Below are 144,179 nucleotides of genomic sequence, written 5' to 3'. Positions count from 1 at the left end.
ATTTATGTAGCTACTTCTACTTTTTTTTTTTTTTTTTTTTTTTTTTTTTTTTTTTTTTTTTTGCGGTATGCGGGCCTCTCACTGTTGTGGCCTCCCCCGTTGCGGAGCACAGGCTCCGGACGCGCAGGCTCAGCGGCCATGGCTCACGGGCCCAGCCGCTCCGCGGCATATGGGATCCTCCCAGACCGGGGCACGAACCCGTATCCCCTGCATCGGCAGGCGGACTCTCAACCACTTGCGCCACCAGGGAGGCCCCCTCTACTTTTAAAAAATTAATATTTGCTTGATATATCTTTTCCAATCTTTTACTTTTACCTGTACGATTGAGTTTGAAGTGAAGTTCTTATAAACAGCACAAAGTTGTGTGGTGCTTTTATATCCATTCTGCTGAGCTCTGATTCAGCCACATGCCTACCCTTGAGCTTATCCTGGCCCAGGAGAATGCCATGGGCTGACTGGCCAGGACTGGGTCCCAGGTTTGGCTCCACCTATACCACCTGAACCAGGAAAGAGAGAGCGCTGTGGACTTCCAAAGAAAAAGAGCAGATGGCAGGACAGAGGGTGGGTGGCAGAAACAGCCACCCACTGCCCTGGCCCTCTCACTGACCAGGCACATCCATGTCTAGCCACAGAGGCAGGCAGTCCTGTCATCCTTCCCCACCTCTTTCCACTGCTTGCAGGTTGGGGTGGGTTCTAGAGGCTCCTTTAAAGGACTGTCCCACAGCCTCTTCTTCCCTGGAACTCGTGGCTCCAACTGAGTCTGACAGCACTTCAGCTCTATACTCAGAGCCAAGAGCCAGGGAGAGGCAGAGGAGACCAATCCACCTGAAGTCACCTGAGATCACACTCCTGTGTCAAATTATCAGATAATCACAGAAAGAGCAACCAGAATTCTGAGAAGGGTAAGTTGGGGATTTCTGTGCCCTCTAGAAAGGCTCATGGGCCATAGGCAGGGGGAGGAGGGCTGCATCCTATTAATGGTGTGAGATGGAGCACTCAACCCCAGTTGGGGGGGTGGGGAACATCCTCTTAATGTAGTACCAGGCACTGTCCAGGAGCCTTCAAGTCTCCAACCTGCAGAATTTTATCCAAGGTGTGACCCCGCAGCCAGGGAAGTCAAAGAGTGTGCCCAGGAATGCACCTCTGCTAAGGGTGGGGTCAGGACTCAGGTGAAGTCCATCTGGTCCCAAAGCCCAGGCTCAGCATAGGAACTGGACTGATGTTCTCCCCAGAGAAATAAAAACAGAGAAGTGTATTCAGAAATTCTTACAGGGGAGCAGGTCACTTGCCAGGTTGAGCACAAGGGCCAGGTCTTGGTCCTCCCTGCACTTATCTCCTTACCTGCCAGGTGCAGGAGCATTCCCTCCCTTCTTCCCTCTGAGGGCTCTGTGAGGTCACAGGAGATCTTGCCCAGGCACCCTTGGGTGGACTCTCAGCCCCACAGTGGGTTTACTGCAGGCAGGACAGAATCTATAATTCCTGTCATGGGCTGGGCTGGACTACTCTTACCTCCCACCCTCATCTCCCCCTACTATGTCCAGCTCCATCCCACAAGGAAGTGTGGGGGCAACATCTTATGAGGACTTGAGTCTTCCCCAGAGTTTCCTGAGGGGCCGTCAGCAAGAAAGTCATGATCTTGGGGTCTCAGGTGGGTGACAGGGCTGCTGGGGCCTCTGTCCTTAGCCCTGCCTTCCAAAGACCCTGTGCCAAGAGTGGGAAGGAGGAGGAGAGAGGGTGAGGGCAAGTCATAAGAAAGAATCAAGACATGCCTCATACTCATGAAGACTCCCTTCAAGATGTATCAAAAGGGAAAAACAAAAGCACAAAAGTTTGCACAACTACACAAAAATGAGATAATATACAGACAAAACACTTGTTTGTGCATAAAGACATTCTAAATGGGTACACAGGAAATGGGCAGGATAGGGTGGTTGACCTGGAGTGGGAGGGGCAGGATTTTCCTGTGTATCCTTCTGTTCCTACTGAATTTTGAACCATGGAAAAGAGATATTGGTTTTTAAAATAGAAAACCAAATTTATTTGGTACTTTAAAAGTTTCTGTGTTTTGTTTCATTCAATTTTTAAACTATTTTAAATAGAAAGATAGTTGATATACAATATTATACGCTACAGGTGCACAATACAGTGATTTACAATTTTTAAAAGTTATCTTCCATTATAGTTATTATAAAATATTTGCTATATTCCCCATGTTGTACAATATACTCTTTCTAAAATTGATTTTTTATTGAAGTATAGTTGAATTGCAATGTTGTGTTAATTACTGATGTACAGCAAAGTGACTCAGTTATACATATATATACATTCTTTTTCATATTCTTTTCCATTATGATTTATCACAGGATATTGAACATAGTTCCCTGTGCTATACAGTAAGACCTTGTTGTTTATCCATTCTATATATACCAGTTTGCTTCTACTAATCCCAAACTAGCAATCCAATCCTCTCCTACCCCCCTCCCCACTGGCAGCCACCAATCTATTCTCTATGTCTCTGATTCTGTTTCTGTTGCATAGATACGTTCATTTGTGTCATATTTTAGATTCCACATATAGTGATATCATATGGTATTATCTTTCTCTTTCTGACTTACTTCACATAGTATGATAATCTCTAGGTCCATCCATGTTGCTACAAATGGCATTATTTCATTTTTATGGCTGAGTAGTATTCCATTGTATATATGTACCACATCTTCTTTATCCATTCATCTGTCGATGGACGTTTAGGTTGTTTCCATGTTTTGGCTACTGTGAATAGTGCTGCTATGAACATAGGGGCGCATGTATCTTTTTGAATTATAGTTTTGTCTTGATATATGCCCAGGAGTGGGATTGCTGGATCATATGGTAATTCTATTTTCAGTTTTCTGAGGAAATTCCATACTGTTTTCCATGGTGGCTGCACCAACTTAATTCCCACCAACAGTGTAGGAGGGTTCCGTTTTCTCCATACCTTCTCCAACATTTGTTATTTGTAGGCTTTTTAATGAAGGCCAGTCTGACAGATGTGAGGTCATTTTGTAGTTTTGATTTGCATTTCTCTAATAATTAGTGATGTTAAGCATCTTTTCATGTGCCTATTGGCTATCTGTATTTCTTCTTTGGACAAATGTCTCTTTAGGTCTTCTGCCCATTTTTCGATTGTGTTGTTTGTTTTTTAGTTGTCAAGTTGTGTGAGCTGTTTGTATATTTTGTAAATTAAGCCCTTGTTTGTTTCATCTTTTGCAAATATTTTCTCCCATTCTGTAGGTTGTCTTTTCATTCTGTTTATGGTTTCCTTTGCAGTGCAAAAGCTTGTAACAATATACTCTTGTAGCTTACTTTATACCTAATAGTTTGTATCTCTTACTTCCCTACCCCTATATTGCCCCTCCCCCTTTCCCTCTCCCCACTGGTAACCACTAATTTGTTCTCCATATCTCTGAGTCTGCTTCTTTTTTGTTATATTCACTAGTTTGTTGTATTTTTTATATTCCACATATAAGAGATACCATACAGTATTTGTCTTTCTTTGTCTGACTTATTTCACTTAGCATAATGCCTTCCAAATCCATCCATGTTGCTGCAAATGACAAATTTTCATTCTTTTAATGACTGAGTAGTATTCCACTGTGTGAGTGTGTGTGTGATATACCACATCTTCTTTATCCATTCATCTGTTGATGGACATTTAAGTTGCTTCCATAACTTGGTAATTGTAAATAATGCTGTTATGAACATTGGGGGTGCATGTGTCTTTTCAAATGAGTGTTTTTATTTTTTTTTCAGATACATATCCATGAGTGGAATTGCTGGGTCATATGGCATTCAATTTTTAGTTTTCTGAGAAACTGCCATACTGTTTTCCACAGTAGCTGCACCAATTTATATTCCCACCAACACTGTAGGAAAGTTCCCTTTTCTCCACATCCTCACCAACATTTGTTATTTGTGTTCTTCTTTTTTTTTTTTTTTTTTTTTGGTATACAGGCCTCTCACTACTGTGGCCTCTTCCATTGAGGAGCACGGGCTCTGGATGCGCAGGCTCAGTGGCCATGGCTCACGGGCCCAGCCACTCCGTGGCACATGGGATCCTCCCAGACTGGGGCACAGACCCGTGTCCCCTGCAATTGGCAGGCAGACTCTCAACCACTGTGTCACCAGGGAAGCCCTGTGTTCTTTTTGATAGTAATTCTGACAGCTGTGGTTTTAATTTGCATTTCCCTGATAATCATGCAGCACTGAGCATCTTTTAATGTGCCTGTAGGCCATCTGTATTTCTACTTTGGAAAAATGTCTATTCAGGTCTCTGCCCATTTTTTAATCGTTTTTTTTTTGATGTTGAGTTGTATGAGCTCTTTGTATATTTGGATATTAATCCCTTTTCAGTCATATCATTAGCAAATATTTTCTCCCATTCAGTAGGTTGTCTTTTTATTTTATTGATGGTTACCCTTGTTATGCCAAAGATTTTAAGCTTAATTAGGTCCCATTTGTTTATTTTTGCTTTTATTTCCTTTGTTTCTAGGAGATGGATCCAAAAAACTATTGATACGATTTATGGCAGAGTGTTCTGCCTATGTTTTCCTCTAGGAGTTTTATGGTATCTGGTCTTACATTTAGGTCTTTAATCCATTTTGAGTTTATTTTTGTATATGGTGTTAGATAATGTCTTAATTTCATTCTTTTACATGTAGCTGTCCAGTTTTCTCACCCCATTTTTAAATTTATTTATTTATTTTGGCTGTTGGTTGCAGCATTCAGGATCTTTTTCTTTTTTTAATTAATTTATTAATTTATTTATTTTTGGCCACATTGGATCTTTGTTGCTGTGCACGGTCTTTCTCTAGTTGCGGCCAGCGAGGGTTACTCATTGTTGCAGTGCACGGGCTTCTCATTGTGGTGGCTTCTCTTGTTGCAGATCATGGGCTCTAGGTGCGTGGGTTTCAGTAGTTGTGGCATGTGGGCTGTAGAGCACAGGCTCAGTAGTGGTGGTGCACAGGTCTAGTTGCTCTGCAACATGTGGGATCTTCCTGAACCAGGGTTCGAACCTGTGTCCCCTGCATTGGCAGGCGGATTCTTAACCACTGCACCAACAGAGAAGCCCCTGCTCACACCATTTATTGAAGAGAGTGTCTTTTCCCCATTGTATATTCTTGCCTCCTTTGTCATAGATTGATTAAACATAGGGGCATGGGTTTATTTCTGGGCTCTCTATTCTGTTCCATTGATCTATGTCTCCATTTTTGTGCCAGTACCGTACTGTTTTGAGTATAGTATGAAGTCAGGGAGAATCATACTTCCAGCTTTGTTTTTCTTTCTCAAGACTGTTTTGGCTATTCGAGGTCTTTTGTGTTTCCATACAAATTTTAAAATTAATTGTTCTAGTTCTGTGAAAATGCCATTGGTGTTTTGATAGGGATTGCACTGAATCTGTAGATTGCCCTGGATAGTATGGTCATCTTACTAACAATTTTTCCAATCTAAGAACATAGTGTATCCTTCCATCTGTTTGTGTCATCTTTCAGTTCTTTCATTGGTGCCTGACAGTTTTCCAAGTACAGGTATTTTACCTCCTTAAGTAAGTTTATTCCTAGGTATTTTATTCTTTTTGATGCAATGGTAAATGGGATTGTTTCCTTAATTTCTCTTTCTGATAATTCTTTGTTAGTGTATAGAAATGCAACAGATTTATGTATATTAATTTTGTATCCTGAAACTTTACTCAATTCATTGATGAGCTCCAATAGTTTTCTGGTGGTGTCTTTAGATTTTACTATGTATAGAATAATGTCATCTACAAACAATGCCAATTTTACTTCTTCCTTTTCAATTTGGATGCATTTTATTTCTTTTTCTTCTCTGATTGCTGTGGCTAAGACTTCCAAAACTATATTGAATAAAAGTGGTAAGAGTGGGCATCCTTGTCTTGTTCCTGGTTTGAGGGGAAATGCTTTCAGCTTTTCACCATTGGGTATGATGATGTTAGCTGTGGGTTTGTCATATATTGGCTTTATTATGTTGAGGTAGATTCCCTCTATGCTTATTTTCTGAAGAGTTTTTATCATAAATGGATGTTCAATTTTATCAAACGTTTGTTCTACATCTATTAAGATGATCATATGGTTTTTATTCTTCAATTTGTTTTATTCTTCAATCAATGTTAATATCACATTGATTGATTTGCAAATATTGAAAAATCCCTGCATAACTGAGGTAAAGCCCGTTTGATCATGGTGTATGATTCTTCAAACGTACTGTTGGATTCAGTTTGCTAATTGTTGAGGATTTTTTCATCTATGTTCATCAGTGATATTGGCCTCTAATTTTCTTTTTTGTGTGATATCTTTGTCTGGTTTTGGTATCGGGATGATGGTGGCCTCATAGGATGAGTTCAGAAATGTTCCTTCCTCTGTAATTTTTTGGAATAATTTCAGGAGGATAGGTGTTAACTCTTCTCTAAATGTTTATTAGAATTCACCTATGAAGCCATCTGGTCCTGGAATTTTGTTTGTAGGGAGTTTTTAATTAGTGGTTCAATATCATTACTGGTAATTGCCTGATTCATATTTTCTATTTCTTCCTGGTTCAGTCTTGGGAGATTGTACATATCTAAGAATTTGTCCATTCCTTCTAGATTGTCCATTTTATTGGCATATAGCTGCTCATAGTAGTCTCTTATGATTCTTTGTATTTCTGTGGTATCAGTTGTAACTTCTCATTTTCATTTTCGATTTTATTAATTTGAGCACTCTCCCCTTTTTTCTTGATAAGTCTGACTAGAGGTTTATCAATTTTGTTTATCTTTTCAAAGAATAGGCTTTTAGTTTCTTTGATCTTTTCTACTGTTTTTTAAGTCTCTATTTCATTTATTTCTGCTCTCATCTTTTGACTTCTTTCCTTCTATCAACTTTGGGCTTTGTTTGTTCTTCTTTCTCTAGTTCCTTTAGGTGTAAGGTTAGGTTGTTAATTTGAGATTTTTCTTGCTTTCTGAGGTAAGCTTGTATCACTATAAGCTTCCCACTTAGAGCTGCTTTTGCTGCAGTTCTAAGGTTTTAGATCACAGTATTTTCATTTTCATTTGTATCTAGGTATTTTTTATTTCCTCTTTGATTTCTTCAGCAATCCATTGGTTGTTTAGTAGCATATTGTTTAAGCCTCCATGTGTTTGTGTTTTTTGCAGTTTTTTTTTCTTGTAGTTGATTTCTAGTCTCATAGTATTGTGGTTGGAAAAGATGCTTGATATGATTTCAATTTTCTTAAATTTACTAAGGCTTGTTTTGTGGCCTGACATTTCATCTATCATGGAGAAAGTTCCACATGCACTTGAAAAGAATGTGTATTGTTCTCCTTTCAGATGGAATGCTCTCTCTCTCTCTCTCTCTCTCTCTCTCTCTCTCTCTCTCTCTCTATATATATATATATATATATATATATATATATATATCTCTCAGTTAAGTCCATCTGGTCTAATGTGTCATTCAAGGCCTTTGTTTTCTTATTGATTTTCTGTCTGGATGATCTGTCCATTGATGTAAGTGAGGTGTTAAAATCCCCTACTAGTATTGTGTTACTGTCAATTTTTCCTTGTATGTCTGTTAATATTTGCCTTATATATTTAGGTGCTCCTATGTTAGGTGCATGTATATTTACAACTGTTATACTGTCTTCTTGGCTTGATCCCTTGATCGTTATGTAGTGTCCTTCTTTGTCTCTTGTAACAGTCTTTATTTTGTCTGATATAAGTATTGCTATTTTTTAATTTCTATTTGTGTGGAATACCTTTTTTCCATCCTCTCACTTTCAGTCTCTGTGTGTCTCTGATCTGAAGTGAGTTTCCTGCAGGTAACATATATATGGGTCTTGTTTTTGTATCCATTCAACCACTCTGACTTTTGGTTGGAGTATTTAGTCCAGTTACATTTAAGGTAATTATCAACATGCATGTTCTTATTGCCATTTTGTTAATTGTTTTGGGTTTGTTTTTGTAGGTCTTTTTTCACCCTTTCTTTTTTTGTTTTCTTGTGATTTGATGACAATTTTTAGTGTTATGTTTGGATTTCTTTTTTGTGTGTATATTAATTATAGATTTTTGGTTTGTGGTTACCCTGGAGTTTTTATATAGCCATCTGTATATATATATATATATATGTATATATATATATACATATATATATATAATTTTTTTAAGTTGCCGATCTCTTAATTTCAAAACAGGTTTTAAAACCCTGAATTTTTACTCTCATCCCCTCATGACTATTGTTTTTGATATCGTATTTTACATCTAATTTCTTTATATATCCCTTGACTGTTTATTGTGATTTTAGACGATTTTATTACTTTTGTCTTTTAACCACCCTAATAGCTTAATGTGTGGATAATTTCCTACCTTTACTGCATGTTTACCTTTACAGGTGAGCTTATTTATTTCATAATTTTCTTGTTTCTAGTTGTGGCCTTTTCTTTTTTACCTAGAGAATTTTCTTTAACATTTGTTGTAAAGCTGATTTGGTGGTGCTGAACTCTATTAGCTTTTACCTGTCTGTAAAGTTTTTGATCTCTCTATCAAATCTGAACAAGATCCTTGCTGTGTATATTCTTGGTTATAGGTTTTTCCTTTTCACCACTTTAAATATATTGTGACACTTCCTTCTGGCCTACAAAGTTTCTGCTGAAAAGTCAGCTTTTAACCTTATGGGAGCTCTCTTGTATGTAACATTGCTTTTCCCTTGCTGCTTTTAAATATTTTCTTTTTATATTCAATTTTTGTCATTTTAATTACAATTTGTCTTGGTGTATTCCTCTTTGGGTTCATCCTGTATGGGACTCTCTGTGCTTCCTGGACTTGGGTGACTGTTTCCTTTCACTGCTTAGGGAAGTTTTCAGCTACTATGCTTTCAAATATGTTCTCAGCCCCTTTCTCTCTCTCTCTTCTCCTTCTGACACCCTTATAATGCAACTATTAGTGGGCTTGATGTTGTCCCAGAATTCTCTTAAACTGTCTTCATTTCATTTCATTCTTTTTTCTTTTGTCTGTCAGCAGCAGTGATTTCTACTACTCTGTCTTCCAGTTCACTGATCTGTTTCTGTGTATCATTTAGTCCACTGATAATTACTTGTAGTGTATTTTTCATTTCAGTTATTCTATTCTTCATCCCTGTTTGGTTGTTCTTTATATTTTTAAAAATGTCTAACTTCACACTCTATGCATCCATTCTTCTCCTGAGCTCTTTCTTCATCTTTAGGATCATTACTCTGAATGTTTTCTTGGGTAGATTGCCTATCTTCACTTCACTCAGTTCTTCTTCTGGGGCTTTACCTTATTCCTTTGTCTGAAACATGATCCTCTGCTACCTCATTTTGTCAGTTGCAATTTGTATTTTTATGTATGTAGTAGGTTAGTTATGTTTCTTGACCTGGAGAAGTGGCTTTCTCTGTAGAAGAAGTCCAATGCATCCCCTCTCATCACCCAAGCCATATGCTCTAGGGATTCCCCTACCCAAAGAATGCTGTTGTGTAGAAGCCTATCATTTTCGTGGCACTGGGGACCAGAAGTTAAGCTTTCAGTAATTGTGTCCAAAAGATAGAAGAGCTCCACAGCCAGGTTGTCAGGTTCAAACACTGACTCCACCATCTACCAGAAGAATGGCTTTAGCTTCACTGGATTTCAGTTGTCTTCCATGTAAATCAGGATATTCATATTAACAGGTTACCAATGAGTACACACAAAAACACACACACGCAAATCCTATTCCACATAAGCAACAAAAAAGTAAAAAGATAAATTGGACTGCATCAAAGTTAAAAACTTGTGCATCAAAGGACACTATCAAGAAAGTGAAATGATAAACCAAAGAATAAGAGGAAATATTTGTAAATCATATATCTAATAAGGGTCTAATATCTATTATAAATAAAGAACTCTTACAACTCAATAATGAAAAGATAACCCAATTTAAAAAACAGGCCAAAGATCTGAGTAGACATTTTTTCAAAGAAGATAAACAAATGGCCAACAAACTCATGAAAATATGCTCAACATCTGTAGTCATTAGGGAAATACAAGTCAAACAATAAAGAGATAGCACTTCACATCTGCTAGGATGCCTATTTTTTTTATAACCCAGAAACTAACAAGTGTTAACAAGGATAGAGAGATATTGAAATTTTGTACATTATTAGTGGAATGTAAAATTGTGTAGCCACTATGGAAGACAGCTTGGTGTTTCCTCAATAAGTTAAACATAGTATTACCATATGACCCAGCAAGTCCACTCTTGGGTTTATACCCAAAAGAATAGAAAATGGCTGTTTGAACAAAAAATTGTACACAAATGTTCATAGCAACACTATTTACAAAAGCCCCGAAGTGGAAACATCTCAAATGTCCATCAACCAATGAATGGATAAGCAAATGTGGCATATCCATACAAAGGAATATTATTTGATCATAAAAAGGTATATAATATTGACACATGTTATAACATGGATGAACCCTGAAAACACTATACTAAATGAAAGAAACCAGTCACAAAAGGCCACACATGGTATTAGTCCATTTATATGAAATGTCTAGAATAGGTAAATCCAGAGAGACAGAAAGCAAATTAGTAGTTTCCAGGGCAGGAGGAGGACTGAGTGGGGATCGATTACTTCATGGATATGGGAATCTCCTTTTAGGGTGATGGGAATGTTTTAGAATTTGGTAGTTGTGATGGTTGTACAACATTGTGAATGTACTAAATGTCACTAATGGTAAATTTTATGTTATGTGATTTTAACACAATTAAAAACATAAAATATTAAAAATTTAAAAGCCTGTTCTCCCTAGCTAAAAAACCAGAAGAGTGTGGCCTAACAATAGGAATCTTTTTAGGCAACACCCACCCTACTCCAGCCAAAGACAAAGAGGAGGTCTGCACCAATCCCACCTCTGTGGTTTCAGTTGGGCTGATAGAAAGCTGATCCTCCATCCCCTTCCTATAGAATCAGGCAGCAGGAGAGTTTTGGTGGGATCAAGTAAACTGCTCATCTTCCATCACTTGCCCAGCAGAGCAAGCAATACATTGATACTCCCACAAGTATAGTCTAGAAAGCTGTGGCTTCACCCCTCACAACATCAGTAAGACTGAACAAGGCAGTACAAGTCAGGGTAAATAAACACTTTACTTTCCCCTGACTCTTGGTGTTGGTGAGGCCCAGTAGGGAACTAAACTTGTGTTCCCACCCTGCAGCAAAAAGGAGTGTGAGCCGGCCTTCTAATTCTCCTTCCCTCAGATCAACTCCAGCAGGAGTTTTCCCTGCTCACAAAGAGTGCTTTGATTGGTATCACCCTTCAGCTAAAAAATTATCAGCAAGGTTCAGTGGGGAACTACACATACACACCTACCTGACTCTTGTACTACACATGAACAGGAGGACTATCTGATTTAAAAAAAAAAGAAGATGATGATGATGAAATAGAATCCAGAGTCTCATAATATAATATGTAAAATGTCCAAAATCCAATACAAAAAATCACTTGTCATTCCAAGATCCAGGAAAATCACAACATAAATGAAAAAGACAAGCAACATATATCAACACTGACATAACTCAGATATTGAAATTATCTGACAAGGATTTAAAGGCAGCCATTATAAAAATGCTTCTGCAAGCAATTATAAATCTCTTGAAACAAATTTTAAAAATAGAAAATATCATTCAAGAAGTAAAAATTATGAAAAAAACCAAAATGGTAATGATAGAATAGAAAAATACAACAACTAGAATGAAAAACACATGGTAGGGCTCAGTAGTAGAGTGGAGATCATAGGTGATAGAATCAGTAAACTTGAGGCCAGATTAAGAGGATTTACACAATCTGAGCAATGGAGAGAAAATGGACAGAAAAAAAATTTAGAACAGTTTCAAGGACCTGTGAGAAAATAAGAAAAGAGCTAACATTCATTTTCATTGTAGTCTTAAAAAGAAAGAAGCAAAAGGCAGATAAAAAAATATTTGAAGAACTAATGGCTGAAAACCTACTAAACAAAGATACCAGCCTGTATATTCAAGGTGAGCAAATATTAAATAAGGTAAGCCTAAGGAAATCCATGCTACGACACAACATATTTAAAATTCTGAAAACTGTAAATATAGGAAAATATCTTGAAAATGACCAGAGAGAAAAGACACCTTACTTATAAGGAAACATAAATTTGAATTAAAGCAGATTTCTCATCAGGAACTATGTAGGCACATTTTTCAAGTACTGAAAGAACTGTCAACCATGAATGCCAAATCCAATGAAACTGTCCTTCAAACAATGAAGGATAAAAGAAATATAAGAAAATTTACTGTTATAAGACATTCTCTTAAATGATGGCTAAAGAAAGCTCTGTAAACAGAAAGGAAATGGTGAAAGAAAAATGTCTGGAATGTCAGAAAGGAAAGAACAACATTAACATGGGTAAAAATAGGAGTAAATGTAAAAGACTATCTTAATTCTCATGAGTTTTTAAATCATATTTGATGATTGAATCAAAATTATAGTATAATCTTATGTGGTGCTCAATGTATGAAGAAGAAATACTAAAGATATATATATATGTATGTATATATATATATATATATATATATATATTGTGTGTGTGTGTGTGTGTGGTATGCAGGCCTCTCACGGTTGTGGCCTCTCCCGTTGTGGAGCACAGGCTCCGGACGCGCAGGCTCAGAGGCCATGGCTCACGGGCCCAGCCGCCCCGCGGCATGTGGGATCTTCCCAGACTGGGGCATGAACCCATGTCCCCTGCATCGGCCGGAGGGCTCTCACCCACTGTGCCACCAGGGAAGCCCTAAAGATATATTTTTTAAATGGGGAAGGTAAAAAACATAAAGGAAATTAAGTTTTCTACACTTCACAATATATTCAAAAACACTATACATAAATCAAAAGAGAATACTAAAAAATGTTGAAATAATCCACAGAAGGATATTAAAAGAGAAACAGAGGACTGAAAAATAAAAGAAACAAACAAACAGAAAACAAAATAAACTGTCAGACTTTAGTCGTAATATTACCAGTAATTATCTTAAACGTAAATGGTCTAAATACACTAGTTAAATGACAGAAATTGATGGAGTGGATAAAATTGTGATTCTAACAGTATGCTGACCCCAAGAAACTCAATTCAAATACAACAACTTAGGCAGATTGTAAAGTAAATGATAGAACTAGATGGTCCATGAAAATGCTATTTTTTTTAAAGTAGGAGTGGCTATTTGAATATTAGCAGAGAAAAGAAAAATACTAAAGAGAAAGAGGGACATTACATAACAATTAAAGGATTGATCTACCATGAAGCCACAATGACCCTAAATGTGCATGCACAAAACAACAGAACCTCAAAATATACATGAAGCAAGAACCAATAGACCTTAAAAGAGAAATGGAAAAAATCTGAAATTATACTTGGGAACTTCAACAACCTTTACTCAGCAATTGATATATTGCTAGACAGAATATCAGCAAGAATACAGAAAAATTTAATAATAAAGCCAACCACCATAATCTAATTGAGATTTATAGACCACTCCACTCAACAACAGCAGAACACACATTCTTTTCAAGCACCTATAAAACATTAACAAATATAGACAGGGCTTCCCTGGTGGCACAGTGGTTGAGAGTCTTCCTGCCGATGCAGGGGAAACGGGTTCATGCCCCGGTCCGGGAGGATCCCACATGCTGCGGAGCGGCTAAGCCCATGAGCCTTGGCTGCTGAGCCTGAGCGTCGAGACCCTGTGCTCCACAACAGGAGAGGCTACAGTGGTGGGAGGCCCGTGTACCACACACACACAAAAAAAAGATAGACAATATCCTGGGACATAAAACAATCATCAGCAAAATTTTTAAAATTAATATAATACATGGGCTTCCCTGGTGGCACAGTGGTTGAGAATCTTCCTGCCAATGCAGGGGACATGGGGTAGAGCCCTGGTCTGGGAAGATCCCACATGCCACAGAGCAACTAGGCCTGTGAGCCACAACTACTGAGCCTGCGCATCTGGAGCCTGTGCTCCACAACAAGAGAGACCGCGATAGTGAGAGGCCCATGCACCTTGATGAAGAGTGACCCCCGCTTGCTGCAACTAGAGAAAGACCTCGCACAGAAACAAAGACCCAACACAGCCAAAATTAATTAATTAATTGATTTTTAAAAAATTAATATCATACAGAGTGTGTTCTCTAACCAGAATGGAATCAAACTAAAAATCAATAAGAGAAAGACAATAGAAATATCTCTAAACTCTTAAAAATGAAACAATACACTTCTAAATAATCCATGGGACAAAAAGAAATTCCCAAAGGAAATTCAAAAATACATATAACTAAATAAAATAAAAATATATCATATTCAAATTTGTGGGATGCAGCTAAAATAGAGCTTACAGCAAAATTTTTAGTACTGCAAGTATAGTGTCCATCAATGGATAAATGGGTAAAGAGGTGGAATATGTATATATACAATGGAATATTATTGAGAGAGAAGGAAATCCTACCATTTGTGACAACATAGGTGGAACTTGAGGGTGTGATACTAAGTGAGGTAAATCAGACAAAGAAAAATAAATACTGTATGATATCACATACATGTACAACCTAAAAAAGACAAACTCATAAAAACAGAGAGTAAAATAATAGTTGCCAGGGGAGAGGGGTGGGGGAAAAACAGCTGTTGTTTAAGGGTACAAATATGAAATGAGTTAGTAAATAAGCCCTGGAGATCTAATGCACAATGAGGTGAATATAGACAACATTGTTGTATTATATCATAAAACTTGCTAAGAGATTAGACTTTAATTATTCAAATCATTAATAAGAAATAATTATGTGATGTGACAGAGGTGCTAACTATCCCTACATTGGCAACCTTGCTACAATTATAAATGTATCAAATTAATATGTTGTACACCTTAAATATATACAATGTTATATGTCAAATATATTTCAGTTTAAAAAATCCCATTTACCATTGCATCAACAAGAATAAAATACCTAGGAATAAACCTACCTAAGTTCATTTGTATCATTTTTTTTAGATTCCACATATAAGCGATATCATATGATATTTCTCTTTCTCTGACTTACGTCACTCAGTATGATAAACTTATTTACAAATCAGAAATGGACTCACAGACTTAGAGAATGAACTTATGGTTACCAAGGGGGAAGGGTGGTAGGGAGGGATAGTTAGGGAGTTTGGGATTGACACGTACACACTGCTATGTTTAAAATGGATAACCAAAAAGACCTGTATAGCACAGGGAATTCTGCTGAATATTATGTAACAACATAAATAGGAAAAGAATTTGAAAAAGGATACATGTATATGTATAATTGAATCACTTTGCTGTATACATGAAACTAGCACAACATTGTTAATCAACTATACTTCAGTATAAAATTAAAAGTTTTTTAAAAAATAAAATGTATTTTAGTATATTTTTTAAAAAACCTATGGAGACAAAAGACCTGTACTCTGAGAATTACAAGATGCTGAATCAATAAATCGAAGATGACACAAACAGATGGAAAGATATACCATGTTCTTAGATTGGAAGACTTAATATTGTCAAAATTACTATACTACCCAAGGAATTATACAGATTCATTGAAATCCTTATCAAATTACCAATGGCATTTTTCACAGAACTAGAACAAAATTTTTTTTAATTTATAAGGAGACACAAAAGATCCCAAAAACCCAAAGCAATCTTGAGAAAGAAAAATCGAGCTGGAGGAATCAGCCTCCCTGACTTCAGACTATACTACAAAGCTACAGTCATCAAAACAGTATAGTACAGGAACAAAAACAGAAATATAGATCAATGAAACAAGATAGAAAGCCCAGAAATAAACCCGTGCACCTAAGGTCAATTAATCTATGACAAAGGAAGCAAGACTCTACATTGGAGAAAAGACAGTCTTTTCAATAAACGGTTCTGGGAAAACTGGACAGCAACATTTAAAAGAATGAAATTAGAACATTCTTTAACACTGTACACAAAAATAAACTCAAAACGGATTAAAAACCTAAACGTAAGACCTGGTACTATAAAACTCTTAGAGGGAAACATAGGCAGAACACTCTTTGACACAAATCACAGCAATATCTTTTTTGATCTGTCTCCTAGAGTAATGGAAATAAAAACAAAAATAAACAAATGGGACCTAATTAAACTTAAAAGCTTTGCACAGCAAAGGAAACCATAAACAAAACAAAAAGACAACCCACAGAATGGGAGAAAATATTTGCAAACGATGCGACCAACAAGGGATTAATCTCCAAAATAAACAAACAGCTCATTCAGCTCAATATCAAAAAAACAAACAACCCAATCAAAATATGGGCAGAAGACCTAAAGAGACATTTCTCCAAAGAAGACTTACAGATGGCCAATAGGCACATGAAAAGATGCTCAGCATCACTAATTATTAGAGAAATGTAAATCAAAACTACAATGAGGTACCACCTCACACTGGTTAGAATGGCCATCATTAAAAAGTTTACAAATAACAAATGCTAGATGGGGTGTGGAGAGAAGGGGACTCTCTTACAGTGTTGGCGGGAAAGTAAATTGGTACAGCCACTGTGGAGAACAGTATGGAAGTTCCTTAAGAACCTAAAAATAGAGTTACCATATGATCCAGCAATCCCACTCCTGGGCATATATCTGGAGAAAACCATGGTTTGAAAGGATACATGCACCCCAATTTTCACTGCAGTGTTGTTTACAATAGCCAAGACATGGAAGCAACATAAATGTCCATTGACAGATGAATGTATAAAGAAGATGTGGTACATATATACAATAGAATATTACTCAGCCATTAAAAAGAATGAATAATGCCCTTTGCAGCAACATGGATGGACCTGGAGATTATCACACTAAGTGAAGTAAGTCAGACCAAGAAAGACAAATATCATATGATATTGCTTATATGTGGAATCTAAAAAAATTATACAAATGAACTTATTTACAAAACAGAAACAGACTTACAGACTTAGAAAACAAACATGGTTACCAAGGGGAAAGGTGGGGGGGAATTTGGGATTAACATATACACACTACTATATTTAAAATAGATAACCAACAAGGACCTACTGTATAGCTGTGGGAATTCTGTTCAATATTCTGTAACAACCTAAACAGGAGAAGACTATGAAAAAGAATATATATACATACATACATATATATATTATATGTAATAAAGACTTTTATAAGAAAAAATTTTTTAATTAAAACCCAGTTAAAAAACAACAACCAAAAATACCTGTTAGGAAGCTGGTCCCAGGAAAACATTAGAATCTGCTTAAACAATCAGGCTGAGGTTCCATCACTTGGGTCCACTAAGGAGATAATCGTGGGAACTTGCCCCCAAATCTCTAACACCCCAGAAAATAGACCCCACAAACACACAGTGTGATGGCTGCAGTGTCAAAGCTGCATGTGGTGTGAGCCCTAGGGAGGGAGGGGGTCTAGGCTGCTCTGAGCCTGAACCCTGATAGGAATGGGAGCTAAACACCTGAGGCTCACAGACCTCTATGAGAATATTACAGAGCTCTGGTACCACATGCCAGAATGATGCACATTTGTGAGCATGCATGTGCACACACATATGCTGTCATGATAGCATCAGGTCCAGCCATGAACCGCCCTCACACTGAGGACCAGGAGCAGCTTCACAGGTGAGGCAATGATGAGCAGAGGAGAGGCACTGGGAGAAGTACCCCTCCAGGTGGGAAGATGCTGAACAACAAGACTGCAGGAAGGCTCAGCAATGTGAGGTACCAGGGCCCAGGACACACAGGCAGTGTTGACAGTCCACTATAGAGTAGAATGGGCAGTGGGAGTGATGTTTCTTAGGGATATGGGCCCCAGATCAGGAAGCCCAGTTCTGAGCTGTCCTGCACTGTGACACTGCTATTGGCCCCAAATGAAAATGGTAACACAATGTTACAAAATCTATGGGACACAGCAAAAGCAGTTCTAATAGGGAAGTTTATGGCAATCCAGGAAATAAGAAAAATCTCAAATAAACAATCTAAACTTACTCCTAAAGGAACTACAAAAAGAAGAACAAACAAAACCCAAAGTTAATAGAAGGAAAGAAGTCATAAATATCCGAGCAGAAGTAAATGAAATAGAGGCTAAAAAAAATAGAAAAGATCAATGAAACTAAAAGCGTATTCTTTGAAAAGATAAACAAAATTGATAAACCTCTAGCCAGACTCACCAAGAAAAAAAGGGAGAGGGTCCAAATCAATACAATCAAAAATGAAAAAGAAGTTACAAATGACACCACAGAAATACAAAGGATCATAAGAGACTACTATGAAAAACTATATGCCAATAAAATGACAATCTAGAAGAAATGGACAAATTCTTAGAAATGTACAATCTCTCAAGACTGAACTTGAGAGGAAGAAATAGAAAATATGAATAGACCAATTACCAGTAATGATATTGAATCAGTAATTTAAAAACTCCCAACAAATAAATTTCCAGGACCAGATGGCTTCACAGGTGAACTCTAACAAATATTTAGAGAAGAGTTAACACCTATCCTTCTAAAATTATCCCAAAAAACTGCAGAGGAAGGAACAATCCCAAATTCATTCCATGAGGCCATCATGACCCTGATACCAAAACCAGACAAAGATACCACAAAAAAAAAAAAAAAGAAAATTTCAGGCCAATGTCACTGATGAATATATATGCAAAAATCCTCAACAAAATACTAGCAAACTGACTCCAACAGTACATTAAAAGGATCATACACTATGATCAATTGGGATTTATGCCAGGGATGCAAGGATTTTTTCAATATGTGCAAATCAATCAATATGATACACCATATTAACAAATTGAAGACCATATGATCATTTCAATAGATGCAGAAGAAGCTTTTGATAAAATTCAAAATCATTTTATGATAAAAACTCTCAACACAGTGGGTATGGAGGGAACATACCTAAACATAATAAAGGCCATATATGACAAATCCACAACTAACATCATACTCAATGGTAAAAAGCTGAAAGCTTTTTCTCTAAGATCAAGAATAAGACAAGGATACTAACTATAGCCATTTTTACTCAACATAGTAGTATAAGTCCTAGCCATAGCACTGAGACAAGAAAATGTTAAAAAGCCATCCAAATTGGAAAGGAACAAGTAAAACTGTCACTACTTGCAGATGACATGATTTTATATATAGAAACCTTAAGGACTCCATCAATAAACTGTTAGAACTAATTAATTCAGTAGTGTTGGGGGATAAAAAACCAGTACACATGAATTGGTTGCACTTCTATACACTAATAATGACCTGTCAGAAAGAGAAATTAAGAAAAAAGAAAAGAAAACTATCCCATTTACAATTGCATCAAAAAGAATTCAATACCTCAGAATAAATTTAACCAAGGAAATGAAAGACTTATACTCTGAAAACTATAAGACATTGATGAAAGAAACTGAAGACAAAACAAATGAAGGGAAAGATATACCATGCTCATGGATTGGAAGAATTATAGGAAATGTCCATACTACCCAAAGCCACCTACAGATTCAGTGCAATCCCTGTCAAAATAACAATGACATTTTTCTCAGAACTGGAACTAATAATCCTAAAATTTGTATGGAATCACATAAGACCCCAAATAGACAAAGCAATCTTAAGGAAAAAGAACAAAACTGAAGGGATCATGTGCCCTGATTTCAAACTATACTACAAAGCTATAGTAATCAAAACTGTATGATACTGGCACAAAAACAGACAATGGAATAGAATAGAGAGCGCAGAAACAAATTCATGCTTATATGGTCAATTAATTTATGGCAAAGGAGCCAAAAATATAAAGCAGGGAAAAGAGAATCACTTCAATAAATGGTGTTGGGGAAACTGGACAGCTACATGCAAAAGAATGGAAGTGGGCCACTTTCTTACACCATATACAAAAATAAACTCAAAATGGATTAAAGACCTAAATGTAAGATCTGAAACCATAAAAATCCTAGAAGAAAACATAGGCAGTACACTCTTTGACATTGGTCTTAGCAATATTTTTTGGATCTGTCTTCTCAGGCAAGGGTAGCAAAAGCAAAAATAAACAAATGGGACTACATCAATCTAAAAGTCTCTGTACAGCAAAGGAAACAATCAACAAAATGAAAAGGCAACTTAATGGGAAAAAAATTTGCAAATCATACCTATGATAAAGGGCTAATACCCAAAATATACCAAAAACTCACAGAACTCAGTATCAAAAAAAGACCATCCAGGGCTTCCCTGGTGGCGCAGTGGTTGAGAGTCCTCCTGCTGATGCAGGGGATACGGGTTAGTGCCCTGGTCTGGGAAGATCCCACATGCCGTGGAGTGGCTAGGTCCGTGAGCCATGGACGCTGAGCCTGCACGTCCGGAGCCTGTTGCTCCGCAAATGGGAGAGGCCACAACAGTGAGAGGCCCGCGTACCACAAAAAAAAAAAAAAAGACAATCCAATTAAAAAATATTCAGAGGACCTGAATAGTTAGGTTTCAAAGGAAGACATACAGATGGCCAACAGACACATGAAATAATGCTGAGAATCACTAATCATCAGGGAAATACACAAATGAAAACCACAATGAGATATCACCTCCCACCTGTCAGAATGGTATTATCAAAAATACAATGAATAACAACAGCTGGTGAGGATGTAGAGAAAAAGGAACTCTAATGAACTGTTTGCAGGAATGTAAATTGGTGCAGCCATTTTGGAAAACAGTATGGAGGTCCCCCAAAAAAATCAAAAGTAGAACTATCATGTGATGCAGCAATTCCACTTCTGGGTATTTATCCAAAAAAAGCAAAAACAATAATTAGAAAAGATATATGCACCCCTATGTTCATCACAGCATTATTTACAGTAGCCAAGACGTGGAAAAAACCTAAGCATTCTTTGATAGATGAATGGATCAAAAAAATTATATATATATATATACACATATATATATATATATATATATATATATATATACATATATATATATATTACTCAGCCATAAGAAAGAATCAAATCTCACCATTTGCAAACACAGATGGACATAGAGGGTATTATGAAATACGTCAGAGAAAGACATATACTATATGATTTCACTTATATGTAAAATTTTTTAAAAAATAAACAAGACAGAAATACTCCCATAGACAGAGAACAAATTGGTGATCACTAGAGTGGAGGTGGGTGGGGTTTTAGTAGAATAGGTGAAGGGGATTAAGAGGTACAAACTTTGAGTTATAAAATAAATAAGTCACAGGGTTATAATGCAAAGCATATGGAATATAGTCAATAATATTGTAATAAATTTGTATGGTGACAGATGGTTACTAATCTTATTGTGGTGATCAGTTAATAATATATATAAATGTCTAATCACTATGTTGTACTCTTGAAACTAATATAATAGTGTATGCCATCTATTCTTCAATAAAAACAACAACAACGAACATAATATTGGCAATTCTAGTCAGAGCAATTAGGCAAGAAAAAGAAATGAATGGTATCCAAATAAGAAAGGAAGAAGTAAAAAAATTATTTCTGTTCAAATATGAAGTGATATTATATGTAGAAAACACTAAAGATTCTACACACAAATAAAGCTGTCAGAGCTATAAGTGAAGTCAACAAAGTTGCAAGATATCAAAACAATAGGCCAAAATCAGTTGTATTTCTATACACTAACAATGAAAAGGAAATTAAGAAAATAATCCTATTTACAATAGCATCGAAAAATAATAAAATACTTAGGAATAAATTTAACAAAGTATACAAAAGACTTGTACACTGAAAACTGCAAATCTTTGCTGAAAGAAATTAAAGAAGACATATATATAAATACATCCCATATTCATGAATTGAAAATTTTAATATTGTCAAGATCACAATGTTGCCGGGAGGGATCTACAGATTCAATGCAATCTCTATAAAAAAATCTACCATATTTTTGGTAGAAATAGAAAAACGCTCTCTAAAATTCATATGGAATCTCAAATAACACAAATAGCCAAAGGAATATTGAAAATGAAGAGCAAAGTTGGAGGATTCACACTTCCTAATTTCAAAACTTACTAAAAAAAACCCTACAGTGATGAAAATAGTGTGATCTGGCATAATGACAGACATATAGACCAATGGAATAGAATGGATACCCTAGACATAAACCCTCATATATTTGATTAAATGATTTTCAGCAAGGTTGCCAAGACCATTCAGTGGTAAAAAGTTTTTTCAACAAGTGGTACTGGGAAAACTGCATATCCACATGAAAAATAATGAATTTGTACCCTTATTTTACACCCTATAAAAAAATTTATCTCAAAATGTGTCAAGACCTAAACATGAGTCGAAACTATAAAACTCATAGTGGGAAAAATAGAGAATAATCTTCATGACATTGGATTTGTCAATGATTCCTTAGTTATGACACCAAAAACATAGGCAACAAAAGAAAAACAGATAAATTGGATTCATAAAAATTAAAAACTTTTGTGCATCACAGAACACAGTCAGGAGAGTGAAAAGACAACCCACAGAATGGAAGAAAATATTTGCAAATCAGATACCTGATTAGGTATTCATATCCAAAATATATAAAGAACTCCTACCACTCAACAATAAAAAGTAAACAATCTAATTCATAAATGGGCAAAGGGTTGAATAGGCATATTTTTAAAAGATATAAAAATGGCCAATAAGCACATGAAGAGATACTCAACATCATTAGTCATTAGGTAAATGCAAGTCAAAACCACAATTAGATGCCAACTCATGCCTACTAGGATGGCAATTGTTTTTTTGTTTTAAAAGAAAAATAGGGCTTCCCTGGTGGTGCAGTGGTTGAGAGTCTGCCTGCCGATGCAGGGGACTCGGGTTCATGCCCCGGTCCTGGAAGATCCCACATGCTGCGGAGCGGCTGGGCCCATGAGCCATGGCCGCTGAGCCTGTGTGTCCAGAGCCTGTGCTCCGCAACGGGAGAGGCCACAACAGTGAGAGGCCCACATACCGCAAAAAAAAAAAAAAAGGAAAATAACAAGTGTTGGTGAGGACTTGAAGAAATTGCAAATATCACACATTACTGATAGGAATGTAAAATGATCCAGCCAGTATGGAAAACAGTAAGGCAGTTCCTCAAAAAGTTAAACATAGAATTACCATTAGAATTACCATATGATGCAGCATTTCCAGTTCTAAGCATATACACAAAAGAACTGAAAGCAAAGACCCAGACACTTGTACATCCATACATAGAAACACTGTTCGCAATAGCCAAAAGGTGGAAACAACCCAAGTGTTCACCAACAGATGAATGGATAAACAAATGTGATATATGCACACAATGAAATATTATTCAGCCGTTAAAAGGAATGAAAAGCTGATAATGCTACAACATGAATGAACCTTGAAGACATTATGCTAAGCGAAATAAGCCAGACACAAAAGGGCACATATTGTATGATTCTACTTATATGAGATACCTAGAGCAGGCAAATTCAGACAGAGAGTAGAAAGGTGGTTACCAGGGACTGGCAGAGTGAGGAATGGGAAGTTGTTGCTTAGAGGTTACAGAATTTTTGTTTGGGATGATAAAAAAGTTCTCGAGATAGATATTTGTGATAGTTATACAACATTGTGAATGTAATTAGTTTCATCACTTTAAAATGATGTATACTTAAAAAAGGTTAAAATGGTAAATTTTATGTTATGTATATTCTGCCACAATAAATTATAATCAGGAAAGGAAAGGAAGGGAGGGAGGGAGGGAGGAAGGAAGGAAGGAAGGAAGGAAGGGAGGGAAGGAGGGAGGAAGGGAGGGAAGGAGGGAGGAAGGGAGGGAAGGAGGGAGGAAGGGAGGGAGGGAGGGAGGGAGGAAGGGAGGGAAGGAGGGAAGAAGGGAGGGAGGGAGGGAGGAAGGAAGGGAGGGAGGGAGGGAAGGAGGGAGGGAGGGAGGGAAGGAGGGAGGAAGGGAGGGAGGGAGGAAGGAAGGGAGGGAGGGAGGAAGGAAGGGAGAAGGCAGGCCAGCCTGGTTGTTATTCCGGGCCTGACAGCGACAGTTGATTGCCTTTCCTGATCCAGCCTCCATACAAACTGTCCTCTTAGGCTGGATATGTATACTTCCAAAGTAAACAGAAGGATAATTTAATCCCCAAAGAAGAGAGTTGAAGGAGGGCAGCAATTTCTCCTATTTTCACAATCTTAATTTTTCAGGTGAAGGAGAAATGCTCATTCTATTTCCAGATGGAAATCCTAGCGTTTCACAAAGTGGACTGTGCTTTCCAAGTGGAGTAGCTCTAGAAATATCTCAGGGTTATGAGTGACTGGATATAACTAACCACACATGAGCCTCACACAGTCAGAACTAATCCTCCCACATTGTGAATGGAGTGTGCTTGCCCCATGTTACCAACAAAGAATCCCAGGCTCAGAGGGGCACTGGGATTTGCCCAGGTCTCACAGTTAGAGTACATGGAAGAGTCTATAATAAAATCTAGGTCTGCCTGAATCTTTTCTCCTGATTTCTAGGAATAGGAGACTATCAGGCCGGAGGCCAGAGAAATGCTAGATTTGGAAGCAGAAGGTTTAGCTCCAGTATTTACCCCCAACTTACTGTATGTCTTTGGTCCAGTTGCTCTATCTTTCTGTGCTTCATTTTCTTCATCAGCAAAAGGAGGATCAGAATCTTTGCCTCAAGGGGCTTGTAGCTGAGCTCTGTCAAGTTGCTGTGATGTACAGCCTATACTACTTCTTAGGGGGAGATTTACTGGTGGCTGGCCTGATTCCTTCCGTGTGCTTGAGGTGGACATCTTGAGAGAGGTTCATTCTCTTGGTCTGATATATTTTTCTTCCAGAAATGTTAAGATGGAAGTATAATGAAGTAGGCTCCCAAAGTAGAGTGAACACCCATGAGGGAAAGCAAGGGACTTTCTTGGACCTGGACACTTGGTGGCATGTACAGAGATGATTTGACTTCTGGAAAGGAGTATGACTAAGTATCTTTTGAAGACCTTATGAAGCCTGATGACTTTTGAGGAAAGTAGGTGGGGAAGCAGGAGAGCTTTCAGTTCCCCTAGGGAGCTATATAAGGAAATGCTGTGAGCAAATGTAAGCATTGGCTTCGGGCCAGCCGCATCCTCCCCGCACTAGCTGTGTGACTTTGATCAGTTCACCTGGGAGCTTCTCATGCCAGGTGCCTACAGTCTTCTTCTGAGCCTTTAGAGTAGAATCCTCCTGCTCGGACAAACAGAAGTGGAATAGATGGCCATGAGGGTGGTCAGATTTCCTTGTGAGGGCAACTCCCTCCCACTGATGGTGTCATTCCTTGAGTGTAGGGGTTTGTTAGCAGCAAATGCATTATGAACACCTACCATCCCAAGCTGCCAAGCACTGGATGCAAAGGTCCCTACAGCGCAGCATTTCCTCACACATCAAGGTGGCCAAGTCTCAGAGCCTCTCCTTGGAGCAGGAGTTCACACTGATAGGGAGACTCTGCAAAGTCCCATGCCACAGTGGGAACATGAGTGGGTGAAGGGGAACCTGAGGCCAAGTGGCACAGTCTTGCCCCCATACAAAGCTGCCACTCAACCCATATACTCATGGCCATGTGGGAACTTGGGCCTCATGTGGCCAGAGCTCCCAACTTTTTCTAGAAAATCCAGAGATCCAGATCATTATGTAAAATATCTGTAGCAGTCAAGATTGTCTTGGTTCTGCTACAGTAACAAACCTCAAATCCCAGTGGCTGGAAACAACAGAGATTTTTATCTTGCTCATTCATGTCTGTGTCCCATAAAATCAGCAGGAGCCCCTGATCACCATCATTTACCACGATTTTTGTCCTGTGTGACTCATTGAGAGGATTTAGGGGACTGGCCCAATTCAGTGCTGGCTAGAGGAACACCCCGCATCCCAGATGTCTCTACGCCAAGGAGAGAGAGCTGGAGGACCTCCCCCTTGCAGTCAAATGCTCAGACCCAGAAGAGACACATCACCTCTGCTTACCTCATTGGTCAGAGCCACACATGGAGCCCCACGTGGCCCCACGTGGCACGAGGTACAAGCTGGCCACAACCTTTAGAGGAAGTCCCAGGCAACCACACAGCTAGCCACCCCATCTCTTGATTAGTCACTGTTGGCGTCAACCTGCAGGCCACACAGAATCCATCTCAGGTAGGATGTGGCCAATGTGCCCAGGGCTGTGTCCTGGGACCATGAGATAGTAAGGAGAAGTGCTGGAGACCAGATGTGACAGACAGCCAGACACAGAGCCAGCCCACTCAGGCATGGGGGGACTGGCAAATGCTATTACCACACTGCTTTCTCCATTCCTCCACCTCCCCTGAGGTGGTACCTCTCCAGAAGCCTCTGCCCCTCAGGCCTGCAAGTACATGTTCTCAGCGGCCTCACTCCTGCCCTTTGACCTCTTTGTCTGGGATCATCCCATTGCACCTGCCCCCCCTACCTGGCCTGCAGCCCGCAGGAAAGGCCAGCCCTGTCCCAGTTCCAGGCCCACAGGACAGGTGTTCAGTAGAGTAGTTTGGAAGAAACAACAAATGAGCACATGGGATGCCCATTTTTCAGATAAAAACTATTTCAGCCAATATTGTTGCCCATTTGCACATGTTGGGTACTGAAGCAAATACTAACCTAACAACCCAGCACAGGGTACTGGGCGCTTCCTGTGTAGCAGAACCTGCTCTCATTCACTCCTCACAGATGCCCCTGAGGTTGACATCATCATCCCAGTCTACAGATGGGGAGACTGAGGTATGGAGAGGCTAGGAGCTTACCTCTAGCCACCGCTTCCACCATCTCCGCACAGCCACCTGAGGGCCCTGGAGTGAGGAGGGGGCTTGGCTGGCCTGCCTGCTGTGGGCTGTGTCCACCACTGGGGGCCATGACCCTCCCACCTGTAGGCTCAGAATCCAACCCAGAGTTCCATCTCCTTTGCCCCCTCTAGAAAGCTCTTGGTGCTCTGGGTGTCAGCAGGGGGCTACCCAGCTCCTGACAGCCAGGCCAGTCCAGAGATAGTGTCCACCCAGCTCGGCCCCTAGTGCCCCCATGTTGACCCTGGACACCTACTGTGGTATCCTTCTAAAAGCCTTGTGCTGGGGAGTGGCAGCATCCCATTGTACAGATGAGAAAAACCAAGTCCACAGGGCCGGCAAGTGTGGACACACGTTCCAGCCAGACCACCCCCCGCCCCTCAGGGGATGCCTTTGGATAGAGCCACTGCATCAGGCAGAACTGATTTGGCAAGGAGGATGACACATATCTGTTAAATTATTTTTAATTGTGGTAAAATATACATAACATAAAGTTTAGCATTTTAACCCTTTTTAAGTGACAATTGAGCAGCATTAGGTACATTCATTGTGTTGTGCAAACATCACCACCATCCATCTCCAAAACATTTTCATCTTGCAAAACTGAAACTCTATGCTCATTAAACGCTAATTCCCCATTCCCTCCTCCCCCAGCCCCTGGTACCCACCTTTTCACTTTCTGTCTCTGTGAGTCCGACTACTGTAGGGACCTCATATAAGTGGAATCATACAGTATTTGTTCTTTTGTAACTGCCTTATTTCACTTAGCGTAATGTTCCCAAGTCTCATCCATGTTTTAACTCGTGTCAGAATTTCCTTTTTAAGTCTGAATAGTATTCCATTGTATGGAAATACCACACTTTGTTGATCCATTCATACATCAGGTTGCTTCCCTTTTGGCTTGTGAATAATTCTTCTATGAACATGGGTGTGCTAATATCTCTTCAAAACCCTGCTTTCAATTCTTTGGGGAAAATACCCAGAAGTGGCATTATTAGATCATATGACAATTCTATATACATTGCTTGAGAAAGAGAGATATATTTTTTAAATGACACTTCTAGTAATTTATATTGATTGTAGAAAAGTGGAAAAACTATAGTTAGAAAAAAAGAAAATCAAAAGTGACTATTCTTTTCAATTTTGCAGAAGAAACCCACTATTAAGATATATGTATGATTCCCTCCAGAGGTGTCAACATGCTTTCAATCAATCCCTCAATTCACCTCTTGTCGGTGTCCTTCGCAGCTACTTGCCCTGGGCTCAGCTGGACTGGGTTGTGGGCCTTCCTCATGGGTGGACATTGGGAAGAGCGCCCCGGCCTGGGGATGCCACACCAGGCCTTTCTTCAACAGAGACAAGCCTTCCTCGAGGTCGCACACCCACAGAGCCTCAGGTCCCCAGCACCTCCCCAGCTGCCCATCCCAGGCCAGGCGTCAGACCCCGCGTGCCTCGCAGGTGCTGGGGGCCCAGCCTGCCCAGCCTCCCAGCGGCTCCAGAGTCATCTAGAGAGTATATTCGAGCTGTCGTGTGGAGTTGAGTTTCTTTTGGCAAACGCTGGAGACTGACAAAAATATTCACGTCAAAACATTTCTGGTGCAAAATTTATGAAAGCATTTGAATTTGGCCTGGGCACTTTTTTCGTTTTTCCCTCTCCCCCTCCCCGCCTTGTCCTGAGTTGGGGGTGGGGAGAAGAGATAGAGTCCAGATGTTGGTGGGAATTAACTTCTCTTCTTTCCCTCCCCCCAGCCCCTCTGGCTAGAGGAACGGCCGAATCAATGGCCGCTGTGTGTCCACACAGCACAAAAGGCCGTGCAGCCAAGCCCTGGGTTTTCCCTGCCTTGCGAGCACCGAGGAAGTACCCCGGCCTGGAGTTTGCCCCCTAACCCCAGGGTCTGGGGTAATTGTCTGCAGAGGCAGCCTGGGGCCAGGCTAGCCATAATGATTTAGGCAGGATCTATTTCACTTCAAGCCTATTCTACTCCGAAGAGGTCTAATCGAAAGTAATCTGAAAATTAGGGAAAATAAAAACCATGCCCACCGTTACATAAATACCCATTTCCTCGCATCGGCTGCTCGAAATCACCTCATTCCAGAGCAATGTGATGTTTCCCTGATGGGCAAAGCCAAGCCCCCGGGGGCCTTTTGATCCACACCGCCTGCGCCCTGCTCCCTGACAGGGATCCCAGAACATAGGGTGGGAGCTGGAGGGGGAGGAGAGCGGCTGGCCATGGGGTTGGCCCAGGTCCCCAGGGGGACCAGTCCTGCAGACCTCAAATGTGGCCTGGGGGTAAAGAGGGTTTGGGTTTGAGGTGGCCCCATGGACCGTTCATTTATTCCTCCATCCCATTTCCTCCCCAAGACTCAAGACTTGCAAGGCCCTCAAGACAGTTCCATACCTCAGCACTCATACCCTCTCCCCCTCCTCCTGAGTCATTCCTTTCAGCCCTCAGATACTCCCAGCTCAGCTGTACCCGAGGACCTTTGCGCAAGCTGTTCCCAGAGTCTGGAGGGCCCTTCCTTGCCCAGGTTTGCACTCGCCTCAGGCCTTTTTTGCTGTCATCTCAGATGGAAAGTCGCTTTCTCAGAGTGGCCTTCCCTCGCTCTCCTTGTCACAGGATCCCTCCTCCCTGCACCCTCACGTCACCCCACCCAAGCCAGGCATGTCGTTGCTGGTTTCTTGTTTTTTGAGTCCTGTGCTCAAGCTCCAGGAAACTGGGGCCACATCCAGCTTGGTCGCCATGACTAGGACTCAATAAACATTTGCTGACAGAATGGAGAAGTTTTTCACACAGGAATGAAGTTCGGTGGTTTACAGAAGTGGGGTGGGGTGGGGTCTGGAGCCCAGGAGGAAACCCGGGCTAGATTCTGCCTTCACCACCCGCCTCCTCACGGGTCTGGCCAGAGGCAGCAATGTCCTGAGCTCACAAAGCTCCCAGGCCAGCACACTAAAGCTCCAGCACACTAAATGGTGGTGTTCACCGTGGCTACAAATCCGCTGACATTCCATCAAGGATGAGGTCTCCCCTCAGATGTTCTGGGCCTGTGACAAAGAAGCTTCTAGATGGTTCCAGAGGTCCCCAGCCATTCAAGTTAGGCCCCACTTGGAATGTATGGACTCCCTCTCTGGCCCAAGCCAAGTGCTAGGCATGGTGGTGTCACAGGGAACCGGATTCTATGTTCTTGAGAGATGGACCCACCCTGTGTCCTTGCACGGACACTGCCCTGTCCACCCACATTCATCAGCCTTCACTGTGTCAGCCACTCTGGTTTGAGCTGGGACCCTTTGCAGAGCCTCTGCCTCTGCCAGGTAGGTGGAATGTGCCAGGATAAAGTGCCCCTTTGCCGACAGGAGTGGCAGGCAGATGTGCCCCAACTCACTCAGGTGGGGAAACTGAGGTTGGAGTTGTACGTGGACACCCACAAGCGTGGCTGGCCAGGTGACACATGCTTTGCTAGGCTCCTTCCCTGTCTCCCTTCCTCCCTCCTCTCCTGGCATTTGCTGGGGCTCCGCCCACTCACCGCTGCACTCAGACCCTTGTCTAGAGTCTGCTTGAGGAGGAGACAGCCCCTCCGGGCCTCTATCTCCTCACTGGGATAAGGGACAATTGTTGATGGTGACAGATGATGAGATCTCTGTCAGCCAAGGTGAAGGACACACACTGCCACAGCCACAAGGTCAGGGGTCAGCGATTCTTCCCCAGCACAGCCATCTACCTAGTTTAAACTCAAACCAGAATGGGATGACTGAGGTTCCCCATAATGGAGTCAAGCCTGCTCCCTAAAGCCTTATCTGTCATTGGCTGCAGAGATCCCAGAACACTAGAATTTGGGGGCTCTTGGGGTGGAGCTCGCTCAGGGACACCAGGTAGGTCAGTCTCTGAGTCCCTGACAGTGGGAGTGAGCCCCCGCCTCTCAGGCTAGGAGTCACCTGGACCAATGCCTACGGCCAGGTGTGCCCATGGTTTTTCAAGAAGGCCTCCAGCCCCAGTTACCTGAGAGGTGGGGCACTGGCTCAAGAATGAGGAGGGCATTTCCGGAACCAATAATTGTACCAATAACTCACATCCATCACATGCCCAGAGGAGGTAAGAGTTTCATACATATGACTATATTTAATGCTCACCACAGCCCTACAAGTTAGAGATGAACAGCCCCATCTTTTTACAGATGAGGAAACTGAGACACAATGAGGTTGAGTGACTGAGTCCATTATGACCCATCAAGCCACAGAGCGGCCTGACCCGCAAGTACTGGCAACTCCTTTTCTGCCCCACAAAGACCCATCTCTGCACTGCCCCCCACCTCAACATCTGCCCAGTTCAGACCCCAGTGGCGCTGTGGGAAGCACATTCTCCCAAGTGAGAGCTCAGCCAGGATGGAGGGAAATGCCCAGGAGGAGGGAGGGCCCCTTCGCTGGCACGTGAGCAGGGGCAGGGAGCGCTGGGTCAGGACAGAAGCTGCCAGTCTAGGGTGGAGGCTGGACCCGGGGGCCCCCAAGTTCCATGGGCCTGCCTATGTGCCACAGGGGGATGAACAAGTTCAGAGGCTCCTCCCCTGACCACGTGCAGCCTCCACCCACACTGTTGTCATACCCAGGCCTTTGTGTTGTCCCCCACCTGGAGCACATTATCACCCATCACACCATCCCCCACGTGGCCAGTCCCTCTCCAGGGCCTCCTCTGGGCTCTGAAGCCCCACTCCTGCCTCCTCTCCTGGAAGCCTGCGGGGTCACATGCATTTCTGCGTCAGCCTCCCCACTAGCCTGGGCCCCTCAAAGACTCACACTGGGTTAGAGCAATGCCCAGCAGAGGGCCCAGTGGCCAGCAGCTGCTGGGGGGTGACGAGTGAATGAGTGAGTGAAGTGAAGGAACGCGTGATGTGAGCTTCACACACCCCTTCTCTGGGTCCCGGTGTCCAACTCTTCACAGCGTATATGGAGGTATAAACACGTGGCTCCCCAGAGGCTATCTCATACAGGCATGCTTGCCCCCTCCATCCCTTTACATATGCCCAGTGGACCCCCATACCTGCCCAGGATGGACACTAGCTCGTCCACACTTCTCCAGGTCCCAAGAGGGAGGAGTCACCCTACTGTCACTGTCGTTTCTACTCTGGAACCTGATGCTGCATCCAGCTCTGACCATAGGGTTTATGGCAGGGGCAGCCATCAGGGCTACCCAGAGAGTAGCCTGGGCTTCAGGAGACAAAGTGGGGCCCCTGTACCAGTTACTATCACAGGCCTTGAGATAAGGCTTTGTCCAGCAGCCCCTGGTGACCCCTTCTGCTCATCCAGGCCAGGGGTCTCTCAACAGCAGAGACAAGCCCCTGCAGGTCCCACAGGACACTGACCCCTCTCCCTAGACCTTGCTGGTCAGAGTTGCAGGAATTTCAAATCTGCCTTTGGTATGTCCCATGTACTGTATCAGGGGACTTTGGCTGAAACTTCCATTTAAGAGTCCTGCACCCCGGCCAAGGCTTCCCAGTCAGGCACAGGGCCCAACCCAGAGCCCGGATACGATCCAGTTCAGTGCGGACGAAGGCCACACACATCACCCTGAGAAGATTCAGGAAAGCTGTGAAGCAAGAGAAAGTCATGCAGCTGGGAGTTCTGGAAAGGCTGCTCTGAGTTATAGCAGGAGGTGAGTATTGAATAGAATTGCAAATGGCTGGTCCCAGGTAAAAGCCTCCCCAGGAGCCAGGCAAGGTGAGCCAAGGTGGCACACATCATGGAAGCACAGGGCTGGAGTGTCTCCCAAGCTGAGGCTGGAAGGGGCAGGCCCAGGTGGGTGGGCCTTCAGGATGGGCCTGGAGGAATGAGCCTGGAGGCTGGACACCATCGGGAAGCCGGGCAGGAGTTGCTCAGACCTGAGCCAAGTCAGGGAAGGCTCCCCAGGACTAGACTTTGTGGATCGGAGCTGAGGGGTGAAGAGAGCTAACCACGAGAGATGGGGGACCCAGAGGCCTCTGGAAGCTGGAAGCCCCCTTTCCCCACAGAGAGAACCCTTCCAGGAGTCCTGCCTCTCAGTCTGGGGTGGAGGCCCAAATGGCTCATTTTCAACCCTTGAAGCTTTGGGGAGTGGGTGCTTTGGGGGCGGGCAGGGGCTCCCAAGGGTAACGTGTGTTTACCCGCAGTAGTCGGGGAAGGCAGGCCATGTGAAGGCTCCCGGAGTGGAGCCGGTGCTCTGTTGCAATTACCCGTAAGCCTGGTGTTTACATGGGGGTTTTACAGAGAATTCAAAGCATATCTTCCTGTTGCTTTGGCAGCGAAGGCGTATCAAGTGAGTGTTCAAAAGGGCCGAACCGCCTTTACAAAAATAAAAACCAAATGGCTGAGTAATTTCCACCAGAGAAGGACTTACTCTCGCAATTGCATGGTCTATTTAGCATGCTTTCATAAAACCTTTTAACGAATCAGCCCTGAACTCGAGCACCAGGCCCAACCCACCTGTCAAGCTTGCATTTCCAAACACAGGTATGGCCGCTTGGGAGACTGGACGCAGGTTTCAGTCCCCCGCACAGGGTAGAAGTCCCCAGTGTCCTTCAGGACAAGCCTGGGGCAGGAGGCAGGCCCCGCGTGCCCAGCAGCAAGGATGTGAGGACTCTGTGCCAGCCAGGGGCGGAGGGCACAACCCAGAGGAAATCCCCGGGAAGGGGGGGACAAAGCAGCAAGTCAGTGCTGTGACACCATGGGGACACTGGGGGATCCACAGGAAGCCTGACTCAGCCTGGGGAATCAGGGAAATCTTCCAGACGGAGGAGCTGCCTGAACCAGACACTGGAAGGATAAAGTAGGAGAGGACAGACCAGGAGTGAAGGAAGTCTCAGTGAGAGGAGAGCCCCCTGAGAGGAGGCCAACCTGGTCCAAGGAGAGTCAGTGATTTGTATGCCGTTACCTAAAGGAGACAAGAAGAAAAATGCTTTCACATGGAAGATTCCATTCCAGAAGTAAATGGTGAGCCATTCAGCCAAGCTGGGCTGTTGGGGGTTGTTAAAGGAGCAGGATCTCAGCCTCAAATGAGGGGAAACATAGAAGGCATTATTATGTCAACCGTACTGGGATATTAGGTCTTAGGGTAACTATGTGTCTAACTTAAGATGTTTCACACAGTGGGGCCCATTTGATACTGCTACCCGCAGTATATACGAGTTCCAACATGCTCCACCTTTTCTTCAACACTTCATATTGTCAGTCGTAGTAATGTCAGCATTTTAGTGGATACTTAGGGAGTGATATCTCATTACAGTTGTAATTTGCATTTCCCTGATGAGTAATATTGAGACCATTCCATGTGCTTACTGGCCATCTGAATATCTTCTTCTGAAAAAGGTCTTTCAACTCTTCTGCCCATTTTGCTGTGTTTGTCTTATTACTGAGTTGTAAGCATTATGTGTTTTGGACACACAAAATCTATTTAGATTTTTTTTTCCCTTCTGAATTTTGGCTTGCCTTTCTTTTTTACCTTTTTATTTTGAAATAATTACAGATTTAAAGCAAGTGGCAAAAGATTTTCGAGGAGTCCTATACACCTTTCACCCTGCCTCCCTCAAGCCTAACATATTGCATAACAGTAGTGCATAATTAAAACTAGGAGATTCACATTGATACGGTCCATGGAGCTTATTTAGATTCCTCCAGTTATAGGTACACTCATGCACATGTGTGTGTGTGCGTGTGTGTGTGCAGCTCTATGCAATTTTATCACAGGTAGCTTAATATAACTGTCCCCAGGATCAAGACACTCCACAAGTCTCCCTCACGCTGCCCCCTTATAGCCACTCTCATCCCACCCCTACCCCATGGCAACCAGTAATCTGTTCTCTATCTCTATAATTATGTTATTTAATAAATGTTATATAAAAGGAATCCACAATATGTGTCCTTTTAAATTGGCTTTTCTTCACTCAGCCTAGTTCCCTGGAGATTCTTCCATATTTCTGTGTGTGTCAATATTCATTCCTTTTTCTTGCCAAGCAGTGTGTTCCATGGTATGGATATACCACAGTGTTTCCACATTCACTCGTTGAAGGTCACTAGATCCTTTCTAGGTTTTAGCTATCACAAATAAACATTCCTGTCCAAATTTCTGTGTGAAAATACATTTTCATTTTCTGGGATAAATGCCCAAGAGTACAATTGCTGGGTATTCTAAGTAATTTCATTAATAAGTTTAAAAGGAACTACCCAAGTATTCTACAAAGTGGCTACACCATCGTACATTCAAACCAGGAATGTATGAGGGATCCAGTTTCTCTGCATCCCCACAGCATTTGGCATTGTCACACTTTTTTATTTTAGTTGTTCTGATAGGCATGTAATAATATCACATTCCCCTAATGATTACTGCTTTTGAGCATCTTTTCACAAGCTTATTTGCCATCTGTGGATTATCTTTGGCAAAATGCCTGTTTATGCATTTTGCCCATTTCCTAATGGAATTGTCTCTTACAGTTAGACTTTGAGAGGTCTTTATATATTGTAGACACTAGTATTTTGTCATATATGTGGCTTGCAAACATTTTTCTCCCAGTCTGTAGTTTATCTTTTCATCCTCTCAATAAGGGTCTTTCACAGAGGAGCAAAAGTTTTTACTTTTGATTCATTTTCCTTTTATGGATCATTCTTTTGATATCAAGTCTAAGAACTCTTTGCCTAGTCTAGGTCCCAAAGATTTTGTCCTAATTTTTTTCTAAAATTCATTTAGTTTTACATTTAAGCTATGTCCATTTTGAGTTCATATTTGTATAAGGTGTGACATTTAGACTGAGGTTCATTGCTTCGAATTACAGCCCACTCTAATCACCTCATTTTGACTTGATTACTTCTGTAAAGACTCTATCTCCACTGAGACTCAGTTACATGAGATCATTAAACAAGCCACTTGGCATAAAAGGTGACTCTTTCAATGGGGTCTTTCTTAGACTTATTTGATTTTGATTGGTTTGTGTCTTGCAGACCATAGCTATGAAACACTCCCCAGTACAGCTACTCTTTTTTTTTTCATAGTTCTTTTTGTAAAATTTTATTGAAATATAGTTGATTTATGTGTTAATTTCTGCTGTACAGCAAAGTGACTCAGTTATACATATTATATGTATATTTTTTCATGTTCTTTTTCGTTATGGTTTATCATAGGATATAGAATATATTTCCCTGTGCTATACTGTAGGTCCTTGTTGCTTATCCATCCTATGTATACTAATTTGCATCTGCTAATCCCAAACTCCCAATCTTTCCCTTCCCCAACCCACCTTCCCCTTGGCAGCCACCAGTCTGTTCTCTATGTCTGTGAGTCTGTTTCTTTTTCATTTGTGTCGTACTTTAGATTCCACATATAAGTGATAACAGAAGTACAGCTCCTCTTGACTTGCTAGATGGGAAACTGCCTGATTCATGAGTTGTTCAATAAAGCCAATTAGATCTTTTAAATTTAAAAAAGGCTCTATCTCCAAATAAGGTCACATTCTGAAGTATGGGGATTAGGATGTCAATATATGAATCTTGGGGAACACAATTCAACACATAACACTACTTTAAAGCCTTGCTTTTTAATATAAATTTTAGAAAGAAGTTGTCTATGTCTACTCAAAAGCTTTTTGGAGTTTTGACAAGAATTACATTAAACCTATAGATTGACTAGGGGACAACTGACTTGTTTACCATGTTAAGTCTTCCAATTCATGAAGATGGTATGGTTTTCCATTTATTTAGGTCTTCTTTGACTTCTTTCATCAACATTTTGTAATTGTCAGCTTTTCTGATCCTTTACATGTTTTGTTACGCTTGCATCTAAGTGTTTTATTTTCTCTGGAGTGAGTATAAATAGTATTATGTTTCTAATGTCAATTTTCAAATGTTCATTGTTAGTATATAGAAATAAAATAGACTCTTGTATTTTGATCCTTTATCTTTCAACCTTGCTGAATTAACTTATTACCTCTAAGAGTCTGTTCATATATTTTGCAGATTCCTTTGGATTTTCTACATATACTATCATTTCATCTGCAAATAGGGACAGTTTAATTTCTTCCTTTACAATCTGTGTGCTTTTTTCTTTTCCTTGTCACAGTGGCTAGAACTTCTAGTACTATGTGAAATAACAGTGGTGGGAGCAAACATCTCTCCCTTGTTCCCAAACTCAGAAAGGAAGCATTTAGTCCTTCATCATTAAGTATGATGTTAGCTACAGGTTTTTTGGTAGATGTTCTTTAGCAAGTTGAGGGAGTTTACCTCTCTATTCCTAGTTTGTTGAGGCTTTTTAAAATAATAAATAAGGGCTTCCCTGGTGGCGCAGTGGTTGAGAATCCGCCTGCCAATGTAGGGGACATGGGTTTGAGCCCTGGTATGGGAAGATCCCACGTGCCCCGGATCAACTAAGCCCATGCGCCACAACTATTGAGCCTGTGCTCTAGAGCCCATGAGCCACAACTACTGAACCCGTGTGCTGCAACTACTGGAGCCCGCGCGCCTAGAGCCTATGCTGCACAGCAAGAGAAGCCACCGCAATGAGAAGGTCACGCACCGGAACAAAGAGTAGCCCCCGCTCTCCACAACTAGAGAAAGCCCACGCACAGCAATGAAGACCCAACACAGCCAAAATAAATCAATTAAAATAATAATAATAATAAATGGCTATTGGATTTGTCAAATTCTTTTTCTGCATCCATGGATATAGTCATATTTTTCGTCTTTGACCAGTTGATGCTGATGGTATTGATTGATTTTAAAATATTAAACCAGACTTGATTCCTGAAATAAATCCCACTATGAGTGTATAATTTTTTGCTTTATATTCCTGGATTTGATTTGCTCATATTTTGTCGAAAATTTTTGCTTCTAGGTTCATGAAAGATATTAGTCTTTCATTCTGTCTCTCTCTCTCTGCCTCTCCCCTTCCTCTGGTTTTGGTATCAGGGTAACATTTGTCTCATAAAATAAGTCTGGCAAGTGTTCCCTCTTTTAGTACTTTCTGAGATAGATTTTGCAGAAATGGTGCTAATTCTTCTTTAAATGTTTTTTAGAAGTTCCTGGTGAAAAATCATTTTGGCCGGCAGATTTCTTTTCCAGCAGTTTTAAAATTACCAATCCAATTTATTTTATGGTTATATTACTATTCAATTTGTCTCATTCATCTTGATTGAGTTTTGGTTGTTTTTAGTGTTTGAGGAATTGGTCAACTGATTTCTTCTAAATTGTCAAATTTATTCTCATAGAGTTTATTGCAGTATTCCCTTATTACATTTTAAATTGCTGCAGAACCTCTTGTAATACCCTCTGTTTCATTCTTGTTATTGGTGATTTGGGTCTTCTCTCTATTTATCTTAGTCTTGCTAAAAGATTATCAATTTTGATGATATTTTTCATTAATTTTCTGTATTGTTTTCCTCTTTTCAATGTCATAAATTTCTGCTCTTATCTTTATTAGTTCCTTCCTTCAGATTGCTTTGGATATATTTTGCTCTTCTTTTTCTAATTTCTTGAGGTATGACCATACATTATTGTTTTGAGAACTTTTCTAAATCTTAATATAAGCATTTAGTGCTATAAATTTTCCTCTCAGCATGGCTTTTGCTGTATCCCACAATTTATGATATGCTATGTTTTTATTTTTACCCAGTTCTATTTATTATTGTATTTTCTTTGGAACTCCCCTTTTGTCCAATGGATTGTTTAGAAATATGTTGATGATTACTTCCCAAGTGTTTGGAGATGTACCTTTTGTCTTTACCTTATTGATTTCTCAGTATGATTTCAATTCTTTTAAATGTGTTGAAGTTTGCTTTATCGCCTATCTTGGTAAACATCCCAAGGCTGTTTGAAAAGAATATGTATTCTGCTGTTGCTTGGTGATGTGTTCTGTGTTTTCTCAGTCGCTGAGAGTGAGGTGTTGAATTCCCAAGCATAATTATGGCTTTGTCTATTTCTCTTTCCAGCTCTATCAATTTTTGCTTCATGTACTTGAAAGAGCTGTTAGTGCATGATATTTAGGATTGCTATATCTTCTTGGTGGATTATTGCTTCTATCATTATGTAATGTTCCTCTTTGTCCCTAGGAATTTTCTTTGCTCTAAATTCTACTTTATATGATATTAACATAGCCACTTATCCTTTGTAAAATTAATGCTTTGAATGCATTTATCTTTTTCCATTCTTTCACTTTCAACCTATCTATCTATGCCATTATGTTTGAAGTGAATTTCTTGATGACAGCCTATAATTGGAACATTTTTTATCATTTTACCAATCTCTGTCTTTTAACTGATGTATTTATATCATTTACATTTAAAGCAATTATTGACATGTTAGGGCTTAAATCTGCCAATTTATTGTTATTTTCTGTTTGTTCCTTTTGTATCTATTCCTCTGTTTATTTTTTCTTGCCTTCCTGTGGGTTATTTGAACAGTTCTGAGACTCCTTTTTTAGATTTATTTATAATAATTTTGAATAATTTTAAATCTATTGATAAGTATAGTTTTGTTAGTGGTTGCTCTAGGCATTACCACATAGAGACACTACTTTATCACAGCCTAGTGGTGTAAATGTTTTACCAGTTTGAGTGATGTGTAGAAACCTTTCTTCCATCTAGACTGTCTTTACCCTGCCAACTTTTAAAATATAATTTTCCTAATTATTTCTTTTACATATTTTGAGCACCACAACACAAGGGTGATACTACTTTTCTTTCAACAACAAAATATGATTAAAGAAATTCTTGAGGTAAAGAGATTACTTCTATTTTACTTCTCTTTTTACCTATTGTGTTTGCTTATATTTTTATCTATTCCTTCTTCTATTTTTACCTGTTCTGTTGTCTTTCCTTTCTGAAGTTCCCAGTCTTCTTCTGTTATCATTTCCTTTATGTTGGAGAGATTTATTTAGCTATTTTTTAAGAGTAGGTGTGCTAGCAACAATTCTTTTATTGTTTGATCATCTGAGAGTGTATCTTTATTTCCCCTTCAGTAATGAAGGATAGTTTCACTGAAGATGGGATGTTAGGTTGACATTTCTTTTCTTTCTCATTTGAAAATCATTGTGTTACTTCCTTCTGAACTTCACAGTTTCAAATGAGGAATCTACTGTCACTTGAATTGGTGCTACTTTGTAGGTGATGTGCCATTTCTTTCTGAATTTTAAAAATATTTTTTCTTTGTCTTTACTTTTCACAAGTTTAACTCTGATGTGTCATGGTTGGTGTGGATTTCTTTGGATTTATCTTGCTTGAAAACACTCAGCTTCTTGAATCTGGAGGTTTATGTCTTTCGTGTGGCTTGGTTTTTATTTTTTAATGGAAACTTACAAAAAGCAAAATATTTTTATTTTGATGAAGTTCAATTTGCCAATATTAAATTTACTTTTTGTTCTTTTTTGTCCATTCTAAGAACTCTTTGCCTATACAAGTTCATGAAGATTTTCTCCTATGTTTTCTTGAAGATATATAGTTTTAGCTTTTTAAGGTCTCTGATTCTTTTGACATTAATTTTTGTGTATGAATGAGGTAAGGGCCAAAGCTCTATTTTTTTTTCCTGGTAGATATCTGGTTTTTCAAATACCATTTGTTGAAAAGAATTTTCTTTTTGTAGTGAACTGCCTTGGTACCTTTGCTGGAAATCGATAGACTATATACATATAGACATTCCTGGATAATTTCTGAACATGCCATCCAGTTTTATTTTTCTATATCTACTACATTGTTTCATTTGCTTAGCTTAATAACAAGTCTTTATAACTTTATGTCAAGTCTTGGAACCAACCAGTGTAAGTCAAATGTTGTTCTTTTAAAATTGTTTGGTTTAGATGTATTAGGTCCTTAGCATTTCTATGTCAATTTCTACAAAAAAGCTTGCTAAGATTGGAATTGCAATAGATGTATAGAATGATTTTTGGGAAACTGACATCTCAAAAATATTGATTCTTCTGAACAATGAATACAATTTATCTCTTCATTTTTTAAGTCTTTAATTTCTTCCAGCAGTTTTTGTAATTTTTAGTGTATGGGTCTTGGAAATATTTTTGTTAAATTTATCCCTAAGCATTTTATGTTTTTATGCTATTGTGAAAAGTATCATTTTATACTTTCATTTTTCCAGTTGTTCACTGCTAGCATATAGAAATACAATTGATTTTTAAATTCTGGTCCTGTATTCTGTGGTCTTGATGAACTGGCCTTTGCCAGTCTCTCCAGTCTTAACACTTTTTCCTCTTTCTCTCTTTCTTTGTTCATTATACATAAAACTGATTTATGCTCCAGGTCTTTGCTCGAATGAGTTCCAGTAGCTCTTTTGCATATTCCTTAGGAATTCCTATGTACACAATAATAGCATCTGTGAATGTCATCTAATATATAGGCCTTTCATTTCTTTCTTGCCTTATTGCTTTGGCTAAGTACACTACTGAATAGAAGTGTTAGAATGGATTTCCTTACCTCAATTCTGTTTTGGGGGGGAAGTATCTAGACTTTTATCAAGTTGAAGATATTCCCTTCTATTTATTATATATTTTCAAGAAAAATTTGTCTTGAATGGGTGCCTAATTTTATCAAGTGGTTTGTTTTATGTTTGTTTTTGTTTTTTGAAATGATCATATGGTTTTATCCTTAATTTGGTGAATTACATTGACTGATTTGAGAATGTTAAACCAACCTCACCTTCCTGAGATAAATCCCACTTAAATATATGATCCTTTTTTTATATTGCTGGATTTGATTGCTTATATTTTATGGAGAATCTTATGTTTGTATTCATAAGGGATAAAAGTTTATAGGTTTCTTTGTATTTTTTGGTAATATCTCTAGTTTTGACATCAGTGTAATTCTGGCCTCATAAAATGAGATAAGAAGTGTTGCTTCATCTAGTATTTTTTGAAAGAGTTTATATATTATATCATTATGAAATGTTAGCTAGAATTCACCAGTAAGGAAATCTGGGCCTAGAATTTTGTGAGAGGGGCAGGGAGGCTTTTTAATTATTAATTCAAAAATTTTTATACACAGAAGGCTAACAAGATATTCTCTTTCTTCTTGCACCAATTTTGGTTATTTGTGTCTTTCAAGGAATTTGTCCATATTTTTTCAGTTGTGAAACATTTACATAAAGTTGATCATAATATTCTTTGTTGTTTTTTTAATGTCTGCAAGATCAGCAGTAATGACCACTCTTTCACTCTTATATTGGAAATGTGTATCTTCTCCATTTTTTCTTATCTGTCCAGCTAGAGATTTATCAGTGTTATTCAAAGAACCAAATTGGGGGTTCATAGATTTTCTCGATTATTCTTCTATTTTCTATTTCATTGATTGTTTCACACAGCCAGTTAAATTTAAACTTAAAACAATTAAAAGTAAATAAAATTAAGAATTCAAAACTCAGTCACACTAGCCACATTTCAAGTGCTCAACAACACTGTATGAACATTTTCATCATTGCAAATAGTTTATTGGTAAGGCCTGTTCTGGAGGGAGGGAGGTCTGTTTCTCAATTGGTCTCATCTCCCCTAGCTAGACGTTTTCTCTAAGCTTCTTAGGGGTCATGGGAGAGCCAGGTGGTTCTTGAAACCATCCTGTCCTCTTGATGACCCTGGCCTTGATCCCAGCTCAGGCCCTGTGGCCACCTCCTTTCTTCCTGGTCCCTTTGCCTCCTCTCAGTCCCAACCGTCTGTTCTCCACTTTTACTTCCAAAGGGAGCTTCCAACACAATGATCTGCCCCTGCACCACCCTTCACAAATTGCAGTGCTCCCATTACCTGGGCTCCCACAGGACTTCCCAGCAGAGCATGATCTGTTTCCCCCATAGGCCTGAGCCATGGTTGCTAGGAGCAGCCCCCACTTTTAAATGAGCCACCAAGAACAACCATGTCACTTGCATCACTTGGCCTCAGCCACCCACTGGACTACCAGGAAAAAATGCCACCAGCCCCAGAGCTGCATGGCCCCTTCTCTTGGACTTGGTTTATGGCCTAAGCCCCAGAGCCAAGCCCCAGGGAACCTCCTCTCCAGGCCCTCCAGAGCCAGCCTAGGAAGGCAGGTTCCAGATCTTTGAGTCCAGGCAAGTTAAAGTGAGACGGAGCATCCAGGAGGACGTGAGCACCCCGTCAGAGGTATTAGGGGTGTGGGGTTGAAGGCCAGACAGCACTTGTCTGAATGGGCTCCTAGGCTGTGGCTGGGGGATCTTGCACTCTGCCACCTGGGCTCCCAGGAGCCTGTGCCTGCCTGCAGAGGTCAGCCCAGCCCACCACAATGTGAGTGGTCACAACCCCTCCCTGCTGGCTTAGCTATGCCCCTGACTTCCTGCACATCAGCTCTCAGACCATGAATCACCACAAGAGGAAGTAGTGATAACCCCAGGCCTCAGGAGGGCCACCCTGGATGCTTGTCTGTCCTAATCCAGCCCTGCAGGGCAGGAATTAACAGCCCCTGCTCCACACATGCCATTAGTCTCTCTGCCTGGAACCCTCTTCTTTACAAACTCCCTCTCTCCACTAAAACATCCCTCTTCTCAAAGTCCCCCTTTGTCCCCCTCCCACCTTCCTGTTCCCTCCTTCCTCTGGGGTCCCTGGTCCTTCAATCCACCTTGCTTTCCAACTATCCACCAGCCACGGGTGCCCTTGCCTACCCTGAACCAGGGGCTCCCCATGGCTCCAAGGCCCACGTCAAGGACATAGACTATCCTCCGGGGTGAAATGGGCCAGGAGGGTGTCCATTTGACCACACAGAGGATACCCTGCTGGGGCTGTGGGCACTGAGGCATGAAAGAATGGAAGGCCTGGATTGTGGACATCCTGTAGGCAGTTAGTGGGGAGCCACAGAAGGTGGCTGAGCTGAAGAATGACCACAGGATGTGGTGTCTGGGACTGAATTTGGGGACCATGAAGAAGGGAATCAGGGAAACAGAGTCAGGACAGGGCTGGTATAAGGCATCCTGGGGAAGGCTAAGTTGGGGCCCCTGAGACCTGAAGAAGCCAGAATCAACCCATATAAGCGTGTTGGTGGAAGACAGATAAGAAGGGCCCCTGAGGCCAAAGTCACTGAGGAGTGAGGGTTTGGAGCAGCTGAATGGACACAGCTGAGGGGTCCCCTCCAGAAGACTGCAGGGTGAGGGCAGGAGAGCTGAACCCAGAGAATGCCCACAGCTGGGGAGAGGAGGAGGGAGGTTTTGAACGGATGGAGAAGGCAGCCCTCCTCCCTGAGTGGAGATCATAGCTGGAGCATGAGCCCCCTTTCCCCCACCTTCAGAGCTGCTTCACAGATTGCAGCACAGCAATTCAAGAAGCACATGGAGCGTTTGATAGTTTGGAAATATATCCTAAAGCCACAGTCCCAAAAACTATATGGTCTGAGTCTAGAACAGAAAAAGCAGAAACAAAAAATGAAAGAATTCCCCAGAAAGTATCCTTATTTACATCTGTCACCAGCCCCCAGATGCCTCCTTCTCATGGAACCACCCCCTAACCCCTAACCCCTAACCCCTAACCCCTAACCCCTAACCCTGGCACTGCTGCTGGTAACTGCCTGGGAAGAGCAGAATACAGACACCAATAAATTTTGCCAGAGCTTAATCCACAGCCACCAACGGAAACCCACCAACAAATGTCTGTGTGATATAGGCCACAAATACCTGGATTTTGATGGAGGATAAACTCGGGATATCTGCTCTTGGCCATTAACTACAGTTCATCCCAGGGGGTCATAGTTAGATCGTTTAAAAAGAAAAGAATAAGAAAGTAGGACTGGGTTTTCCCCCCAGATTTAAGCACTTGAGGAAAGATACTGATCCCAGAACATATTGTAAGGATCCTGGCTTTGTGAGCCTGGCTTTGGTTTATCCCTATGACCCCATAGAAGATAAGATCATTGTCCCCATGTTACAGCTCACAGAGGTGGCATCTCCACCAGCTGCAGGTGCAGAGCGGGAGACCCCTGATGGCCCATCGCAGGCAAAGTCATGCAGTTTTCCTAAACTCTAAAATAAATTAACCCAAAAAGGAGGGAAGGAAGGAAATATAAATGTGGCAGACCAAAGCTTACTCAGAATTGTGGCCCATTTATATGAGATTTCTCTTTGATAAGCAGAAGAGGTATTATTGGTGTACACGTATGCACAAGGTATCACTGACTCTAGACAACATTCTAGAACAACACTCTACAAAAAATCCTCCCTCTTCAAGGTAAAAAGGCACATATTGTAACACATGTGGCTTTACACACTTACTAAATCAGCCAAAATGAGTAGAAAAGATAAACAGCAGTGTCAGCCGAGCTGAGCCCACATCCGGGGTGTGGAGACCCTGGTGGCCTGTCGGGGCTGTGCTCTCTCAACTCCCGACCCATTCGGGCTGGGCAGCCAGAGACAGCATGCTCATGTGTGCGCGTGATGCTCTGGCCCGACTCAAGCCAGGCACATGGGCCCCGTTCTCCTGACCATCAGGGAGGCCAGGGCGATGGCTCCATTTTACAGGGAGGAAGTTGAGGCCTGCAGAGCCAGGACCATCTCTCGGCTCCTTCCTACAAGCTCCAGCACATCCGCTGTTTGGTAAATGCAGTTGGGTGGGGTGGGGAGACAGGAGGGATTGCGATCTTGAAATAACACGGGCTGGAGTGTGGGTTCAGGCCGGCAGGCCGGCAGGCGGACAATTAATTACGAGGATCCCGCTTTGAGCCGGGCGAGGGCCCAGCTAGCCCGGGTGTTTACATGCACGCTCGTCTGTTTGGGGCCTGCAAATCCGTGTCAGATGTTAATGGAACAGCATCATTTTTCTGCCGAGGTGGCATCCCCTGGGATGTTTGGATGAGGCGGCCGATGGGACTCGGCCTGGGAAAGGCGGGCTGGCGGCTGAGGAGGGAGGCCATTTGTCAGGCTGCCCGACAGCCCGCAGTGCTCCCCTCATACCACCACCCCTCCTCAACCTTGCAGCCCCACCTGGTGTCCCTCCGTCCACCGGGCTCTGGGGACACAAAACCGTGAGTCGTGCAAAGTAAGGATCCACTCCAAAATATGGGAAGGAGACTGCAAACTGGATGTGAATAAACATTTAACTGATCATCGACACAGCCACCTGGGTACACACCCAGCCCAGGGCGCAGCCTCTGTTCCACACCTCACACCTCTGCAAGTCGGGGTGCACGTGGCATGTCTGTTGACAGATCTCTCAGGCCAGGCCTGACCACCTAAGGCCGGGCTGTGTCCTGTGTCCTGTGTCCTGCTGCGACTTGCCTCCTGTGTGGGCGTCCTCTGCAGGCCATAGCAGAGAAGCTGTAGGGTAGACCAGGTGGGGACACGCTGTCCCCTCAGCTCCAGATCCCTACTCCGTCCCCCTCATCATCATCAGGAAGGCTGATGGAAGGAGAGGTCCAGAGAGGGGAAGTCCTGCCTGAGATCACATAGCAAACAGGCTGTCAGGGCAGGCAGGTAGAGTGGAGCGTGCCCAAGCAGAGGGCCAGGTGGGAATGGCGGGCCTGTGGGGAGAAGTCAGCCCTGAAGCCCCTCTGTGTGGGGTCATGCTCTCAGCCACTCTGCAGATGAGGAAGGTGAGGCCAGCCCCAAGGTTCCACAGCCAGGCTGGGCTGGGCCTGCCATGGGCTCCTTGGGCCAAGAGGATAACCACTCATGTCAGGGGGCACAGCCTGGACCAAGGCCTGAGGCAGACAAAGCCTTGCTGGAACCCTGGCCCTGCCAACTTCTCCACCCACACTGTCCCCACTGTTCCTCACGAAGCTGGATCCTGTCCCAAGGCCTTTGCTCTACTGTTCCCTCAGTCGCAACACTCTTCCTCCATGGTCTCTGGGCTCTGCTCAAAGGTCACCTCCTCAGAGAGGCCTCCCAGTCCCAGGACCCAAGCCTGAGGTGTAGGGGCAGTGGTAAGTGATTAGCCTTGGGAAAGCTCATGGCACCCTGCCCAGCACACTGTAGGCACTCAGGAAATGGGACCACACTGATAGCACAATCACTACATGAAACCTATGGAATTCAGCACCAGCCTCTAATGTCGTTGATATGAATCTTACGCACCATTATCATTATTGTTATGGAGAATTGCTTTCACAGGGCTGGGAACACAGCCTGAAGTTTTACATCAGCAGCCTCTTTCTCTTTTTAAAAAAAATTTATTTATTTATTATTTATATTTGGTTGCATTGGGCCTCTGTTGCTGTGCGCGGGCGCTCTCTAGCTGCAGCAAGCAGGAGTCACTCTTCGTTGCGGTGCGCGGGCCTCTCATTGTGGTGGCTTCTCTTGTTGTGGAGCACGGGGTCTAGGCGGGCGGGCTTCAGTAGTTGTGGCACATGGGCTCAGCAGTTGTGGCTGGTGGGTTCTAGAGTGCAGGCTCAGTAATTGTGGCATACGGGCTTAGCTGCTCTGTGGCATGTGGGATCTTCCCAGACCAGGGCTTGAACCTGTGTCCCCTGCATTGGTAGGCGGGTTCTTAACCAATGCGCCACCAGGGAAGCCCAGCATCTTTTTCTTTAACCCTTGGACAGTGAGCCTTCTTCTCTCTTCCTCCCACACACCATCCAGCGCTCAGTACCGTGAACAAGGAGGGCAGAGACCCCGGCAGCCATGTGTCCAACACAAGACCTGCCTCAGTGTCCTCATCTGCAAAGAGGGTTCCTGGTTCAGGGCTGTGCACAGAGGCAGGGTGGGCTGGGTCCAGAGGGGAAAGTGTGGTTGGGGAAAGGAGGGGGTTGAAGGTCTCTGTGCAGCCTGGGAAAGAGGGAGACCCCCATGATGGAAGGGAGAGTCGGGCAAGGGGATGGCCCAGCCTGCTGCCCTGCCCAAACTTCCACCCCACCCCCTGTGCTCAGCCCCTGGCTCCAGCCATCCCCATCCCCTGTGCTCAGCCCCTGGCTCCAGCCATCCCCATCCCCTGTGCTCAGCCCCTCGCTCCAGCCATCCTCAAAGACGGCACCTCACCTTGTCCCCACCTCAGGGCCTTAGAACGGTAGCTGCTTTCTCTCTGCTCTGGCACAGCTCTTCCTCCTGGGCCTTGGGGAGCTGCCCTCCTGGCCGCTGTCTGCAGGATGGTGTCTCTCATAAGCTCAAGGGCTCTGTAACTATCCTACCAGCTCCACTAACTGTGAGACTCTGTACCTCAGTTTCCTCCTTGATAGGATAGAGACCGTTGTAGGACCTTCCTCAGAGGGCAGTTGTGAGGCGTGAATGCGCTAATACAGGCCAGATACTTAAACAGGTCCCGGCACACCCAGCCCTTAAACAGTTCAGGACCAAGCTGATCTGATTATTATCATCTCCTTCCCAACGCTCACAGCATGCTGTTAACTTTCTTTCTCTTTGCCCATTGCTGTCCCTTCGGCAGTTAGCCCCAGGGTCTTGCCCACAGGACAACACATGCTAGATGAACTGCTGTTCTATTGAAGGACTGTTCGTTCGTGGCCCTCCCCTGCCGCCTGGTGGTCGCTCTCAGTATTGCCCCAAGGCACCAAGTGGGACTCTTTCCTGCAGGTTTGGGGACCGGCTCTGGGTCCGTCCAAGACTCTGAGCACCCAGACAGGACCATGCAAAGCAGACTGGGCTGCCGGCGGGGCTAAGCTCCCCACCTGCACAGAGACGATGGGAACATGTGCCTAATGGGCACAAGGGGTAGACGGCGAGACCTGGGGGAGGGGGGAGCCTTTGAGGGGAGAGGGAGCCCTAGGAGGAGGGGGATCCTAGGGGAAGGTGAGCCAGGGGGAGAGTAAACCCCTTGCCCTCAGCCTACCCTGCAGAGGCTGCTCTCCCGGAGAGTCCACTGCACCTGCTTGCTAACCTGCAGGGGCTCCCCAGGGCCTGCCACATTGCCCACTGTGTGGACACCCTCCGCCTGCTCTGAACCAGCTCCAGCCCTACCTCCCACCATCTGACCACCCTGAGGTCCGGTCACTCGCCCTGGGGCCTTTGCTTGTGTTGCTGAAGACATTTTCATCTCATGGGCTGCTCCAGGGAAGCTTCCAGACCCCCTTCATTCACCTGGAGTGTAACACGACATGGGTGTGTCTCATCACAGCCTGTCCTACTGTACAAGTGAGCAGGTAGCAGTGTGGGGCCCAGGCAAGGCCCACGCTTCCCAAGAGGAGCAGGGGAACAGATGCCCCCTCTGAGCTTGGAGTCCTCCTTGGCAAAATCGGCCCCGATGAAGCCTCTGGAAGGTTCTCAACACCGAGCCTGGAACACAATAGGCGCTCAGGAAATGACTGTAAAATTCAGCTGAAATTTGGAAGCTGACTTAAGGGGCAATTTGTTTGTTTATGCCACGTTCAGTACACAGGACACAGCCGCATGTGTGTCCCAGTCAGACGGAACTAGGCAGCCTGCAGTAAAAAAACAGCTCCCAGGATCTCAGAGGCCTAACATGCAACCCTTCATGTTTCCTCTTGCAAAGTTTGTTGCTGGTCAGCTGGCTCTCCAGGACCCTGCTGCTGGCATCCTGCGGCCCCCAGGAGCTGCATCAACACGATGGTGGTGTTCCACTTAACCTGTCACCAGGAGGCTGAGAAATGATGGTGAGCGAGGGACAATCCTGGAGCACTCAAGTCTCATCCATGGAGGGCGTCAGTGTGGGCCTCAGTTTATCTACCTGTCAAATGAGGGGCTGGGTCCGTGGGGCCGGGCAGGGAGCTTGCTCAGCCCCTCCCCTCCCAGTTCACTGTCACAGGGCCGTTGGCCCTGCATGGAGATGGGGAGAAGACCCTGGAAGGGCCACAGCCAGCACCAAGCACAGAGCGACACAGGCCCCTTGCTGCCCCTCCTGCAGGCAAACACAGAAATGTATGCCTCTGGTCCATCTACAGACATTCCCGAACACAAGGGCAGCTGGGGCCACAGTGACGGCCCAGGGCACGACCAGGCCACGCTGCACCAGGATGGTGTGCGTGCAGCCCAGGATAGGACCTAGGGCCAGGGAAGAGGCTCTGGGTACCTTCTGGGAGGTCCTTCCCAAGCCTAGGGCCTCAGGTCCCAGATGGCCCTCTGAAGACCCAGTCCCTACAGCCATGCTGGGGTGGAAGACCCAAGGAGCACCCAGATAGCTCAGCCTCAAGGACTCCAGCTCAGAGGCTGGGCAGCCAGAGCCAGGCCTCGGGAGGGTGGGCTGTACAGAACAGCCCAGGGCTTGGCATGGTCCCCCAGTGGCTGTGGGGTGAGGGGGTGGGGACCCCTGGGGAAGCCACAGGGCAGGATCTGACTGGATCTGGGGAGGGACAGGACAGCTGCCAGGAAGGGTCAATGCCCAACCTTGGGGTTTGCAGAGGCCCCTCTTGTGGGGTCCAGCGGAGCGAATTCAGGCTGTGGAGCTGCCTTGGCTGAACACAGCATACCAGGGCCCAGCAATGTCTGAGATGCCTGACAGCTGGGGCAGCCCCATCGTGGGCCTAGGGTCTCCTCTGTGGCAGTCCCCTTTGGCCAGTTGGTCATTCTTTCTCCCTAATCCTCGATCTTCACTGTGCCCTGCGCTGTTCATCTGTGTATGTGTGTGTGGAGGGGGAGGGGTCTGCTTTTGTTCATTTGTTGTGAATAACATCAGCTTTTGTTTTTTTTTTTTGGCTGCATTGGGTTTTCGTTGCTGTGTGTGGGCCTTCTCTAGTTGTGGCGAGTGGGGTCTACTCTTCATTGCGGTTCGTGGGTTTCTCATTGGGTGGTTTCTCTTGTTGCGGAGCACAGGCTCTAGGCATTCGGGCTTCGGTAGTTGCAGCGCATGGGCTCTAGAGCACGCAGGCTTCAGTAGCTGTGGCATGCAGGCTCAGTAGTTGTGGCTCGGGGGCTCTAGAGCGCAGACTCAGTAGTTGTGGCGCACGGGCTTAGTTGTTCCACGGCATGTGGGATCTTCCCGGATCAGGGATCGAACCCATGTCCCCTGCATTGGCAGGTGGATTCTTAACCACTGCGCCATCAGGGAAGTCCCTAACGTCAGCTTTAGACTGAAATCCTGCACATGTTCTCGGGTGCCTCTCACGGGACTCAACTAAACTGCACACCTGTGAACACTAAGAAGGTACTAGAGGCTCCTGAGGATGCTAGGGGCTGCGGCTGGTACTGTCCGGGTCTCAAAGGCTGCCCACTCTGACCAAGGGTCTCTTCTGCCTGCTCCTGCAGGCTGGCTCAGGGTGCTGCAGCTTTGGGGTGCAGGGCAGTACGTGTGCCCTGTGGGCAATCCAAAGGCTTTCCAAGGGGAAAGTTGGCAGCCGGGGCTGGGCCTGGGTAGGGGGCCTGGCCCGACTGCCCACCCTCACACCCAGCCCACTCCTCTCCCCAACGTCGAGGGTCCCCACCGTCCTCACCACCAGAGTGGATGACAGTGAACAAGGCAGAAATGACACAGACATGGTTCTGTACAAAACCTGAAATATTTTTACTCTTTTAAAACTTTGATCTAAGTTACCTTAGACCTCATGGACTCGATACAAGAGTAATATGAATTGGGAAATAAAACACTTTAATAGCCACAATAAACTTTGTTAGAAATGTACATGTTGCCAAAATAATAATAATAAAATTAAAAAAATAAAAGAGAGAGAGAGGAAGAGAGAGAACAGCTTGATGGCCAGGTTAGATTATATAAATGTTCAACAAGGAGAGGAAAGGAAACCTTCAAAACGCCGGGTCGGAAGAGTCAGGGCCCCGTGAGGCTCACCCCTCCCAGCCTCTTGGGTCCCGGGGCTGCATCCCCCAAACAGGATGAGCAAGGGTGGCAAGGCCCACGCAAAGCTGCCTCTCCTCATGGACAGAACACCCAGGGATGGGCATATAAACAAAGCTCATAAGAAATGTACAAATATAAAAAGCTACAAACATTAATAAATTACAGCATCACAAAACACAGAAACACTTCACAAGGTGCTAGTAAAATAACTGTACCCCCACCCCCTTCATCAACAAGAAGGAAAGAAAGAGCTGGTATTCAAGTTGAAGATTCCTCTTCAAATGTGTCTGAAATAGATCTTTTGTGTACTGTTTGCTTCTGTAAAGACAGATATAAGGCTGCAAAGACATCACTTGTTTTTCAGGCAATACCTTAGTTCCTAAAAGAAAAGATAATAATAATAACCATAATAATACAAAGAAAGAAGGAAAAGGAAAAGCATCGGAAACCCAACTGTTCATCATACTCGGCAAAAAACTCGTATAAATGTTAATGAAGGACTCTATAGAAAGAAATTCCTAAAGATACTTTTACTCTTATAAAAAAGAAGTTATTTAAAAAGCTATTTACACGCTACATTCTATGAAAAATATGCTTCAGGAAATACATCTAAAATTAAAATACAGGATTGCCTGAGAAACAAATCCAGCCCCTCCGTGTCGATGGGCAGACACGTGGTCCAGGAGCCACCCATGCACTCGACACCAAACGTTAACAGGTGACAAGACAGAAGTGCCTGGCCCCCAAGTCCTCGGGCCACCCGGCCACCATCTGCCCCACCAGGCATATGGCGGGGTGCCTTGGCTGGGAAGTGCTTCTCGGAGTATAGATGGTCAGGCTGGACGGGGCCCACCCATGTGGCTTAGCCTGGGCCCCCTGGGCCCCACGCTGTGTCTGGGCCTGAATCTTTCCCTGGGGACCCCATGATGGCTTCCCCCCCAACACTGACACACTGACCCTGCTGATGGCCCCAGCCAGCCCTGAGAAATGCCCCAGGCATTCAGGGTGCAACACCCACCATCTGGCCCACCACCCACCAGCCGGGGAGCACGGAGGCTCCTCTCCTGGCTGGGCCCAACAGTCTCTGGACTGGTCTGAGAATCACTTGGGAAGAGAAGGGGGGCACATACACACCCCGATCTCTCCTCCTCTTCCTCTCTAGTGTTCTTTGCCTTTTTTAAAGCCTCTGGAGGCTACCAGCCTGTGGCCAGCTCAGACTCTGGGCCTGGTGAGCATCGGCTCACTCCTCCTTCCTTGAAGGACTCATGCTCCCAGCAGAGCTGCAAAGGCCCTGCAATCACACCCATGCTCGGGGATGCCTGGAGGCTGTCCTGAAACTGGAATGGTCCTCAAACTGGCAGGGCCACGTTTCGGGAACTGGTCACTCTAAGCAACTTGAGAAAGGACGTCTGTCCATATTGGCGAGCTCCGCCCGCTGAAGCAACAGATGCTCATGTGAGGGGGATGGTTGCCGGGAAGAGGCCAGGCCCTCCCTGGGGTGAGGCAGCAAGGCCACCCTCCTGGGGGCTGATGTTTTAGCAGGGCTCCAAGGGTCCTGAGCGGAGCAGAAGGATCCTGGCTTTCCAAACTTTAAAGGAGCAGTTTTCCATTCCGATGAATTTTCAAAATTTTCCCAAGCCTCTGTTTGGCAGTGGCCATGCCCTTTTTTGTACGCTTTCCTGGGGGAGGCAGAGACACAAAAGAGAAAGATGAGTGACAGGAGCAGCATGTGGGATGGGGGTCTGTAACCCTCCTGAGCCCCCACCCTGTCTGTGAAATGGGCCTGCAATTCCCAGGTCCAGGGAGTTCTGCATCCTTCCAAAACCACCAACTGTCAACAAAGCGCCCCACTCAGAGGCTATGTCGACAAGGGGCTGGGCCGTGGTGAGTAGGGTAGGGACAGGCCAGGGATGGCATTAGGGCCACCTAGAGCCACACTCCCCATGTCCATGGCCAGCTGGGCCTCACGCCCATGGTGCAGGGGGTCTGGGGGTGACAGTGGGGATGCCACAAGACCCGGCCAGCCGTCCCACCCCTAATTCACACAGAGGAGCCTGGGTCACCTTAGGCTCCTCCCAGTGAATCCTCGGCAAACCACCAACCACACTCTGACTTCAAGCCAGGCCCCAAAGCCGAGGCCCTGGGAGTCTGAAGGGCCAGACCTAACTCCAAGGTAACCAGAACCCCCCTGGTGAGTAACCAGAGCTCTTGGTCTTGAAAGGGACCATCTGTTTCACATACTGACTGAGTGCCTGGCCATACACACTCATGGCTGCGGGGACAAAGGAGACCTGTGGTCATCCACAGGGACAGTCTGCAAGTCTAGGTGACTCAGGGTCGGCGGGCAAGGTACCTTTGGCAGCGGTGTTGTTGGGGGATGACGAGGAGGGCCTCCTCGTGGTGAGGAAGACCCCAGGGGCCATGGGCTGAGAGGCACGGCCGGCTTGGGCCCCGGCAAAGGTGCCGGCTGCTGTGTACTCGTGGTCAACCAGGCTGCTGCTGTGGGACTCTGGTGGGGGCTCAGGTGAGCTGCCCTCCTGTGAGGCCTGGCTGCTGGCCGTGCTGGTAGAGGCCGGGGTGGTGGAGGCCGGGGTGGTGGAGGCCGGGGTGGTGGAGGCCGGGGTGGTGGAGGCCGAGGTGGTGGAGGCCGGGGTGGTGGAGGCCGAGGCAGAGGCGGAAGGGGAGGTGGTGTTGGGAGCCAGCTTCCTTTTGGTGTTCTTTTTCTTTTTGCTTTTCTGCTCCTCCTTTGAACAAAACATGCAGGTGTGTCACACCCCACAGGGCTGGCCAGGCTTTGGACACTGGGAAGCAGCCTGCAGCCTGGGAGCAGCCTGGTCTGCTGTGCACAAGGCTTCTCCCATGGAGCTGAGCGAGCCAGAGCTGCAGGAGCAGAGAGGGCTGGACCACGCCCGAGCCCCACCTCCAGCCACCACGAGCCCTGCAGAGCAGTACTGGGGCCTGTGGAGAGACCACCAGGCCCCCCCCCCCACCTCTGTGAGGTGGGCCGTCCTGGACACGGGGACGTGCGGGATGTGGCACCAGCACTCAGCTGTAGTGGACAGACTCAATCTGAGTTTACCTATTGGTGGGCACGTAGTATGGGCCCCCTCCCCCGTCACCCTAACCCCCTCCATTCCCCACCACCCCACTCTGAGCTGCCACGAGACTCTCCTGCCACCAGTTCCCAGCTTCTCTGCTTCCCACTAGCAGGGACTTGGGAGCCTGGAGGAACCGGGGTCAGCAATACTCAAACGTGCCCAAGGCTGTGACAGCCCCAGACTGGGTGGTCTCCGTACATGAGGTGGGGGGGAGCAGAGGCATCTGGGGAGCCTGAGCCCAGGAGGGGGCCCCCTCCTCACCTGCTGGGACAGTTTGGCTGCAGCAGCTGCCAGCCCGGTCTCAATGGAGGCCACTCTGGTCCCCTCGCGCACGGGCCTGTCCTGCCTTGGCACCGACGGGCCGACCCTCGCTGCGGGAGAGAAGGTCAGCCTGCCTCGAGCAGCCGCCCACGGCCTGTGCGCCCTCCTGGGATCCCCCGGCCCTGCCCCAGTCTGTCCCCAAACCCCAGGGACAAGTCACAACTCGGGGAGTGTCAGCATGGGCCCCAACCTGGTGTGGGGCTGGTTTCCCTACACCAGCAAGACAGGAGAGGTCAGGAGGGAAGTCACGTGCTAGGTGAACCAGACCCCACCCCGCTGGCTGCCATGATGGGGGGCCAGGTGCAAACGTGACCCTCCCAGGGCTGTTCATTGAGAAGGAACTAGGGAGAGGGCCACCTCAAGACAGGGACACCGCACTGCCCTACTGGCAGGAGCTGGGATGCCTTCGGGTGAGCTTGCAAAAGCAACTGGGCTGAGGTCCCGGGAGAAGGAAGTGGAACCCCAATCAGGCTCCTGCAGGCAAGTGACACCCCGTCTGAGCCCCGCACAGAGCTAGTGGGTGTGGAACATGGCAGCTGGCCTCCAGTGTGGATGGAGCGCCCCTTCCAGCCCCCAGCACTACCTGTCGGGCTGTAGGGAGCATCATCCGAGCCTTTCCTCTTCTTGGACCGGGACTTGAAAACAGGACTGTCCTCATCCGACTCCAGGGAGGGGTAAACTAGAGGGGCAAAGGGGAGAAGGGCTGGGCTGCTGGTGTGGCCATAGGAGGGTGGCTGCTGCAGGCTACTGGCAGAGCTTATGACCAGCATCCCCCAGGCTGTCCCCAGGCTGCAGAGTACCCACCCTCCTGGTGTGGCTGCCACACGCATGGGCACAGGTGGCCTCTGAAATTGTCAAGCCCAGGCCCCCCTGAGGTCCAGAGAGGGCCAGACAAGGGGCTCCATCCAGCCCCCATGGCCACCTGACCGGCTGTTCCTACCCCAGCCCGGCCACCACACCCACTTGAATGCCCAATTCTCAAAACGTCTCCTCTGCTGCTATCCGAAGAAAACATCTGATGTCCACGGAGCTGGGTGGCTCTGAAGGGCCCCAGGCTCACCTCAGCCAAGTCTCTGGAGGAGGGAGACCCACACAGCAGCCCTGGGTGACTCACTGGGTACCTCCTTCCATTACAGGTTCAACCTCCAAGGCTTGTGACACCCGAACCCAGAAAATGGTGCCCAGAAAATGGAGTTCACTCCGCTGTTGATCTGTCAGACCACGGCAGGCCCCTCAGTGAGGCCTGAAAGTGTCCACCAGATAGGGCAGGTCCAGCCTCACCAGGGGAGGGCTCTCCAGGGACAGGGTCTCCAGGACAAATACACTACCCTCAGACCGTCAGGACTGAACTGAAAACAGGCCCTGCACCACGGGGGCCAGCACGGCCCTGGCCCTGAGGAGCACAGCGCACCCTGCGGGGGCTGGGACATCTATGGGCAACGGGCTGAGGCATGGAGGCAGGTCCTCGCTCCAAGTCCCCTCCCAGGCGGCCAACAGCAGCTCCTTCAGAGCCCACTGGAACCCAAAGCGCCAGGCCTGGAAGGAGGGGCTGTAGTGGGAGGCGAGGGGCCATGCCCCTGGGCAGAGGCCACAGCTATGGCGCAGCCACCAACTCACTGCCCACCTCAGACTCAGGCCACAAAGCCACTCTGGGCCTCGGTTTCTCTGTCTACACGTAGGATGGACACGGTCTCAACGTGTCTGAAATGGTATAGCCACGTGGAGGACAGTCGGGCAGGTTCTCAGAAGGTGAAGCAGGCAGTGACCCAGGTACACACCGCAGGAGCACCACAGACACAGGCCATACAAAACTCCCTGCACACCAACATTCACAGCATCACTGTTCACTACTGCCAAAAGGTGAAAACCATCCAAGTGCCTGTGGATGGATAAAGGGATAAACAAACGTGGTGTGTCCACGCCACGGAATATTATTCAGCCATCAAAAGGAACAAAGAGCTGACATGTGCTACACATCATGGATGAAGCCTGAAGAGTATGCTAATGAAAGAAGCCAGGCACCAAAGACCAAGCACTGTGCAGTTCTGTTCACGTGACACATCCTGATTAGGAATATCTACGAGGCAGCATAAATCAGTGGTTGCCAGGGGCCAGAGGTACTGACTCCTAACAGGTACAGGGCAGGGTTTCCTTTCTGGATGAGGAAACGTTCTCAAATTGGGTGCGATCTTGGTGGCATGCACATGCCTCTAAATACACTAAGCACCACCGAGTTACACGCTTTTAAAGGGTGACTTTTAAGGTCTGTGAATCATATCCATAAGAGGGCCTGGCTCCCAACCCCCAGGTTTAGCACCCCTCCCCGCACCGCGGCGCTCACCGTAGTCCGAGTCCTTGAAGCAGGCGTCCAGGTGGTCCTGCTCCTCCTCGTAGTCATCCAGGTCCACACTGTTCTTGGCCGCCCTCTTCAGCAGCCGCTTGCCTGCGCTCTTACCACCAGCCCCATTCTTCCGGGTGCCGTGGGCCGCCAGCGAGCTGCCCTTGGCCTGGCCAGCACCCCATGTGGTCTGCAGGCAGGAGTCGGAGGCCTGCAGGTTGGCCATGGACAGCATTCCCTGAATGGCTTCCTGTGTGCTGGGGGAGGCGGGGGGCTGGCTGGAGGCACAGAGAGACAGGCACTCAGCCCGTGGCCCACACATCCTCCCACTCAGCAGCCAGCAGAGGGTGTGGGGTGGAGGACAGTGGTAGCTGATAACTCCCCCAGGGAAAGAGCCAGCTATCCCCTTCCCCTACCCTCTGTTCCCACCGCCCAACACCAAAGGAGGGCTGGAGGCCTTGGGACAGAGAGGGGCGTAAAGAGAGAAGAGAGGGAGGAGGACGTGGAGGGAGGGGATGAAGAGAGGCAGAGGAACAGAAGGTGGTAGACAAGGGTGCCGTTACTCCTGATCTCTCCTACCATGAAGGCAACAAGCAGCTTCCCCCAAGGCCCCAGGCCACCCCCTCCCTCCCTCCCTCTTCCACTCCAGCTGGTTTTGTGCACACCTCCACCCACCGTGGACTCCTGTGCTCAGCCCCAGCCCCAAGCGCTCCCTCCCCCATGACTTCAAGGGCATCCTCCCATCCGGTACCTGAGATGGAGCAGCACAGCCCTCTCCCTCCCATGGCACTCGATCGCCCCAGGTGACCCACACCACCTTTTCATGACTGTACCTGCACCAGCACCCTTGCCCGTCACCCCAGGCTTTTGTCCACCTGGGTCAGGATGGCCCACCCCGGCCTCTGGGGAGCCTGGCCATACCTCTCATTGCTCCCTGGGACCCTAGGAAGCAGGACCTGGAGTGGGGCACTGCTTAGCCCTTCTCCCTGGTCACAGACCCAAGAGGCCCAGGAGCCCCAGCAGCAGGCCCGCCCTGTGTGTCTGACATCCAGGCCCCCTCCTGCCTGCCCCATGTGCCCCCAGGGGATGGACCCACCTGCAGGGCTGCCAGACCCAGAAGCAGCACCCAAAAGTGCCAGTCCACATGGGCCCCTGGTGGTTCTGCATGGTCCCTGCTCCCTCCTCCACTTCCGAGAAGTATTGGAAGCATGTTTAGTAAGACATTGGAACAAGAAGGAGTCCCTGCTCAGAAATAAGGTCCCCAAGATGGAGGCTGGAGGGTGCAGGGAGATGGAGCTGGCCCCAGGAAGCACAGACACAGAGTGTGGTCCTGGGGGCCCACCGAGGCAAGCTTGGACAAAAGCCATCCTGTGAGGGGTACTGCTGGGCTCCAGGCCAGGGACTCTGCCCCAAGCCAGGAGGAAGCGACGGGCAGGCGCCTCTCTGGGCAGCCCTCCACGAATACCACTTCCCCAAGCCCTGCCCGAGACACACTGGACCGCGGTGTTTTGGGGTTTTGCTGGAAGCAAATGGATTACGGCTCCAAAGCCACAAACAATGGGGAAAATCAAGTATGGTCAGACCACCATGGAGAGTCGGGAGTCCACCAGACTCTCCACCTGCCCCAGCATCCCCCCGACCCCCACTGTCCCACGCCATGACGGCAAAGGGCTACCCAGACCCAGCCAAGAGCACGTGGCGTTTGGTAGCGGTAATGTCATTGTTGTACCATCATCGCTGATGCTTTCTGAGCAGGGACAGGCCCCCGACCCAGCACTAGAGCCAGCAAGAGCTGATAGCTGGCCCCCCATCCTCTGCCAGGCTCTCCAGTGCTCTACGAATGAGACCCTTCCAGGCTCACCCGGAAGGTCTCAGGCACCCTCACCCAGCCTCATGGCCCAGACAAACACCTGGCTTCCTGCAGGGATGGGAGGGTGGGGGCCGGGACACTCACCATGAGGGTCCTCCGGGAGCCAACATGGAAGCCAGCCGCCTGCCTGTGCCATCTGGACCTCATGGTCCCAGCCCAGCTCGGCTGCAACCTGAGAGGGAGGGGCCTTGGAGCCCAGAGCTGCAGGCTGTCCACGTGGGCCGGCGAATCAAGGAGCAAAGTCTAACTAGTCTAATGGAAAATAATACCTTAATCTTCCAATTATCATACCAAAATCCTCTCTTTCCCTCACCCCCAGGCAAACCATCCACAAGAAATTAACATATTTTCCTCCATTTTCTTCAGCTGGCTTTTTCCAAACAGCAAATACTTAAAACAGAGCAAATGGACCATCAAACACTGACCTACACTCCAAATGGGAGACCTGGGAAAGGAACTGCCTGCGGCAGCTGAGGGTACCCAGCCCCAGCAGGCACACATGCACGTGTGCAGGCGTGTGTGAGCACATACGTGTGTGCCTACAGAGCAGTTCACAGCGCATCCTCAAACTGGCTGCCCTCCTCCCGGCAGGCTGTGTCCAGGTTCAGTCAGGAGCCCAAGCTGCAGCACCTGTGTCCCAGCTCCATGCAGAGTCCTGGCACCAGCCCCATCTGCCCTCATCCCAGGGGTGCCTCTCCCTGGAACTCATGGGGGACCCAGGGTGTGTAGGGCACTTCTCCAGGGTCTGAGCGTCAACCGGTCACCGAGGTGCCAGCTAGCCATAGCCTTCCCAGAAGAAAGGCACCTCCAAAGAGGTGAGGGGCCAGCCCGGGCACCAGCACCTTCCAGGAAAAGGGGGTTCACAGCCAGGCTTCTCCTCCTGGCAAAGGGCCTCAGGTCAGGGTCCCTCCCACCACTGCAAAGGCCACAGGGCGTCTCTGCAGTGAGGGGCTTAGGTCTGCTCATCTACAGAAACCACTTAATGCTGAACAGGAAATCTGCACCCCACAGCTCTGTAGAAGCCTCCAGCCACACACTCCACTCCCATGAGAGAAGGCGCCTATGGCTGTCTGTGAGCATAACACTGCACAAGTAATGGTAATTTATGAAAGAAAATACAACCATTTGATTTAGCAAGAACGCTTTTCAATCAAGCCCTAATCCGCCTCCCTCCTGGAGTCCCACTGTCTAAGACGGGGCTGACATGCTGCTTCCACGGGCTCGTGTAGCCCCTGGACCTCGATTCTAGAAGCACAGACTGAGAGGCAGAGGGGGACGGGTGGAGCACAGATCTGGAGAACCAAGTGAACCCCGAGCAGGTCACGTGAGCCCTGACTTCCTCAAGCCAAGTCCCTCCTGGCTGGATGTCACCGCCCAGCATGGTTAACATTCCAGGACCCCCACGCTTGGGTTCCATTATCAGCAGATGGAGGTTCTGGCCCTGCCTCTGCCACTTCCTGGCTGTGCGGCCTTGAGCAAGTCACCTAAACTCTCTGAGCCTCAGTTTCCCCATCAGTGCAGCAGGACTCTCCCGCTGGCTCAAGGACTAGGAGGGGAGCCACCCCCCACCATGGTGGCTGAGGTCCCCAGAATGGGGAGGCTACAGGGGGCACGGGCCCTGATCCCTTGGTTGTCTGTCTGTGGTACTTGTAGAAATTCCATGTGAAAAAAAAAAATGGCCATGATGCATAAAAACAAAAGTTAATTGGGATCAAAAGAGAATTTAACTGGGACCACCATGAGAAAAACAAGCCCGGTGGCCTTCCACCAATGCAAAACCCAAAGAGGATTAATCCATTTCTCTCAAATCAAAGGACTGCAATTGGGCAGGCCTAGGTAGGGAAGACCGCCTGAGCTGAGCAGACACATGTCCTGGCCTGCCCGACCGCCCAGAATCTCAGGGCTTCCAGGAAAGAACAGCATATACACCAGCAGCGAGTGGTCTCCTGAGGCCGCACATCTGGATGCACACAGGTCTCAAGGACAGCGTGGCTTGGTTCCCACACACCCCCCAGCTGGTGTGGGAATCTGGGACCCCTGGCTGATCCAGCCCCTCCTCAGGGAGTGGGCTCTCACGTCCCCGAGCTCTGAAGCCATCACCTCCCTTGCCGCAGATAAGGGCTCTGCAGGGAACCCAACTTGGGGTCCCAGAGAGGCCCATTAAATGCCCTTGACCCCAACACTGGGCACACACTGTGGAATTTTTCTTATGTTATTTTTATGGCATGCAGGAAGTGATGAGACAGAGACAGTCGGGCGTCCTGGCCTGGAACAACCCTGACACCCCCCAGGTGACCAGCCTGGCCCTGCTTCCCCACAGGCACCTAGAGGTATGGTGGCCCCACAGACTCCTCCCTCCATGGCCCCAACGTGGAACTACTTCTCAGCTGCCTCCCCATCTAGCATCTAGAAGTATCCATCCTCAGAGCACCGTGCCCTCGCTCAGGAGCTCTGCACAGCCAGCCCCCTCTCACCTCTCTGGCCACCTGGCACCACCTCTGCCAGGCAGGGGTCCTGCTCTGGCCTCTGGGACGTGGGCTGACGGAGCCCTGTTTGGCCCACCTCTGTGGAAGCACCCACTTCCCCAAGTTCCCCGTGGGCACCGGGCCTACCTGTTGGGGTTGTACTCGAGCGCGCCCACCTCCTCGCTGGCCTGCAGCAGGTCCAAGATGCCCGCAGCCGAACCCCCGCCATCCTTCTTCACTTTGGCATTGCGGGCGGGCTTAGTGTCCGTGTCTATGTGCAGCGAACCCTCATCAGAGGAGTCATCACTCTGCTGTGGGGATAGAGTAGCCGGTCGGAAAAGGACTTGGGGGTGGGGGTAGGGACTACTGTTTCCCTTCAGTGAGAAAAAGAGGTTTTTAAAGAGTCTGTCCTTGTAATGAGCACCATGGGGCTGGCTGACCAGACACACAGAGCAGGGCACAGGTGCCAGAGCTTTGCGCTGGGATCTTGGAGCCCCGCCTGCACCATTTCCCCAGGTGAACCTTGGTTCACAGGACCTTACATGAGACCGCAATATTGAACATAAATACAAGAGGAGTTGGCGTGGTTGGACTGGGAACAGGCAGTGTGCCTGCACCTGAGGGACACCGGTTAATAGCCCCTGGCAAATGGCTCTGCAGGGACATCTTGGGCTCTGACCCCAACAGGGAACCTGGCTTCCTTGGAGATGGCCACCACACCCTGGGTTGGACATGCATGGCCCTGGAGGACATCTAACTTAACCCCCACACGTTTAGTGCAAGACCCAACCCCCAGCAGGCCTGGCCTGCTACTCCCTGTACCCCAGTCCTCCGGCGTCAAGGAGATGCATTACCTTCACGGTGGATCTGACTACGTAGCGCAGCTCCCAAGGCCCCACCACTCACAGAGACCTGCAGACCTTCCACAAGTCCCACATCTGCTTTTGTCCCTTTGTGCAGGGTCCTGGGGCTCAGAGCTCCACATCTGGAGCCCAGCCAGCCTCCCCAGGAGAACGTCCCCCTCTGCACTCCACCCAGAAAGCTCAGTCACCCAGAAGGCACTCGCTTACCTTGTAGAGAGCCGAGTCCAGCTTTGGCTTCGTAATGGGCGTGGGCAGCGGCTCCTTCTTGTCCAGTAAGACTGAAAGCAGAGCATATGGGAGTCAGCGGCAGTTTGGGAGGAGCAGAGGGGGACCCCGGTCCAGCCACACCCGATGCCCACTCCACACGCCTGAGACGGCCTTTATGGGGCTGGGCCTGCCCCCTCCCCATGTCCCCCCAACTCACAGGACAAGTCCCTCTTCGGAGCATTTTTCTTCCTCCTAATAGGAAATTCGTCAATCTTGAGCTCCCCGTCATCCGACACGTACTCATACTCATCCCGCACTGGCTGGGGCTTGTCCTCCTTGAAGTTCTGCAAGGCTCCAAACACCCCTGGGCCTGGCTGTGGCTTGAGGGCCTTGGAGCTGGGGCGGCAGAATTGGCCGGTCAGTGGACATCCGCACAGCCTGGCTAGTGCCCCAGCACCACCCCCCACAGGCCTTGCAGGACCAACAGCCAGGCTGGAGCCTTCCCAACCCCACAGCCTCCCCTCCAATGTCGTGACCCCAGTGAAGACGGTGCACAACCCACAGGGTATATGCCTGGCCCTTTCTCGGGCTATTTAAGGTTGTGCCCCTCACGGCCCCCTCACCCTAGCCAACGGATGAGCACACCTTCTTTCAGGCTGCCCTGGGGCCTGATACAAGCCCAGTGTCAGATGGAGCCAGTGCCAACTGGCCTGGGTTTTCTACATAGCTATTCTAGAAAAATAATTTCAGGGCTGAGGTGTAGACACAATAGTCTAAAAAGTATCACACAGGGCTTCCCTGGTGGCGCGGTGGTTGAGAGTCTGCCTGCCGATGCAGGGGATGCGGGTTTGTGCCCCAGTCCGAGAAGATCCCACATGCCGCGGAGCGGCTGGGCCCATGAGCCATGGCCGCTGAGCCTGCGCGTCCGGAGCCTGTGCTCCGCAACGGGAGAGGCCACAACAGTGAGAGGCCCGCGTACCGCAAAAAAAAAAAAAAAAAGTATCACACAACTCATCTCTCTCCTGGAGCAAGACAGGGCTACTGCAAATGAGGAGAGTCCAACGCTCCAGCCGCTGTCTCCCTGTCGGCTGAGGGCACAAGCGCACACTCAGCAGTGGGGACAGCGGGCAGGGCACAGGCATCTTCAATTCTCAACAGGTACAGCTCGGATTCCCAACAATGGAAATGCAGAGGACGGCTGGCAGTGAGCCCTGCTGGGTGTAGTCATGAGCTACATAACATAACACAACACACACATGTACACACACACACCCACGTACATACACACAGGTGTGACATAGTTATAGAACCATGTCTCCATCTCTCCCTTCCATTTCTAAACTCTGTAGCACGGTCAGTCAGTCATAGAGTTAATGCTCTGCAAAAGCTCCCCGGGACCTAGCAGCTGAGCTTCAGATAAATCAAGGATGTGCTCAGGGCCATGAAGTCAGGGCAACCGGGCCCCTGAAGATCAGACCCAACCCACTTGCTCACCAAGCAGCCTTGGCACATTGCCGTGAGCTCTTGGGAATAACGGGCCCACTTGTGCCAGGCTTTTCAAGAGCACAAGATGCTGACCAGCTCTGTTCCCCCACTACCTAAAAATGGCCTTCTCCTCCCATCTTGCAGATGAGAAAACTCAGGCCTACAGCAGAAAAGTGGCCCCATTCCCACTGGGACGTGTCTGCTTCCTGATTGCTGGGCACCCACCCTGGACTTTGGATTCAGCATACAACTGGGTGTAGGACCGAAGCCACCGAGGGACTTCTTGGTGGGCACAGGGTGTCTGGCCCACCAACCTCCCATCTGGCCAGCCCACCACACTGGTCAGCAGATGGAGACCCCTTATACAGTCCAGAACCCGGACACACCAGCTCACACACACATACCCTCCCAGGCTAGGTGCCCCCATCTCTCAGCTCAGTGCCATCTCCTCCAGGAAGCCCTCCCACCAACTCCCTTGGACACACAAGGATCCACAGCACCCCAGGCCCCAATCACGGCCATAATTTTAGATGGATTTGAGAGTGTTGGATTCATACCAGCCCCTCCCCACTGGCCTCTAGACTCCAAGGCCAAGATCCTGACCCCCACCATGTCCTCTGTGACAGCCCAGGACAGCCACTCGGCTAATGTCTGCCCAATCCCACTCTCCTACTCCTTGCTGGCGCACACCACTGCCCCCTCCCCACCTACCCGAGCTTTTTGGCTTACGAGGCAGGAAAGGAGTCTGCCTGGAGGCCCTCCTGAGGGGTGTGCCGAGCAACAGTAACCAGCTCAGAAGGGGGGCTCACCGCGGAGCCCTCCAGGAGGGTGTATGTGTGTGTCATGTGTGCACAAGCAGGGGATGTGTGTGTGTGACGTGGGGGGGGGCGGTGTTCAGGGTGTGTGTGTGGCATGTGGCACATGTGCAACCAACCCCTCCTGGCACGAGCATTCACGTACCCTAGCAGCTTCTTGTTGGAGAAGGAAAATGAGAACTTGTTGTCCTTGTTCCCCGACAGAGGAGACTTCTCCAACTTCTGCTCTTCCTCCATCTTCAGTAGGGAGTCGGGTTTGCTGTTCTGAAAAGCAAACCCAGGACCATCCCTGAGCCCCACACAGGCGCCCAGTGGGCAGAGGCAGCTGGACTGGGCAGCCTCCTCCCTCTGACATGTCACCTGGGGACCCACTGCAGCTCCAGGCCCACAGGACCTGCCCTCGGATGCTGCCCAGCTCCAGGGAGTGTGAGCTTGAACCAGGGCAAGCTACAAAGGGCAACGCCATCTATGCTCTTAGGCCGAGATGTGCCCATGCCAACCCCTCAGAAGGTAGCTCCATGGAAGCCACGTGCACACCCAGACCCTCAAAGGCCTTCACGGCACTGCCCACCTGTGGACAGGCAGACACACACCTGACGTACCCTACAGGCACACACACACACCACCAAGCCCACACTTGCCCCATACACCACCTTCTTTCACTAATATAGCCCTCCCTGAGGATAGATTCACTCACCAGCATACCTGTACACACACATCTCACCTTGTACTTCCACTTGGCCTCTGACTTGCTCTTCGTCTGCTCTCGGATTTCCAACCTCTCCACGTCGTTCTGCGTGCTGATAACCTCCTTGTTGGGCACACTCAGGACATTCTTTGGGGCCTAGAAAATACTAGCCATTATCTGGTAGCGGACATGGGTGGGCAGCAGGGCTCCATCACGCTACAGTACAAAGTGAGAACCACACAGCACAGAGTCCCTGCCTCCTGCTGGCCTACATGCATCAGCTAATCCGTCAATCAATCTACCCACCCACCCATCCAACTAACCACCCATCCACCCACCCACCCATCCAACTAACCACCCATCCACCCACCCACCCATCCAACTAACCATCCATCCATCCACCCACCCATCCATTTATCCACCATCTACCTATCTACCCACCCATCCACCCACCACCCATCTACCTACCCATCCATCCACCCAACCATCCGTCCACTCACCCATCCACTCATCCATCCACTCATCCATTCACCAACCATCCATCTGTCCACCAATCCATCCATCAAACCATTCACCCACACATTCATTCATCTACTCTTACTCCTCCCTCCCTTCCTTCCTTCCTCTCTCCTTCCTTCCTTCCATCCATTCATTCATTCATACATTCATCTACCCTCTTTGCCTTGAGGAAGGGAAAACCAACGTGCCCCACTTAAGCCCTGCAACACTAGCTCCGGTGGCCACCAAACCCCTGGGAAGTGAGCAATGACCTCCCACTAGCAGGCAATCACTCAATGTGGCCTGGTCTCAGGGACTCATGGTCCCCAAAGCCCACACCCAAGACCCTCTACTCACACCGGTGGGTCCTCAGGGCCAGGCCTGTCTCTCTCACTGCCACAGGGGCTCAGGCCCCCAAGGACAGCTGCCCCCATCACCGGCTCCACCCCTGCCTCCCCACTGCCCCCCACTGGTGCCTCACCCACCTTCAGGTCTCAGCCAATGTCTGGGCCCCAGGGAAGACTCAGCCGGCTTGTCCCCCCCAGATGACCCTCAGTGGTGCCACCCTGACCCAGCAGAGACTCTGCTGCCTTCATCGTGAGGGTCTCTCCCCAGCTGCCCACTACACCAAGCTTGTTGGGGCAGAGCCCAGCTGCCCTGGGTCTCTAGCACAAGGACATAGCAGCCCCAGCACCATCCCCCAGGCCTGGTCCTCGGAGGTGTCGGCAGGCCTGCTGACTAGAGGTGGGGAGGGTGAGGCCACCCACCTTGCCCTTCTTAGGAGGCTCAATCTTGGTCAGTGCCTCCTTGGTGTGGGCCTCCAGCAGGTCCAGGTTGGGGATGGTGGGTGAAGCCGAGCCCCTGCACTTCTTCCCTTTCTTCTTGCCCCCGTCCTTGAGCTTCAGTGATTTGGGAGGCTTGGGGGGCTTTGGGGGCTTGGGAACTTTGGACGGCTTGGGCATCTTCACGGTTTTGGGAGTCTTTTTTTTGGACACTTTCTCCAGGAAGGACCGAGGAGGGCTGGCCTCAATGGGGGATGGGGGCTCCTCCTTTTCTCGGTCCCCAAAACAGACCTCGTCCGAGGAGACGGCCGCAGTTACTTCAGGTCGGGAGGCCTTGGAGGCATTCTAGGAAAAGGACAGGGAGAGGTGACCAACCACACCCTGCCAGGAGGGTCTCACAGCCCCAGGCCGTGGGAGACACTCGAGCAGAAAAGCAGCATCTGTCTACATCATCAGTGACATGCTCACATTCATCCTACACCATCTGGGTGACAGGCTCACATCCATCTACACCATCTGGGTGACACATTCACATCTGTCCCACACCATCCGTGAGGCAGGGTGCCAGCCATCTACATCACCAGCCACTTGACCCCTTTACCTCCTTGGTGGGGACTAGACAGGCTCACACAAGCAGGGTCTCAAGGGGCTGAAGTCCTCCCTGCAGAGTCCTTCCCCACCCCCACAGGGAGCTGGAGGGAGACCCACACTAATTCCCAGGGCTTCCACCAGAAGACTGCAAGTCTACCACTGGGACCTAGGAGGCCAGAGCCATCAGGCAGGTGACCCTGCCCCAGAGGGCTAAAGGAGGGGCTGCCTCACACATGGCCATCTCTGGAGGGATACCCAGGGAAGACAGGCAGAGGCCTCCCTCAACCAGGGTCAGGGGCCCCCAGGGTCAGCCCTACCTCACTGAGCCGGATCTCTTTGGCGAGGTCTTTGATGAGCTGTGATGGTTTGAAGTGCTCTGGTAGCTCATCCTCATGCTCCGCCAAAGCCTGCAGGACAGCCACGCACAGGGTCAGCGAGTCAGCCGCGGAGTCTGAGCACTGATGCCCACCCACCCTCCACCCACAGGGACCCCAGGCAGGCTCGGCTTCTGTGGTTCCTGACTCATGCCCTCTGTCCCTCAAGGCTGTCCCCCCCATCTACCCACCCAGGACCTCCAGCCCCACTGCCGTCCCAACAGGCACAAGGGCAGGCGCTGCCAAAGGTGTGGATTGGCTGCATGGGGTCCTAAGGGAGTTAGCCCACTCTGGCCAGACACTGCCCCAACGAGGAGGCTCTGCCATGACTCCACTCTACAGGTGGACAAACAAGTCCCAGAGAGGAGGGGGGGCCTGAGGCCACCACCAGCTGTGAAGTGAATGTGGGCCATCCCTTCTTCCTGGGCATGAGGCCACTCCACCTGGCCACACAGCTGATGTGAGGTAGGAGGGACACCCTGCATTACTCCAGGCCTTGAGGCGAGAGAAGATGTGGCTGAAAGAGGGCTCTAGGAGGGTACCTGCTGCCCCACCTCCTGGACTCCCCACCCCCACAAGGCCTCCTGCGGGCCTGATGGGACCTGCTCAGACTATGCTGGCACCCCTGACTGGGAGAGAGTCCCTTGGCAGTGGACAGGGAGTCCCAAGGCTGACCAGGCCTCTCCCCTCCCTCTGTACCAACAATCCAGGCAAGATGCCAAAGGAAGTTGGAAGCTGCTTCTCTGGAGCCTCCATTAGGAGAAGTAGCTGCTGCATGGATGCTAGTGAGGGTGCTAACGCCTTACAGTGGGGGCATGAGGTGGGGCCCAGACATGCTGCTTCAAGGGAGCCATGAGGGGCAAAGGGCAGTGCTACTGTGGTGGTGGTGGTGTGGGGGGGTGACGGAGGGGCATGGGGCAAAGGGACTGTCCTAGTCACAGAGCAAAGCCAGCTTCTGAGTTGATGCCTGGGACAGCCAGTAGGACAAAGAGGGCATCTCCACTCTCCTCTTCAGAGCCCTGAACATCCAGCCAGTCACTGACTCGAGTCCTCCCCACTCCCTGTCCTTTCGGGTTCGCGCAGCACTGTCTCCACCACCTGATTTCCTCCCACGGAATCTCCCTGCCGCCCAGCCCTCACCCCTCAGGCCAGGTCCCTAGATGGAGGGCTCTGTCCTGCATCTGCCCCCACCAACAGGTGTCTGGCCTGGCCAGGTGGCACCCACCTGCTTTTCACATGCTAGTTCCCAACAAAGGAAGGACACGCCCTGGGAGTGGCTCCTTGCCTGCCACCCTCCCTTCTGCCCTGGATCACGCCTAGTACACATCCCTACCTGCTTTTTCGTCCATGATCTGAAAGCACCATTGAGAATTTTAGCTCCTTGGACTAAATGAGGGGGCAGCTGCTTCCCAGACTTGTGAGAACCTGCGGGAAGACAGACGGCTTTGCTCAGGAGGGTCCCACTCTCACCTGCCGCCTGCAGGGGACTTAAAGCCCCAGTGGCGGGGGACGCTCAGGGCCAGACCTTTCAGAGGCCTCTGCCCACCGCCACCTGCCCAACTGCCAATGGCTCCTCTTGGAACCTTGGGGACGCCCACCTAAGATGCCCTGCGAGGGGCGGGATTGGCCTTCCCATTGTCTACACACCAGGCCCCTCATGCAGGTGGCCCGGCTCCTCCCTCCACTTGGTCCCCAGCCTGCATCAGTGAGGGGCCACAGTCAGCCCCAAACCAAGCATCCCTAGATGCTTTCTGATTCCCACCCTCACACTGCCCCCTGCATAGCTGAAGGATGCCGGGCAGTGGGTCCAGTTCCCGCTGGGGTGGCTCAGGGCAAGCACCACCACAAACACATCCCTGGGAGCCGGAGCCAGCCCCAAACAAAAGGGACAGAGAATTCCCCCTTCAGGCAGAGAGCTCAGCACGTAGGCAGAGCAGCCCCGAGCTCTGACACCACCAGGTGACCATTTGTCTGGCCTGTGGCAAATCCCTGGGTCCTCTCAGCTCTGGGGCTGCTGAGCTGCCAGCCCCTTCACAGAGGAAGGCCTGAGGCAGAGAGGTAGGAGCAGCTCAGAGAGGCCCAGCTAGTCAGCGGTCACCCTGGCCAGGCTGTCCCAACGTCCCCAGGGTGTGACTCCACCCACACTACCCCCACTCCATCTCCCTGGCAAGAGGCTCCTAGGGCAGGGCACTCGCCCTGCCAGGGTGGAGCACAGGGCTTGAATTTAGACAGCGATGGAAGAATTTCACTGAAACTCGGCCAGCCCAGGTTAAGAGCCATTTTCAGCTTTCTCATCTCAAATTAGAGCCAAAGTGCAAAGGAGTCCGGATACGGTGGTCTCCACTCATAGCTCTTATCGGAACACAAAACAGCGGCTTCCCGGAAGGGTGGGTGCTGCTGACAAAGGAAGCTCTCCATGAAAGCAAATGCTCCTCCGGGGTCCTTCACCCAGCTGCAGAAAGTCTGGAGACCTGAGCAGGGGTTGGCCAAATGCTGATCCCGAAGGCATGGCCTGGCAGGGCCGGGGAGGGAGGGCCATGCCCACAGAGGGCATGGACCCAGTGGAGCCCACCCCTTCCCACAGGCCTTCCACGGGGGACTCTGGCATGCACACCCACCCCCAGTACAGCAGGGATGCTGCAGGGGTCCCTCAGCTGGTAGCTAGGCAGGCCCCCAGGCCTCTCAGTGTCCCAACTGAGCCCTGTCGGTAACCATACAAGGCCACAGGAACGGAGCAGAACACACACCAGGTCTGGGGACACGCGGCCGGTGCTCTTTTTGCAACACCAGACGACCCTGCAGGCAGGAGTCCAGTCCAGCCCCACAGCACACAGACAGGGAAAGCGAGGCCCGTGAGCTAAGGGGACTTGCTCAGGGCCCATGGAGGCATCGCTCAGCCTGTTCCCCAGGGCCCAGCCGCCCTGCTGCATGACGGCAGAACTGTTACCACTCCCCGGCGTCCCTGAGCTCCGCACGCAAACGAACTGTCCAGAGCCGCAGGCTGAGACGCCGACCGGGGGACGTACTTTTGAACGCCTCCAGCAGGTGCTTCCCCATGTACCAGCAGGCAGTTTCGAAGTTGGGAAACTGAGTCAGGCTGCCCAGTTTCAACCTTCTTTCCACTTCGTATGCTCTGAAAGTCATAGCAAAGAACTATTCAGTGCATTAAGCCCTGAGCAGGCAATGATAAAGGAAGGTGAACCCACACTACGAGCAGAGGCCACACCTAGGCCATGACCGCTCAGGCCTCCCTTCTGGGCCCTACATGGCGAGGTGGACCAGAGGACCAGATCATGATGAGCACTTTGCGTTAAGGGAAAGCCCCATGGGCTGCGGCTTCTAGAGCTCTGGGTCAGTGCCCAAGGAGAAGGCAGCTCGGCCTTTCAGCTCACCCCAAACCCACTATGGTCCCGAGGCTGTCCAGCGACCACGCACCTCAGGGGCCCTGGTAAGATCATGGCCCCCCTCCTCCTTCCTCCCCACCACACAGAGGCCCAGCCAGGACTCAGAAGAGGTATCATCACACCGACGGTGGGGACCCCGCCCAGCAGATCCTGGGAGTCAGGTGTGGCCCTACCTCATCTGCATCTCCACGCTCAGGCTGTGGAGGAAATGTCCCGCGAAGGCCAGGCAGTCCACAGGTGTAAGTGTGGCATAAATCCAGCCTGGGGAGACAGGGATGGGGCTCTCTCTTCACAGTGTTCTCATGCCAGGCTCTTGGCAGCTACCGGGCCTGACTCCTGCCAGTCCTTCCTCTGTGCCCCCATCCACCCGGGCCCCCTGGAAGGTGCTCTGGCCATGGCTTCCGTGTAATGAGTGGGTGGGCCCTCCCAGAAGGACAGACTGTGTCCGAGCTCACAGTCTATTCTATCCAGCCCTGTAGGGTATAGACAGGGAAATGGAGGCCCAGGAGCCAAGGGGACTTGCTCAGACCCACCCCAGGTTCGGGCTGCCTGGCATCCCTGATCTCCACATACAGGGGTGGAAAGAGACAGGCAGAGTGGCCACACCTCCCAGGAGAGCTGGGTTTGTCCCTACAGACTTTGGGAGATAACTGTGATTAGAGGAAACAGGGGTCGGGGCTAGATCAGGAAGCGCTCAGAGGCACATAAGCCAGTGGAAATGTGAGGGCCTCCATATACGACAATTAGAAAATCTGAACACTGACTGGCTATTTGGTGATACTAAGGAACTGTTCACTGTTCATTTTTAAAGTGTGATGACAGTATTGTAATTATATTATCTTTAAAAGGAAACGTTACAGATACGGTGAAATATTTATGGGTGAAGCAACATGACATCTGTAAAGGGCATTTATCTGCTCATGTCATGCTTTCTCCTTCTGCATATGTTTGAGATGTTGAGATCAGCAAACACCATCTCTGACAGTGTGGCTGTGCTCTCTGGGCTGGGCTCTGGGGGCCCCATGCAATCCCACGTGCCTGGCCTCTGTGAGCACAGCCAGGCTGGAAGCTGCAGGGGCTCATGGCCCCGAGGTGGCCCCAGAGGTGACCACAGAGCAGGACTGACCCCAAGGCAAGGTAGGGAACAGCCAGGGCACGACCTCCTCTGGCCGACGTCAGAGGTGGGAGACACAGCATGGGGACAGGGCACTCACCCGAGGGGATGAAGAGCGTCTGGCCCTGCTTGAGGGTGCACTTGTAGCATTTGTCCACCTGGTCAGCAAAGAACATCTCACTGTGGTTTGAGGCCGACTGCCAGCGCTCATACAGGGAGATGTTGGCCGAAGCTGGCTTGATGAGATAGAAGATCTTCTCCCCCTGCCAACAAGAGGCCATTGGCGGAGCCCGTCATATGCTGGGGATGCTGGGGGTGGGCAGTGCCCATCAATCATGTCCTGGGGATGCTGAGAGGGGATGGAGCCCACCACGTCCCGGGGATGGGTCCTAGCTTCAACAGCATCCTGCCCAGGCCCGTCAATCCTCCCCTGAAACACTGGGACCACATGTGCTTTGCAATTCAGACGTCTGCGTGTTAGGAAGACTCTAGGCACTGGCGCCTCCGGCATGTTCAGGGCAACCCCTACCACTCCACACACCGTATCTCTGCAGCGCTATGGATGCCTATCTGCCAAGGGGAACAACGTTGTGACCTGCTGTCTGACGAGTTACAAGAAAGCTCTGCTCTTGAGAGTGGCTTGGCTCCCAGCTGGAGACGGAAGGACGGCCCTGCTGCCAGCACCAGCCCCAGTCCAGCCCTGCACTTGGACTAGGGAGATATAGAGGTCCTCACTCACGAGGCAGACGGGCTGAGGGTGGGGATACACGGGGGGCGGCGGCAGGACTTGCTCAGGGCCTCGAAGGGCTAGAATCAGAAGCTGAGCTGCCTACCCTAGCCTGGGCTCTAGCAGGTCTGGGGAGACCCGGGGCAAGATGGTGAGCCCAAGGCTTAGGTTCTCCTTTTTTGTTTTTTTTCACATCTCCCTTTTCCCCTAGCTTCCCTATCTGTCCCCAGCCAGAAGTCCCCTAGCTCTCTCTGCCACTCAGATGCCACTGCAGCCTTGCTCCACAGCCCCCAGCCCACCCCCTCATCCTCCCAGTGGGGCATGTTCCCTCATCCCGTCTGCCAGGAAGTCTTCTCAGCACAGCTCTCCCTTCCCTGGACATGAGCCCTTGGTCACCACTGCAGTGGGCCTCCTCCAATTGCTTCATGAGCCTCAATCTTTAAAAAAGGCAACACACATGTCCTGCTCTGGCCCTGAGGTGCTCCCCACAACCCCCATGCCTCCCAAGGGCCCAACATCTGTGTCCCTTCTGTGGAGAAGCATCTTGTCCCTCATCCCACCTGATGCTGGCCACTGTTAGGGCCTGTGGGGACTACAAACGGTCCTGCAGGTGGACAGGGGCCTGGTCAAGAGCAGGTCTTGCCCCTGAGGCCCACGTAGGGCCCACATGGGGAGCAGAGGCCAGCACTCACCTTGAGCACGTGGTACCATGCAGAGGCACCCCCGGAGTCAATGTGAAAGTCAGTGTAGCTGTCCTTCACACAGATCAGGCAGTACTTGGTCACCTTGGGCTTGGCCAACAGTGCGTCGTCGGGCCAGTAGTTTTCTACCCAGGACAGTTTCTTTACGATGTCAGGAGGCTCCACAAAGCTGGACATTCTGGGGGCAGGGACAGGAACAGTCAGCAGTGATGGGAACCGACAGCACATTTGTTTTGCCCGCTGGGCAGGATGGGAAAGGTGCTCTGAGATGTGTGTCCCATGCCTATTTCTCCACCTCGGGCTACATGGCATTGCTCCCATTCTACAGATGAGCAAACTGAGGTTCACAGAGGGCAAAATGAGCCCAGCTGCTGGGTGTGGCTTCAGCAGGCATCCAACACTGAGCTCTCACCCAAAGACAGGCATGGAGAAGGCCTGAGAACCATCTACCCCAGAAACAACTTCCTTCCTGGAGAATTGGAAAGAGACTTGGCAGGTGGGCTCATGCTAGTGTCGCTGGGCACGATGGGGCCCTGAGAGTAAATATCATTGCTCATGCACAGCCCAGGCGCTTCCTGTCAACACCTAAGGAAAAGCCACTTCTCTCCAGAGCAGACAACAGGGGTGCCTGCAACTCCTTGCCATGCTGGGCCATGTCAGACCAGATAACTCATCTCCAGGGAAGATGAGAAAAGGCAAAGGCAGCCTTTGATTCTATTAAATGTCACTGTCCTGGATAGAGTGCACAATACTGCATCAAAAACATCCAGCTCAGCAGCACCTGTGCAGTGACACTTCAGCCAAGCCGAGAACGGGGTCTCAGTGTTCTTGCTGCCTTGGGCACATCTCTGCCTTCAAGGCCATGCCTGCTCAGACAAGACGTTCACAAATCATAAGCCAGGCCACCCTGACCTCAACAACCTTAGTCACAGGCTTAAATCTCCAGCATGTTCCAAACTAGTATCCCTCTCCATCCCTCCACCCTGGCCCCACTCACCTGGTGTCAGAGAACTCAAGGTTGGTAAGGTTAAGGACCCGCTTGCGGTTGGTGCTGTAGTAATAGTCCACAAACTCCTTCAGCTTCATCTTGCAGTCCTTCTGCTTGGTGACGTCTGTCACATCCACACTCCGCTCTGGGCCTGGGGAGGCAGAAGAGGAGGGTGAGCACACCCAGGGAAGATGGTGTGGCCTTCCGTGAGGTCGGGGGCCAGGATGTGCAGAGGAAATGCTCACTCACCCTCAGAAGACAACTGAGGGAGGGCTGAATGCTGAGGCTCTAGGCTCTAATGTCTGACCCTCCCCCCACCTGCCCTGCCTGCTCCTTCCCTCGGGTGGCCATGAAGACCCCCTGGTACAGTAGGGTGGCACAGTAATGAGCCTCAGCTAAGGTGGCCAGATAAGCAAATAAAAATACAGGACACCAGGTAAAAACTTACACTTCAGATAAACAATGAAGATGTTCTTAGTGCAAATAGGTCCCAAATAATGCATGGACATACTTATACTTAAAAATTTTTTTAATCAAAAAAATTCTTGCATTTCTAGGACACCAATTCATTATTCTGAAAATTGAAACTAGAAGGAAAAACATTTATCCTACGTTTTCTATACTTGATGGGAAAAGTTCAGGGTAAAAATCGTTGATGACAGAAACAGAGTTCTGGATAACCAAGTAACTAATAAGGGCAAGTTCTTTACAGGAGACTCACAATAGACGGAGAGAGGACAGAAGTAGCAAACTCTTCCTTTGCAACAGTCCTGACCGGCTGCTCAGACAGTGAGCCGAAAGGCTGATGGAGCATTCTGTGAACAGATGACACTGCACTGCCTTGACCACTGAAAAGAAGTGGATGGCAGCACCCCCACCCCAAGAAGGAGTCCTGCCAACGACTTGAACACAAATCTAACCAACCTCTAACCACCTGTGACAGCAACCATCAGGGACAGAAGAACACGTTAAATGACACCACAGGGACGCTGTCAGCCAAACCCCTAATGTAAGATCTTCCCAAATCTCAAATACGAAAGATTCTCCAGAGAGACTGGTTCAAGACCGCGGAGTAGAAGGACATGCGCTCACTCCCTCTTGCAAGAGCACCGGAATCACAACTAACTGCTGAATAATCATTGACAGGAAGCCACTGGAACTCACCAAAAAAGATACCCCACATCCAAAGACAAAGGAGAAGCCACAATGAGATGGTAGGAGGGGCGCTATCACAATAAAATCAAATCCCATAACTGCTGGGTGGGTGACTCACAAACTGGAGAACACTTATACCACAGAAGTCCACGCACTGGAGTGAAGGTTCTGAGCCACACGTCAGGCTTCCCAACCTGGGGGTCCGGCAACGGGAGGAGGAATTCCTAGAGAATCAGACTTTGAAGCCTAGCAGGATTTGATTGCAGGACTTCAACAGGACTGGAGGAAACAGAGACTCCACTCTTGGACGGCGCACACAAAGTACAGTGTGCATCAGGACCCAGGGGAAGGAGCAGTGACCCCTTTGGAGCCTGAACCAGACCTACCTGCTAGTGTTGGAGGGTCTCCTGCAGAGGCAGGGGGTGGATGTGGCTCACCATGAGGACAAGGACACTGGCAGCAGGAGTTCTGGGAAGTACTCCTTGGTGTGAGCCCTCCCAGAGTCCGCCAATAGCCCCACCAAAGAGCTGGGTAGGCTCCAGTGTTGGGTCGCTTCAGGCCAAACAACCAACAGGGAGGGAACCCAGACCCACTCATCAGCAGACATGTGGATTAAAGTTTTACTGAGCTCTGCCCATCAGAGCAACACCCAGCTCTACCCACCACCCGTCCCTCCCATCAAGAAACTTGCACAAGCCTCTTAGTTAGACTCATCCACCAGAGGGCAGACAGTAGAAGCAACAAGAACTACAATCCTGCAGGCTGTGGAACAAAAACCACAGTCACAGAAAGATAGACAAGATGAAAAGGCAGACGTCAATGTACCAGATGAAGGAACAAGATAAAACCCCAGAAAAACAACTAAATGAAGTGGAGATAGGCAACCTTCCAGAAAAAGAATTCAGAATAATGATAGTGAAGGGCCTCCCTGGTGGCGCAGTGGTTGAGAGTCCGCCTGCCGATGCAGGGGATACGGGTTCGTGCCCCGGTCTGGGAGGATCCCATATGCTGCGGAGCGGCTGGGCCCGTGAGCCATGGCCTCTGGGCCTGCGCATCCGGAGCCTGTGCTCCGCAACGGGAGAGGCCACAACAGTGAGAGGCCCGCATACCACAAAAAGAAAAAAAAAAAAAAAAAAGAATAATGATAGTGAAGATGATCCAGGACCTTGGAAAAAAAAAGGAGGCAAAGATTGAGAAGATGCAAGAAATGTTTAACAAAGACCTAGAAGAATTAAAGAACAAACAAACAGAGATGAACAATATAATAACTGAATGAAAAATACACTAGAAGGAATCAATAGCAGAATAACTGAGGCAGAAGAACGGATAAGTGACCTGGAAGAGAGAATGGTGGAATTCACTGCCGTGGAACAGAATAAAGAAAAAAGAATGAAAAGAAATGAAGACAGCCTAAGAGACCTCTGGGACAACATTAAACTCAACAACATTCACATTATAGAGGTCCCAGAAGGAGAAGAGACAGAGAAAGGACCTGAGAAAATGTTTGAAGCGATTATAGTCAAAAACTTCCCTAACATGGGAAAGGAAATAGCCACTCAAGTCCAGGAATCACAGAGAGTCCCAGGCAGGATAAACCCAAAGAGAAACACGCCGAGACACATAGTAATCATATTGACAAAAATTAAAGAAAAAGAAAAAATTTTTTAAAGCAACATGGGAAAATGACAGATAATATAAAAGGGAACTCCCATAAGCTTAACAGCTGATTTCTCAGCAGAAACTCTACAAGCCAGAAGGGAGTGGCATGATATATTTAAAGTGATGAAAGGGAAGAAACTACAACTAAGATTACTCTACCCAGCAAGGATCTCATTCAGATTTGATGGAGAAATCAAAAGCTTTACAGACAAGCAAAAGCTAAGAGAATTCAGCACCACCAAACCAGCTCTACAACAAATGCTAAAGGAACTTTTCTAAGTGGGAAACACAAAAGAAGAAAAGGACCTACAAAAACAAACCCATAACAATTAAGAAAATGGTAATAGGAACATACATATCGATAATTACCTTAAACGTGAATGGATTAAATGCTCCAACCAAAAGACAGAGGCAAGCTGAATGGATACAAAAACAAGACCCATATATATGCTGTCTACAAGAGACACACTTCAGATCTAGGGATACATACAGACTGAAAGTGAGGAGATAGAAAAAGATATTCCATGCAAATGGAAATCAAAAGAAAGCTGTAGTAGTAATAATCCTATCAGATAAAATGGACTTTAAAATAAAGACTATTACAAGAGACAAAGAAGGACACTACATAATGATCAAGGGATCAATCCAAGAAGAAGATATAACAATTATAAATATATATGCACCCAACATAGGAGCACCTCAATACATAAAGCAACTGCTAACAGCTATAAAAGAGGAAATCAATGGTAACACAATAATAGTGGGGAATTTTAACACCTCACTTACACCAATGGACAGATCATCCAAACAGAAAATTAATAAGGAAACACAAGCTTTAAATGACACAATAGACCAGATAGATTCAAGTGATATTTATAGGGCATTCCATCCAAAAACAGCAGATTACACTTTCTTCTCAAGTGCACACGGAACGTTCTCCAGGATAGATCACATCTTGGGTCACAAATCAAGCCTCAGTAAATTTAAGAAAATTGAAATCATATCCAGCATCTTTTCTGACCACAACACTATGAGATTAGAAATCAATTACAGGGGGGAAAAAAAGTAAAAAACACAAACACGTGGAGGCTAAACAATATGTTACTAAATAACCAAGAGATCACTGAAGAAATCAAAGAGGGAATCAGAAAATACCTAGAGACAAATGACAATGAAAACACGATGATCCAAAACCTATGGGATGCAGCAAAAGCAGTTCTAAGAGGGAAGTTTATAGCTATACAAGCCTACCTCAAGAAACAAGGAAAATCTCAAATAAACAATCTAAACTTACACCTAAAGGAACAAGAGAAAGAAGAACAAACAAAACCCAAAGTTAGTAGAAGGAAAGAAATCATAAAGATCAGAGCAGAAATAAATGAAATAGAAACAAAGAAAACAATAGAAAAGATAGATAAAACTAAAAGCTGGTTCTTTGAAAAGATAAACATAATTGATAAACCATTAGCCAGACTCATCAAGAAAAAGAGGGAGAGGACTCAAATTAATAAAATTAGAAATGAAAAAGGAGAAGTTACAACAGACACTGCAGAAATACAAAGCATCCTAAGAGACTACTATAAGCAACTCTATGCCAATCAAATGGACAACCTGGAAGAAATGGACAAATTCTTAGAAAGGTAAAACCTTTCAAGACTGAACCAGGAAGAAATAGAAAATATGAAAAGACCAATCACAACTAATAAAATTGAAACTGTGATTAAAAATCTTCCAACAAACAAAAGTCCAGGACCAGATGGCTTCACAGGTGAATTCTATCAAACATTTAGAGAAGAGCTAACACCCATCCTTCTCCAACTCCTCCAAAAAATTTCAGAGGAAGGAACGCTCCCAAACTCACTGTATGAGGCCACCATCACCCTGATACCAAAACCAGACAAAGATACTACAGAAAAAAGAATATTACAGACCAATATCACTGATGAATATAGATGCAAAAATCCTCAAAAAAATACTAGCAAACAGCATCCAACAACACATTAAAAGGATCATACACCATGATCAAGTGGGGTTTTATCCAGGAATGCAAGGATTCTTCAATATACACAAATCAATCAATGTGATATACCATATTAACAAACTGAAGAACAAAAACCACATGATCATCTCAATAGATGCAGAAAAAGCTTTTGACAAAATTCAATACCCATTTATGATAAAATCCCTCCAGAAAGTGGACACAGAGGGAACCTACCTCAACTTAATAAAGGCCATATATGACAAACCCACAGCAAACATCATTCTCAATGGTGAAAAACTGAAAGCATTTCCTCTAAAATCAGAACAAGAAAAGGATGTCCACTCTCACCACTATTATTCAACATAGTTTTGGAAGTCCTAGCCACGGCAATCAAAGAAAAAGAAATAAAAGGAATACAAATTGGAAAAGAAGAAGTAAAACTGTCACTGTTTGCAGATGACATGATACTGTACATAGAGAATCCTAAAGATGCCACCAGAAAACTACTAGAGCTAATCAATGAATTTGGTAAAGTTGCAGGATATAAAATTAATGCACAGAAATCTCTTGCACTCCTGTACACTAATGATGAAAAATCTGAAAGAGAAATTAAGGAAACACTCCCATTTACCATTGCAGCAAAAAGAATAAAATACCTAGGAATAAACCTACCTAGGGATACAAAAGACCTGTATGCAGAAAACTATAAGACACTGATGAAAGAAACTAAAGATGATACAAACAGATGGGGAGATATACCATGGTCTTGGATTGGAAGAATCAATATTGTGAAAATGACTATACTACCCAAAGCAATCTACAGCTTCAGTGCAATCCCTATCAAATTACCAATGGCATTTTTTACAGAACTTGAACAAAAAATCTTAAAATTTGTATGGAGACACAAAAGACCCCGAATAGCCAAAGCAGTCTTGAGGGAAAAAAACGCAGCTGGAGGAATCAGACTCCCTGACTTCAGACTATCTTACAAAGCTACAGTAATCAATACAATATGGTACTGGCACAAAAACAGAAATATAGATCAATGGAACAGGATAGAAAGCCCAGAGAAAAACCCACGCACCTATGGTCAACTAATATATCACAAAGGAGGCAAGGATATAAAATGGAGAGAAGACAACCTCTTCACTAAGTGGTGCTGGGAAAACTGGACAGCTACATGTAAAAGAATGAAATTAGAACACTCCCTAACACCATACACAAAAATAAACTCAAAATGCATTAGAGACCTAAATGTAAGACTGGACACTACAAAACTCTTGGAGGAAAACATAGGAAGAACACTCTTTGACAAAAATTACAGCAAGATCATTTTTGACCCACGTCCTAGAGTGAAGGGAATAAAAACAAAAGTAAACAAATGGGACCTAATTAAACTTAAAAGCTTTTGCAAAGCAAAGGAAACTACAAACAAGATGAAAAGACAACCCTCAGAATGGGAGAAAATATTTGCAAACGAATCAATGGACAAAGGATTAATCTTCAAAATATATAAACAGCTCATGCAGCTCAATATTAAAAAAACAAACAACCCAATCCAAAAATTGGCAGATGACTTAAGTAGACATTGCTCCAATGAAGACATACAGATGGCCAAGAAGCACATGAAAAGATGCTCAACATCATTAATTATTAGAGAAATGCAAATCAAAACTACAATGAGGTATCACCTCACTCCAGTTAGAATGGGCATCATCAGAAAATGTACAAACAAAAAATGCTGGAGAGGGTGTAGAGAAAAGGGAACGCTCTTGCACTGTTGGTAGGAATGTAAATTGATACAGCCACTATGGAGAACAGTAAGGAGGTTCCTTAAGAAACTAAAAATAGAATTACCATATGACCCAGCAATCCCACTACTTGGCATATGCCCAGAGAAAACCGTAATTCAAAAAGACACATGCACCCCAATGTTCATTGCAGCACTATCTACAATAGCCAGGTTATGGAAGCAAGCTAAATGCCCATTGACAGATGAATGGATAAGGAAGATGTGGTACATATATACAATGGAGTATTACTCAGCCATAAAAAGGAACGAAATTGGGTCATTTGTAGAGACGTGGATGGATCTAGAGACTGTGTCATACAGAGTGAAGTAAGTCAGAAAGAGAAAAACAAATATTGTATATTAACGCATATACGTGGAACCTAGAAAAATGGTATACATGAACCGGTTTGCAGGGCAGAAATGGAGACACAGATGTAGAGAACAAACATATGGACACCAAGGGGGGAAAGTTGCAGGGCGGGGGGGGTGGTGTGTGGTGGTATGAACTGGGAGATTGGGCTTGATATATATACACTAATATGTGTTAAATGGATAACTAGTAAGAACCTACTGTATAAAAAAATAAAATAAAATTCAAAAAAGAAAAAAAAGAAAGATTCTCCAGGACTAACAACCCCATTTCTCCAACAAACCAAAGGAGTGGAAAGGGGATGGCTGTTACAGAAGAGACTGAAGGGACATCAAACCCAAATGTAGTGTGTGGTCTTGTTTAGAGTCAGAGTCAAACATCCAAATATAAAAAGGTGTTTTTGAGGCAACTGGGGAGAATTTAGGTGGTCTTAGGTGATTTTAAGGAATTATTGTTAGTGTCGTAAAGTGCAAGATGGAACTGTGATTATATTTTTTTTAAAACTGTCTGTTAGTGCTGTGTGCTGGAGTTTTCATGGGTGAAATGATGTATGTACCAGAGATTTGCCTTCAAATACTTGGGGGAGGAGGGAGTTGGGGAGACAGGAAAACAGTCAAAACCTGATGGGTTTTGTGACCAGTACTGGGTACATGAGGGTTCACTGCTTATTTCTCTCATTTTGTGTGTGTGTGAAAAGTTGCATAATAAAAAAATTCAGAGGTGAAAGAAAGACATTTACAACAGAAACCTCTGGACCGTCTCCTCCCCTATTCAGTAAGCTGCTTCCCACTCCTGTAAGCACAACTGGTTGGGGGGTTGGAGGGAGGCAGGGACTGCGGCAGACCTGGCCCTGCCCTTTGCAGCTGGCTGACCCTGGGGCCTGGACGACAGAGTTGTGAGCAGGACACTAGCTCCTATGCAGAAACAGCTTAGAAAAATGCCTGGCACCTGGTGGACACTCACTAGTTATTATCTGTTATTACAGGTGCTACGACATGGCGGAAACAGTCCTGGACTGTGGTCATACCCAGACTGAAAACATGAGTCCCTCCTTCCTCCCTGCCACAAGCTGGCCAGCCTTGGGGCCTCCCCTGGTGGGCTTCGGCTCCAGAGAAGGGGTGTTTCCCACCCCGCCCCCCTGTTCTCTGGAAGGCCACTGGCTTCCTGTGTGGCTTGTACAGATGATCTCATTTAGTCCTCACACCCATCTGCCCCCTGCCCCCCATTCATAAGCCTTACAGATGCAGAGGGTCAAGAGCTCAGTGATGGAACAACTTGTCTGAGGGTTTCAGCACCTGTGCCCTCTCCTGTCCAGTGTGCGGCCAGAGCTGGCCTGGGCATTTGCCTTTTCAGGGTCTTTCCTCTCCCCTCTCCTCACTGGCCACCCAGGCATCCCTGTGAACACCCCAATCCCCAGCAACCATGAGGGCCTCAGAGCCAGGGCTGTGAGGCCACCAGCCCTGCCAAGGTCACTGCAAGCACGTGCTAGCCCTTCTGTGCCAGATGATGTCCCAGCACATACAAGCACTTCATCCACCTAGAGGTGTCCTGACCGAGAGTGTCCACAGCACTGGGAGCTGCCAGGGAACACAAGACAGGGCGCCAATAGCACCAGCTAGAACCCAAAGGGATCCAGAAGAGGAGGCAGTCCTGGGACCATGGGACGGCGTGTCCAGGGCAGACAAGGGAGGCCAGCCCCCAGGTTGGCCCCAGCAGAGGCTGAGGAGGACACGGCACGAACATCAGGAACTGTGGACAACACAGCTGGGGCCCTCCCAGGCATGACTATCATTAGCGCCCAACAGTACTGTAGCTGGCAGAATCCAGGGGTCCCCACGAAGCCCCCATTTTGCGGGCAGAGTAACTGAGAAAGGAAGGGGCCTGGGTCCCACATCATTTGCTGGGGAATGGGGTCTCATCCTAAGAAAAGCACCCAGAACAGAACAAGGAGACCCTGAGTCACACTGGCTCACATGGCTCTGGGACACAGTCAGGGCCTAGGCAGCATATACAGGGACTCCTGGCTCAGGGAGCCCACAACTCACTTGCAGGAGAGGGCACTTACCCACATAGTTCTCGACGTCGCTGACATAGAAGGTGGGGGCTGGGACCGCCAGGCCCAGCCCATCTTTCTTGGGGACAAGGATGGGCTCGGTGAAGCCATGCTCTTCCATGTAGCCCAGCGTGAGCTGGTTGCCCGTCACGCGGGCCACCACGTCTTCCGCGCTGCAGGGAAATACAAGTCGGGGGTCACATCGAGTCCAGGTCCCAGCCTCCAAGATAGGCCTGGACAGGGCCTCAGGGCTGCAGACATGGAGCCTGAGCTCCAGGCACACACCGCCCATGCCCCAGAAGGAGGACCTGCCACGGTGCCACTCTCAGTGGTCACAGGGCAGCCACAAGGTAGACATGACAGGGTCCCACACACTCGTCACAGACAGGAACCTTGAGTTCCAGGAGGTCTGGGCACCCGTCCAGGGCCGTGGTGAGTAGAGAATGGGGACACACCGCACCCATCCCTCTTGCTATGGCAGAGGGAGCCTCGAGAGATGTGAGTGAGATCCCTTCCCCACCGCCCTTGCTCTCCACTCACCCTCCACTCGACAATATTCCTCTCAGGTGCTCAGAGATCAGACCCCTGCAAGGGGGTAGGTCTAAGGACACAGCAGATGGAGATGAACCCCTTTTCAGAGAGAACCTACCCCCTGGACAAGCCAAACACAGGACCCAGGGCTGGGCTGGGATGCTGTGGTCAGCAGCTCTCCTGCCTCCCTGTGTGTTGGATGCTGCCCTGGGTGCCAGAGACGTGTGGGGCCCAGCTGGAAAGACCCCTGTGTGGTGCCGCTGGAGAGGGGCTTTCATCAGATGAGCATGCAAGGCCATTAACCCACAGCTGAGAGCAGTGCTGTGGTGGAGACATCAGGAAGCAGTGTCAGACTGGGCCTGTCGAAGCCTGGGGGAGCAGGAGTGAGAGGGGCAGGGCTCCGAGTAGAAGGAATGTACCAGCAAAGGCCTTGGAGGGAGGAGGATGTGGCAAGCGTGAGGAATAGGAAGGACCCAGGCGGCGGGGGGTGGGGGCGGGTGGGGGGCAAGCAGCCAAGTTGGTGAGGTGGTGGGCCAGGCCACCTCATGCCAAGAGCACTGGGGAGCCACTGGCCAACTTGAGAAGGGCAGTGACAGTCAGAGGTTCATCTGGCTGCTGTGCGGATGTACAGTGGACAGCAGCAGGACCAGGGTTGGGCAGGGCAACCATGGAGCAGGAGGCTCAGCATGCGGTGCCTGGACCAGAAGGTGACAGTAAGAGGGAGGTGGTGGACTCAGGAGATCAGATGGGGGTGGGAGAACAAGGGGAGGCAAAGGTGAATGGCCAAGGGACTGGCCTGAGTGACCAAGGGACCGGGGCCACTGACTGAGGCTTGGAGGTGGGGCAGGAATGGGGGTGGGGGCAGATCCAGAGCTGAGTAGGAACACACTTGTTGGGATTGGCCAGTGGATGCCCCAGTTGGACAGACAGGTCAGGAGCTCAGAAGGACTAGTGGCTGGAGAAAGAAGGTGAGGAGCTGCTGGCCAAGGGACAATCTATGAGGCCAGGGAAACAGATGGTGGGGATCGAGCAGAGTTCCCAGAATCCCTCAGGGAGAGTCGTCAGCAGGGAAGGAGGCTGGGCAGGGGAGGACAGCCAGCAGAGCATGGTGGCATGGTCTCTACAGAGGACAGGACTCAAGGAGAGGGGGCTGCACCACTGCTACGTGTTGACAAGGGTCAGTTAAGGTGAGGACTGAAGAGTGATCCTGGGGTTTGACGCCATGGTGACAGAGTGTTCGGGATAAATCAGAAGGAGTGAGTGGAGGGTGAGGAAGAAGAAGTAGTGTGGTGGGCAACTGCTGTGAGAAGCTCTGGGAGTACTGGGACAGCACAGAGTCAGCTGTGGAAGCTACAAGGCAGCCAGAAGTAGAAGGTCGCCCTTGATAAACTGGAATCCCAAGCTCTTGTCTCACTAGTGAGAGTTCCAAATTCACACCCATGGATTGGGTCTGGAACTGTGAAACCCATGAGGACCCAGCAAGAGGCAAACACGAGGGCTTCCCTGGTGGCGCAGTGGTTGAGAGTCCGCCTGCCGATGCAGGGGACACGGGTTCGTGCCCTGGTCCGGGAAGATCCCACATCCCACGTGCCGTGGAGCGGCTGGGCCCGTGAGCCATGGCCGCTGAGCCTGCGTGTCCAGAGCCTGTGCTCCGCAACGGGAGAGGCCACAACAGTGAGAGGCCCGCGTACCGCAAAAAAAAAAAAAAGAGGCAAACACGAAACCATCCTGTAGCGGCACCTCAGAGCCCAGGGCAGACTGGCTGCCATGGGAATGATGCCCTCTGAAGATCACGCCTCACAGAAGGAGGTGAACCCCCAGGAGGGAGAGCCAGCAGCCTCATCTGCCCAGAAGAGTAGATCCCAAGAACTGAGGATAATAGGATAATTGAAAAGGTGATTTTAAGACAAGTACATTAAACACATCCAAAGGGATAATGAGAGGATAAGGCAAAGAACAGAGAAGGACGAAAAGAACAGGCAACACTAAAAAGGAACAGAAATTGTAGAAAAGAAAAACATGATGATTGAAATTTTAAAAAACTCAGTAGATACATTAAATGGTAGCTGGCTGAAAAAAAGAATAGTGAATTTGATGAAAAGATCTGAAAAATAAGACAGAATGGGGAAGAGTGCTATAAAAGAGAAAACAGGACATTTTTCAGAATTGAGATAAAATATGACACCTCAACTTAAAGGCACTTACTGAGTCCTGAACCGGATAAATAAAAACAAATGCACATTAGAGGCACTGCAGTATACCTATAGTATATTAAAAATGAGAAAACAATCTCAAAAGTTTTCAGAGAAAAAACCAGATTATTTGCCAAAAATGAAAATGAAACAAAACAGAAACTCCAGCGGCTAGACTGATATCAGTAACAATAAATGTCAAAAGACAACAGAATAGTATCTCCAAAAAGTTCAAGGAGAATAACTTTTACTCTAGAGTTTTAGATCCATTTTAGAAAATTAGAATCATGCAAGAATAAAGTCAAAATAAAAATATTTTCAGACACAGAGAATATTTTTATAGGCCTTTTCTTAAAGAACTACTAACGGGTAAAATTCAACAAGGAGGAAACCAAATCTAGAAGGAAGGAATGGGATTCAAGAAATAATGGAAAACTGATCTACAGATTCCACACAATCCCTGTCAAAATACCAGCTGACTACTTTGCAGAAACTGACATGCTGAACTTGGAATGCTGAATGAAATACAAGGCACCCAGACAACCAAAACAGTCTTTAAAAAGAAGAAAGTTGGGGGCTTCCCTGGTGGCGCAGTGGTTGAGAGTCCGCCTGCCGATGCAGGGGACACGGGTTCGTGCCCCGATCCCGGAAGATCCCACATGCCGCGGAGCGGCTGGGCCCGCGAGCCATGGCCGCGGAGCCTGTGTGTCCGGAGCCTGTGCTCCGCAACGGGAGAGGCCACAGCAGTGAGAGGCCCGCGTACAGCGAAAAAAAAAAAAAGAAGAAAGTTGGAGGGCACTTCCCAAATTCAAACTTCACTACAAAGCTACAGTAATCAAGATTGTGTGGTACTGGCATAATATGAGACATATGGATCAATGGAACAGAATTGAGGGTCCAGAAATAAACCCAAACATCTATGGTCAATTGTTTTTCATCAAGGGTACCAAGATAATTCAATGGTGAAAGAATAGGCATTTCAATAAATGATGCATGGGAGAACTGGATATCCACATGCAAAGGAATGAAGTTGGACCTTTACCTCACACCATATACAAAAATTAACTCAAAATGAGTTAAAGACATAAATATAAGAGCTAAAACTATAAAACTTTTAGAAGAAAACATAGGCATAAATCTTCATGACCTTGAATTTGGCAATGGTTTCTTTTTGTTTTTGTCTAAAACAAAAGCACAAGCAGCAACAGAAAAAATAAATAAATTAGACTTAATCAAAATTAAAAACTTTTGTGCTTCAAAAGACACCAAGAAAGTGAAAAGACAACCCACAAAAGTGGAGAAAGTATTTGCACATCATATATCTGGTAAGGGACTTGTATCTAAAATACATAAAGAACTCTTACAATTCAATAATAAAAAGACAAAAAAAAACTTTTAATGGGCAAACGACAAATGGCCAACAAGAACATGAAAAGATGCTCAACATCACTAGTCATCAGGGAAATGCAAATTAAAACCACAGTGAGAGACCACTTCACACCTACAAGGATAGGTAGAATCAAAAAGTCAGATAAGGGACTTCCCTGGTGGTCCACTGGTAAAGAATCCGCCTTCCAACTCAGGGGACGCGGGGTTTGATCCCTGGTCGGAGAACTAAGATACCACATGCCACGGGGCAACTAAGCTGGCTCACCACAACTACTGAGCTCGCACGCCTCAACAAAAGAGAGAAAACCCACATGCCACAACTAGAGAAAAGCCCGCTAGAGAGAAGCCCACATGCCACAACTAGAGAGAAGCCTGTGCTTCTCAATGAAAGATCCTACATGCCTCAACAAAGATCCTGCATGCCTCAACAAAGATTGTGCATGCCTCAACAAAGATCCCGCGTGCCACAACTAAGACCCAACGCAGCCAAAAAAAAAAATGTCAGATAATTACAAGTTCTGGTGAATTGAAACCCTCAGATGCTGCTGGTGGGAATGGAAAGTGATACAACCACTTTAGAAAACAGTCTGGCAGTTCCTCAAACAATTAAATATTGAGTTACTCCTAAAAAAAATGAAAATATACGTCCAAACAAAATATTTTACAAGAACATTTATAGTAGAATTCTTCACAGTAGCCAAAAATCAGAAATAACCCAAATGTCCATCAGCTGATGAATGGATAAACAAAATGTGGTCTATCCATACAATGGAATATTATTCGGCCATAAAAAAGGAATGAAGCACTGACACTTGCTACACCCTGGATGAACCCTGAAGACATTAAGCTAAGTGAAATAAGCCAGTCACAAAGGCCACATATTATATGATTTCATTTTGATGAAATGTTCAGAATAGGCAAATCTACAGTGACAGAAAGCAGATTAGTGATAGGACTTTGGGGAGAAGTGGGGAGGAATGAGGATGATAAAGCTACAGGTTTCTTTTTGAGGTGATGGAAACATTCTAAAACTGACTGGTGGTGGTGCAGAGCTGTGAATACACTGAACTGTACCCTTTAAATGGATGGATTGTATGGTGTATGAATTATATCTCAATGAAGGTGGAAAAAAAGAAAATAAAAAAGAAGCCAGAGAGGAAAAATACCTTATCCACTGAGGAGCAAGGCTAAGAGTTACACTGAACTTCTCCCCAGAAACCATGCACTCAAGTCGAGCATGGGATGAGACATTTAAAGTGTTAAAAGAAAAAACCCACCAACTTAGAATTCTGTGTCCATCAAATTATCCTTCAAAAGTGAAGAAGAGGTAAAGACTTTGTAAAGACTTTGTCAGACAAAGAGAAACTGTCTTCCAGCTGTGAAGGGACAAGGGTGTTTCAGAGCAGCTGTCTGTACAACCTCACGTCCATGCAGTCACGGTGGCCCCCTCACCAGAAACCATTTCCTGTGGCCCTGATCCTGCTCTCTGCCCTCGGTCCTCATATAGGACAAGGCTGCGCAGGGAGAGGGTGTGCTCTAAGAAGACCTAGGGACACCCCACCAGGCCATGGACACAGAGGAAAGCCCACAGCCATTTGACACCAGGACCTGCCACCTCCAGAGGATGGTCTCAGGCTGGACACCAGCCCCCACTCCTGGTCCATAAAATGGGGACGGTAGCCTCTCTCTCAGGAAGGTTCCATGGGAAGGGCCATACCAGGCGGGGGAGATAGGTCCCTTCCCTCCCGGGCTGTGAAGAGGGTCCCCATAACCTGTCCTCGGAGGTGCTGAGAAGGGAGAAATCAGCCCGCATGCCGGGAGCACCTGGAGTTTCGGGGACTGTGCTGCTCCCCCAGAGGGAAACCCATGGCCCTGGAGCCCTAGTGGTGGGGTGCGTATCCAGACCTCGGAGGGAGCAGGCAGGCTGGAGAGGAAAAGGCTGCCACCTGCTCACCTGGGAAAGGTCCGACTCCGCAACTCCTTGATGAAGAGCTGGCTGCCATTCTGCACGGGCTTCACTTCGGGAGTCTGCCCCGGGCCATGTTTGTGCCAGGTTCGCTTCTTTTTCACTGCGGGGGAACAAGAGGCAGGTCATCACCCACAGCCCCCTCCCCGTGCCTCCAGGGACCCGGCCGGGAGGGCAGCCACCATGAATGCCGCAAGACTCAGACCCCTCAGAGGCAAAGAACTTGGGGTTCCCTGGCCCTGGCCCACCCAGCCTCCCCTGCCTCTCAGGACCCCAAGTTGTCACATGGTCAGGAGCCCCCACCCTCCACATCCTTAAGTCACAGCCCCCACCTCACCTCCCGACCTGCCAGCTCAGACGATGGCACCCGAAAGCTGGGGCCTTCCTGGGACCCCATGTCACTCAGCACTCAGTCTGCTGAGAACTCGTCAGAGGCACCTCCTGAGAAGGTCCCACTAAGGCTCGCTATTCAGGACCCCTCCCGCCTGGCCTCCCCTCAGATTTGCCCTCAAACAGCACCAACCCTGTCCTTCCCTGCTGGAACCTTTGCTGCCATGACAGGCCACAACCCACAGGCAGGGCAGGCCAGCGCCACCTGCTGTGCCCTCTGCCCTCCCCACCCCCTCAGGCTGTCCTATTGTCACACATGCTCCAAGGGCACTGGACACGCCCACCTTGGACTTTTTACACGTGAGCATGCACACCTGTCCCTACTGGGCTGTAACACACACGTGCACACACATACACATGCATGCGCACCCACACACAAGCACACATGCCCCTACTGGACTGGGACAGGCACATGCACACTAGCACACACATACACACACACACAGGCAAGCACAAACGCGCGCACGCATACACACTAACATTTGCCCCTGGACTGGACTTTGAGCCCCCAGAGGGAAGGAAGCTATTTCCTTGATACCCTTGCCCCCATTCAGGGCAGCCGCAGATAACTCGGTGAGTGAAGACGGGCCCGGCATGGAGACCATCCCTGGGGGCTGCCTGGAAGGGTTTGAAACAGGCTGAGATGAGACTGGAGGTGAGGGAGAGCTGGCGGGGCCCTCAGGGTGCCTGTCCTTCACAGATGGGGACAGGGTGGGGGCTGCAGTCCTCCTGCATCCCAGTGGTTGTGGGGATGAAGGGAGCTGACAACTGGCCCTGAGTAGGACCTGCCTAAAGCAAGGGGAAGGCGCTAGGTGGATGGTGGCTGAGCTGACCTCTGTTCCAAACTGCCACCCCTTCCCCGTCTCATCAAGTCATAGCTCCTTGAGACTGTCTCCTACAACAGGTTAGATATTTACAGCATGCTTGGTCTCCAAGACCAAGGTGTGAGTGGACACTATGGAAATCTGTCAAGATTCCACGAAGGCAGGTCTGGAGCTGGAACTTCTGGTAGCAGCACAGGCACAGACAGGAGATCCAAAGGGATCCAGCTGTCTTGTAGTCATGTGACCCTAGGCAAGTCACTAGGTATCTCTGTGTTTCATCATTAATGCTAGTCCTGGTTTCCCAGGCTCCTCGTGAGCGTGGAGTGCCCTGTGTCAGAAGGCCATGTGGGGAAACCAAGTCTTGGAGGGGGCATGCAGCCCAGCGACAGCAGACATGCAGGGGAGCAGTGGGCAGCAGGACAAAGAAGCAGCATCTCCACTGCCTGCCAGGAGCTGGGCCTGAGAAGTGCATGCTGACCAGGGGCCAGTGGCAGTCCTGGGCCACCCGGGCTTCCCAGGCCCTCACTCGGGACTGGGCAGCTCCAAGAACCTCGTGGAGAGGCTGGAATACGCCTGATACTGTGGCTGGAGCAGGTATGCTGGGACAACAGCCAAAGATGAAGCTGTGAGGCAGGGTCTGAGCTCCATGCGGCTACCCTTGAACCCCTCTGCAGCCCTGGCTGGTGGGCTCCCTCCCTCCCCAGGTCCCATGACCCTCCTACGCCCAGAGGCTGAGCCTTCTCCTGCCTATGGTGGCCCAAGGCACCCTCTGATAAGGTGCCCAGGAGACAGCGGGAAGCTGGTGGGTCTCAGTGGGCCCCCTGGGTTATGGGAGCAAGAGGTGTCCCTAAGGCATTCAGCACCAGAGCCCGGCCCACCGTCCTAAGCGTGGTTCACCCCACCAGGCAGATGTGACAGCTACACCCGCCACAGGGAGGAGGACAGTAAGAAATTAGTAAGTAACCTCGTAAGCAGTCACAGAGCTAACAGGAGGCAACACCAGGATTCAGAACCACTTTAAGGGCCATGTCGCCTGCTTCCCGTGAGCCTTCGTGTCAGTAAGGATACCTTGCCGAGTTCCCACAGGGACCCCTGGGTCTCACTCTAAATCTGTGAATTGCGTAAACCTGTGGGCCTGAGGGTCACAGACCAAAATCAGTCCAAGGGACACGTGGCAACAGCATGGGGAGAGAACCTTGAGATCCGGTAAAGACATGCAAAGCTAGAGGGATGTGGCCTCAGGCCCAGCTCACTCTGGGAACCCCGCCTCCATCCCGTCCTGGTGCTCCATTCCCCAACTCTATCCTGTTCTGGTCCTCTCCCTGCCATCCCCACCTCACTGTGCCCATCACAAACCTCACCCAGGCCAGGGCAAGGAAAGGAGGCAGGCTCATGGGCTTAGGTGGCCCCCAGGGGGCACAAGGTCATCGAGGGGCCTTACTGTGGAAGGTGTGACTGGAATCCAAGCAGAAAAAACCAACCAGTGTGCCACAGACAGGCTCTGGTCAGGGCACACACATGTAAAATAAAGGGTGATGGGCAATCTAGAAGTGCACACTGGCGGAAGATGCTAAAACCAGTGCCTTCGCCCCGATGGGCACACGGGCCTCAATAACAACAAGAAGTCTGGTTCACAGAATTTATAAATCACATATGCACGCACACACGCGTGCACACATGCAAGACATACATACACACACACAGCCAAGGAGGGGCTGCCAGGTCCTGCCAGGCTGTAGTCCCACACTGTCTGCTGATCTAGAACAGAGCTCACAGAGGTGGCCCTGCCCACCCCCCCGAACACCTCCCAGAGTAGCACCTACCCAGGCACTCAGCTCTATATGGCAGTGGGGTGTCTCCCGGCCCCAGCCCTGATCAGCCCCCTACGCCACACCCAGGGCCACGAGATGCAGGACCTGGGTCCACACCCTGTTTGTCTCTCCTAGGCCCTGAGCTTTCCTGGAGGTTCATGAGGTGCCAGAAATGCAGGTTAAGCCACGGGGTGATAGTCATCTTCCTGTATCTGCTGTAAAGCAGTTACCAGAAGGATCGGGTAATTTAGGGGAGATGTATTGTGAGCATCAGTGCTGCCAACTTCTAGGGGTATGAGGGTAAGTTAGGAACTTGAGAATCTTCATGCCTAGGAAGTTCAGAAGCCACCAGGCCTTCTCTTCTTCATCTTCTCATGCATTTACCTCATGCCCACATGTGCTGGAGGGTAGGGCACAAGAGCCAAAATGAATACAGCTCCCATGGTCGTGTAGTGATGATGGGGCACAGGCCAGGCACAAAGAGAGGCCCAAGAAAAGTCAAGGAGAGGTGAGACCCCACTTCACCCAGCTTCCCAAGGGGCTGGGCTGGGCTCCCTTGGCTGGCCTCGACTCACAGAACAGGGGTGCTGGAGGTGGGCTTCCACCCTGTGCTGGTGTCCTCCCTCTATGCCCACTGGACCCACAGGACTCACTCCACAAGGGCTACAGGGGAGCAGCCCCAGAAGATCATGGCACTTCCCCCACATAGACCTGGCCTTAGAACTTGCCTCCCAGCCATGATGTGGGCCACCCCGGATAAGCCTGTGCCTTGGGGAGCCCCCACTGGGCCTCCCACACCCCCAAAGGGCCAGATGGAAGGGGAGGAGGATAAAGTCTTTGTGATGCACAAATAGCAGTTTGAGAAAGGGAATTCTTTTGCATTTCAAAAATACAAAATTCCTTGGCCGTATACTTCAGTTAAAAAAAAAAACTATTATTTTTCCCCCCTGTACTCTTACTTATTAATAATGTAGAACTGACAGGAAATAAAATGTATTTCATTGGTGGAAAAAAAATGAGAGAGAGAGAAAAGGTGATCACCTAAGATTCCATGCAGGGGGTGCTAGAGAAGAGAAGGAGAGCAAATCCCCAACAATGCACATTCCTGGACCCCTGCAGAGAGATGGCCAGCTGGGCAGAGCTGGGCAGAGCTGGGCAGGGCTGGTATGGATGGCCCCTTGGACATCTCCCAGCATATGTACCCATCTCAGGTTGCCTGGTCACTGCAAATGCTGGACTTTGCAACCCCTGCCCTGGCCTTCGAAGGCTGGTGGGCTCTTTGTAAAGGCCGTGAGGAGCCCCAGCTGCATGTGCAGGCAGGAGATGATCAGGAGGGGCCACAGTGGGCCCAGCAAGGCCATCATGGCAATAAATGAGGCAGGAGGTGGTTCCTAGATACCAGAGTCCCCTGGCTGCAACTACACAGGGCAGTTCACGCCAGCAAGGTGGGATCCAGTTGGGGCTGGGGTCAAGGCCAAGCAGAGACCCTGCCCCCACAGTCAGATACAAGGAGCAACAGCATGGTGCTATACTTACGGGTGGACTTCCCATGGGTTTTCTCACAGTTTGGGCAGTGGTATATGTCGATGTCTGGGGCCTCCTCCTCTTCCACTCCAACACAGCTGAAACGGACGAGAAACAGACATCATTAACCAGCAGTCAGCGACTCCTCAAGAGCTTCCCCTGCAAAGATCTGCAGCACCTCCCACTCACTTTTCAAGGGGAAGGGCAGGGTAGCAGGAGGACAGCTGGGGCAGAGTGTGTGTGGGGACAGTGGCCCCACACACACTCTGGGGTGGGAGACTCGAAGTGGAGAGGGAGGGTCAAGGAAGACCTCACCATATGTGACTGGGAAAGGCAGAGGGAACCGGCCATCCTTTGGGCCTGCCTCCATGAGGGCCATACTGCCTTGTCACCACAGAGCCCAAGGAGGTTGAGGCGGGGTGGGGGGTGGGGGGTGGGGGCGGGTCGTGTCTCAGAGCCAGGGCACCCTCACCATTTCACCATAGGCAGTTTGCAGCCATAGGCAGGGGCCCTCCGGACCCTGTGAAGGAGACGGCTGTAAGTCACCTTCCCCAGGGAGCTGTACCATGGTGCTGGAACAACTGGATATCAAAACGGTGAAGTTGAACCCCTACCTCACACCATATACAAAAAATTAACTGAAAATGGATTAACAATCTAAATATAAGAGCTAAAACTATAACACTCTTAGAAGAAAACACAGGAGTGAATCTTCATGACCTTGGATTTGGGCATGGATTCCTAGAAATGGCACCAAAAGCACAAGAAACAAAAGGAAAAAGACATAAATTAGACATCATCAAACTTTAAAACTTTTCTGCATTAAAGGACACTATCAAGAAAGTGAAAAGGCACTGTGCAGAATGGGAGAGAATATTTGCAAATCATATTACCTGATAAGGGTCTATCATGCAGAATGCATAAAGAACTTTACAACTTAACAACAAAAAGACAAATCAATTTAAAAATGGTCAAAGGATCTGAATAGACATTTCTCCAAAGAAGAAATACAAATGGCCAACAAGCTCATGAAGAGAAGCTCAACATCCTTAAGTCATCTGGATGCCACTGAAATGCAAATCAAAACCATTAGATACCACTATACACTCACTAGGATGGCTATAATTTTAAAAAGAAAAAAACAAACAAACAGGAAGCTAGCAAGTGCTGGTGAAGATGTGGAGAAATTAGAACCCTCTCACATTACTGGTAGGAACATAAAATGGTACATTTTCTATGCAAAACAGTATGGTGGTTCCTCAAAAAGTTAAACATAAAATTATAGTATGACCTGGCAATTCCACTCCAAGGTATAGACCCAAAAGAACTAAGAACAGTTTCTCAAACAAATCCTTGTCTACAAATATTAACAGCAGCATTAGTCACAATAGCCAAAAGATGGAAGCAACCCAAATGTCTGTCAACTGATGAATGGCTAAACAAACTGCAGCGCCGCCATACAATGGAGTAGTATTCAGCCTTAAAAAGGAATGAAGTGCTGATGCACACTATAACAAGGATGAGCCTCAAAAGCATTGTGCTGAGTGAAGGAAACCAGACATAGGAGGCCACATATTGTGATTCCATTTACATGATCATGCCCAGAATAGGTAAATGCAGAGAGACAGAGGCCAACTGGCAGCACCAGAGGGTGGGGGCAGAGAGGAATGGGGAGTGACTGGTTAGCGGACACAGAGTTTCCTTTTGGTATGAAAATGTTCTGGAACTAGACAGAGGTGATGGTTGCACAATACTGTGAATGTATTAAATGCCACCAAATTGTTCACTTTAAAATGGTTCATTTTATGTTATGTGAATTTTATCTCAAAAAAAGAAAAAGAAAAGAACCTGGTGGCCCTGTGAGGGTGACACCATCCATCATCACTAAGGCTGGCTGAGTGCTGACTCTGCATCTGGCAGCAACAAGAACTCTACGTTTGGGCTTCCCTGGTGGCGCAATGGTTGGAGGTCCGCCTGCCGATGCAGGGGACGTGGGTTCGTGCCCCAGTCAGGGAAGATCCCACATGCCGCAGAGCGGCTAGGCCCGTGAGCCATGGACACTGGGCCTGCGCATCTGGAGCCTGTGCTCCGCAACGGGAGAGGCCACAACAGTGAGAGGCCCACGTACCGCAAAAAAAAAAAAAAAAAAAAAAAAAGAACTCTACATTCATTTTTTTGCAACAACCTTGCAGTAATCGGGATAATTATCATTAGCCCTATTATACAATGAGGAAACTGAGGCACGAGAGGTTAGCTGTCTGCCCACACCCAAAGGTCTCCTCACCGTTCAGAGGGACAGTTCTCCCCCCACCCTCAGCCATTGGCCCAGGATGAGCACTCAGCAGACAAGACCCTGTGCAGGCCACCAACGCCCCAGGGTACCTGGGCAGGACACTGCCTGCCACAGCCGCCGCAGTCCGACAGCCCTGGGAACAGAGCCTGAAGCCCAGAAAGACCTTGGCAAGTGTTTTTTGAAAACATAAAGTTCGGTCTTCACTTCAGAACATAAACGGTAATAAAGTGAAAGAAGTCTACAGAGTCAGATGTAAAAGACAAAGCCATCAAAATCAGAACATGAGGGCACATCTGCTCTCATGACGCAAAGTGACTTTCTAAACAAACAAACAAACAAACAAAAAAGAAAATGGAAAGGAAACCGGAGAGGACGCTGATGGATTGAAACAGTGCTCCAAATCATGAAAACAAACTTCAAAGTGCCATGAAAAGTATGTACAGCAAATATGGCAAAGTTTTCTACTCTTCCTCCATGAACTATATATACTGTGGGCATCTCCCAACAGAACAGGGCAGAGCCAGGAACAGAACGGGCACATGCTACAGCTGTGTGAGAAGGAGGCCCAACCTCACTAACCACCCATGAAAGGCAAGCGAACATCACAATACATATCGTGTTCAACTGACAAATAAACCAAAACCGAACACATTAAACTGGTAACATGCCACATCGGCAAAGGCACAGTGAGGACAGTAAACACAGCCAGCTCTCCCCAGCCCCCAGGCATGGGGCACTCCCTGGAGGCTGGGGCAGCAGAGGACAGCTTCTCTCCACCCAGGAGGAGGAGGAGCTGGCTCACCTGAACCCCCACCCCCCACCCAGGGCGAGCCCACCAGGCCTGACCCGCTGCTCCCTCCCTACCAGTCTTCCCCAAGCCCCTGCCTTCCAGAGTCAGGCTACACAAGGGTCCTGTGCCTTGGACCTGACTCCTGACCTCCTGAAAGGGCCCTAAGTCTGTGTCATCTGACCTCAGACATCCTGCCCACTTGCAGGGTCAGCGCTGGCACATAAGAGGCCTTGCAGCAGAACCTGCTGCAGGCTCCTTGTTTGTCCCTGGGGCCCCTGGGACCTGGGCAGGCAGGGGTTCACACTGGGCCATGGGACAGTGGCAGACCCATCAGGGGAGGTCGGCCATCCTCAGTGTTTGTGAGCTCCAGGAGCTGCCAGTGAGAAGAGAGCCTGGAGCCACTGCCCAGTGTGGATGTGCAGTATGCACTGTTGACCTAAAATAATAACACAGCCAGCTATTTGATCAGCAAAATGGGTTTATTCAGGCACAGCGAAGAATTGCAGTTTGGGACATGCAATCTCTGGCAAGCCACAGGCAAGTCCAGGGAACAAAGGAGAGTAACATTCTTTTATAGAGGAGAAGGGAGAGTTGGAAGGAGCTGTTGTAAAACAAGAGTCCATTGGAGGAAACTGGGAGTTCGAAATATAGTGGCTTTCATTGGCTAAGCGTGACACCCTTTGGTAGGCTAGGAGAAATTCTTCCTCCTTCTGGGTAGTAAAGTAGTAACATTCTTCCTGTTGGAGATACAAAGGTGTAGTCTCTTCCTCTGGGTCTATAATTGACATCGAGTGATAGTGTGTAAGAGCTCTCGCTTATGGCCTCCTGACTCCATTTTATTTTTTTATTATTTTTTTGTGGGGGGTACGCGGGCCTCTCACTGTTGTGGCCTCTCCCGTTGCGGAGCACAGGCTCAGCGGCCATGGCTCACGGGCCCAGCCGCTCCGTGGCATGCGGGATCTTCCCGGACCGGGGCACGAACCCGTGTCCCCTTCATCGGCAGGCGGACTCTCAACCACGGCGCCACCAGGGAAGCCCCTGAGTCCATTTTAAAGGAGGGTCTGTTTATTAATTTTCACAGGACTCCAGGTGTGGACGTGGGGTGTAACTTCTGGGTCCAGTCTCTGGACCTGGCCAATCCTGAGCAGTTGCAGGGCTCTGCCTTTGTCTCAGTCCATGGCTCCTGGTGGGTATGGGTGATGGGGGCTCACTGTGTGCCCAGTTCTACAGTTGCTGGGTTTCAGCCATCTTCACCCTGGTGTGATCGCTGGTATCATGAGCCCACTTTATGGATGAGCAAACTGAGGACGGCTAGCTCAGGGCCTGCCGTGCAGGCCACAGCAGTGAGAGGCCCGCGTACCGCAAAAAAAAAAAAAAAAAAAAAATACAACCCCCCCGCTTGGCGTTCCTCAGACCTAGTTACTGGGACTGGCTCCCCCAAACACTACCTGCTGGTCCCACACATCCCTGAAGCCTCATCATGCTCTGGAAAGCCCACGGCAGGGGACCCTGTGACAGGTGTGGAAGCTGAGACCCGGGGGTCATGACCATGTGCACTGTGCATGCTGACACCCCAACTCTAGCCCTGAGGGTCTTTAGAACACCACCACCTGGTGGGCTCAGGTCTCACCCGGGCCAGGATGGGTCTGGCTGTTTGCTATGTTGTGCAGGAAGACCCTGGGACTGAAAGAGAAAGTGAGAAGCAGGGAAGGTGGGTTCTGTTCTGCTGGGAACACCTTAGAGCTGCTCCTCACCTAGGAGAGGCAGCCAGTGCTTGGGCCACCCACCCCATGGAGACCACCGCTGGCTCACAACAAGAGCTGGGCACCACTGCCCTGATGGACGTGGGGGGCTCAGCACACCCAGCCTGCTAGTCCTCCTGTGTCTACAGCAAGGCACCCAAGAGCCTCGCCTGTCCCCTGCCCCCTGCCCCTTGTGGGACTGCAACAGATGAAAGCTCTATGAGGATACAGTGAGCTTCTTGATGGAAGGTGGGCATCACTCTCCTGGGAAGCAGGCACTAGGGCCTGCCATACACTCCAGGCCCAAGCAGGGGTTCGAAGTTACCTGCAAATGGTCCAAGGGAAAAAGGAGGATGAGGGGCATCACCTGCAAGCTGGACCCTGGACACATCCGGGCCCAGCTGCACCCGTGTCCCCAAGATCATCACAACTGCACAAGGTAGCCCCAGCTGCAGCCTGGGAGGGTCAGCCAGGCCTCGGGCTGGGCTGGCCAGGTGAGCACAGTGTGGTGTCTGGGGGAGGGCATGAGAGTAAGAGGGAGGGGGGCAGAGGCAGGGAGAGAGAGTGGGGGAGGTAACTCAGGGCACAGGGGAAAAGACCAGCAGCTGGGAGAGGTGTTGTGGAGCCAAGGCAGGGGAGCCCTACACAAACCTCGAGGCTACATGGGGACAGAATCACACAGGACATCAGTTCTAAAACAGAGCTCCAACTGCAACAGCCCTGACACCTTGGCGAAAAGACACATTCAGCCAGATAATTGTGGCGTTGGTCCTTTTTACCTCTGGTGAGAGCAGCAGTCCCCCAAGCACCCCATAGACCACATGGCTTCTTAAAGGACAGAAGCCTCAGGGGCTAAATCCAGCCTGCCCAGCCCCAGTGCCCAGGGTGGAAAGCCATGGCCCACCCAGGGGGTGGGCAGCAGGCAGAAGCACAGGCTGCCAGGGCCACCTAAGACATCAACACGGACCCTGCTGACCCCGCTTTCCCTCCCTTGGAGAGAACCCAGGTCACTGGCACCCAGGACTCCAGGTCCCTAGGAGAAGACTCAAATGAATAAGTGATGTTTCCACCAACCTGTAGACCTCCCAGGGGCCCAGGGATGGCTCTGCCCACGTGACAGCTGAGGGAGAGGCTGGGACACAGACCGAGGTTGGACCCAGGCCTCACAGCATAAAGGTAGCCTGGAAACCACCTGCCCGGTACAGGCCGACGGGAATGCAGAATGCTCTGTGCGGGCAGGATACTGCTAAACTAATTTAAAAATAAAAAGAATGAGGTAGATTTTTACATCCTGACATGGAAAGATAGACACAGTAATTGTAAATTGAAAAATCGTAGGTAATAGGAGAATGTGTATGGTATAATTTCTTCTGGTGGAAAACCCAGAACAAAATTATGGGGTGTGTGAATGTGTGTGTGTGTGTGTGTGCATGAGTGTATGTGCACTGCATGCATGTGTGCATACATGTGTGTGCAAGTGTGTGTGGGGGCCCATGTGCTCCTGTCTATGTGCTCATTCAGTCCACCGCACTCCCCTTGCCACTGAGGGGGCAGGTGGGGAGAAACAAGGAGAGATGCAGCTGCGTTTTCAGGGGCTCACGACCCAGTGGGGCCGGGAACTGGTTTGATCGGAACCACCAGCAACCCCAGCACGCCAGAAAGTCAACCCCAAACAAATGTGGAAGGTCATTTGGTACCCAGAGCCCAGTGAGTAGAAAGACAACAGAATTTTCAAAGGCAGAGGTGAGTGGGGGATAAGACACCAAAGAAAATGACCAAGAAAAAGGGAACTGCGGGGCGGGAGGCTGCAGACTTCAGACACTTGCAAAGGTGGCAAAATCATGTCAGAACGGCCAGAGCGGCCAGCCACACTTGGGAAGTCCTGCTCCCAAGGAAGCCTGGGTTCCCTGCTCTTTGTGCAAAATCTGAATCTGCCCCTTGGAGATGCTCTGGTTGTGATACCCTTGTGACACCAAGGGCCAGGGGGACCGAGAGAGGAAGCGGCTCTTCTGAGGTCGTCCCACAGTAATCCCTGCTCTGCCCTCCAATAGGGCGACTTCCAGCAGGACTTTCTAGAATCCCAGCCCCGAGCATGCAGGGTATGACCTCATGGTGATGGCCCTGCCAGAGGAGCTCCCCAGGGCACAGGCTCCTGGCCCGGCCTGGGCACCCCACCACACTCCTCTGCTCAGCCTTTGAGAATCAAGGCTGGAATTTTCTCATGAATCCACAATTAGATCGCATTGTGGTTTTTTTCTATTGTGTTGTCAAGAAGGTTGATTTAACATAAACCACAACTTCTGTAACACTGTTTTGACTTTTTTTTAAGTTAGGGGAGAAGCCTTAAAAAAGGAAGTGCCCCCTTTCAATTCCAGAGGGGAGGGGGACGGGCAAACCCCGCCTCACATGCCAGCCCCTACAATGTGAAGCACCGAGGAGCTCAGAGGTGGTAGAGTTGACGTGTCAATAATGGTCATGATGCAGGTGGGGCCACAGGGATCAGGCACTCATCCTGCCCATGGAGGAATTAACATGGGAAGGAGTCTCCCCAAATATGGTCGTGTGTGCCAAGAGCTTTTAAGAAGGATTTTATCCTTCAGGCCAGTAATTCCACAACTACAAACCTATTATAAGGCAGAAAGTAGAAATGCATACAAGATTCACATGCAAGATGGTCCACCCCAAGATTATTTAAAACAGTGAAAAATGAGGAGCAGTAAACTTTTCCAGCCAGGAGGTCAGATACCCAGGTCATGCTATGCTCACACAGCAGAATATTATGCAGTCATCAAAACTCAGGTTTTAGTTTTGAGTTTACATGTTTAAGATCTGCAGACACTAAAACTACAGCCCTGGCACACAGTGGTGAGGGCTCCACACTGGTGCCGGGCAGTGGCATGCTTGTTTTCTCTTTACACTTTTCTGTACTATGCTAAATCACTGAAAATGAGTGTGTATTCTTTTTATAACAAGCAGAAAAATTCCTGCTTTATTTGGAAAGTCAGAATGGTGCCCCTTCCCAGCTCACCTCCTCCCACATTTCTTGGGTCCTGGTGCCCCATTGAGAAGGGCTCCTGAGCTGTCCACCCTGCAGCAAGGCTGAGACACCCATCTCAGGGCCCCTGGGTCTCCCGCAGGGAGCCTGATGGAGGGGAGAGGCCACGTTGGAGACAACAGTGAGAGCCAGGGCAGGCGGACATCTGCATGGAAGCCTGGGCTGGCCAAGGAGCCCAAGAAGGCATGGGGATGCTCAGTGATTCCCCTCATGATGACTTCATCCTATGTCAAGCCAGCCCCACTTCACGGCCATCCTCTTCCTCCCTCATCCTCCCCCATTCCAGCCTGCGGTCTCCAAAGGATACCCAGAAACTGGTCACTGACACATTTCCACACGATGCAGCCATGGGGACCACAACTCGGTCACCACTAGGCTTCAAGATGGTCATCAGCCACATGTCAAACTTAAGGTGGTCCTTTAGGCCCTAATCGTGTGAACAACTACTAAATCACTGAATGCCCAGCCACTAGTCCAGGAGCCACACAACCTTCTCCACACGACAGGGGAGAAATCACAGTGGGAGAAGGGAATTGACACCCTCAGAGCCACACATGGGCTCAAGGCAGTGTGTCTGGGTCCCACCTCGGGATGCCCCCAGGCAGCAGCTGTCCATGGGTTTTGTGGTTTCACCCTAAGAGCCTCAGGCGTGTTGTGCAAGGGGGAAGCTGAGGCCCAGAGAGGTCCGCATTTGCCAGGACCACGTGAAAAGGTGGCAAGAGCAGGTGGGGGCAGCCAAGTCTGTTTGCACCCCACAGCTCGTACGCCAGGCTCAGGAGGCTTCACTGCTTCCAGTCAGCCAAGGGCCTGCTGTGCAGGAGTAGGTAGCAAACACTTTGCCACAGGAGGAGGTGGGGGGTGCAATAAGGACCGGACCCCTGAGGCACCCGAGCCCTCATAGGACAAGTTCAAAAAGAGGAGCAGGAAAGGGGAAAGAGAAAACAGCCAGACCTGACCCAGCTGGAAAAGCCTGGCCCCCAGGGAGGGGGGCGCCTGTGTGCATGGGATGACAGGGTGCCTGCCATGGCCTGGGGGGCGGTAGGTGACACTGCGCCACAGAGGAGGGTCTCATTACCAACCCTGGAGGGCAGTCAGCCTGGGGACTCAGTATATCAGGACCCCCAAGAGTCACACAGACCATGTGGCTTCCACATGGACCTCGTGGGGACCCAGCCACAGAGCAATGACAGAGATTTGGTGGGGGTAGGTCTGTCTGCTGAGCTCAGATGCAGACTTGTGGGGAAAATCCACACAGTTGTTGTCAGAAGCCACTATGTTTTGGGGTGACTATTACACAGCCACAGATAACCAGGACTATGGGGAGGGACGGAATACGCAGAAGAAATGAAAACAGGTTCCAGAATGTGAAGGACACTTGTCCTCCCAGCCCCTGCCAGTGGGGCAGGTAAGCTCAAAAAGGATTGTATGTACAGTGCCCAGCGCCATGCCTGGCACACAGCAGGAGCCTGCAATCATCACCATCATGATCATCACCATCATCACCAATATCATCACCACCATCACCATCATCATCACTACAATCATCACCATCATGATCATCACCATCATGATCATAACCATCATCACCAATATCATTACCACCATCACCACCATCACCATCATCATCATCATTATCATCATCATCAACATTTTCGCCTGCTGGTCTGATGGATCATGACACATGCTCTCATATCTGTCAGCAAGTGGCTAAGAGCAAAACTCCAGAGGGAAACACAGAATCCACATGGAAAGAATGTCAACATCTATTCTTCTTCCCAGATGTGTCACACCCACTCCTCCAGGACTCTGAGGTGAATGGACTCCAGCCCAGCCCCTCCCTATCTCCAAGGAGAGAATAAGGGGCCAGTGGCCTCTGACCAGCTGAGCCCCACCCCATCTTGCCCAGAGTTTTTCCTTCCTGGCCGTAATACCTTTGTTTGTGCTTCCTCAGCAGGATGGGGCACCCAGGGGAAACAGAAGCCTCCGGGGGATGGAAGATATGGGGGGTTTGAAGCCATGGGGGAACAGCAGCCACTGGGGGGACAAAGCCACGGAGGGGATGAAAGCCATGGGGGGATGGAAGCCACAGGCAGACATGCTGGAGAGAAGTCTCCGTCATCCTCCAGGCCAACCCAGAGAGCACCACTCACAGGAATCTGCAGGAAGCACCACTGCAGGGGAGGAAAGCAGAGCCCAAAGAGCCTTCACTTCTTTAACTTCCCAATTTATTTATCACAATCTCTAAAAGAAACACTTGCGTCCATACTTACAACGGAAGCAAACATTCATAGATGTACCTTGCAGGACACGTGGGGTTTCTCCTCTCTCCTAGTTCAAAGGTTTAAACAAGGTGGGTCATGACCCTATAAACTGATGTCGCTCACTCCAGTGGATGCAGGTGGAGGTCAAGGTCTCCAATGTCCACACACCTCTCTTGCCAGCCACCTTGGAGCAGGTGATGCACGTCCCTAGTCCCCTTCATCTGGTAAAGGCACCAAAGTCAGCATGAGGGGCGGTGAGAGAACTGACAGGATAGAGAGGAGCAGGGCAGGGGGGAGCGAGCCCGGCGCCCTGGGAAGGGTCCCAAGTGGGGCGGAGTACAGCCCTGGGGAGTCTACAAACAGGTGCCACTATGAGATGGACGGGACCCAGGCCCTCCCCTGGCACAGGTGAGCGACTCAGGCAGAGGAGGTAGGTGACAGTTCTCTGCCTGCTCAATGTCACCGTAACCTGAGAGGGCTCTCCCGACCCACTTTCCATTTTGAAATTTTAAGCCCTATAGAAAAATTACAACGGATGCCCATGTTCCCTTCACTCAGGTTCTCCAATGGTTAACAATTCCCCTCATTTGCTTTATATCTCTGTAGTTTTTTTCTGAAACACTTGCAAATATGTTATAGACATGAGGACCGGCCCCCTAATTCATCAGCCTGCAGTCTCCTAAGAACCAAGCTGTCGCCACCATAACCACAACATCAAAGTTAACACCGAAAGATGTATCCCAATGCACATGTCTACACAGTCACATTTTCCCGGTTGTCTTGACAACATTCCTCACAGCTGTTTGTATAATTGACCCAGAATCACACATGGCACCAGCTGCCCAGCCTCTGGGCTCCTTAAATGGGGGTGAGGGATGCTATTTGTCTCTGGCGCTATTGCCTTTTGCAAGCTCCAAGCCAGTGATCTCCTACAGACACTGAGTTCTGGACTTTCTGGTGTTCCTGCACAACCACACCTGACACGAGTGCCCCATGGGTGGTGCTGGTGCAGGTCACAGACTCGGGTCAGGCTGTGCCCCCATGGGCATGCAGACTGGAGTCTCTTGGCCAGGGCAAGTCCACTATCAGGTGATGAAGAAGCGATTTTGTGAGGGGTCACTCTGTTGCCCCCACAACGTCTGACCTGTGGCCTCAGTGTCCAGGGCTGATCCAGTTATTGCCCTGGGGTTTCCACTTACCAATATGTCCTAGCAATTATATTGTCTTGGCAATATGTCCAGACAAGATGGTAGAGCCTTTGGGAAGGCTTTGAAGATCTGGACCCCAAGCCCCACCTAACTTATTGGATCAGGCCCATTTCTAAAGACAAGCTGGGGCCTGGGAGCTGCTATAGCAGGGCCTATTTTAGGAAGCCAGGTGGGGCTGGACCTATGCTCCTCTCAGCTCTCACCTGGGGTTTCCATGAGCCATCGGCGCTATAACTTCCTTCTTAGGGGGACACACAACCCCTTCCAGAAAAGCAGCCCACATGCATAGCATGAGTCCCAGGCTCGCTCCTGGTTAGCAACCTTGGCCCTCGGCCACAGTCTGCACCCAGGTGCCAGCTTTGCCTAGGAATTCACTGCTCCACCTCATTTCTGGACTATATTTGCTGATGGAAAACCCCAGGAGTGACTGGTGGAAACCACAGAAGGAGCACAGCCCCCTGCACCTGGGACATGAGTCACTTATCCTCCGCGAGTCTTGTTACTCAGCCCTAAGCAAACTGCTTTGCCGGCGCATCTCCAAAGTCCCAAGAGCACTAAAGGTCCATGACCTAGAAACCCATGGGCAGCTCCGTCCCAGAGGAAGCAGGGAAGTCCTTGATTTCCAGTCGGCATGGAGACTCCAGTAGAGATCACAACTGAGCAGACGCCGCCACCCCCTCCCGCCCCGCCACCCATAAACAAACAAGAACAGGAGGGAACCAGAGGGAGGTCAGCACTCAAGGGCCCACGACACTCATGTGGACTTAGCTGAAACAACCCTCCTCAGGGTTGCCTTCTTAAATTCTTACTCCTAAAGCATTCAAAAGTACAAACCACATCTGCAGGTTTAGTGTAGGTAAATGTTTGTTGGAGAGAAAAGTAAGCAGGACACAGAGGCTCATGGCACTAATTAAACCAAGGCCATGTCAGGAAGGGAAACCTGGCCTTTCCCACACCCCACAGAGACACAGCTGAGGGGGACATTTCCCCATAGCCCTGCCAGGGTGCCCTGCTGCTGGCCTCAGGGACACAAAACCCAAACAATTCCAAACAATGAACAGCAGCAACAGAAGCGAAAAATACCAAGTACCCAAATCAATGACTGCTTTCCGTGGAGTCTTATGTGCCTCTGCGAGACCTCAGTTTAGGTCTGGACCACATGTCAAGAATGGAGCAAACAGTAGAAAGACTTTTTGTAGGAAAACAAACATAGTGAACCTGCCTGACCAGTGATTCAAATCATGGCTTTTAGTAAACAATTTACAGAAAAGGACGTAGTGGTTTTTCAACATATGGAAAGAGGTACAACAGCCCTTTCAGTAAGACATGCAAACTAAAACTGCAAGGTTTTCCACCTATCGGCTGGCACAGCCCTAGGAGACTGGAGAGTACCTGGTGTGTTGATGCTGCAGACAGACGAGCATTCTATGTCCTCAGCAGAAACACACATTGGCACAGCCTCTAGGATGGGAGCTGCTGATACTGAGAACACATGTACCCTTGTCTGTGGCCCTCTTCCAGGAATGCACAGGTACACTGGCGCAGGGGTGTACAGGGCGTTTACTGCAGCAGCAACCAGGTGCCCATCCAGGGGAGACTTAGGTAAATGTCTGGAATGCCAAGAAGTACAAACTCTACACTTTCTATCTGGAGCAATCTCCAGGATTTCTTGTGCAGCAAAGAGCGCAAGTTACAGAAGGGGCCAGGGCACACACCCATTTTTTGTGGGGCATTGAAAGATGTGCATACACGTGCTCCTCTGTCATCAGAATGTTCTGCAAAGGCTCAGAAACCTAACCCAAGTGGCCACCTTTGGAGAAGACTGGTGGTCAGCAGAGAGGAGATAGAGCTGCCACTGAAGACAAGTTCTCGACTGTTGAAGTTTTTCCTGTGTGTGCACGTTGCTATCTCCCTTTAAACTTTATAAAGAACAACTGTAATTCCAATAAACTGATTTGATTCATATTAGAGCTATTTGAATTTTTTAAAGGATAAAAATAGACTTTTAAAGATATACTCTTCTGGGCTTCCCTGGTGGCGCAGTGGTTGAGAGTCCGCCTGCCGATGCAGGGGACACGGGTTCGTGCCCCGGTCTGGGAAGATCCCACATGCCGCGGAGCGGTTGGGCCCGTGAGCCATGGCCGCTGAGCCTGCGCGTCCAGAGGCTGTGCTCCACAGCGGGAGAGACCACAACAGTGAGAGGCCCGCGTACCGCAGAAAAAAAAAGATATACTCTTCTGACTCTCGAAAATACATCTGCACAGAATGTATGTCATAAGCAAGTGCTGGCGTGTGCTTATGGTAAGTGCTCAGAACTTTCTGAGAGAAGGTTCAAGCAGGTAAGAATCGAAGGCTCTTGCAGCATCAAAAATGAAGGAACTCTCAGCAAAAATCCATCCTTCCCAGTACTCTCATTTGTGAGACGAGGACACTAAGGCCAAGCGTGGACAGTGGGCCTACCCACCCTGCTTTAACTCCTTCAACAAATCACGTTTAATGTTGTTCTGGGACATGGCAGGAAGCAGGCAGCCCAATGCACAGGGACAGCCTTCCCTGACACAGCTCTAAGGAAAGGACAGAAGCCCTAGCACTCACGGGTCTCCACACAACTAGCCCTCAGAGACCCATCACATTTCTACACGGCAGGGACCTGAAGGTCATCTAGAACAACCCACCAGATTGGCCCTGACTGTGCACAGGGGATGCTGCATGCCCACAGGTAGGAGCGGGCAGGTGTGAGGGGCCAGAGGTGCAGCCCCCACTCAGCTCAGTGAGCAGCAGAGACGGGAACACCACAGCCCAATGCCAAGCAGGCCCATGGGGGCACCTTGTGGATGTGCACTGAGCTCTGTCAAATCTCCCGATTTTTCGGAGAAAAAGAAAACGTGGGAATGCACATCTTTATGTGAAATTTCTTGATTTTAATATGCTGCAGCTAATGGAACTGTTTTTGAAAACCCTGTGTTGACCAACATCATGGGCCCAGCACACACCTGTGGCCCAGCAGGCAGTTGGCAACCTCTGCCTCTGCCCCCATCACCAGGTCAGAATATACTCCCTTGCTCTAGGCGGCTGAGCCCACCTGAGGCCCTCCTCCACTGCCCGGTGCCAGGGTAGTGAGAGGTCCCACTGGCCTTTGAGGCCTTCTAGTGCTCCCTCCTTGGCCAGACCTCAGTGATGATGTCTGGGGTAGCAACCCCTCCTCCCCCACCAACACAGGGTTTGCACACATCCTGACCGAAAGGCAGTCCAGCAGCAAGGGGACTGCATCTGTCCTAGGAGACGCTAGGCCTGGAGCTGCTCTGGGACACTGACCTGCAGAACTAACAGCATAGCTGGTATGTGGTCATAGGATGCTGAAATGCCAGGAGTCCTGGTCTAGCCCAGGCCTGCAGCAGCATCAGGGTGAGCAGGAGGGAGGAGGCTGGTCTGGGTGCTGCCCCTCTGGGCGCCTCTCTCAGCCTCCCTGTCCATAGGCTACAGCAAGAAAACCTGCTTTTCAGCCTCCCCAGGTCAGGAGAGACGTAAAAACTCACAAACTAAAGTATCCAACAACAGGGGAGCTATTAAGTCAGTTTCCACCTAACAGATCGTTATGCACCCAAAGGTCTGTACTGACAGGGACAAGTTTATGCTGTAATACAGAAAACAGCACACTGAGTCATCCCAACATCTACACAGAAAAGAGATGGGAGGGAGGCTGTGGTGTACAGCAGTTACAAGTGAGCACCTCTGGATGGGGGACAATTTTCTTGTCTTTAAAATAGCTTTTTTGCACCAAAAATAAGCATACTAAAAGACAAAAACAAAACAAAACACAGTCTGAAGAAACAGAGAAAGCATGAGATATGCTTTCTCAGATATGGCAGAGATGTTGGAATTATCAGATAAGGAAATAAAATAACTATGATTACTATGTTAAGGGTTTTAATGGAAAAAGTGGACAACATGTAAGAACAGATGGGCAATGTAAGCACAGAGATGGAAATCCTAAGAAAGGAACAAAAGGAAGTGCTAGAAATCAAAAACACTGTAACAGAAAAAAGAAAAAGAGAAAATCTTGAAACAAAAGCCATAGGGGTAAACCATTTTATTCATAGAAGAGCAAGGATAAGAATTATGTGGACTTCTCTTTAGAAATCATTCAAATAGGAAGAAAGCAGAGTAAAACATTTAAAATGCTGAAAGAAAAAACACCAACCTAGAATTCTGTATCCTTCAAAATTATCCTTCAAAAGTGCAGGAGAAATGAAGACTTTATCAGACAAGCAAAGATTGAGGGAATCTGTCACCAGTAGACGCACCTTGCAAGAAATGTTAAAAGAATATCTTCAGAGAGAAGGAACAGAACATAAGTCAGAAATTTGGATCTACATACAGAACAGAAGAGCATTAGAAAAGGCATAAATTAAGGGAACATGAAATCTTTTATTTTCTTATTCTCAATTGTTCTAACATGATAATTGTTCAAAATAATAATAGCAACAATGAACTTGATTATAGCTTATGGATAAGTGAAATGAATGATGGCCACGTCATAGGAGATGGGAGGGAGGAATAGGCGATATTCTGTTATAAGGAACTTGCACTATCCATAAGTGGTATATTGTTTGAAAATGGACTTGGCTTAGCCATAAATATATATATTGCAAGCCATAAATATATATATTGCAAACTCAAGAGCCACCACTAAAATAAAGGTTTAAAAAGAAGTATATACACTAAGAGAGGAGAAACAATAAAATCATGTAAAATGCTCAATTAAAACCTGAGAAGGCAGAAAAAGAGTGGAAGACAAAAACCTAAACAAACAACAAGGGCAACAAATAGAAAATGAAAACAAATATAATAGATATTAATCCAACATTTTCAATAATCACTTTAAAAATCAATGGTCTAGGGGCTTCCCTGGTGGCGCAGTGGTTGAGAGCCCGCCTGCCGATGCAGGGGACACGGGTTCGTGCCCCAGTCCGGGAGGATCCCACATGCCGCGGAGCAGCTGGGCCCATGAGCCATGGCCGCTGAGCCTGAGCGTCCGGAGCCTGTGCTCCACAACGGGAGAGGCCACAACAGTGAGAGGCCCACATACCACAAAAAATAATAATAATAATAAATAAAAATAAAAATCAATGGTCTAAATACACAAATTAAAAGACAGAGACTATAAGAGTCAGGGGGAAAAAAGAAAACCACATGTTTTCTATCAGAAACTCATTTTAAATATAAAGAGATAGATTAAAAGTAAAGGGACAGGACTTCCCCGCTGGTGCAGTGGTTAAGAATCCGCCTGCCAATTCAGGGGACTCGGGTTTGATCCCTGGTCTGGAAAAATCCCACATGCTGCAGAGCAACTAAACCCATGCACCACAACTACTGACCCTGCGCTCCAGAGCCCGCGAGCCACAACTACTGAGCCCGTGTGCCACAACTACTGAGCCCGCGTGCCACAACTACTGAAGCCTTCACGCCTAGAGGCTGTGCTCTGCAACAAGAGAAGCCACCACAATGAGAAGCCTGTGCACCGCAACGAAGAGTAGCCCCCGCTCACTGCAACTAGAGAAAGCCTGTGAGCGGCAATGAAGACCCAACGCAGACACAAATTAATTAATTAATTAATTTTAAAAAGTAAAGGGACAATGTAGGGGGCAGGGAGGGTATGGGAACTCTGTGCTTTCTGCTCAATTTGAATCTAAAACTGCTCTAAAAAATAAAAGTCTGTTAGAAAATAATAAAAATTAGAAAATTTAGATGGAGGGGAAAAAGTAAAGGGATGAAGAAAGATATATCATTGCTTATGCTAGTCAAAAGAAAGCCAGAGTAGCTAAAGTAATTTCAGACAATGTAAACTTCAGAGTAAGAAAAATCATCAAGATAAAGAGGGGCATTACATAATGATAAATGGGTTCATTTTCCAAGAAGATATAACAATCCTGAACATGTCTGTGCCTAATAACAGCACATCAAAATACCAGAGGCAAAAACTGATAGGCTTCAAGGAGAAATAGACAAATCCATTATTATATTAGAGATTTCCACATCCTCTATCAATAATTGACATATCCAACAGACCAAAAACTCAGTAAGGATATAGTTGAACTGAACAATATCACCAACCAACTTGATCTAATTGACATTTATAGAATACATCATCCAACAAAAGCAGAATAAACATTCCTCTCAAGCTCACACAGGACATTCACCAAGAGAGATCACATTCTGGGCAATAAAACACAGACTAACAAATTTAAAAGACTAGAAGTCATACAAAGGATGCTCACATACCACAATGGAATTACACTAGAAACCAATAACAAAAAGATATCTAGAAAAAACCCCAAATACTAGGAGATTAAATAACTCACTTCTAAATAACACATAGACAAAGTCTAAGGAGAAATTTTAAAATATTTCTAACTAAATGAAAATGAAACACAACTTAAGAAAATTTATGGGATGCAGTGAAAGTAGTGCTTAAAGGGAAATTTACAGCATTGAATGCAAACATTACGAAAGAAGAACTAAAATCAGTTATCTCTGCTTCTACCTGAGGAAGCTAGAAAAAGAAAAGAAAACTAAATCCAAAGTCAGCAGAAGGAAATAAATTAAAATAAATTTAGAGCAGAAATTAATGAAAATGAAAACAGCAAATAGAAAAAAATCAAGGAAAGCAAAATATGGTTCTTCGGAAAGATCAATTAATCAGCCTCTAGCCAAGTTAACAAAGAAAAAGAGAGAGAGAAGACACAAATTACTAATGTCAGAAATGAAAGTGAGGCAATCACTACAGATCCCATGGACATTGAATGGTTAATGAAGGAATATTATGAACAACTCTAAGCCCACAAATTTGATAACCTAGATTAAATAAACCAATTCTTTGAAAGGTTCAATCTACCAAAACTCACACAAGGAGAAATAATCTGCTTATGACTGTATCTATTAAAGAAATTGAATCAATATTTAAAAACCTTCCAAAATAGAAAGCACCAGGCCCAGATGGGTTCTCTGATTAATTCTAGCAAACATTTAAGGACAATATTATACCAGTTCTCTACAATCTCTTCCAGAAATTAGAAGCAGAGGAAATACTTCCTATCTCGTTCTATGAGGCCAGCATTATCTTAATACTAAAACCAGACAAGGACAAAGAAAGGAAAACCATACAAAGACAAGAAAGGAAAACTATAGACCAATATCTTTCATGAACACAGAAGCAAAAATCTTCTACAAAACATTAGCAAATCAAATTCAACAATATGTTCAAAAGACCAAGAGGGATTTATTTCACCTAAGCAAGGTTGATTCGGTATTTGAAAATCAATTGGGACTTCCCTGGTGGTGCAGTGGTTAAGAATCCACCTGCCAATGCAGGGTACATGGGTTCGATCCCTGGTCCAGGAAGATCCCATATGCCACAGAGCAACTAAGCCCGTGCACCACAACTACTGAGCCTGCGCTCTAGAGCCTGCAAGCCACAACTACTGGGCCCACGCGCCAGAACTACTGAGCCCACGTGCTGCAACTACTGAAGCCCCCGCAGCTAGAGCCCATGCTCCACAACAAGAAAAGCCACCACAACGAGAAGCCTGTGCACCACAACGAAGAGTAGCCCCCGCTCGTCACATCCAGAGAAAGCCCGTGTGCAGCAACGAGGACCCAACACAGCCAAAAATAAATAAATAAAAAAAATTTTTAAAAAGAAAATCAATTAACATAGTCCACCACATAAACAGGCTGAAGAAGAAAAATTATATAATCATACCAATAGATGGGGAAAAAGTATTTGACAAAGTCCAACACTCCTTTGTGTAAAAATTCACAACAAACTAGGAATAGAGGGGAATTTCCTCTACTTGGTAACAAAGTCCTAAAAAAACAATAAACAAGCACACACACACACACACACAAAACTACAGCTAACATCATATGTAATATGAAAAACTAGATGTTTTTCCCTAAGATCAGGAACCAGGCAAGGATATTCAATACCACCACTCTTATTTAGCATGGTACTGGAAGTCCTAGCTATTAAAATAAGACAAAAAAAGGAAATAAAAAATATACAGATTGGGAAAGAAGAAATAAAACTGTCTTTGTTTGAAGATGACATGATTGTCTACGTAAAAAGCCCTAAGCAATCAACAAAAACCTTCTGGAACTGTAAGTGATTACAGCAAGGTTGTGAGATACCAATGTTAATATACAAAGGTAAAGTACTTTCTTACATACCACAATGAACAATTATAAATTGAACTTAAAAATGCAATACAATTTACATTAGCACCCCCAAAAATGAAATACTGAGGTATAAATCTAACAAAATATGTACAAAATCTATATAAGGAAAACTATAAAACTTTGATGAATGTAATCAAAGAACTATTAAGTGGAGAAATACTCCATATTCATGGATAGGAAGAATCAATACTGTCAAGATGTCAGTTCTTCACAACTTGATCTATAGATCTAATGCAATCCCAATCAAAAGGAAAGCAAGTTATTTTGTGGATATTGACAAAATGATTCTAAAGTTTAAATGGAAAGTAAAGAGACAGAATAGCCAACATTGAAGCAGAAGAAAGAAGTTGGATGACTGACACTATCCAACTTCAAGACTTACTATAAAGCTACAGTAATCAAGATAGCATGGTATCGGGACTTCCCTGGTGGTGCAGTGGTTATGACCGCCTGCCAGTGTGGGGAACATGGGTTTGATCCCTGGTCCGGGAAGATCCCACATGCCACAGAGCAACTGAGCCCGTGCACCACAACTACTGAGCCTGCACTCTAGAGCCCGCGAGCCGCAACTATTGAGCCCGCGTGCTGCAACTACTGAAGCCCACGCACCTAGAGCCTGTGCTCTGCAACAAGAGAAGCCACCGCAATGAGAAGCCCATGCACCGCAATGAAGAGTAGCCCCCACTCGCCGCTACTAGAGAAAGCCCGCACAGAAGTGAAGACCCAATGCAGCCAAAAATAAATAAAATTAAAACAATGAGGTACCACTACACACCTATTAGAATGACCAAAATCTGGGACACTGACAACATCAAATGCTGGTGAAAATGTGGAACAACAGGAACTCTCATTCATTGTTGGTGGGAATGCAAGTGGTGTAGCCACTTTGGAAGACAGTTTGTCAGTTTCTTACAAAGCTACGTGTACTCTTACCATTCGATCCAGAAATGGCATTCCTTGGTTTTTACTCAAATGAACTGAAAACTTATGTCCACACAGATACCTGCACATGGATGTTTATAGCAGCTTTATTCATAATTGCCAAAATTCAGAAGCAATGAAGATGCCTGGAGTAGTTGAATAGATAAATAAGCTGTTGCATATCCAGATGATGAATGTTATTCAGCACTAAAAAGAAATGAGCTATCAAGCCATGAAAGACATGGAGGAAACTTAAATGCCTATCACTAAGAGAAAGAAGCCAGTCTGAAAAGACTACATACATACTACATCCAACTATATGACATTCTGGAAAACCCGTAACGACAGACACAGTAAAAAGATCAGTGGTTGCCATGGGGGATAGGGGGAGGGATCACAGAGGATTTTTAAGGCAGTGAAAATACTCTGTATTATACTATTGATATAATGGCAGGTACACGTCATTATACATGCGCCCAAAAACATAGAGTGTACAACACCAAGAGTGAACCGTAATGTAAACTATGGACTTTAGTAATAATGTATCAACATTGGCTCATGAATTATAACAAATATGTCACACTAATGCAAGATGTTAATAATAGGGGAGGCTGGGGGCAGGTATGAAGGGGTACATGGGGACTCTGCACTTTCCACTCAATCTTTCTGTAAATCTAAAACTACTCTTCAGGGGCTTCCCTGTGGTGGCACAGTGGTTGAGAGTCCGCCTGCTGATGCAGGGGATGCGGGTTCGTGCCCCGGTCCGGGAAGATCCCACATGCCGCGGAGAGGCTGGGCCCGTGAGCCATGGCCGCTGAGCCTGTGCGTCTGGAGCCTGTGCTCCACAACGGGAGAGGCCACAACAGTGAGAGGCCCGCGTACCGCAAAAAAAAAAACAAAAACAAAAAAACTACTCTTTAAAAAAGTATTTTTTCAATCAAAAAGGAAAAGTTCCACATGTGTCCACATGCTTACAAACTGAAAGATCCTAGAGAGACCTGGGGAGCCATCTGGTGAGAACGCGGAGAAAAGCTGCCAAAACCTTATGTGAAAATCTTATGAAGGAAATACTAATAAAAACCTATAGAAATAATATCTACCTCAGATAGTATTTCAAATAACTTTAAAATGAGCAAGCAAATGGACAAGGACTAGGATATAAGAAATACTGACTTACTGGGTAATGAGATGGTGAAACATGCTGCTATTTAATTTTGGAATCCTATGCTAATGTAAATCATCTCTAAATTTAAAAGCAAGGCCTAGGCCTCCTGTTCACCCCCTCTAAGCCCACTCTTGTCCCTGATTCCCTGATACCAGGAGCAGAGCTCAGTGCTCCAGGCTGAGGCCTCCACCGTGCCTGACCCTCAGCCCCCACCTGGTGAGTGCAGGCCTCCACCCACCACCCACCATCTGCCTCTTAGTGTGATGTCTGGAGCACCATCTGTCTTCTCCCATCTTGCAGAGGCCTCCTTATCTCAGGGTCTTCTCCTCCACACTCTCGGTGCTCCCTCATATGCTCACAGGTCAAGGCCAGGGTGTCCCCCCAAACAGCAGAAATGTCCCCTTGGCCAGCAGTCTTCTGAGACGACCACAGACACACTAGTAGTGTCCAGTGGGTGAAGACTGGCCCACCCCAGACCCTGAGCCCATCTGGACCAGAACTGGCTGTGGGCTGGGGATCCAGAGGCAGCCACTGGGTAGCCTCCAGGTGTTGGCTAATGGGGTAATACCAAGGTAAGCATCGAACGTAAGTGTACTATGCCAGACCACACAACCCCATGGGGATGCCATCAGATAGGAGTTCTGGCAGCATCTGGAACAAGCCATCCTGAAGGGAGAATAAGGCTTCCTTCCACAAGCAGGTTTGCAGTAAGGGGTGCCACTGGGCAAAGGTGCAATGTACACTGAGGAGCCTGTGTGGTCCTGGCTCAAGACAGGCTGACAGGGACTCAGGGTGCACCCAGCATGTCCCGACCCAGGCTGCGGGTTGCCATTTGAATCTGCAGACGACGGGGGTGTCCAGGTTTCCATGGGGTCGACCCTAGTGGAGAGAATGTTCAGGCAGCAGGTATAGCCGGGCTTGAGTGAAGAAAGGCTGCAGACAGAAACCAGCTGTAAAGGCCCGGAGGGGAGGGCTAGGCTGGGGAAGGGGAAGGGGCTGTGACCCCAGCTGTGTGGGCAGTGGGAGTCCAGCACCAGCAGTACTTTGGGGGGGTCCATGGCACCTCAAAGTCAACCAAAGGACAGACTGTATCCAAGGCCTGCGAACGCCCTGTGCTCTGTGCTGGAAACACCAGGCCCAGCCAGGAGCCAACCATCCCTTCCCCGACCTGGTCACTCCAGCCAAGTGGTGACAGGGCCCTAGGGGAGGGGACCCAGTATCTAGATTGGGTCTTGTCCTGCCCGTGCACTGTGGCCCAGGGCACCAATATGAGGTTCCCAGCACCAGCGCCATCATCTGGGCTAGCTGCCTCTGCAGCCTTGGGTCCCTGGGAAGGGAAGCCACAGCCCTGGGAGTCCATCTCCATTTCTCAGCCTCCTTCCCACATCTGTGCCCCACCACTGGTCCAGGAGATTCAGGGGGTCCTCCCTCTTAGGGAGGGGTCCATCACCCTTCCCTGCTGGAAAGACTCCTAGGCAGGGCCCCCAGCCCCAGGCTCTGGAAGAATTAGAAGGTTCCATCTCCCCATGGCCTCACCAGTCTGTCACAGCACTAGAGCCACCCCTGAGTGCCCTAAGGGGCAATATCGCAACAAATGAGCTATACAACCAGCCTCAGGTCCTTTGACCAAATAAATTCACTGCTGGGACTCTGCCCCAGAGATGTGATTCCAAAGAACATAAGAGGATCTTTTTGATGCTCCGGGTGCTCCACAGAGGAAGGCCTGACGCAGGGATGCCACTAACCAAGGGACTCACAGTGAGCCACACCCTGAGAAATCTGAGGCCGTGGAAAAACACAGGAAAACGTTTACAACATCAGGATGTGTCTCCAGCCGTGTGTGGGAATGGCACAGATAGCCTGAAGGCCAGGGGAACAGAAGCAGGGCTGCGGTCCATGGAAGACTATGGGTGGGCCTGCTGCTGGGCCTCATTTCTCCTCATGACACTGTAGGTGTTTTCGCTGACCAATAACTCTTCTCACGGCTCTGCACTGCTCAGTCATGGCACCAGTCCCTGAAAGGCCTTGTCAGAGAGGCAAATCAACGCAAGACCGGTCCAGGCCCACAGAACACCAGACAGAAGCTGGCTGAAAGCCTCTGCACAGGGGTGGGGTTTCCAGAGCCCATGGAGCAGAGAAGAGGGGGCACACTTTAGGGGGCCACCTCAGATGCTCCAACACCCCCTAGAAACTACACTGTGGGGCAGGTGCCGGCTGTGCCCCACAGACCTGGGTGAGGACGGCAGCTCCCTGGGGCCTCAGGAGGACAGATTTCCAAACACAAGGAGATGACCTACCCTGAGGGAAAGTAGGACTAAACCCCCAAGTACATTATACAGTAATAGAGTCATCTAATAGAAGATATAAAACAATTTTAAATGATCGTAGGGAAAAAAAGACTCAAAAGCATGAAACGCACTCACACGTGCTGGACAAATAAAATGATCCGACAAATCTGAAAAACTAGAACTTCTAGAAATGAAAAATGATATTAAACTTTAAAACTCCATGAACAGTTTAAGCAACAAATTAGACACATTTGTTTAATGTATCCATGGAATTCAGAGAATTGGTGAACTGGAGTCACCAAGAATGAAACACAGAAAGAAAAAGATATGGGGAAATGTGAAAGCAAAGGAAAGGGCCATCAAAGAGAATGAGAAGGCCCAACACAAGAAAAAACAGCTTCAGGAGGTGAGGTGAGAATGGAAGAGAGGCCAAGAGATGGAGGCTGAGGGCTGTATGGAATTGAAGAAAGGCCTAGCTCAGCTCTAGGAAGCAAAGCCAAGGCAGGATGGACTGTAAGGAGTTGGAGAAGCATAACATCCACCTCGCTGCCACTTGCATTAGTCAGGGCCCTGCTTCCCCTTCTCCAAGAATCTCTTCCCATCACTGCCATCAGGTTTGGGGCGGGGAGGTGTGGGGGAGTGGGGGCAGCAGCTGCTTCGCCACCTGGTGTGTCCTGGAAAAAACAGTCCCCAGAAACAACGTTTGGGCTTTGCTCCCACCCTCCTGAGAGCCTTTCTGGTGTGCCCGTTAGGCACTGGGGCTCTCACTGGGCACTGATCTACCTCCTAGGTCCTCCTAGGTCCACAGAGACCCTCCTGGCAACAGTGCACGGGGTCGGGGTGCCAATCCTCCTGCTAGCACACAATTACCCCTCCTGAAATGCCAAGTAATCCAAAACACCGATTTTTAAAGTCCATAGTTGCCCAATTTATCCTCTATTCTTTGCCAAATAAACACATCGACAAAAAGATTAGACACCCTTTGTGTGTTTTCCACCAGTCAGAGCCTGACTGTGGTTTCATGATAGTCTTTCCCTCTCTCAGGCTTGAGCAAAACTTAACTCTTTTATGACGTGATGCTACTTAGAACTTCCCGTGCTGAGCCAATGGGGCTCCAGCCAAGTGCCTCCAGGCTGTGGGGCTGAGACCCCATCCACACTGGCCTGCTGAGTTTGACAGGCGCCCGGATGCGATCAAAGAGTGGCTGTTGGCCTGGGACTCAATCTGCACAACATGCAAAGTGGCCCTGTCACTTTCACTTTACAGGTGAGAAACTGTGACAGGTGAGGTGCTCACTCAGGCCATGTGCTGAAGGTGGCCGCACAGATCTGAGGTTGCAAAGCCATCCCACGCTGTAGGAAGGCCAGGCAGCCTCACATCAGTGGAGCAGTGGCCCAGGCTCCCACAGTGAGGACAGATTTCAGACTAAGAGATTCACACAGGTGATGCTCTGGAAAATTCCCAGACTCTCCTCCTAATACATCTGCTTTCCCTTCAAGAGAAAGCATGTGCGGAATCCATGGCCTTGAGGGTTCACGAGGGCCTCCCCCCAAATTCTCAGGGTGCTGAACACAGGCAGCCATATCCTACTCCACCGCCCTGTGGCTGCCACACATACACACACATATAACCCACACACACACCACACATACCACACACACACACCATACACATATACACACAAACACATGCTCACAAACACACCACACACATGCACCACAACACATACCCCACATGCCACACTCTACACATGCACACGACACACCCCACATGTAACACGCACACCTACACACCACACACACACACCCCACTGCAGGGTTCTCCTCTCACTGGTAAAGCAGGCTGGACCCAGCTGGGGAGCACAAGGCATCCCAATAGCCAGATTCCCTCCCTGAGAAGTGCTGGGACAGTGGAAGTGCTACCTTTCCTGGCTGCAACATCTTCACTGACAAAGATACAGGGCTGGGCTACACCTAGGGTAGCCAGAGTTAGCAAATAAAAATACAGGACACCCAGTCAAATATGAATTTCCAATAAAAAGAAATTCAAACTATTTTTTATCTGGCACCCCTACCTGCATTTCTAAGTTCCTTCTGACTCTGAATCCCACAATGCGCGAAATGAGAGTTGGACCCTGTCTGTCCCAGCTGAGACATTTCATGCTTTAGTGCGGACCAGGAAAGGTGAAATGCAGGGGTGATCATCAAACACTCCAGGTGGTAGACTAGCTCCCCCATGAGCTGTTTACTGGCACGGGATCTCGTTTTGAAACACTGGCATTCAAATGATGAATGCAGCACGCTCCTTTCCTTGGTTTTCCAACCCCATCTCCTTGCACGACCGTGACCATAACTCACTTGGAATTTGTCTGAAACCCCTTCCTTGATCCCTCTAAACATTCACTTCTTGGACTCACAGAACAGAAAGGCTGACCCGGAGGTCATGGAAGCACAGCAGCATCACTGTGTGCAGCGTGAGCCTGCTCCGGGGGAGTACATGGATGCTTTCAGGCCATGCCAGTGCCGCCTGATCTCTGCCTGTCACTGCCATAGGGGAGTGAACGTGCTGGACATAAAAACTAACCCTGAGAATAGCCCCAGCCCCACAAGCCACTCCGAAACTGCCGTCGGGAGCCTCTGCAGGGTCCATAGGGACAGGTGTCTGAGCTGCTCCACCTCCGTGAGGGGCATGGTCAGCAGACCCTGGGGGCTCTGGAACAACTGAGGGCGTCCAGCTGGGTTGGCTCACTGAGGCCTGCACTGAAGGGAAGAAGGGGCTGGAGAACAGCGGGTACAAATGACATCACTTATGAGGAACACGCACAATAAAAACAGTTTCTGGGGGCGCAGGCAAGAAGCAAACATGTGGAAAGGTGGGGGCTCATGTTGGACCCCCAGCAGTGTGGGGACACAGCGAGGCCAATACGACGGCCCGGGATGCAGCTTCTTAGGGAAATGCCCTCCTGGAGGTGATCATAAGTTCCCTGCATGGGGACCTCTGTGCTGGACCCTCTCGTGGGGTCAGAGGTAGCTGGTCCACCAAAACACACTCACCGGACATGCCTGTGGCAGAATCCTCTGGAGGACAAACTGTACTTTCTGGGGCTCAGGGCCAATAGGACACCCTACGAGGCTCTTCCCTGGACCAACCACAGCCGGTCCTGGGACAGAGAGACCCAGGCCCACGTGGGCCAGCATTAAGGATGCCATTCTTGGGGACATGAAACAAATGATGAGACCTGAACACATGGCAGCCAAGACTTCCAGCTGTGGGGCCAGCCTGGCCCAGAAGGCCTATGGAAGCTCCTCTTCTGTCCATCTTCCCAGCAAAGGGGACCCCGCCCCAAGCCTCAGGGCCAGCCTGTTGGGCCTTCTCACAGCATGAAAGGTGAGTGGGGCCTCCCAGGAGGTACCAGGATGCGGGGCCATGCCCTCTTCTACAGAGGCGAAAGCTGCAAGGACCAGGACCAGCATGCGCACGGCACTTCTGATTGAGATTGGTGGCTTTCCCTGCTCATCATCATCACTTGTGGAAGTTTGATCCAGCCCATAGGGACCCTGCCGGCTGCCCATCCCTTGCCCATCCCAGTGTCCCTCTCCATGGCCCTTCTGGTGGGATAGGAGCCAAGTCTCAAAGTTCTGGCGATGAGGAAGTCGGCAAGGCTCCCACAAAGCGCAGCCACATTCACAGGGAGTTGGTGCCACCATTATCAATCAGTCAGCCTGGTTCTCACCTGTCAGAATAATCGGGGTTCACGGTGGGCTGTGTGCCTGAATGGGCCAGGCTTTCCTGTCCTCTCTTAGGGGCATCTGGACTTTTGCACCCCCCCACCCCGGGTTGGTGGTCATCAGACATGCAGCAGGCCTCCCATCAAGGCTGAGCAGTCGAAGGCTGCAGGGGCAGACCAGCCAGCCCTCTGGAAAGATGAAGTGCAGAGGCCTATCAGCTGAGCTACAGGAAGTGCTGAAATCGGGAGAGGGTGCTCCTGAGGACCACTGCACACATTAGCACACCCCCCCTTCTGGGTGCCTAGAGGAGGAGGATGCCAGGCCGAGGTGCTCTCCTGGGGAGGGAAGGGGGTGGAAAATCAGAGAAGCAGAGAGCCAAGAAGAGAGGAGTTCTTTAAAACCCCCTACTCGTGGCTGTATGGATATTTCCCACACTGTATAGAAAGGGAGGCTGAAAGAACGCAAAAATGCAGGAGGGGATGAACGAAAGGGCTTCAGCAGCAGGGGGACTGAAATGTCACCTACAGGATAGGTCCCAGCCCCGCTGAGAGCATGTGCCAGGTTCCTCCTAGAGACAACAGGGGCCCTTCCCCAGCAGATCTCAGAACACTCAACCATCTCCTGCATCCCAACATAGGCAGGGCTGTTAAAGCCACACCCCCTCCGTGGGCACTGCATGTCCGCCAGCCCCATGCACTCAGCAAACAGCTGCTTCCAGCTCTGCAGGTACGGAAACTGAGGTTTGGCAGCCTCTGCTCTCCTCCCCCACCCTTCACAGCTCCTCCCTCCAAGGCTCTGTCTCTGTTTTTCCCACAGCCGGCAGGCGGGGGTCCGGGAACAAAGAGGAGCCAGGACGAAAGTCCCAGAACGCCTGTCACTCCTGTTGCACGTCTTCCAGAACCTCACAGCCAGGCACTTTTTATTTCTTTAAGATGTGGCAGAAATTCTGAGACTCTCAGGCATGATTTCCTTAACTCTGCCCAGGCACATACCTTCAGTTGTCTGTATCAGCATCGTCCTGGGAGGGAAGCCCCAGGAAGGGAGAACAGCCCCACCCATTTGCCCTGCCTGCCATCTCCTCAAAGCTGTGGGGGCCGGCTGGGAACGCCAGCAGCCCTCACTCTCACCAGGATAGACCCAACCCACCACAGAAAACAATCAGATTCAAGAAGTGTGGGATTTTAGGGCTGGGAAGGTACTTGACATCACCTGTCTCCTCCTATAGAGGTCTCGGACACACGTAGCAGCCTGTGAGCCCACACTGTTCATCATTCCCAGAGGCCCAGAACCTGCCAGGTGCAGAACTGGGTTGTGCTAGGTGAAGAAGGCACGGCCCAACAAGGCTACCAGTCTCTATACAATAGTCTCTGCCCTGGTTCTCAGGGGGCACCTCCAGACCCCTCTGGGTTGCTGCCCCAGCACTACCTGCAGCTTCCCTCCCTCCCGCTCTGGGCACAGGGTCCTGACAGAAACAAGCAAACCTCCTTGGCTTCTCCTCGCCCACAGTTGTTCAAAGTTACCCCCCAGGACAGCCATCCATTCAACCTGGTTCTGCCTCTTCTGCTTCAAGCACCGTGGAGATGCCTCAGCACAGACCCCACAACCAGAAAACAGGAGAGGAGGAAGCCCGGCTCAAAAGAAAAGTCAGGAACGGCTTGGGGCAGCTCACCCAAGAGGATGGATGGTTGGTAAATGAGGAGCTGGGAAAATGTCCACTTCTGCTGGCTGCCGTGGACACAACACTTCCAACAGAAACCAGTTACCAAATCTGACACAGTACAGGAGTAAAACTAACAATAATACGAAGCTCAGTGAAGTAAAGGAAGTGGTCAACTTAGGGATATTGACTTTCTGTTTGATGGAATCATCAGGAATTCCAGGTCTACCATCCCTCCAAGAACAAGGCATCTTTGGGGGAGGAGGGGTGGGGAGAGGCTGGTTAAAGGGCACAAATTCTCAGCTGTAAGATTGGTAAGGTCTGAGATTCTAATGTATAACACAGTGACTAGAGTTCATAATACTGTATTATATAATTGAAATTTGCCAACAGAGTAAAACTTTAGTGTTCTAACCAAAAGAAAAAAAAACTATGTGAGATGATGGATATGTTAATTGACTCAATTGCAGGAATCTTTCCACAATGTATACATATATTAAATCATCACATTGTGCACTTTAAATATACTACAATTTTGTCAATTACAACTCAATAAAGCTGGAAAGAATAAAACTGAATTTTGTAAAATGTATAAGAAAAAAAGAATAGGGCATCTTTGGGGCTTCTCTGGTGGCGCAGTGGTTGACAGTCCACCTGCCGATGCAGGGGAGAAGAGTTCGTGCCCTGGTCCGGGAAGATCCCACATGCCGCGGAGCGGCTAGGCCCATGAGCCATGGCCGCTGAGCCTGCACGTCCGGAGCCTGTGCTCCGCAACGGGAGAGGCCACAACAGTGAGAGGCCCACGTACTGCAAAAAAAAAAAAAAAAGAATAGGGCATCTTTGAATATGCACATATTTGGTGCACACCAGCCATGTGGACACACATATTTGTAAAGGACGTGTGCCCAGTGGGTGCATCTGTAGGAATGCTCATCCTCGTGCATTGCAAAGTGCACCTGGCACACTCACAAAGGATGTGTGCACCGGCATACAGATACACGTGTTCTCAGGGCATTTCAGAATAGGCTTTTTTTTTTTTTTTTACTTTTATAAAAGTTTTATACTTATTTATTTTTTTAACATCTTTACTGGAGTATAATTACTTTACAATGTTGTGTTAGTTGCTGCTGTATAACAAAGTGAATCGGCTATACGCATACATATATCCCCATATCTCTTCCCTCTTGCATCTCCCTCCCACCCTCTTATCCCACCCCTCTAGGTGGGCACAAAGCACCGAGCTGGTCTCCCTGTGCTATGCGGCTGCTTCCCACTAGCTATCTATTTTACATTTAGTAGTGTATATATGTCCATGCCACTCTCTCACTTTGTCCCAGCTTACCTTCCCCCTTCCCGTGTCCTCAAGTCCATTCTCTATGTCTGCGTCTTTATTACTGTCCTGCCATTAGGTTCTTGAGAACCGTTTGTTTGTTTGTTTAGTTTCCATATATATGTGTTAGCATATGGTATTTGTTTTTCTCTTTCTGACTTACTTCATTCTGTATGTCAGTCTCTGGGTCCATCCACCTCACTACAAATAACTCAATTTCGTTTCTTTTTATGGCTGAGTAATATTCCACTGTATATATGTGCCACATCTTCTTTATCCATTCATCTGTTGATGGACACTTAGGTTGCTTCCATGTCCTGGCTATTGTAAATACAGTGGCAGTGAACATTTTGGTACATGACTCTTTTTGAATTATGGTTTTCTCAGGGTATATGCCCAGTAGTGGGATTGCTGGGTCATATGGTAGTTCTACTTTTAGCTTTTTAAGGAACCTCCATACTGTTCTCCACAGTGGCTGTATCAATTTACATTCCCATCAACAGTACAAGAGCGTTCACTCTTCTCCACACCCTCTCCAGCATTTATTGTTCGTAGATTTGTTGATGATGGCCATTCTGACCACTGTGAAATGATACCTCATTGTAGTTTTGATTTGCATTTCTCTAATGATTAGTGATGTTGACCATCCTTTCATGTGTTTTTTGGCAATCTGTATATCTTCCTTGGAGAAATGTCTGTTTAGGTCTTCTGCCCATTTTTGGATTGGGTTGTTTGCTTTTTTGATATTGAGCTGCATAAGTTGCTTATATATTTTGGAGATTAATCCTCTGTCACTTGCTTCATTTGCAAATATTTTCTCCCATTCTGAGGGTTGTCTTTTCATCTTGCTTATGGTTTCCTTTGCTGTGCAAAAGCTTTGAAGTTTCATTAGGTCCCATTTGTTTATTTTTGTTTTTACTTCCATTTCTCTAAGAGGTGAGTCAAGAAGATCTTGCTGTGATTTATATCATAGAGTGTTCTGCCTACATTTTCCTCTAAGAGTTTTATAATGTCTGGCCTCACATTTAGGTCTTTAATCCATTTTGAGTTTATTTTTGTGTATGGTGTGAGGGAGTGTTCTAATTTCATTCTTTTACATGTAGCTGTCCAATTTTCCCAGCACACTTATTGAAAAGGCTGCCTTTTCTCCATTGTATATTCTTGGCTCCTTTATCAAAGATAAGGTGGCCATATGTGCGTGGGTTTATCTCTGGGCTTTCTATCCTGTTCCACTGATCTATATTTCTGTTTTTGTGCCAGTACCATACTGTCTAGATTACTGTAACTTTGTAACATACTCTAAAGTCCGGGAGCCTGATTCCTCCAGCTCCATTTTTCTTTCTCAAGATTACTTTGGCTATTCGGGGTCTTTTGTGTTTTCATACAAATTGTGAAATTTTTTGTTCTAGTTCTTTGAAAAATGCCAGTGGTAGTTTGATAGGGATTGCATTGAATCTGTAGATTGCTTTGGGTAGTAGAGTCATTTTCACAATATTGATTCTTCCAATCCAAGACCATGGTATATCTCTCCATTTGTTCTATATCATCTTTAATTTCTTTCATCAGTGTCTTATAGTTTTCTGCATACAGGTCTTTTGTCTCCTTAGATAGGTTTATTCCTAGGTATTTTATTCTTTCTGTTGCAGTGGTAAATGCAAGTGTTTCCTTAATTTCTCTTTCAGATTTTTCATCACTAGTGTATAGGAATGCAAGAGATTTCTGTGCATTAATTTTGTATCCTGCTACTTTACCAAATTCATTGATTAGCTCTAGTAGTTTTCTCAGAGCATCTTTGGGATTCTCTGTGTATAGTATCATGTCATCTGTAAACAGTGACAGTTTTACCCCGTCTCTTCCAATTTGGATTTCTTTTTCATCTCTGATTGCTGTGGCTAAAACTTCCAAAACTATATTGAATAAAAGTGGCAAGAGTGGACATCGTTGTCTTGTTCCTCATGTTAGAAGAAATGCTTTCAGTTTTTCACCATTGAGAATGATGTTGGCTGTGGGTTTGTCATATATAGCCTCTATCATGTTGAGGTAGGTTCCTTCTATGCCTACTTTCTGGAGAGTTTTTATCATAAATGGGTGTTGAATTTTGTCAAAAGCTTTTTCTGCATCTATTGAGATTATCATATGGTTTTTCTCCTTCAATTAGTAATATGGTGTATCACATTGACTGATTTGCGCATATTGAAGAATCCTTGCATTGCTGGGATAAACCCCACTTGATCATGGTATATGATCCTTTTAATGTGCTGGTGGATTATGTTTGCTAGTATTTTGTTGAGGATTTTCACTTCTATGTTCATCAGTGATGTTGGCCTGTAGTTTTTTGGGGGTTTTTTTTGCGGTACGCAGGCCTCTCACTGTTGTGGCCTCTCCCGTTGTGGAGCACAGGCTCTGGACGCGCAGGCCCAGTGGCCATGGCTCACGGGTCTAGCCGCTCCGCAGTATGTGGGATCTTCCCGGACCGGGGCATGAACCCGTGTCCCCTGCATCGGCAGGCGGAGTCTCAACCACTGCGCCACCAGGGAAGCCCCTGTAGTTTTCTTTTTTTGTGACATCTTTGTCTGGTTTTGGTATCAGGGTGATGATGGCCTTGTAGAATGAGTTTGGGGGTGTTCCTCCCTCTGCTATATTTTGAAAGAGTTTGAGAAGGATAGGTGTTAGCTCTTCTCTAAGTGTTTGATAGAATTCGCCTGTGAAGTCATCTGGTCCTGGGCTTTTGCTTGTTGGAAGAGTTTTAATCACAGTCTCAAATTCAGTGCTTGTGATTGGTCTGTTTATATTTTCTATTTCTTCCTGGTTCAGTCTTGGAAGGCTGTGCTTTTCTAAGAATTTGTCCATTTCTTCCAAGTTGTCCATTTTATTGGCATAGAGTTGCTTGTAGTAATCTCTCATGATCCTTTGTATTTCTGCAGTGTCAGTTGTTATTTCTCCTTTTTCATTTCTAACTCTGTTGATTTGAGTCTTCTCCTTTTTTTTTTTTTTTTTTTTTTTGCAGTACGCGGGCCTCTCACCGCTGTGGCCTCTCCCGCCACGGAGCACAGGCTCCGGACGCACAGGCTCAGCGGCCATGGCCCACGGGCCCAGCCGCTCCGGGGCATGTGAGATCCTCCCGTACCGGGGCACGAACCCATGTCCCCCACTGGCAGGCAGACTCTCAACCACTGTGCCACCAGGGAAGCCCCATGCTTATTTTATTTCTCATTATAAAAGTGATATTATGCTCCTGGAAAATAAGTTGGAAAGTGGAGATAAGTATGAAAGCAATAGGGAAAAAAACCACTCTAACATTTGCTTCCAGCATGTCTTCTGTTTTAACTGATTCAAATCAACTAACATCCTATATAGACAACGTAGAATCTTGGGTTTTTTTCCCATTTAACATTATAGCATAAACATTTTCCCGTATTGTTGAAATCTTGTCGTAAACGTCACTGTTGATGACTGAATAATTTCCTATTGTGAGTACATTATAATTTACTTAATCCTCACCTCAATTCTATCATCTAAGAGTCTAGAATCCTTGATATATTAAATGAATATTCAAAATATCTCTTCATATGTTTTTGAACCTGTTCCAGTGATTTTTAATAAATATTCCAGATAAATGGCATGGTCTCTTTAAAAATCAGAAGCAGGTTTTGGGGTATTTATTCCAGCAGTTTCTAGGGAAACCAACTGTATGCAGCTATAGAGCAAATACCTCTGTCAGGAAGCTCTGGGAATTACAGCCTTCCATCTGGATACAACCCTCAGAGACTCACAAGGTGGCTGGGAAGACAAAGCTCACCTGAGAGCAAATGCAATCCAAGGTCATGTTAACAGAAATACCACTCTAGACTAAGAGAGGTGAGGCCCCTGTCCTCAGCCCCTACCACACCACTGAGGGCATCAACTTGGAGGGTGTTTAGGGGTGGGGCCTGGAAACAAACTCTGCTGTGACCCTACAGGGGGCAACCCAGAATGAAGGGAAGGCTGTGGTCCCGACTGCTGCTATATCTGGAGGGAGGAGTGACTGGTGTGCTCCAAGGTCCTACCCTGCTGGAACATTCTAACATCTGTTCTTTATCTTTTTTTTCTTTTTTAACCATAAAGGACAAGAAAAGCAAAGATCAGGATATTGAAACCTAGATGGGCTCCAGCGGGTCCTTGCCCCAGACTCCCAGGAGGCACAAATGCAAGGTGTAGGGCCTGGACCAGACATGTGCTGCGGCCCCCTGAGGTGAGTGCCTTTTGATGGACCCTATCCCAGAGGAGACCAGGGCCATGAGGTTAGGTTGGTACAAGCTGGGCCTCAAGGCACACTTCAATAGCAGCCAGCATGACCAGTGGGCAGTGAGCGTGGTGAAAGGACACTGGCTGTGCTTGATCACCTCCAACCTAGTGGTGAGTTGGGAACACTGAGCATCAATGTTGCCATCCCTAAATCAGGGACCTCGCCTGGCTCATGGAGCGGGTCCTGAGGACAAGATGAGGCACACACATACCTTGGACCTCACTGTGCAGAGGGCACCAGAGCCCTCCGTCCATGCCAGGGACACTCACACTGACAGATAACCGCAAGCACAGCATTAGGCCTTGTCCATAGTTCCCCCCGACAGACGGGACACTTCCGGGAAGGCCTTGAAGGATTCTCTCGCCAAGCGACGGGTAAGAATGGCAGGCTGCCAAGTGTTGCTGGGTGACCTCGCCAAGAGCCTTTTCCTTCACTAACTGACAGTGTGTGCAGATCACGGTGAATAGGCCGGTGCCGGGAGGTGACTGCGTGCTCCCAGAAGAGGACACGCTGGTACAACAAGGCTCTGTGACCATGTGCCGTCATCCAGACCAGCGGCCTCATCACAGGGATCGTCTGTGCAGGGATTCCCCCAAGAGTTTAAAATGAATCTGAATCCTGGAATCCCGGAGTGTTAGAAGGGAAGTGGCAAGGAGACAACCAGGCCCAGCTCTGCTACCCCTCAGGTCTCCAGGGGCCAGCTCTGAGGGTGGCTGAAGCTGGGCTGCATCCTGATCCTTGGTTCCAACAAGGGACCTTGGAGAGTTGGCCAGGCTGCCTGGGTGACACAGAGGTCCTGCAGAAAAGGCAAATGGGCAGGCAGGGAAGGGAGGCCCCAGCAGGATGACCCCAGAGCGGAGCAGGCCTCTACCAGGACAGGCATCAGGCCACCTCCTCCTGACCCCAGAACCTCAAGGCCAGCTGGTCGCAGCCTTCCACTGCAGACAGGCAGCCCGGCCACACAGCGAGGTGTTCTGGAATGGGGGCCGACCGTCGTCACTCACCGAATCACAGGAGGCACAGGGCTTCCCGCACTCAAACGTGTGCTGCTCAGGACTGGGGGCAGGGGGGCTTCCCCAAGGGCAGAACCAAGCAAGAGGGTTCCAGCCCATCTGTGGGGAACACCCCAGGGTCTGGAAAGAGCACCAGGCTGAGAAAGGACAGACTGCTGGGCAGCCTCTGTTTCTCGTTTGTGAAAGAGGGGCTTGGACCTAGTCCTCCCTGGGAGGCCCAACTCGCACATCCTATTCCAGTGGTGTGTCTGGAGGGCAGGAGCCATTCAAGTGGATGGTTGGTAATGGTGGCTCCTAAGGCAGAGCGTAAGAGTGGGGGAGGGGGGGAACTGCTCTCTTAGCTTTCCAGAGAGGCAGTGCAAAAAAGCACTCTAATTACATCTTTCTTTTCCAAAGAGTAGTTTGAAATCTAATAAAACAATACAAGTCTGAGATCTAGAAGAAACTGTGAACGGGGAACAGCACCACGATCCTAAATGGTAGCCCTTGTGATCAGGTCCACGTGGAGGGCGCCCCATATCCGTGTTGCAGGGACCACCGCAGGGCTGCTGAGTGACACTCAGCTCCCTCACAGGGTCACAGGTAGCCCCGCGAGCTGTCAGGGTGCCCTCACTGGGGCTGGCGTCCTAGGTTCAGGGATGTGTGACGGCGCCTGGGGGGAGGCCTCACGAGCTGGAGACATGGCTCCACAAAGGTACACAAACCCTGAAGGATCTTCAGGGTCAGGATCAGAGGACAAAGGGGTCCAAGAAGCCACCACAACTGGAGCAGGTGGGTGTGCAAGGCCTCCAGTAAACCTGGCTCTGTGGGGAGGACTGGGAGTAGGAAGTGCATGGCAATGAAGCGACATGGACTCCTGCACTGTGACCAGGGTATGGAAGTGATGGGAAATGCTAACGATCAGGTAAGCACAAACTCTACCATGGCTGCGACTTTTCTATAAACCTAAAACAAGTCTAAGATAAAAGTTTATGAAGAAAATAAAAGCAAATGAGGCTGACTTCACAGTAAGACTCAAAAGGAAGGGAGAGGGGATATTTAGCAAACAAGTGAGCTTTCACCCTCTGCCAGCCCCGGAGGTTTGCAGGGGCTCAGAGCACTGCTGCAGCAGGAGGAGGGAGAGGATGGGAGTGCCCCCCGCTGCCCTGACCCATCAGAGGAAGGCTGCCTCTCATTTCACTTCTCAGATTCAACCTGCTCTTTTTGTCTTTATTAGAAAGCATCTGGGCCACTTACAAAATCCTACAATTGTAGGGAGAAAAGGATTTAAAAGTGAGTGAGCTTAATAATTAGACAACTACCAACTGAAATGATAATATAATAATATATAATATAAAAACTGCATTATAAAACCGTAGTGAGATACAGTTTTTCACCTTCCAGACTGAACTGACAAAAGACCAAAAAGTTCAGAAAATGTGCGGCCAGTGTGTAGAGAAATCTGTACAACCTATCTGGCGATTTTAAAACCTGAAATGTTTCCCTTCAACTCAGCATCTTTATGTCTTGGAATTTATCCAACAGATAAATGTGCACATATGCACACGTAACCGTAGGTACCAGGATGCTCCCTGTGCAAAACTGCAGTTGCTCCAGATGAGAAACTAGCTTTACGTCAACCAGGCCAGAGGAGACAGGGAAAACGCATCCCTGAGCGCAGCCCACACAACAAGAGCCCTGTCTGAGAACCATGTCCCAGGCAGAGCCATGCCCGCAACGTGTGTCTGTGTGCCTATGTGCCTGAGAAAAGAGAGAGGGGGTGGTTGCCTGACACAAACGTTGTATAGACAGGAATCTCTCTGTGGTTTTTCCTAAGGGGCTGCAATCGGGTTGGTTCTGGTGAGAAGACAGCTTTTCACTACATATTCTTTCGTACTCCTTTTTAAAAACCCATGTCCTAGTGTTCCGTTTGCAAATTTTTTCAATTAACTATTTTTAAGTGAATAAATGCAGTTATTCCTTATCACAATAAACATAAGAAAAGAAAAGGGGTCAGAAGCTCCATTTTCTACCCAATAAAGGTGAATATGTTTCTGCAGAAGTTCAGTCGCCTCTTGCCCTCAACTGGCGGCAACTGTGTCCCTTAAGGGACATCGGCCATGCCTGGAGGCACTTTTGCTGTCACAGCTGGGGGGGCGGGTGCTACTGGATTAGTAGGCAGAGGCCAGGGATGCTGCTCCACATCCTGTACAGCAAAGAATTTTCTGGGCCCAATGGCCACAGAGCCCAGGCTGAGAAACCCTACTCTAACGTACACGCTATTTCCCCAGACGTGTCCAGTCTGGGGCCAGTTTCAATTATTAAAAAGTTGTTTCTCAAATTGAATGCAAATCTGCCTGCCTCCTTCTCCAAGCTTCAATCCAGCACTTGGTTTTTTCACAGTCCTGAGGCTGGGACGGCTGCTCTGCAGAAGGATCACGCAGGGCTGCAGCTCCGGAGCTCAGCCGCTGAGTGCAAGGACGAGCAGAGCCATGTGGTGCTCTCTGGACCCACCAACACCCACCTTCTATTCCAGAGGGTCACCTCATCTGTGGACGAAAGGAAAGGAACCATGTGCCCTGTGGAGCTGGAGAAGGGCATGGGATGGGCAGGACTGGGACACGGCATGGGGGGCCTGGGAAAGTGGCTTCATGGCTCCCTGCTCCAGGGTCTCTCCCTCACTTCTGCCCAGCATTACCTTCAGGCCCCACAGGGATTTTAGGGAGTCGGGGTGGGGGGAGTGGCTGTGGGACTTGGGAGGGGACATCTCAAGGCCAGGAGAGGGCCACACAGCACACATTGGGCAGAACTGGGCTGAGGACATGGGAAAAGCATTTGTACCTGTCTTGTGGGGCAGAACCCAGGTAAAAGGTCCTCAGAGCCCTAGTCCCACACCTAGCTGTGGCTCAGTGAACGGGGGGCTGATATGACCGGCCCCTAGACTCACAAAGATGCCCCACCCTCACTTAGTGAGCCAGCCCCAGGTTTACCTGTCCACCTCCACATCTGGAGCCAAGGACTGAAATGCAAAGGCCTGGTGCTTGTACAGTGGGCAGGTGGCAGGCGCCCTGGCAGCCAGGGGTCCAGGTTGCTGAGGGGGATGCTGGAGAGGCCCAGGGGCAGTACCAGGATCAGATGGGGGCTGGCTACACAAGCACCCAGACTGGGATCGAAAGGTCACCATGAGAACCACGAGGCCGAACAGCAGCTAAGACTTCCACCTTCCAACAGCATGGGTGAAGTATGGGGAAAAAGCAGTGCCTGGCAGACTTCAAACTTACCAAGGGGAAGTCAGAGTGGCAAAGCCGCATGTGCCACTTATCAGCCGGTGACCCAGGCCGGCTGCTGGCCCTCTCCGAGCCAGAGTCTCCTAAGCAGACCCAAGTCTAGTGCCCTAGGGGAGCTGCTGAAAGAACAAGGTGTTGACAGAAAGTATCTTGCTGGGAGCAAACAAGAGGCAAGAAACACCCCTCACCGTCCCAGGTGCCCCTTTTTTTATGAGCTATAGCTCCAAAACAGCTGGGAGATTAGCCATAGTTATGTTAGACTTTCCAGGAAAGAAACTCCACAAGCACCAATGGCAAATAATCCTGGAGTTTTGCAAATGTCAGCAGAAGGATGTTTAGTGAGAACCCACCCCGAGCTCTGATGCACACCCGCTGTGTTGCCTCAGGCAGTGCTGAGGGATCCCCCTCCCCACAGGGTTTGGGGAGCTCTCCTGGGGAGCTCGCTGCACACCTCCCTGGGCATTGTTCATCTGGGAGGCACACTGGATCAGGCTGCAGTTTCTTGATTATTCCAGGGTGCCAAAAGTCATGCTGCACCAGGCCTCAGTCTCTTCTGCAGGAAATGGGGGCTGAACCCCTAAATCTGTGTCATCTCTCCAGCTGATGGCAAGTCAGCCCAGGAGGGTGGTGAGATGGGGTCTGGGCAGGGAAGGATGCTGTGCCTCACTGGGACACGCTCATGTCCCCAGGAAGCACTTTCTCACTGCCTTTCCCACTTAGCCCAACTTCCCTGAAATTCACATTCAGACTCTGACTTGGGGGGTAGTTCTAAGGGGATGGATAAAATGAGAGGCAAAGTCACAAAGTTACAAGAAGATTTTCAAGTATCAGAGTTCGTGTAGCTGGGCTGGTTGTACATCAGTCTGGGATTGCCAGCCCAAGTCTGGCTGTCCCAAGGGTAGGGATCTGTGAGCTCAGACCTGGCCCCAGGGCACTCTCCAAAGCCCATCCAGCCATTCACACTTAACCGGCACCATGGGACCTGTGCCCAGCCCACGGTGTGTAGGGCACAAGAAGAAATGAGTTCCACTCTGCACTTCTGTGTGAAGCAGAAAACGGCACCACACTTGAAGGACCCAGGCCAGAGACTGTGCCCAAAGCTTCCTAAGCACTTGGCCCACCCCAGCATAAGGCTCACGGTTTAGTCAGCAGCTTGGGCTACCATCCCAGGGGCTTGTTCACTGCCCTCATGTTCTGCTCAACCTAAGGAGCAGTGCTGACCCATCCTACAGGTTTGCAGTCACTGGGACCTCCTGCCTTCTGGGGTCCTGGGCACTGTCCCCCATCATTAACATCAATGAAGGGGCGCTGGTAGGCGGAGCTCCAGGACAGACGCACGGCTGCTGGCCCAGCCTATCATGTTGTAGTGTTGACCTCAGGGAGCTGATCTCTCCAGCCTCAGTTTGCTTGCCTCCCAATCAGAACAGCCCACCACCACCAAGCCCTTGGGGGCAGTGGGAAGTTCAGCAAGGCCATGTGCAGTACACGCCCAGCAGTGGGCCCTGATCTACTCAGGGGCAGCTTCCTCAACAGTCAGGGTAAAGGAAATAGAGACCTGCATGGCGACCCTCACACAATACAAGAAGGAGCCCCCCAACCCATGTGTATGAAAAATGCCTAGCCCAGGATGTGACATAGGCAAGGCTCAACAAACACTTAAGATTAAAAAGGAAAGCAGCACCCCTCCCAGGGCATGCAGACACACTCTGGACACAGGACATCCACAGGCACCCAGCTGAGTGTGTGCACACCCCAGCACATACATGAACACCTGCACCCCACACTTGTCTGGCTCTGGAAATTCAGCTGCCACATGTTAAAAGGTGATTTTTTTTTAATAAAAAGGGTAAAAGCACTGGCAGTGAACAATACAAAAAGGAAATTACAAAAACAATCCCACTTACAATTGCATCCAAGGGAATTAAGTACCTAGGAATAAACTAAATCAAGAATTTAAAACTTGTACACTGAAAACTACAAAACGTCACTGAAAGAAATCAGGGGATACCTAAATCTAAATAAATGGAAAGACATCCCATGCTCATGAATCAGAAGACGTAATACTAAGATGTCAATACTACCCAAAGCGATCTACAGATTCAATGCAATCCCTGTCGAAATTCCAACAGCCTTTTTGCAAAAATGGAGAAGCCAATGCTCAAATTCATATGGAATTGCAAGGAGCCCCAAAAAGTCAACATAATTTTTTTAAAAGAACAAGGTTGGAAGTCTCACACTTCCTGATTTCAAAACTTACTACAAAGCTACAGTAATCAAAAAAGTGTGGTACTGGCATAAGAACAGACCTACAGACCAATGGAATGGAATAGTGTCCAGAATTAAATCCTCATGTATATGGTCAAATGGTTTTCAACAAGGCTACCAAGACTTTCGATAGGGCTTCCCCGGTGGCACAGTGGTTGAGAGTCCACCAGCCGATGCAGGGGACACGGGTTCGTGCCCCGGTCTGGGAAGATCCCACATGCCACAGAGCGGGCTAGGCCCGTGAGCCATGGCCGCTGAGCCTGAGCGTCCGGAGCCTGTGCTCCGCAACGGGAGAGGCCACAACAGTGAGAGGCCCGCGTACTGCAAAAAAAAAAGAATTTCGATAGGGAAAGAATAGTCTTTTCCACAAAGCCTTCTGGAACAACTGGATACCCACATGCAAACAAATGAAGTTGGATCCCTACTTCAAATCTTATATAAAAATTAACTGAAAATGAGTCAAAAACTAAATACAAGAGCTAAAACTATAAAACTCTTAGAAGAAATCAAAGGGGTAAATCTTCATGACCTCAGATTTGACAATGGATTCTTAGATATAACACCAAAAGCATAAGCAACAGTAGAAAAAGACAAATTGGACTTCATCAAAATTAAAAATGTTTGTGCATCAATGGGCATTACCACAGAAGTAAAAAGACAACCCACAAAATGGAAAAATATGTGCAAATTTTGTATCTGATAAGGGTCTAGTGTCCAGAATATATAAAGAACTCTTAAAATTCAAAAATAAAAAAAGAACCCAATTTTAAAATGGGCAAACTGTTTCAACAGACATTTCTCCAAAGAAGATATGCAAATGGACGACAAGCGCATGAAAACATACTCAACATCATCAGCCATTACAGAGATGCAAAACAAAATCATAATGAGATACCACCTCTCACCCGCTAGGACGCTCATAATTTTAAAATAGAAAACAACAAGTGTTGATAAGGATGAGGAGAAATCGGATTGCTCCTGCATTGGTAGTAAGAATGTACAACGGTGCAGCTGCTGTGGAAAAGTTTGTTGGTTACTCAAAAAGTTAAACATAGAATAATTATAATTATATGACCCAGCAATTCCCTAAACAATTGAAAACACGTCTTCAAACAAATATTTGTACACAAATGTTCACAGTACCACTACTGACAATAGCTATAGGTGGAAAAAGCCCAAGTATCCATAAACAGAGGAATGTATATACAAACTGTGGTATATCCTTACAATGGAGTATTATTCAGCCATAAAAAAATCAGTGAAGTCCTGATACATGCCACATCAACATCGTTGATCCTAAAAAACATTATGCTAAGTGAAAGAAGACAGACACAAAATGTTACATATAGTATGATTCCATTTATATGAAATGTCCAGAATAGATAAATCCACAGGGACAGAAAACAGATGGGTGGTTGTCCAGGGCTGAGAGGAGGAGGGATGGGGAAGTTGTTTAATGGGTTTTCTTTTGAGGTGACGAAAATGTTTAGGAACTAGATAGAGGTAATGGCTACAAGTCGTTCTGAATGCACTAAATGCTATTAACTGTGCCCTTTAAAATGGTTAATTTCATGGTATGTGAATTTCACCCTAAATTTTTAAAAAAAGGATGAAAGGCGGGTTTCACCATTTGCCTGGACAAACACCACAGGACCTTCAGTTCTTATGCTCTGAGGTCAAAGCCAGTCACTGGCTGGAATTCTAACTATGTTTTTCCACAGATGTTTTTCCACGGACGACCCAGCACTTTGGGTGGAAGTGAAGAGACCCTGCACCCTGAAGCAGAAGGCCAAGCCCCATTCCAAAGAGCATGGTTAGGCTCACTTCCCACCAAACCAAAAAGTTGAGAACCAAGACAGGCCGAAGTAGGGGAATGGAAATGGAGTGAGACGGAGAAGGAGAGGTGCAGGGATGGAGGCACGACTCTAAACGGGAAGCCGGCGGGACACTGGGCACACCTGAGACACAGAGGGTGCTGCAGGGGGCCCAGCTTCCCTACTTGGCACCGGATGTGGCCTTCCTGCTGAGAAGATGCTTCCATCCACATAGCATTTCAAAACCGTGGACAGTAACGGGGTTTTCAGCACCCTGAGCCAGGATACGCCAAACGCCACTTCTGTCCCTGAACCTGGCAGAGGTACGTACACCTGCTGCAGGTGAGGAGACGAGACGCCCCCCTCATCTGCTTGCAGTGGGAGGACAAGGTGGCCCACCTGGCCCACCACCCAGGTAGCTGTGAGAACCAATAAAGAGGATAACTGTGAACTAATCCTCACGCCATAAAGGCCAGTCTGAGTGTGAGCCCTGCAGCGCTATTAGTCACATCAGTCATTTAGAAGTCAATTGACGGCTTTGCTTTACCCACACCGGGATCTTAGGAGTTAGATTCTTCTAGCACACTTTGTCATGGAACATTATTTTCTGGCCAATACTCCCTCCCAACAGCAAATCTGCTCATTCTTTTTGAAAAAGGCCCTGCCACACGGCCAGGTGCCACAAGCACAGAGGCGAGGGGATGGGCCCAGAGGATTGGGTACCCAGCAGTGGCAGGGTCCACATGAAGTACCCCAAATCTTTGCCCGATCTCAGGCCAACTGCAGCCACACCTGAGCCAAAGTAGCCCCAAACAAATGTGGGCTGCAGTGCAGAGGCTCACGCCAAGCATGTTTCTGGGCCAATATTTTCAATAAAAGCAAACATTCTGGTGATTACCACGAGCTCCAAGTCGCTTCCTTTGAGACTCATCTCATTTGGAAAGGATCAATGGACAAGGAGACATCTGCTCTGCCCTTTGTAAGTTGGCAGAACATTCCCCCAACCTCCTCTGGAACTTCTTAAACTCACACAGTGAGAATTCCTCATTTAAAAAGGACGAATCGTTATTCCTAACCACGTCAAACACGTCACAACTCCATCGCCATGTGAATGGCACTTCCCCCAGTATTAAGGGATCTCGGGTTGGAAGGCTTAATTGTCAGCTCTGATCACCTAGATTGCGACGTTGAGGCCTGACCCCCTGGCAGGCCCTCCTGTCCCTCCAAGTGCGCACACTTTGCCGGCCAACAGAGCCAGCCAACAGTCTCACTCTGTGGTACTGAGCAGCCATGAGGGCCGAGGACTCAGGAAGAGGCTTTGCCCCAGGAAGCTTAAGGCTGGGTGGGGTGAAAGACACAGCGAGAGCCCACAAAGGTCAACCAGTCCTGGGGATGATGGGCACAGAGATCGGGCCCTGGAGAGGAGGGCAGGCAGACCCCAGATGGAGGGACAAACACACAGGAGTCAGAGGGGATCTACACCAGGCACGTCTTGTCAGCCCACCTTTCTGAGTACCTGCAGAATTCGACCCCTTCTCCACACCCCAGTCCCCACCCCCAGGTCCTGCCTGTCACCTCTCACCTGGACAAAGGCTCCTGTCCCTCCCCACCCTCTTCCCCAACTGTGCCCACAGCAGCCAGGGGGACCCTGTCAAATCCTCAGTCCCCTCCCACTGCTGCTCTGCTCAGAGCCCCCAGTGTGGCTCCTGCCTCCTAGCCACACTTGCAGGCCGTCCCTGATGCAGCTTCCTTGCCCCAAACAGTGCTTCCTCAGGGCTCTGAAACAGCTCCCCAGGCTGGCATGGAACTCCTGATCCACAAGTCTGACTCCCATAGGAAACACCCTGTAAGAGGCAAGGGAGCTGCCTTGTTACCCCAGGAACCCACAGGGCCAGCACTGCACCCCACACCGAACATGCACCCCACAGTACTTACTGAGGAATAAATGAAACTTCTGCCACTGAAGGACTTGTACAGCACCTTCAGCTTTCAAACTCTTTAAAATCAACTTTACTGATTATGCTTCCAAAAACCCTTCAAGTTTAATACAGCAGGAACTTAAAGAGGGCCGGGAAGCTTCAGGATATCTGATACTTTAACAGAATCATTCCTATTTCCCACAGACAGAGACTCTTCACATCAAGACGGTGACAAGGTGAGAGGCCCAGGTCACTCCCTAGAGCGACTGGTCCATGGTCAGGTGCCTTGCCGAAGGCAGGGGTGGAAGGACACACGGGGTCTGACAGAAGACACAGTCCTGAGAAGCCCCCCAGTTCTTGTCCCTAAGTGGCTTTGTGGCACCCTAATTGGGGAAGAAGTTTCCCAGTGCCTGAGTAGTGCCATGCTTCCCTATCAAACACACAGATAAGACAGCTCTGAAGACAACCAGCCGCAAAATCCACCCCTTCCTAGTCAAAGCCGATTCCCAGGCGACACTACAGTAGGTGCCAGTGGAGGCAGACTAGGCAGATAAGGTATCCCAGCCCCAGGAGTGGCTAGCCTTGGTCGAGATGGGGTGGAACACGAGCTCCTGACTTCCTGGCTGAACGAGTACCAGCACAGTCCAGCGGAGAGACCTCCCCAAAGAATGCCAGGAGGGGTGGTCAGGCTGCTCAAAGCTTCCTGCCAAGGTGGACACAACCTGGGAGCAGGTTCTTCCCCTAGAAGGGGACTGCCCCGACCACGATCTCAGCCGGAGATGCTGCTAGAGTCCTACCAGCAAAGAGTTGGCCACTGTGAGTGAAAGTAACCTCAGAGACCCCCTTCCAATCCATCCAAAACGGGGTGCACTGTAGGGATGTGAGGGGTCACAGGTGGAACAAGAGGGAGCTTGTTACTTTCACAGTTATGTTTATTTTTACAAGTACTGTCTATGGCAAGTTATACTAATGTTCTATTTCAGGGAATGATATGAAGTTTCCTTGGAAAAGAAAGATTCAGGAGAGTAGGGAGACACAAGACTGAAATGGGGTCCTAGAACTAAATAAATCTGCCCGAGGCCTGGAGTCTGGTTAGCAGTACTGCCCTCGTGTTTCTGCCTCAGTATCCATGCTTCCAGCATAATTTGATAAGATGTTAACTTCAGGGCAGGCAGGGTGTGGGATAGAAGGAAACTGTACCTTTTTTGTAACTCTTCTTTAGGTCTAAAATTCTCTCAAAGTAAGAAGTTACAAAGTATTCAAACTTTTAAAAAGTGAGTTGAGCTGTTGAATATGAAGTAAACAACAGTACAGATGATACATGGATCTGGAAAGAGTGGAGGGCCATCCATCCAGGAATATCAGGAGATTTGGACACATGTGGATCATGTCCCACACCTTCCTGTCACAGTGGAGAAGGGCCACACCAAGAGAGGTGGGGGGTTTGCCCAGGGCTGTGAGGGCCACGTGCAGCCTTGCCCACAAAGGTCTCAACCCCTGACCCTGTGTTCCCCCATCACAGCACCTCCCCTGAGCCACCCAGGGGACTAAGGACTACAGGAGGTGCTCTGGCCCCAGGGCTCACTCACTTCCGTAAGGGACCCTTGATTAGATGCAGAGAAGATGTGCCCCATGGCAGGGGGAAAGCACAGCCCCTTTCAGACCCTAGGGCGACCCCACATAGGTGGAAATGAATCTGTGCTGATCAAAATGATCTGTGCGTATATCAGATCAAATCAAAGACCTCACATGAAAAATAAGGAATAAAGAAATAAGACCTTTACTTAAAACATCCCAAAAACATCCCCTTTAAGGTGTCAGGACGCATCTTTCTCCCTGCCTCTGCCTAAGCCAATCGAGCAAATGCCACCAGCCCCTCAGGCCAGCCCTCAGCCCCTTTCCCCTGCCTGCCCCGCATTCTTGGGTCTCTCCCTACCTCCTCCACTCCTCCCACCCACCACCCCCCTTCTCAAAGTCTAGCTCAGAACTGGTCTCGCCTTCCCCACCCAGAGGAGAGGGCCCCTGGGCAGCCAGACAAGGGTCCTCCCAGGCGCTCACACTCCCCCAGCCTGGGCACCTAGGGAGTTCTGCAGGCCCCCGGTGGGAGTGGGGGAGGAGGGAGAGGCCCTACCACTTTGAGGGCACTCAGGGCCCGCTTCTCAGTATCTCTGGAATTGAGGAGCCATGAAGGATCACATGGCAGCTCTCACCCTTGATCCAGCCATGAACTCTGAGAGGATGCCAACTGGTGGGTGTGCATAGTAGCAGTGTTCTGGGCAGAGCCCAGCGTTCACACTCCAGGCTCTGTGGGGTCTCTGCAGCCCTGGCCATCCACAGGAAGGCAGCCCAGGAAGCCCAGGAGATTTCAGTGGGAGTCCCTGTCCCATGGAGTCCCACCCATCCTCACTGGGGTCACCGTCACAGGCACCGAGCTGGCAATCAGGCCTGCTGCTGATCAACCTGAGCGAGCCCTGTCACATCTGGCTGCCTGGCTCCCCACATGTAAACTGGCAGGACTAGACACCACAGTCCATGTTTAAGGGCCACTGGCCCATCCACAGTTAAAGCCAGGGGGAGGCTCTCCTCTCTGGGGGTTGAGGGACCACCTACCACCACACACCCCTCTCCTGCCCCCAGCCCTGCTCCTGCTGGGTTTAAGACTGGAGCACAGTAGAGCACACTACCCCGGCCAGCCTCTGGCGGTCCCGCTGAGGCCCAAACACATGAGAACCTGTTGGAGCAGTTTGGGCACCAGTATCACCTCCTCTTCCTCCTCCTCCACTTACTTCTGGGTGGGAAGGGGCCTCGGGCTTTTGAAAACTCGGCACAGGGCCAGGTCATGGTCACAGGCAAAGGCCAAGCTTTACCTCCCCCCACCCCATCTTCCTCTGAGAGCATAAGGTCAAGTGAAAACCAGGGTGGGCCCGTGTCTGAAAACAGAGGAGGGGAATGGGGAAATGTGATGGCCAGGGAGGAGGCGGCAAAGTCACAACACCCCCACCCACACAGAGACACCATTCTGTCACCCGCACTCCCGCCCGGGGACGTGCAGGCCGGCCGGGTCCAGGAGCCCTGCTGGGGCCAGGCAGGGGTCCCGCCCGCCCGGACGAGGTGCCGGAGCTCCGGGCCGCGGCGGAGGGTGGGCGCGTCGGCCGCCACCTGGCCGGGCCCCACGTCCGTCCCAGCCCCGCCGGCGTCCGAACCCGCCACTCGCGCCTCTCCGGGGCCCGCGCGGGGAAAGTTCCTGTAACTTCGCGGGGGAGGCGTTGGACGCGGGGCCTGGGCCTCGGGAGCCCGGCCTCCGCGGCCCCGCTGTCAGGCGGCCCGGCCGGCCGGGCGCCCCAACTTCCCGGCCCGGCCCCCACCCGCGGCCCCCCGCGGGCCCGCTTTGTGAGCGGCGGCGGCGAGGGGCGACCGCCCAGCCCCGGCCCCCGCCCCGGGCACAAAAGGGCGCGCGGCCGGCGGGAGGCGGCGGGCGGGGGCCTGCGGGGCGCTCACAGGGCCGGTCCGGGGCCGGGGGCCGGGGGCCGGGGCCGGGGCCGGGCGGCTGCGCGCTCACCTGCCGTGGAACCAGTCCTTGCAGGCGTCGCACTCGATCATGAAGCGGGTAACATCGTAGGGGAGCCGGCAGACGCAGTACACGGGCACCGTCGCCATGTTCGCCGCGCCGCCCGCCCGCCCCTCGGCCCGCGCTGCGCTCCCGGGTCGGGCCGGGCGGGCCGGGCCGGGCGGGGGCCGGGGCCGGGGCCGGGGCCGGGGACGGGGCCGGGGGCGCACTACAGCCCGCGCGCACCCGGCCGGCGCGTCCACACAAAGCGGGGCGCGCGGTACAGGGCCGCGCCGGGAGCCGCCCGCCGGCCCGCGGGGCGCAGGGCGCGAGTGTGCGCGGGGGACGGGCCGCGCGCGGGACACAAAAGGGAATGGACGCGCGGGGGCGGCGGGCGGAGAGCCGCGGCCCCACCGAAGGGACCCCCGGCCGCCGAGCGGCCTCTACGTCAGCGCCCCGGGTGGCGCCGCCTCCGCCCGCCAGCCTGGGCCGCCGCTCCCGCCGCGGGAAGGCGGGCCGGGGACCGCGGGGAAGGCGGGCCGGGGTACACCGCCGGGGGAGAAGCTGGGCCGGGGGAACACTGCTGAGGGAGAAGAGGGACCGGGGGACCTGCCAGGAGAAGGTGGGTCGGGGGAACCTGCGGGGAGAGAAGGTGGACTGGGACACCCCTCCAGGGGAGAAGGTGGGCTAGGAGACTGTCACCTGGAAGAAGGTGGGTAGGGGGATTCCCCGGGGAGAAGGTGGACTGAGGGTACAGGGGGAAGGCAGGTCTGGGAGACCCTCTGGGTGCGAGGTGAGCCCCCGAGGAGGAGGAAGACGTCCTTCCTGGTTAAGAAGGCCGAGGAGCAACTACTTGGCTCTAAGTTTCATCTGATAAGCAGCGGAGCAGGGGGCAG

General features: G+C 48.4%; 1 protein-coding gene across 3 annotated transcripts; it reads right to left on the bottom strand.

Moving 5' to 3' along the window:
• Positions 1–51,237: 51,237 nt before the first annotated feature.
• On the bottom strand, positions 51,238–143,448 carry PHF2 (PHD finger protein 2). Of its 3 annotated transcripts, none has more exons than XM_060102442.1 (22): positions 143,296–143,448; positions 94,511–94,596; positions 89,938–90,052; positions 83,884–84,044; positions 74,871–75,012; positions 73,865–74,051; positions 72,546–72,708; positions 71,505–71,592; positions 70,954–71,060; positions 69,261–69,352; positions 67,871–67,960; positions 66,948–67,307; positions 65,719–65,838; positions 65,140–65,258; positions 62,912–63,090; positions 62,695–62,765; positions 61,772–61,935; positions 57,293–57,567; positions 55,535–55,630; positions 54,892–55,001; positions 53,886–54,276; positions 51,238–53,211 (listed from the first exon to the last, which is right to left on the bottom strand). In XM_060102442.1, the coding sequence occupies exons 1-22, from the start codon at positions 143,391–143,393 to the stop codon at positions 53,123–53,125; spliced, it is 3,303 nt and encodes a 1,100-aa protein (XP_059958425.1). In that variant the 5' UTR covers positions 143,394–143,448; the 3' UTR covers positions 51,238–53,122. The 3 variants fall into 3 exon arrangements, with proteins under 3 accessions (XP_059958425.1, XP_059958426.1, XP_059958427.1); XM_060102443.1 differs by having other exon boundaries at positions 57,293–57,546; XM_060102444.1 differs by having other exon boundaries at positions 72,546–72,603.
• Between the last annotated feature and the right edge of the window lie 731 nt (positions 143,449–144,179).

Source organism: Mesoplodon densirostris, chromosome 6 (genome assembly GCF_025265405.1).
Source record: "Mesoplodon densirostris isolate mMesDen1 chromosome 6, mMesDen1 primary haplotype, whole genome shotgun sequence".
NCBI classification, from domain to species: domain Eukaryota; kingdom Metazoa; phylum Chordata; class Mammalia; order Artiodactyla; family Ziphiidae; genus Mesoplodon; species Mesoplodon densirostris.
This window is presented reverse-complemented; position numbering and strand designations above follow the sequence as displayed.

What these genes read in the sequence shown, in the direction of transcription:
- PHF2 (XM_060102442.1), bottom strand. Translation starts at nt 143,393, where the DNA reads ATGGCGACGGTGCCCGTGTACTGCGTCTGCCGGCTCCCCTACGATGTT. An exon ending in AGCGTGGAGATGCAGATGAG is followed by an intron (nt 71,061 to 71,504) that starts GTAGGGCCACAC and finishes TATGACTTTCAG; the next exon opens with AGCATACGAAGTGGAAAGAA. An exon ending in CTTCAAGGACTCGGACTACG is followed by an intron (nt 55,631 to 57,292) that starts GTGAGCGCCGCG and finishes TTGCCCCTCTAG; the next exon opens with TTTACCCCTCCCTGGAGTCG.